The sequence below is a fragment of the Mercenaria mercenaria genome, chromosome 6 (assembly GCF_021730395.1).
Source record: "Mercenaria mercenaria strain notata chromosome 6, MADL_Memer_1, whole genome shotgun sequence".
Lineage (NCBI taxonomy): Eukaryota > Metazoa > Mollusca > Bivalvia > Venerida > Veneridae > Mercenaria > Mercenaria mercenaria.
In genome coordinates, this window is record NC_069366.1 from 63,123,370 (window position 1) to 63,235,806 (window position 112,437).

At 35.6% G+C, this 112,437-nt stretch overlaps 2 protein-coding genes, 1 long non-coding RNA gene and 1 other non-coding gene across 5 annotated transcripts; all 4 read left to right on the forward strand.

Moving 5' to 3' along the window:
- The first annotated feature begins 5,375 nt into the window (after positions 1 to 5,375).
- LOC123548592 (calmodulin-A-like) lies at positions 5,376 to 21,899 on the forward strand. Its single transcript, XM_053546855.1, has 8 exons — positions 5,376 to 5,448; positions 6,119 to 6,183; positions 11,495 to 11,540; positions 16,714 to 16,857; positions 17,178 to 17,287; positions 17,678 to 17,768; positions 19,030 to 19,086; positions 21,285 to 21,899. Exons 1-8 carry the CDS (start codon positions 5,376 to 5,378, stop codon positions 21,464 to 21,466), a joined length of 768 nt encoding a protein of 255 aa, XP_053402830.1. The 3' UTR covers positions 21,467 to 21,899.
- Positions 21,900 to 23,498: 1,599 nt separating this feature from the next.
- LOC123548591 (uncharacterized) lies at positions 23,499 to 26,804 on the forward strand. Its single transcript, XR_008371396.1, has 3 exons — positions 23,499 to 23,605; positions 23,893 to 24,498; positions 26,652 to 26,804. It is a non-coding gene; the product is annotated as an uncharacterized LOC123548591 (long non-coding RNA).
- Positions 26,805 to 48,159: 21,355 nt separating this feature from the next.
- On the forward strand, positions 48,160 to 48,232 carry Trnat-ggu (transfer RNA threonine (anticodon GGU)). Its single transcript has one exon. It is a non-coding gene; the product is annotated as a tRNA-Thr (tRNA).
- A 16,078-nt stretch (positions 48,233 to 64,310) lies between these two features.
- Positions 64,311 to 102,632, forward strand: LOC128557796 (uncharacterized). Of its 2 annotated transcripts, XM_053546098.1 has the most exons (6): positions 64,311 to 64,364; positions 74,151 to 74,317; positions 78,607 to 78,740; positions 86,548 to 86,643; positions 97,232 to 97,366; positions 99,208 to 102,632. In XM_053546098.1, exons 2-6 carry the CDS (start codon positions 74,290 to 74,292, stop codon positions 100,948 to 100,950), a joined length of 2,136 nt encoding a protein of 711 aa, XP_053402073.1. In that variant the 5' UTR covers positions 64,311 to 64,364; positions 74,151 to 74,289; the 3' UTR covers positions 100,951 to 102,632. The 2 variants fall into 2 exon arrangements, with proteins under 2 accessions (XP_053402073.1, XP_053402074.1); XM_053546099.1 differs by lacking the exon at positions 86,548 to 86,643.
- The last annotated feature ends 9,805 nt before the right edge of the window (positions 102,633 to 112,437 follow it).

Below are 112,437 nucleotides of genomic sequence, written 5' to 3' on the forward strand. Positions count from 1 at the left end.
ATTGATTTTTCTCTTTCATATAAAATCATTTTTCTACCGTTAAGATCTTTTTCATACTCTGCAATCTTAAAGTGCATTAGTTTCTAAGACAAATAAGGCCATAAAAAGCACAGGTCACCGCACTCGCTTTTTATTTCGTAGGGTATTCATACTGTTTAAGCATTCTGAAATTAAGTTAAAGCGAAAACATGAGGGTACTGTATAAAATATATAATACCACAGAGAATGTTACAGGGATTTCAGGTCTTGTAGGTTACTATGAATTATCCCACCCCTTTTTGCAATGGAAAAAAAAGACACGTTGTAAAATCTACAAAACAAATCGGCCGTTAAGATTCAAAATGAATTGTTGGGGTCACCGTGCATCTCAAAGCTATATTAAGAAATAAACCTTTAAAACCGGTGAAGTTTGATATATTAAGGTCCATTTCTTCGTTTTGTTTTGTTCTAATTTATATTTCCTAGATAATGTAAAGTGCTATGTTGAAAACTTTTATTTCAGTTGTAGCTTATCCTTATATATATCAGTCAGAAAAATATCAGAGCCAAACCTGGTCTACTTTAATAAAGATTGATACTTGAAATTACCAACTCCTGTCCCATTATAAATTTTCAATTTTAGGTAAATGCCAGCCAAAAGTAAGAATGATTTTTTCTTAATATTTAGAATCCGTTTGGTTAAATGGTACTTTTTAGCCATATTTTAATTAATTAATTAATTTTTATATACATTTTGTTAAAAAGAAATATTCGAAGGATTATTTTCAAAATGGCGGATATCCTGCCAAAAAAATACTCGTACATCCTTAATGCGTGCGTGCGTGCATGCGTTTAATAAATCAGCATATCAAACACAAAAAGTATTAATTTTATAGATACTTATATTCAAGTTTAACGATGTTTCTTCGAACACACCTACCCACTTTGTTGAATGACATTTGGAGGCAAATTGCCCACTGACACCTACTACTTTAAAATAAAAATCAACCAGATACTTGTAAAATACTCACAGTTTTACAGAGTAAGTTGTATTGCCTGAATTCGACACAACTTTTATTATTGTAAGCATTACCTGTTTGTCAGGTCAGCTTAATTATATGTTTCATTCATTCGTGTGAGTGTCCCTATACTTCTATCAATCAATCCAAAGACAACATTTGACTTGAAGAGAATATAAAATTTCAATGTACATGCATATCAGTTATTCAGTTTTTAAGGTAATCACTTGCCAATGTAAAATATGTCTTATTTTATTCTCATTCAATATCCTAGCCTCTTGTTCCATTTCAAATATGTTCAATCACAGTGTCTTATTTAGGTAACTGTACTGAAAATTTTAAATAAAACTGCATTTTCTTATTAAATTGACCACCTTGGACACTTGAGGTAACTTATATAGAATATCTCCTGAATTGAGTACCCTATACACAAATACTTCTTACATACACTATTAAGCATAAATAAATGCTGCCAAAAAGTGTTTTTCTCCAATGCCGACAAATTTTCTCCTTAGGATATTACTGAAAGTGACATTGACAGTAAATAAACACACACTGATATTTCAAAAGGGACTGAATACACACCATTAACAATATCTTACAGGTCCTCTAAATAGACCTTTACTGCATTGTGTTCATCGATTTTGGGCCACAGGACCATAGATACAAGATGCTATTACTATTAAAGACTGTAAAACTTGATGCAGCTGAAAATATGGGGAAGCATAATGTTGCCACGAATATTTGATTTACTCTTGAGAAATGATTTACTTGGGTAATTTTTGCACACAAATGTAGGTCATGGAAAGCCTAAATACTTACTTTCCAACGTATATCACATTTTTCAAATCAAGAAAAATCCCTGTCAAAGTACTCGTGCATGAAAAAAAATTGTCTAGCTGACTCAGTTAAACCCTGATATATAAAAGTTATTAAAAATTAATGACAAAAAATCACGTCTAATATGTACTATTATTTCAATCCCGATAACTCCTTGGTTCAATTTTTTGCATTTTTTTTTTCGACAAACTGACCGACAACAGCACTGATCATTTATGTTCACATCATGCTGGAAAGCAAATTAGATAAGTATGAACTTATCCAGAAATAGCAAACAATACAACACACCATAGACTACTATTTGATGTTCAGAATGCCAAAAATAATGTAGCTGGGTCCTGAACACATTAAAGTAAAAAAGTAAATGTAAAATTTTATGTTTTATACCATGGCTTTCAACGAAACCACATTTTTACTGAAAAAAATGGTTGCTTTTTTCTTGTTGAGCCTAAAATGCAAACCTTTTTGTGTGCCTTTCATTACTTTTTGTTGCAGTAAACTTAAGGGTATTTTGATATTCAATTATCAGCGTTAAACCTGCTTCTAGCTGAGCTTTTGAGCAATTGATTCGGTAAAAAAATCTGAAATAAATTAAACTTTTATCAGTGGTCGCATAAAATGAGAAATAAATAAGACAAAAATGACATAACACACACTTTAATTGCTTAAATGAAATGAGAGAAATGTCCGAGTGGTTAAGGTCACTGACTTCAAATCACTTGCCCCTCATCGATGTGGGTTCGAGCCTCACTAAAGCTGGAAAGTCGCCATATGACCTATCATGTGTCGGTGCGACGTTAAATCCAACAAAAAAAAATGTTTCCGCATATACTATAGAATGGTGTTGAAGCAAAGTTATGTCTGTTTGAAAAGACGTATTTTAATAGCAAAACTCTAATATGGTATCTATGGTAAAATAAAAGATACAAAATGAAACATACTATGAATGATAAAATCGTGTCCTTCCGACACGTGCGCTTAGTGTTTATTAAAGCTTCGGATATTTTGCCAAAATTTTGGAAGAAAACGTTTATTTTCCTCGTGCCAGTAAGCGTCTACGTCACTTGTTGAATCGTATTTCTAAAAGTAATGACTGGTAGATTGCTTTTATCCTATATCTAAATTTGCATCTGTTACGGCTTGTTGAATGGTGTTGGAAGGTGACTTGCATCAAATAAAGGAAAGCAAACGAGCAAAGTGGTAAACACCAGTTACCTCCTATCTAAGAGGGACATGTAAGATATTTAGCGACCGTGCAGTTACACTTGTTATGTCGAAACTGAGGGTATGACATCTAACAAATAACAGATTAAACATATTTTTGACATTTTCTAAAAGTGCGTTAGAAATATGAAAAAGATGTAAACAAACATGATTACCTCGTCCAACATTTAATATAAATTTCTGGTGATGCAGTGGTTTACTATATTCAGTATCGTCAGAAAATCATAATCACGAGCATTTAGCGTTTTATTTATTTATTTATTTATTTATTTATTTATTTACTTATTTTAGTTCTGTGGGGAATAGTGGCAGGGCCCATCATGAGGGGTCGATTATGCCGTATAACGAAACTGCGCATGACTCAACGCAGACACAAGGGTCATTTGGGTCATCTACAATTACCTGTTTGAAATATTAAAAATGCAAGTCATGGTCCTTATATCGATTTAAAATATCCACTTACTTATCTAAATTCTGGGAATATTTGTGTTAGCAGAAGCTGAAGGCGCTCTGTGGATTCTAGTGTAATTTGTAGGGAAATTGTTTTTGAAACAGAGAGTAATATTCAATGTGAAGTTTGCAACTTTGTGAGTTTCCTTTCTTATGCTGGTATGTCTGTGACGCTAACTACTTGCAAGACAATTTCCTTTATATCAAACAAATTTTTTGTCATGTTTTGGAATACTTTTTGTTTATCACTAGCTACGCAAGGCAAGCTGATGCCATAAATGCTTCTAACAACACTTCAAAAATCTGTATGATACATAAAGCATTGATAGTCTATATATGTTGCCCCTGTGGTAGCTAATTTATATCCTAGAGAACTTCAGTTGAATAAGGCAAACAATTTTGATACCATTATTTTTCACAGCTAATAAGATCTGCAAGAGTCTGTAGTCATGCTGATGACGACATTGTTTATAATATTGCTGGGGCTTCCGGATAAATTCGGGCGTTTTTTGTTTTGTTTTTTTTTTTTTTTTTTTTTGGGGGGGGGGGGGGGGGGGGGGTTGTTGTTGTTGTTTGAAATTGTGATTGGCTGCCTAACAAAGCCATACAGTTAGGAGAAAGAATATCTACAAATGCGATATCCAGTTATATTAAGGCCTGTAATCTAAAAATGTTGTCACAAAATTGATTCCATCGGCCCAACCTCAGTCTGCATAATTTCGACGAGGTAGGAAAATTCGGGCACATTGTAGGAACAATTCAGACATAACAAAATACGATGGAATAATTAGGACTATATATTTTTTTCTCTTTTTTAAGTAAAATTCAAACATCTGGGAAAATATAAAATCTATTTTGAACATTCAATAATTGGTCCTAAATGTAAGGATATCATGTACGAACTTTATATAACAATTCTAGTACAAGGAGCCTGCAATTTCCCTTTATAAATTGCATGTTCAAGTTTTTCCTACTAGTACACGGGTGGAAAACGCGCAATCCAATTCCCACTGGGAATACGCTTAAAATGGGTTGCGCGAAGTCACTTCCGGTGCTGGCGTTGCGCATCAATAAATACAAAATCGAGGAAGGTGGGTTTTTGTTTTGGTAAATAATGACATATTTACGAGTGTTTTCGAAAAAAAAGCAAAATGCTATAAGACACAAAAATGAACAAAGATCGTATGTTTGAAATACCAAATTATTGATTTAAGAATCAGCCCTGATATCATGAAAACTCTGCTGGCTCGATCTGTCAAAAAAGTTTGGAATCATGAAAAATGCAAATCTTCTAACTCTTGTGCCTTCTTTCTGGAAATGTGACGCTTCTAATGATCAAACACGTGTATAACAGTCATGACTATTACATACACTTGAATGAATTGTTGCTTTTGGGGGAAAGATTGGGGAGAAATAACAAAAACAATCAGGAATGGGGTTGTTCTCCGGGAATAGAGTTGCGCGTATAGATAGATAGATAGATAAGATAGATAGATAGATAGATAGATAGATTTTATTCCACCATAAGACGAGAAACATGTAGGCCCTAATACAGACAATTGGAAACTAAGTCTCTATAAAAATCAGGTTTCCAGATACCTTGACGCGAGGGATTCCGTAGACTAGTTTTGAATTCAAATAATTCCAAATAACAATAATAGAATGTAGCAGACGTTTTATAAAGTTTATGCCGAAGAAGCGTTCTAGTCCGAGTAAATTCGGACATCCGCATAATTCATTCGTACAGTTTTCAAATCCAATCTATAGTTATATGTTCTTCCATCTGAAGAAGCTAATTAATGTCTCTTTTGTGAAATTGATGTGTCTCCGTTAAAATACAACTTTTTCACCAAACATTGCAATATGACTCATTCAAACAACAACGATATCGTTGCAAGGCGGGATATTTTTGACGAGGAATCAGTTTCTGTATCAGGTTTGATATGATAGTATTTCTTTTAACTTTGAATTTAGAAGGGAAGATGAATGTCTTAAAATCTCAATAATATCAATAATATCAACAGTTTCTCGAAAATCAAATATGCCTTATCTGAGGACATCTGATGCTTTTTATGATAACTCAACTGTTATGAAATAACGGATATCAAAGTCATTTGCTTCAAATCCTGCTTACGGGGACATAATCAACAAAAATCGGAAATGGGGTTGCACACCGGGAATGGAGTTGCTGGTATGCATCATAATATATTCTATCCATTCATCCATCTATTTATCGTCTTATGGTGGAATAAAAGATATTTCGTGTTTTACAAAGTGTCCCTGTGTTATGATACGTGTGTTAGGGGTTTATCTAGCGGAGGTAATTTACAATGTCTTGTTATAAAGGAACATGAGAGGGCTTACAGAGTGAGGTTTGGTGCCAATACAGTTAATTAAAAACCCTAACTCTTACCTTAAACTCTGCAAAGGTGTTTTTGCCGCTGACCATTCCAAGATTGTACCCTACTATATTTTCTCTTCATGCATGTTCTGTGTCTGTTCGTTACTTCTTTTTTATCACAGCATTCGTTGTTGTTACTGTGTACACTCGTTCAGCCACTGTTTACCTGAATATAGTTTCACATACCAAAATTTCTGTTTGGCAGTGCGGCAGGAACCAGTCATGACTGTGATAGTGATTGTGCGTAAAACTCTAACCGTGGTTGTGATAGTGATACTGCGTTAGACGCTAGCCGTGATCATGATGGATTAGTGTAAATTCACCAAAAGTCTACACTTTTATACTGTTACTCAGAAACCTGCAAATATGTCCTTTGTTAATAAGTTAAGCTCTGAGAATAAAACGTTTAAGTGTTTCTATACTCATGCAGATCGTCTGTCGAATAAATTGTCAGAACTCAAAATACTTTTTAAGAATGACCCTGATATTACAGGAATAATTTTAGGTTTTCCAAAAAGAAAAGAAAGAAAAAAAGAAATTCGTGGAAGGATACAATTAATTTGTAAACCCCAAGTTTTGTGACAAATCAAAGGGTTATCTAACAGTTTGATCTGGGATGTTGCCAGACCTTGATCAGCCGAAACGCGCAAGGGTCGATTATAATCAGGTCTGGTAAAATCTATTAAAATGATGACAAATTACTCAATTGGATAAAATCATGTCTTCTCAGCTCTCGTCAACAGCGCGATAGTTAACGATTGCTCTTCAATGAGGGGGAAGCGTTACCAATGGCATTCCACAGGAGTCTGTGCTAGAACAAATATTTTGTTATGGATAATCATAAACGATAGTAAAAATTGCTTAGGCCTACAACAGGGAAATCTTTAATATCATAAATGACGAAATGGTGAAAATGACTATGAAACAGGTTTAAATCATCTTCGCCAATAGAGTGAAAATGTAATTTAAAATTTGATGTAGAGAAACGTTAAACCCTTCGTGTTTGAATTCGTAATCAGGAAATTGACTACAGACGCTTACAAGGTCATACCTAAAGATACAACTGTACGAGACTTTGAAGTGACTTTCAAAACACACTTAAAATTCAAGTAACATATTAATTGTAAGTGATTAAGAAAAAAGTTGATTAAATAAGGAATGCATTCCTTAATCTTTATAAGGCTGTATAAAACTCCTGTGAGGTCACAATTGGAGCACTGCATTATTGTATCGAGTCCTAGATTCAAAAAAGGTTTTGAAGCTATTGAAAGAGTTCAGAAAGAGTAACTACTGTAGCGTAACACAACACGACACAACACGAAACGAGTCTGTACATTTTTGATGTTTATTTGTACAATGGAATATTTCGTACATACTTTCATAATTTATTTCAGAACTTCTTAAGCCTTAACAAATGTCATATCTAAAGCCTAACTTAATATCCGCCAGACCCATTACTAGGTCTCGCCTGGTCTCTCTAGACCCTTCTCTCCAAGACCCTTCTCCACGAGATATCTAAAAACATCATTATATATAGTAAATTTCTAACCATCATACATATGTACTGTCTGACAATTTGACGTATAAAACGTGTGGGTTTGATATAATAAACAATTACAAACATGCATCATATATCAACTTGACAGGTGTGTAGCTGGTGTACTGTCTAACCTAACTGATTATTTTACACTCGTTACCCACCGAAAGAAAAAATTTGAATTACAAATTTAAATTTTTTTAGACTTGAAGTACTATCTCTCGCCTTACAGTATGACATGTAGAATGATATTTAATATGATCAAGAACATTAGAATACTATCTGAAGGAATGATATTAAAGAACAGTGTTAAAGAAAAAATCTTAAGTCATTTATACAATTAATGATAAACAAGAACAAAGGAGAATAGTATTTAAAACTAAACAATTTTCACATTTCATAAAAGTCTTTTTTATTTTATATCGGCCTTTGTAGTGGCACTTCTCCTTTCTTCCTCCAAGACTTTTTCTTTAACCCGTGTTACATCCATATTTCACAAAACCAATATCTGTAAAATAAAGCAAAACACAGGTGAGCATCTTTTAGAATATATGCTATATAAGAGTTAGGAAAAAGATAACAATTTCGTTTAATAACATTGCTAAATTGCCTGTAATTATTGTCGCGTGTAAAAATATTTATCATGATATTTAAATTTCACTTATTTATACAAAGATTTTATTCAGCATATTAATCTTACTTTCGAAATATTTTGATATTTGACAACAGATCTTAAATAAATAGTAAAATCGATATGTAATGACCAAAGTGTATGAATTATGTATTGATAAGTAGAAAGAGAGAGAAGATAATTAGTTTTTTAGTGTTCTGTAATTTCCCAACTGGACCATTTTCTTCGCCAAACTTCACAGGCTCACAGCTTGCAGTCCAATTTCGCCATTGTCGCTTGGTTTCATCATCTTTCTACACATTTGTCCTTTGGTTCCGACATTCTTATACAGCGTAACGCATCACCAACAATATCTGTAGCTAAGAATCTCCCGTCATAGGCCATAACGTTGTACCGCACTCTCCAAGTTTTTGATGTTCATCCATCTAATTTCATTTGCTAACTTCTGAAATTTTCTAGAGTTCTCCAAGTTATAATATTATTGTTTCATTAACGTTATGTCCAATATTTCAGATGACCCCGAAAATACACTTCATGTAATAATGTCGTAAAGCAGATAATTATGTTGTTTCCCATTTGTCATACATGACAGATAAAATCAAAACTGCATGTTTACAAATTGTCATAATACACAATGCAAATGTCATCATTTTGCTTTGACAGGTACTTCCCAATATGTAACCGTTACATGTAATGAGTCTCCCTTTGGCTATTATATAATGACAGTCCACAATATGACAAGACTTATAATGTTGACTTGAAATACACTTTTTCCCAGGTTAATTTGACAGTTTGTCAGTATTTTATTTCAGACAGTTCGTATTTCATTTCAGACAGTTCGTACTTTCGTTTCATAAGTGGTATCTGTACTTCGAATAAACCGTTATGTTACCGAGAACCTTACTTCTTTGTACTTTTTTTTTTGCAAGCTATGTCCTACGTTTTACAATATTCGAAAAATAAAGATATCAGCCAAAATATGTTTCTAACAAAAAGCAAAACATGTTCTCAACATAAAAATATACTTTTTTAAAAATGTATAAGATAGCTATAAAATTCTACAAAATAAAGCATTTAATCATTTCCAAATACAAACAGACATACATACAAAACCAACACCAATATATAAACAGAATAACTGATAATGATTTCTTCCATGATCTTTTACACAATGTAACCTTTCTTGATGATTCGACAGATATATTATGTCGTCCGCGAGAAAATATAAATTTTCCGACAGAATACCCTGCTTAAAACCCATGAAAGGTAACCTAAAAGTAACAGCACGTTCGACTGTTTTTGCAACTCTTTGACAAAAATACTACATCAGGTCTCATAAAACAAAAGCTATTGCGCTTAAAATATCCGGTACACACATGTACCTCATAATGCAATATATGCATCGATTTCACGCTATGATAGTAAGACTCCGATTAAATATTTCGGAAGACAGTATCTGTGTCTGTATAATAGTATACATCTTACAAAACAACTGGGATAACAACTTCCAGTCTCACAAACACAATATCAAGTAACACCTAGTATCTCACAATATATATAAATTCGACCTTACTGGAATCCACATGTTCCAGCGACAATATCAAGTCATTTTTACGTAATAAACATATTCTTGTGCCATATCAGGCTTCAAAATATTTCCAGCACAACAGACCAGACCAACCTTTTAATTTACTGAGACCCGAAGTAACCAAATGGTTAGAAAGATAACCATGTACACATTTATTCAGCAATGACAATTTAACCCAACAATGCATTATCATGTATAAAACATCTTAAACACGAATTCCACGTATTTAACTAGTTTTCAGCCGTTCCTTGTATTTTCACATATATTCGTGATGAAATATTACCCATAACCTCAACAGAAACTATTTACAACTCATTTTGCGCATATCTATGACTATAACACAAGTTTCATAGGACAATCTATTCTCCTTCATTTAAACAATTTGTCAATGCGGGAATGCTCAAAACTGTTTAAATGTGGCCATAAGGGAAACAAATATCATATGGAACAAGTAAAATAAACATAATATGACAAGAAAAATTTTCGAAAAACAAATATTTTCACATTTGTATTTCTTAATTCAGTCTCTTGAGTATTTTCCTCAATGCATTTTTTCTTACTTTTACGGTTTTTTTTCTATTTATTTTACTCTTTTTTTTTAAGAATTTTGTATATTATGAGTTAGGCTTTATCATTTTATAAATTTGAATTTCTTTTCATGTCTAACAATTGATCAAAATAAATTTACCTTGAAATTTTGTTCAAAAATAGAAACAAAAATTTAATAAAAGAAAAGACTAGCTTGCAAAATTGCACTAGAAGATAGGTAAAATGGCAACTCACAGTTTCTCTTCTTTCGTCTTGGCAGCGTGTCATCGTTGGCAGTAGTACTTCGCTTGGTAATGTCGCAACAACCCATCTTGAAATTCGACATCCTGTCTGCGGCTCCAAAAATTTAATAAGGTTGTGTAGCGTAACACAACACGACACAACACGAAACGAGTCTGTACATTTTTGATGTTTATTTGTACAATGGAATATTTCGTACATACTTTCATAATTTATTTCAGAACTTCTTAAGCCTTAACAAATGTCATATCTAAAGCCTAACTTAATATCCGCCAGACCCATTACTAGGTCTCGCCTGGTCTCTCTAGACCCTTCTCTCCAAGACCCTTCTCCACGAGATATCTAAAAACATCATTATATATAGTAAATTTCTAACCATCATACATATGTACTGTCTGACAATTTGACGTATAAAACGTGTGGGTTTGATATAATAAACAATTACAAACATGCATCATATATCAACTTGACAGGTGTGTAGCTGGTGTACTGTCTAACCTAACTGATTATTTTACACTACGTTGGTAAGAGAAATACGATTTTTGTCATACGAATACCATTTAAAAGACCTAAATTGCCTACATACATACATTATATATGATATTATATAGGACGTTAACAAGTATCTACGTAATAGGAAAACAGTGCCTATTCTTACGATATATATCGGCTTTTAAAAAACCAAGAAATATGTGTTTTAAAAATACTAACATCGGGAATATATGAAGATAATTCTGTACTCAAATGTAAATGTGGCAATCACGTTGTCTCTTTTTATATCATTAAAGAAATTGCCCGTTTTCAGTCTGCTACAAATAATTCAGATATTTCTACATCCATTTGTAATTTTAATTAAAGTTTAAGGTACTAGACTTTATATATGATGCAACTTTGTGGGTCATAAAATTACAATTTTTCGGCTCCATAAAAAATCGAGGCTGCACCTTTTTTTTTAACTTTAAAATACACAAAATTCAAAAACACAACATTTAATAAATATTTTTTGTTCACAAATTGATCTCTCTATTTATTACAGAAGGATTCGGACATCCTGTCCAAGTACTCGCCTGGTCAGATACGAGGTAATGTAAACATTTCTTTGCTTATACAGCCAAACCTGTATTAAGTAAGTAGCCAGTAAAGGTAGCGACACCATCCGGCTGCTTAAGACAGTTGGCTGCTTAAGACAGGTTGAAATTACGAGAACTCAATTTTGGAAGTTAGCTTACTGGCTGCTTAAGGAAAGTAGATGTGTAACTGCTTAATACAGATGACCTCTAAGGCAGGTTAAACTAGATTCACATTTCTCTATTTAGTCTAACCTGTTTAAAAAGGTGTTTCATGTTTTATTAGTTTTTTTGTTTTTTTGTTTTTTTGTTTATTTTTTTTTTCAGAAAATATGATCAATGTCAATTTTACTGCACATCAAGCAAAGTAGTAGGTTTTGCATTTTTACGTGTGGTAATTATTATCACTCCATTTATACGTTTTATACCACTTAAAGCTCAAACTAAGATCTACATTTTATTGTAGTCTAAAGTCATTATAACGGATGAATATATATTTATTTAAAAGATATATGTTTATTTATTTATGTCTCATTCATTTACAAACATATAAAATTACATACAGACTAAAACAATTGTAAATGACCGTTCTAAATAGAACTATAAGAGACAATATACATACTCACATTTAAAAACATACCATATAACTTATAAATTCATATTAACTTAATTAAGAATTAAAATATAAAATCATGTGTACTATATTCAATATCATTTATGAATAAAATTCCTCTGGTATGACACTAAATAAAAGTTGACAATGACCAAGTAACTACATGAATACATCTATGGATGTTGTATGACTACCCGAGTGCATGAATGTTGAGTAACTGACCGAGTGAGTACATGAATGTACGGATGTTGAGGTAAGTAGCCGAGTGGGTACATAAATACATATGAAGATGATGAGTAGATGACCAAATGAGTACATGAGTGTAAGGATGTTGAGTGAGTACATGAATGTACAAATGCTGAGTAACTAATCAAGTGAGTACATGAAAGTACACATGTTGAGTGAGTACATGAATGCACATATGCTGAGTAACTGACCAAGTGAGTACATAAATGTACGGATGTTTAGGTAGGTGACCGAGTGGGTACATGAGTACATGTACAGATATTGAGTAGGTGACCGAATGACTACACGAGTGTGTGGATGTTGAGTGAGTACGTAAATGCACTAATGTTGAGTACCTGACCAAGTAAGTACATGAATGTACAGATGCTGAATGAGTGCCAGAGTGGGTACATAAATATATGTACGGATGTTGAGTAAGTGTGTGTATGTGTGTGTGTATTCGGGTTAAACGTCTTTTTCAACAATTTTAAGTAACTAAAAGAGTACACGAGTGTACGGATGTTAAGTGACCAAGCGAGTACACGAGTGTACCGATGTAGAGTAAATAACCGAGTAAGTATATAATACCTGTATAAATGTTGAGTAAGTGACCGCCTGATTATATTTTATATTTATTCATTTCTATAGTATCATGTATGCAAATAACTTCTAATAGAATATAGCATTGTGCATATAACGGATGAATACAACAGATGAATAAAGTCACATTTTTCTTTCTCAAATCTTTGTGACTCCTTGTGCATAATAAACCGACAAGAATTTACCCTAGAAACTACTTTTCTTTCGTACTATTCCTCCCATCATCGAAAATTAACCCTTTTTATACAGACATTAAAACATTGAGATGCAAGCCCAAAGTTTGTATGCTACATCATTATAGCATAGGTAGCTCAGACACTATAGAGTTATAGTATGTGTGAGAGTGTGTTACCAGGATATATCAGAGCGAGGGGTACATCTCGGTATTTTTCTCTGTACATATCGTCGAGGCCAGTAGGCCGAGACAGATATGTGCAGAGAAAAATACCGAGATGTACCCCTAGCTCTGATATATCCTCGTAACACACGAGCATTACATATTATAACTGTTTTATCGCATAGTTTTATCATTAAAATTTATAATTATATTATTTTCACTTAAATTTGTTTATTATTATTTTTACTCTTTAGATTCCCTTTCTGCGCCTCGCTGACTGAAACACTAAAACTTCTGTTTTAGAAAATGTGTTCCCCAGATAAAAGTATCCAACAGATTTCTGCCTTGGTTTTAAATCTTTGCATTTCATTGGCCAAACATAATTATTGTAAAACTTGTTGTTTTGTTTGTAAACAAAAATCAAAGAAAAATAAACATTTGAGAAATCTCAAAATTTCATATGTTTCTGAATTTTTGAAATATTCTAGTTTATTTATTCTTTTACTTTATAAATGTAGGTGTTTGTGACAATTCTTTCTCTGTGAACTGTAAATTGGAGCTAAAATCATCTTTTCTTTGAAAGGAAAAAAATATACTCCCTCTATAGGACCTCGATAGAGAAAAAGTGTTGCGATATATATCGGAACAGTTTTACTGTGCTGATATATATCGCAACGGTTTTTTTCTAATGAAACTCTATAGAGATTTCTGTGTTGCAGTTTTGTAAAATATTAGCACAGATTTTGTAGTATTAATGTGTGTTACCATGTATAACATACTGTAAAGATCAATGTGCACTATGCGATAAACTTATTAGGATACATGTTGAATTACACAACATTCAGCAGAAAGTTGCAAGGATTTTCAGCTTGAAATTTTACTATAGCAGAAAATAATAAAATCATTTCTAAAATTGCAATATAGCTACATCGATTTACAGTAAGTAATACCTTGTGGCTTTAGTAAGTACAACTATAAGGTAGTAGACCGATGATAACATTTGACATTTATCCGTATGCTGTTTCGACATTCTCCGGTTGCTAGTCCGGCCTGTCTCGCGTGTAGAAATAACGATAGGATTTTTACTTTAAAACAACGAAAAAGTCCGAAACTTTCAAATAACACGGATTTTTACCTTGCTTTCTGTGCAGGCATGGCATGCTGGGAACCATCTGTTGCAATATAAAAATGTTTCTTTAAAGGGGGTTTATACTCTAAATAGCTAAAAATGCTATACTGTGCCCGAAAGGGCGGATGGACCCTAATTAAACTTAAAAAGAAGAAGTTGTCTTTAAATCAAATTATTTGAGTTTTGTACTTGATTGGTCGGTGGTATACCAGTATATGTACTACACGGTGTCGGTTGTGTTTAACAGTATGATAAACGGGCTGCTGACTGGCTTTTACAAAAAAATACTAACCTTGTGAATATGTTTTGTCATGTTTGAAGGATGCCAAAATAGCATACGAGAACACGTGTCTTTCGTATTTCTTAAAAGCTTGTTAATGAAATAGTTAGAAGATAAGTCAAACAAGAAATATCTTTAAAAATGATGGTCGGCGAATTGTAATAAGGAAAGAAGTTTATGAATTTTTCATCTAACATTTATCTTTCATCTAACATTTTTCAAATTGCAAAACTAAACACCGCACTTTCACAATTTAAATGGTTCTCTTTTAATTTTTCGCAAAGGTTTCGTAGGGTTGCAATTTTGTTTCGTTTATCCTTAGACGAATAATTACAGCAGTAGTTTGATGAAGATTCATGAAGCGGTTCATGAGAAGAGGTCATTAAACGTGTTTATATTTTTAGCTAAATTGGTCCCTATCCCCATTTGTAACAAAATAGCAGGAGACCTTACGATATTGTTACACATCGAGTTTGATAAAAATCCATTACATTTTAGTGATTAATGCGAAGAAAGGCATATCTACTTTTAGCTAAAGTGGTCCCTAATAGGGCCCAAGTTCCTATATAAATAAATTTGGAAGAGGACCATATAATGATGCTCCAGACCAAGTATGACAAAGATCCACCAAGCTGTTCATGAGACGCTGTATAAAGGCATTTCTAGTTTAAGCTCTAGCAGCCCCTAAAAGGGGTTAAATGTCCCAGCTGAACAAAGTTGGCTGCGGGCCTAATAAACATGCTACAAATCAAGTTTGATTAGAATACATGAGAAAAAATTAATTAAAGGATTTTTTTATTATTTATTTTTATTTATTTCTAAAATAGGCCAACTGATCCCGCTTTAACAAATGCATATTCGCTATTCATGAATCTTTGGACAATGACGTCACACCTATAAAAAAGTGAAGGTCAAGCAAAACATACAATTGTAATTATTTCAATATTTCTGTTTCATAAGCTAAGTTTGACCGTAGTCATATCACATAAATAAACTGTATGCAGCGTACCTTCCTTTCAGAGAAATGGGATTCAGTCATTATATAGCATATATATATAATAAAACAGATTTCAACTGAGTTCAATATTTGCATACCATACTAAAGAAAAATATTCATATATAATAAATCAGTTAAATAATTTATAACAAATGTATCAAAGCAGTCAAGTACTCATTTTAATATGCAATCTGAATAAGTCACAAAAGCAAGAAACCTTTTCATATACAGACGACAATTGTAACAAAGAAAATCTTTTAAAAAGCACTTCTCTACATAAAAGACTCTTATCACACCCTTATTCATGTGAACAGCGTCGTTTAGGATAAACGCTTTGTCTACATTTCACTCAGCGTAGCACAATCAACAGAGTGAAAGAAATTGACACTCTCGTCCAATCAGGCAGAGTGTTGCATAAATCTTCCATTTTGATAAATTATCTATAATGCGTTATCAAGTAGTTTGATTTGCAAACTGAAGTCACGTGGCATAGGTAACGAAAACGAATTTAGACGCCGTCGCCGAAAAAAGACGTATTTGGAACTTTAAACTTAATCGCGGGTTTGAACCCGTCAGTGGCGTGACTTTTCATCAGTATGAGACACGCGGTTTAGGGACCAGTCTCAGAATGTAACACAACCATTGGTTAATTTGAAAACAGTACTCAGAAACAACCAATCAGATCCGCTGAAAAATTTTGAGACTGGTTTATAATCTTGTGACCATGCAGTACTACTTTTTTCCGCAAGAAATTGATTTGAGAACGATTTATATAAGTTCAAAGTCTCTTCATAATTGGATTTAGAAACTTAACTTTAAGAATTCTCAATGCTGTAAAATAACACTAAAACACTTTACTATATATTTGACATTTGTAGATATCTCTTTGACATTTCATCTTTTTTTAGTTATGTTATGTTTGTGCACAACTTCAGTGAATTGTACTGTTTTAAGTAGGGATAAAAATTTATTTCAAATTAGTATACAAAGTATGTATTCTCTGACAGAACTGCGGGAAGCGTTCAAGTTGTTTGACAAAGATGGCGACGGATCTATTACCGCGGAGGAGCTTGGGACGGTCATGCGCAATCTTGGTCAATTTCCGTCCACCGACGAACTGTACATGATGTTGAAAGAGATCGACATAGACGGTAAGTTTGTCTCATCTCAAACGTTTGGCATACATGATATGAATCTTAGTGCTTTAAAATGTATTGTAGAAATGAGTGAACATCTTTTATTTAAAGCCTCCATTGTATATTTTTTGTGCTAGTTACTGGAAAAGCTATACTGATTTTGATTTGGGGGTTTTAAAGTTATATGTTAAGTCAGTAAGCTAATCAATATTTTAATCATATTTCCACCTAAACTTTTTATTCAGTTGTATATGATAGAATGTAAAAGGACAGCTACATTCAGAACACTTGTTAAATGAACTTTAGGTGAATGGTGAAATTGTCACGTGTTTCAGGAGATGGGACGTTCAGTTTCGAAGAGTTTGTTCAGGTCATGGCTAACATGGGTGGACTGAGTGAACAGTCAGAGGAAGACGAGGAAAAGGAACTCAGACAAGCTTTCACTGTAAGACACGAGATTACCGTGCTGTATACCTAAATAGACTGTTGTTTTTATCAGTTTATGAGCGGCAAGGAGTCATTAGACATACAGAGTTTATTAGGGCCATTGAAGTCAATAATACATCTTGAAAAACTTTAAAAAAACTATATCATGAAATCCTTAATTCGTATTACATATATACTACTTGCTTAGAATGTATCTAAAACTTGATTAGTTCTTTGAGCTGATCCTTCATGCCAGTTACTACTATCATGGAAAATCTCTTCCAATCTTGATACGCATATCGTGTAATTCCGTTTACAATACTAACGTGTTGTGTTGTAATTCGTGATGCTCATGTCCGCACGCCGCGTCCGTTCAAACACTTTTTTGTGATGTTTTGATATTTTTCAGGTTTTTGACAAGACCGGCTGCGGTTACATTTGTGCGTCCGACATCCGGGCAATACTGCAGTGCCTGGGGGAAGATTTGACCGAGGAAGAAAGTAAGAGACACCGAATATTTCGTCTTTCACTCTCTTATTTTTAAAGTCTTTAATTTCTAATTGTGAATATAAGGGGTATTGTACCACATCAATATACTTCAGACAGGCGTATACTCTCCTTTTTGTCATTAAAAGTCAAACTGGCTAATAGAATACTAGTACTAGAATAATAGTAATTCATTGTCTTATAAAAACAAATAAAATCTAAAACAACCAATTTTCACTTATTACAGATAAAATTTAGGGTAACTCCGCTATGTGAAATATTTTTAGCATACAGAGTGAAAAAAAGAGTCTTTCCACCCTGTGCGTCATAAAAATGATCATAATAATGCGCCAAATTCATTTCACCGCTTGTTCGTAAAATACGAATTAGCCCCGCTGAAAAAAAATACCATGTATAGAATTTCTTGAAATTCTGGTATAATTTCTCCACAATATATTCATGTCTTGGCAAAGGCTGTCGATAAAAAGCAATTAGTGTTTTGTTAACATATCGATCCCCAGCTGTTTCAAGCTCCTGAAATTACTGTAAATTTGCATTTCTACAGACGTTTGCTGGAAACAGTTGAACAATAAAATTGATTCAAATTTATAAAACTAGCCTGTATGATATGTCTGGAATCGAAGATTTAGAAAAGTGTCGAGAAAAGAGAATTGATATAAAAACTACAGTAAAATCTCTTTTAAAAGAGCACTCTTGGGAAATGGAAAACAACTGTCCTTGTTGACAGGTGGTCACTCAACACAGGTATATCCGCACTATTTATGGTTATTAAACGGGAAGTCAGCGGCAAAGTGGTTAACAGGTTGGACAACAAGGCCAAAGTAAAACTCTTTAAACCAATGCTATACGTACATTCAGATGTTCAATACCCAGATCAATACACTGCAGACAAATATAAATAAGAGCCTACTGTTTTATCCATCTCTGTAGTAATAGGAATTTTCAAAAAATTTCCAATGTCTTCATTAGCTTTGAATTTATCGTCAAATTAGATTTTGGTAGTAAATTTCAACAATTTTTGACAACAATGGATCGTTATAATCGTTTTCAGATATCTTAGTAGGCATATAGCAACATTTCCATGCAAATATTTTGCAAAAGTTCTGAGAACTTTTCATGATGATTGCAATTATGGTTTTGTCCAATGTTTACAACGAGAACAATCAGTTTTAACCAAAAATTCGCAAAAAAAAAAAATAAACTGACGGATTAGATGATATAAACAATATGTGCAAGACTATAATTCCATTTCAGTTGACGAAATGATTGCGGAAGTTGATATAGACGGTGATGGAAGGATTGATTATGACGGTAATGATAGTCATGATATTTTATCATATTTAACGGAACACTTTTTTGTTCATATTCTACCGTCGGCCACCGCCTATTTATCAAAGTGCAATAGTAGGATGGTAGGATTGGCGATGGTGGGATAGTAGGATGATAGGATTGGTGATGGTAGGATAGTAAACTGATATGATAGCGATGGTAGGATAGTAGTATGGTAGGCTTGGCGACGTGAGGATAGTAGGATGATAGGATTGGTGATGGTAGGATAGTAAACTGATTTGATAGCGATGGTAGGATAGTAGTATGGTAGATTTGGCGACGGTAGGATAGTAGGATAATAGGATTGGTGATGGTAGAATAGTAAACTGATATGATAGCGATGGTAGGATAGTGGATGGTAAGATTGGCGATGGTAGGATAGTAGTATGGTAGGATTGGCGGCGGTAGGATAGTAGGATGGTAGAATTGGTGATGGTAGGATAGTAGGATGATAGGATAGCGGCGGTAGGATAGTGGATAGTAGAATTGGTGATGGTAGGATAGTAGGATGATAGGATAGCGATGGTAGGATAGTGGATAGTAGAATTGGTGATGGTAGGATAGTAGGATGATGGGATAGTGGTGATATATTGACGATAGTTGCCATCCTACTATTCTACTATCGCTATCATCCTACCATCCCATTATCCTGCTATCGTATTATCGCGTTTTGATAATTAAGCGATGAGCGATGGAAGGATCTGAACGTAGTTTATCGAGTTATTACTTTAAACCATTTCGTCTGTTAGTTCACAAATATATATGAACTGAAACTCTGAGACAGTCTTGAAAATTAAATCCTAAAGTAATAAAAAGAAAACTATTTGCCAGGAAAGAGTAATTGCGCCTGAAAAAAATAGCCAAGATTCCATCAGTAAAGGCTGAATTACATATATAGGTTTACAAGTCTAACATGTATATGGGCTGTTGGAACTCTATGTTGTATGTTATCCAAGACAGCATATGTTATAAAGACACGAAGCTTTTACAGTTGTGTATGTGCCGATTTGTCATTGAATTCAATCAGTAAGAGCAGAGTCATTGATCTTGCAGTAGACAAAATGGCACGTATTGTTTTCTAATGAAATAATTGTCATATTTTAACATCAGCTAAGTACTCCATGAATTTGTATTTGTGTGTTTCAGTCATTTCTGTCGATAATATTTTTTCCTGTAAATGCAATAAGGCTGAGCACTTGAAAAATAGCTAAATCACAGATGACCTTTATTTATGCATACCGTAAGCAAGACAATTAATTTCAACATCTGAGTTTAAGAACAAACGTAATATTAGCAGATTTATAAAAATTGTAGATTTTTACGGACAGTCTGTACGTATACCACATTCGTAGACCAGTTTATGTTATACAGTGCTATAATTCTTGGAAACTACAGTTAGAGTAGTTAAAATAACAATAAAACATACGAAATATATCGCGATTACTCCATGGAATATCATTATGCGTGCATCCGTCTCTCAAAATGTCAAAATTAAGAAAAAAAAGAATTTGGCTCGCTCGCTCCATCTTTTCCTTTGAAAATTTTCCAGAGAACTACTGATCACTTTTAAATGACCTAACAAAGTGCGGCGGTAAAAATTAAAAACATGAGCCCATCATTTTCTCCGAGAATCAATCAACGTGACTTTGTAATATTAAGGCTTAACCTCGATTTTGAATAAAAAATTTGCCTTGTCCTATATGTGCCGCTGAGTGATAATTATTGATCTCGATTCTATATTTTCAAATAGTTGTGATCTTTGATTACAAATCACATGCAGTTAGCTGCGAATGCAATGTTGTTTCACCGGCCAGATTGGTACGCCCAATTTATTGCCGTTGAAACAGTGTCTTTGATTTGGTACTCATAGTGGGACAAGACAAAATGCATTAAAATGTTCCAGTTTGTTTTGCTTCTGTTTGAGAGCTCGCCGTTCATACAGGTAATGTAGCGCCATAGTCCAAACCTGAAAAGTGATAAAAAGTGCTGTTTTGGTGGTCATCTTTGATGCCATCTTTAATTTCTAAAATCATACTGTGATACGTCAACTCCATCTAACGTTTCCTAACACTTCAGACATCTGTCTAAACATTTATATAAAGATTAATTAGTAAGTAGATTTTATTTTTGCACACGGTGCTTATGGACTGGTGAGCAACTTTCAGTGTAATACATTTCAGAGTTCATAGCCTGTGTTTGTTCAGACACCAGTGCGGACAAGGAAGAGGGGAAGGTAGAGTCACCACGGCCAAGCCCCAAAGTTAGTCAGTCAGAACCGGACAACCCCCGGGCGCAGTCCCAGGGCGTGGTCGAAAGGAACGCCGATCCTAGTACATCAAAGGTGCAGGACGGGCCAGAGTAGACCAGCGAAAAAAGTGGAAAAATACTTCTATCCAAAGTTTTGTCTTCTTGTGACATTCTCACCTTATTTGCAAGCTATGTTGCAAACTACCTTCTACGATCTGCGAGTCCTGTGTTAAATGTACAAAACAGTAATTTTCAGTGTGAAATTAAGTTTGTTTTGATAATTTATTTTGTGATGGCGTTCTGATGTTTTTATAAACACTGTAATACAGCCAAACCCGTGTATAGCAAACCCATCTTGGGAGAGAGAAGTGTGGTCGTTGTATGGAGGTTATTGATTTAGAGAGCTTAATATACAAGAATGCCATATAATGGGAAAGAAAATTTCTGACTTTTTATGAGTTATATGAAGATGTTGTTAATATTATGACAGAGTATATATTTAGGAATTAATCATTTTCTAAAATTATCGCTTACAACATTTATAAGTTCCAAATAACAAATCACATAAAATATTGGAATGTGAGAAACATATGCACACGAAAGTGCTGCAAAAGTAAGAGTAACCTAAATCTGTTATCGTGTAATTTGTTTCTTTTCTGCTCTATACATTATAAAAATAAAACGAATATAAAAAAATACGTTTTAATTATGAAACCAGCATCCATACATGAATCTTATTCATGCTATATGTTTCTGCTAAAAACTGCTTCCTAGCAAAGAGAGAGTTTGACGAAATATGACCATATTACGAACATGGATATTTTATTTGAACATGTTATCTATCGTGACTGCTTTCATCAATTTAATATTGACTTTTTTATCATATTGGTCCTAGAACTGGAAATTTCTGATATGGTACTAGTTCGTTCTTCCCAGCGGAAAGAGGGTTTCGCGTATACATCGGTACTATACCGGGCACGTTAAATAAGACAGACATGCGAGCATCTAAAAGTTGTCACTCTGTGTCTGTACTGATAAGGATGACATTGACACCCTGAGTATTTTTGCATTTGTGGTGAATTGGGGGCTTTCTTTCGGGTTTTTTCGCCCTGTGTCTGTACTGATTAAGGATGACATTGACACCCTGTGTAATCTGGTATGATACAATAGGGTAATTATAATTGTAACTCGATCTGGATGCTGTGTTCGGCTCAAGTGGATTTTGCCAGATCGGATCTCCCGAGGCGCGCAATTCATTGGGCTGTCCATGTAGATCAATATAAATGTGTGTGCAGCACACACTAAAACAAGTGAATGAAGTATTGCCTTGCAATACAAAGATGGCAATACAAAGCCCCTACTGGACGACACCTAATTTTCTCTACTGCATTATAACATATTGATTTGATATCTGTCAATGATGTATAAACAATATTTTACTATATATACAATATGTTATGACAAAACACTTGGATTAAAATGTGCATCTATAAAAATCTACAGTTTTCATAGGATTATTTTTAGCCGATTATAAAAAAAGTTATCATATAAATTATTTATAGTAAAATTAATCCAAAAAAATCTATATAATGTAAGTCCACAAGAAACTCTTTACCAGGTAGAGATAGGTCAAAATACACTCAAAATTGGATGTAACATGCATGTTGTACCACAGAAAAGTGGTCTCGATTTTCCATACGGCCTAATAGAAATGTTACGTATAATATATTTATAGTAAAAACAAAAGTCCCCGAAACTGGTTTTCAGCCAGTAGGTGACTAATAATCTGACTCATAACAAATTTCAATACTTAAAGGCAATGTTGGCAGACTGCCATAATAGCAAATTTAAGAATATGAATGACACGACATTGAATAACAATAGCAATAAATATGTCGGTCAAAAGCTATACATAGCTTACATGTATGTTTATAATGTTATATTATCTACCGACAATGAATATAATATTATATTGAATTGACTTGACTTGACTTGACTTTTCACCATTTCATACCTGGATTTCAAAAATTTCCAAGAAGAGGCGGGAGGGAAGACCCCCATGTCCCCATTAACACGGGCAGAGCCCCCCCCCCCCTCCCACCGCCCCATACTTAGCCGCTGCCGTTTCCCCATCCCCCTCCGGGCCTGGGCAACTGTTAAGATTCCTAATTATCTACCTTCCGTTAACAGCTAATATTAGATAGTGTTCGTGCATGTCAGCTACCACTTTGAGAACGCACACTAAAATGGAGAGGTAAGCATTTACAGAAATTTTAATTGATTTAGCAGATTTAGAGTAAGGAAGCTTTATCAATTAATTCATTCTATCCTTGTTGAGAAATAACATTTATGATTGAATACTGTACCGTACATTCTATACAATGTACTACACTAAAAATACATGTCACCCTACTTCCGTTTTTAATAGAATAGAATATTAATTTATCATGATGTACTGTACTCATACACAATTATATGCGTAATGAAAATCGACATACAATCAAAACAGACTAAGATTTAAACTTTTCCTTTAATGTTTAGAGAAATTCATCGAAAACGGAAGTTGGATAACAGGAAGTAATATATCTGCAAAATGAGTCATCAAGAAGAGTTAGAGAAAAAGAAATATAGAAACTGGGTGAGAGGTGGACTGGCGTATAAATATCTTAAAGAAGGTATCAAAGGTTTTGCTGATAATGTGGTTCAAGAAGAACGTAGGAGAATTAATCAGGATGTCATATCCAGACGTAGCTGTAATCAGTGCAGCATTAGAAACCTGCGACCATTGCATACTTGTAAAAAGGACCATGCCGGCAAAAACAAATGTCCATGGGGCCAGAACAGCTGTAACTGTCTGTATACAAAGAAAAAACAATGTCCTAATAAAGTATGCGACGCTATTATGGAAGAAATTCTGAAAAATCACGGATCGACGCCGCCTTCACCAAACTGGAAAAATACAGATATACAGAAATGGTGTTCGGATCCATGGGAGATTGCAAACTGTTTCATCAATGCGCCAGGATATTCTGACAAGTCTAGGGCAGATGATATTGACATTTCAGGGCTACTTCATGTTTTATCAACAATATCAGTCACAAAACACATTTGTCCGACAATATAAACAGTGGCGATATATTTCAGAAGGTTCGTAACGTGAACTCGTTTTCATTTTAATTTATACTTTGGTGAATGAGGGCTATTGTAAATTTCAAAGCTATGATTATAGTTTATTGCGTTTCCCAGTGCATGATTTTGACCATGCCATTGTTGTCAAATCTTAGATATGACTAATTTGAAAGCTTAATGACTTTAGTGTCACAGCCTGGTAGTAACTTTAGTTTCACAGCCTAGTCATGACTTCAATTACTTGCTAAGTTTAATCTTGATTTTAATGTTACAGTCACATGATAACTAGTTTCACAGTCTGATTTTGAGCATAGTATCACCTCCTGAACATGATGAATTCCATCGCCTTATCAAGATTTTAGTTTCACTTCCTGGTTTTAGTGACATAATCCTGATCATGACTAGATTTACAGCCTTGTAATGACTATGTATCACATCCTGATAGAGACTTTAGTGTAACAGCTTGATTAAGGGTCTAAGCCCGTTCATAACCTAAATGCTTTAAGTGTCAAAACCTGATCAAGACGTCCATTTTACAGCCCGGTCCTGTCGTTCGTGTTCCAGCCTGATCATGAGTTTTGACTGCGTTTCTATTGGGCGCCGTTTTACTATTTTCTAGGCATTTTTATATCAAGAAATGATTTCTTGATATCAAAAAATCGATTTCTTGATATCAATAATTCCATTTCTTGATATAAAAAAAAATCAGATTGATATCAAGAATTCATTTTCTGATATCTAGAAATCGATTTTCTGATATGAAAAATTCGATTTTTTTAAAATCAGGAATTCATTTTTTGATATCAATAAATGCTGACCATTTTTATATCAAAAATAGAATTTTTGTTACCAGGAAATGATTTTTTGATATGAAAAATCGTGTTATTTCTTGATATCAAGAAATCAAATTCTTGATATCAATGAATGATTTTTTATATCAAAAATCGACTTCTTGATATCAAGAAATCATTTTTTTATATCAGAAAAATCAAGCCTATTTTTTGATATAAAAAATTCGGCACTTCCCGATCTAAATATAGATTGCTTGAACAGGATCATATAGAATTGTATAATCCCCGCTCTGGAACGCCTAGACTGTCTTGACATGATGAATATTACTTCATCATGTGCATTGCCCAGTATATTCGGTACAAGTTATAATCTTTCTTGTAGATAAAACAGTTTGTTATGTACATTTACTAGTTTGTCCTGTACGTTTCTTAGTTTATGTTGTGCATTCATTAGCTTGTGCTGTCCAACAGATAGTTCGTCATGTGCTTTTCTTAATATGTTCGGTACTAATTATAATTTGTTGTGTATATAAAACAGTTTGTCATGTACATTAACTAGTTTGTCCGGTACATTCCTTAGTGTGTGTTGTGCAAACTAGTAAGTGTACATAACAAACAGTTTTGTCTACAAGACAAATTATAATTTCTACCAAATATATTAAAGAATGCACACGACGATCTATAAATTGTACAGCACAAACTAGTAAATGCACTACATAAACTAAGAAATGTACCGGACAAACTGGTAAATGTACATAACAAACTGCTTTATCTACAAGAAAGATTATGACTTGCACCGAATATATTCGAAAAAGCACATAACAAACTGACAATCGTTATGTCAAGTCTAGGCGATATCCAGAAAATAGTCCGTATTTCTACATATCAAGAAATGTTTTCTTGATATCAAGAATTCGATTTCATGATATCAAAAAACATAACTAATTTTTTGATATCAAGAAATCTAATTCCTGATATCAAGAAATCGATTTTTGATATCAAAGCTTAATTTCCTTATATAAATATTCGATTTTTTTATATAAAGATAGACAGCTTTTCTTGATATCAAAAAATGAATTCCTGATATAAAAAAATGGTTTTTGATATCAAGAAATTTATTTTTTGATATCAAGAAATCGAATTTTTGATATCAAGAAATCGAATTTTTGATATCAAGAAATCATTTCTTGATATCAAAAAATGCCTAGAGAATAGTTAAACGGTGTCCCATACATTTCAGGATTGTGCCTATTCCTTTCGAACTATAAAGTACATAAATATGCCTTTTAAATCGTTAGCAAATTAGCTTAATTTCCAGTACAGTCCGTTTTGTTATATAGCGTTAGTAACAAGACCATACCGACGTTATTTTTTCTTCAGACACTACAAAGAAGAAATGAATTATTCCATTCACCGACCATGGAAATGGAAGACTCCAAGCTGGATGAATGTATAGATGAAATCATAACAATTCTTGAGGACCAAAAAGAATTGAAAGCAATGCATGATGCTCAAGAAGCAGTCTTCAAACTTAAACAGGGTATGTCGTTATATATGTCAAGTTGAAACTATATATAATAGATTCTTACATGGCTAAATATAACTGTAAAGTATGTTGCTCAGAGTGCCAGTCGAGCCTTGGATTTGTTGATTGCCAAATGTAAATCTATTGGAGGTCTTCCATATCATGTGTACACCAAACTTTATGACACAGTTGTATGGCCTGTTATTAGCTATAGTGCACCGCTATGGGGATATCGATCTTACTCTTGCATCGATGCTGTTCATCACCGGGCTGTTCGTTTCTTCCTTGGTGTTGGAAAATATTCACCGAATGATGGAATTTCTGGTGAAATGGCCTGGAAGCCGCCATTAGTCCGACAATGGAAAAGTGTCTCCCTATACTGGTCTAAGTTAGCATGTATGGAGGGGTCGAGGTTCAACAAAAGGGTGGCACTTTGGTCATACGGCAAATCTGGTCGTTCATGTAAAAATTGGATATACAATGTAACTTCTTATTTTAAAGAAAATGATATGAATATGTATTGCTCTTTAGAAAATAGTGCTAGTATACCTCGTTCATTCGCCCTTATGGTTGAAGCGACATATGAATGTTATATGAATAGCTGGTTAAACAGAATTAATAATGTTATCGGTCCATCAGGTCGAGGACGCAATAAACTTAGACTGTATAAATTGTTAAAGTCTAACTACAGTGTAGAAGAATATTGTACTCTTACAATGCTTTTGTCACACCGCTCTGCTTTCAGTAAATTTAGACAGGGTGTTGCACCCATTCTTATTGTAACTGAACGATATGAGGGGCTAAGGGAGGAAAATAGAACATGTCCATTCTGTCAAAGTAATACTGTTGAAAATGAGTTTCATGTCATCCTTGAATGTCATGTTTACAGTGATTTGAGAGATATATTGTTCTCAAAAGCAACAGAGTGTAATTCTGAGTTTCCAAACTTATCGAAAACCTATCAGTTTATATTGTTGTTTTCCCATAAAGACTTGATTAGACATAATGCCAAAACCTGTTTTTCAATTTTACGAGAGTGATATTCGATTGCAAAATAATATTAAAAAAGTAATAAAAAGTAAAAAAAAAAAGGGTTGATAATAATATTCATGATAATAATGTAAGTAGAGTTTCCATTTTATGGCCCCATACAACACTTAAGGTTTTCCATGTCTATTCCACTAAAAGACTTGGGAATGAAGTTGCCCACCTATTTTGCACCATACAATGCTAAAATTGTTCATTTAATCTGTTATACCTAGCCTGACACCTGGCAGGTGCGAGAAAAAAACATTGATGTAGACTTTCTTCATTGTGTGACAAAAGACATATTAATATAGTAATAATAGTTATAATTAATAATGCTGATGATGTCAATAAAAATTATAATAATAATAATAATAATGAAAGTAGAGTTTTCCAGTTGTTCATCCAATCTGTTCTACCTAGCCTGACACTGAGCAGGAGCCAAAAGAACAGTGATGTAGACTTTCTGTATTCTGTGTGGCAAAAGACATATTAATAAAGTAATAATAGTAATAATAAATGATGATGATGATGACGATGATGATAATAATGATAATAATGTTAGTAGAATTTTCCATTTTCTGGCCCCATACAACACTTAAGGTTTTCCATGTCTATTGCACTAAAATACTTGGAAATGAAGTTGCCCCCTTTTTCGCACCATACAATGCTAAAGTTGTTCATTTATTCTGTCATACATAGCCTGACACTGGGCGGTGCCAAAAACAGTGATGTAGATTTCCTGCATTGTGTGTGGCAAAAGACATAATAATGGAGTAATAATAGTAATAATCAATGATGCTGATGATGATGATGGTGACAATAAAAATAAAAATAAAAATAATAATAATAATGGTAATGTAAGTAGAGTTTTCCAGTTGTTCATCCAATCTGTTCTACCTAGCCTGACACTGAACAGGATCCAAAATAACAGTGATGTAGACTTTCTGTATCGTGTGTGGCAAAAGACATATTAATAAAGTAATAATAGTAATAATAAATGATGATGATGATGATGATGATGATAATGATAACAATAATAATGATAATAATGTAAGTAGAGTTTTCCATTTTCTGGCCCCATACAATACTTAAGGTTTTCCATGTCTATTGCACTAAAATACTTGGGAATGAAGTTGCCCCCCTTTTTAGCACCATACAATGCTAAAGTTGTTCATTTGGCTCTGAGGAGGTGCCACAAAAACAATGATGTAGGATTTCTGCATTGTGTGTGGCAAAAGACATATTAATGTAGTAATAATAGTAATAATCAATCATGCTGATGATGATGATGATGATGATGTCAATAAAATAATAATAATAATGATAATGTAAATAGAGTTTTCCAGTTGTTCATCCAATTTGTTCTACCTAGCCTGACACTGAGCAGGAGCCAAAAATAACAGGTGATGTAGACTCTCTGTATTGTGTGTGGCAAAAGACATAATAATAAAGTAATAATAGTAATAATAAATGATGATGATGATGATGATGATAATAATAACAATAATAATGATAATAATGTAAGTAGAGTTTTCCTTTTTCTGGCCCCATACAACACTTAAGGCTTTCCATGTCTATTGCAGTAAAATACTTGGGTATAAAGTTGCCCCCTTTTTTGCACCATACAATGCTAAAGTTGTTCATATAATCTGTTATACCTAGCCTGACACTATGCAGGTGCCAAAAAAAACACAGTGATGTAAACTTGCTGCTTTGTCACAAAAGACGTATTAATATAATAAAAATAGTAATAATCATTACTAATTAGTAAAAATAAATGATGATAATAATAATAATAACGATAAATAATGTAAGTAGAGTTTTGCATTTTCTGGCCCCATACAACACTTAAGGTTTTCCATGTCTATTGCACTAAAATTTTTGGGAATGAAGTTGTCCCCCTTTTTTGCACTATACAATGCTAAAGTTGTTCATTTAATCTGTTATACCTAGCCTGACACTGAACAGTTGCCAAAAAAAACAGTGATGTAGACTTTCTGCATTGTGTGTGGCAAAAGACATATTAATATAGTAATAATAGTAATAATCAATGATGCTGCTGCTGCTGATGATGATGATGGCAATAAAAATAATAATAATAATAATGATAATGTAAGTAGAGTTTTCCGGTTGTTCATCCAATCTGTTCTACCTAGCCTGACACTGAGCAGGAGTCAAAATAACAGTCATGTAGACTTTCTGTATTGTGTGTGACAAAAGACATATTAATAAAGTTATAATAGTAATAATAAATGATGATGATGATAATAATAATGATAATAATGTAAGTAGTGATTTCCAATTCTGCCCCCATACAACACTTAAGGTAATCCATGTATATTGCACCGAAATACTTGGGAATGAAGTTGCCCCACTTTTTGTGTCCCCCATGAGTGGTGGGGGCATATAGATTTGGTCTTGTCCGTGCATCCGTGCATCCGTCCGTGCATCCGTCCGTCAGAAGTTCGTGACGCGCCTAGCTCAAAAAGTATTTGATACAAATTGATGAAACCTTGCATGTGTGTTTATCATGATATGAACTTGCGCACCTCCTATTTTTCGTCGGGGTCCTCCCCTATTTTCAGAGTTATGGCCCCTGAAATATTCAAAAATGCACATTTTCGCCTCGTGACATGCCTAGCTCAAAAAGTATCCGATATAAATTGATGAGTTCTTGCATGAGTCTTCATCATGATATGACCTTGCGCACCTCCTATTTGTCATCTGGCTCCGCCCTCTATTTTTAGAGTTATGGTCCCTGAAATAATCAAAAATGCACATTTTCACCTTGTGACAAGCCTAGCTCAAAAGTATTTGATATAGATACAAGAAACCTTGCATGAGTCTTGATTATGATATGAACTTGCACACCTCCTATTTTTTATCTGGCTTTGCCCCCTATTTTCAGAGTTATGGCCCCTGAAATAGTAAAAAATGCGCATTTTTACTTTTGACACGCCTAGCTCAACAAGCGTTTGATATAGATTCATGAAGCCTTACATGAATCTTAATCATGATATGAACTTGCGCACCTCCTATTTGTCATTTGGGTCGGCCCCCTATTTTCAGAGTTATGACCCCTGAAATAGTCAAAAAAGCACATTTTTACCTTGTGATTTGCCTAGCTCAAAAAGTATTTGATATAGATTCATGAAAAGCTTGCATGAGTCTTAATCATGATATGAACTTGCGCACCTGCTATTTTTCATTGGGTCCGCCCACTATTTTTAGAGCTATGGTCCCTGAAATAGTCAAAAATACACATTTCTCCTTGTGATGCACCTAGCTCAAAAAGTGTTTAATATAAATGGTTGAAAACTTGCTTAAGTCTTTATCATGATATAGACTTGCACACCTCTAATTTTTTGGCTGGCTCCATCCCCTATTTTTAAAGTTATGGCCCCTGAAATAGTAAAAATTATGCACTTTGCACCTAATTATGTGCCTAAATAAAAAAGTATTAGAGGTAAATTCAGGAAACCTTGCTGGAGTCTATCGTGATGTGAACTTGCACACTTGGCATTCCTCTTGAGAATCTTAGCTCTTATTACAGAGTTATTGCCCGTGAAATTTCCAAAATAGTGGATGTTTTGTTTGTGATGCTCATAGCTCAAAAAGTAAAGGGCCTAGAATAATGAATCATTTTCATAAAGTGATTGTTGAGGCTATACCCCATTAAAACTGCAAACATTTGAATTATTGGCCTTCATTTATGACAAATGTACCAGTGGGGGGCACACACTGTGTCCTACAGACACATTCTAGTTTGCACCATACAATGCTAAAGTTGTTCATTTAATCTGTTCTACCTAGCCTGACACTGGGCAGGTGCCAAAAACAGTGATGTAACCTTCTGTATCACGCCATGTACCCGGATAATCCTAACTCTGTTCAGCGACCCTAACTCAGTGCCAACATGGCTGACAGAAAGATGATGTATGTAGTTAATTTCCTTGTCTTTTTTCGTGTTTTTATGTGAGTATGCAATGTTAGCGTAAAACTTTTGATAGTCATAATATCCTGTATTGATAACATGTTTTGTGTACTAATATTTCAATCGAAATGTCACATTATGTGACTGGAATTCATTAAATGTACTCAAAAATGTCTTCAAAATGAACATGTTTTATGTTTCTAACTGTTTTAAAGTACCAGAAATTGCAGTAAGACCTTACTTATTAAATGTATTAGTTCCATAAATATCTCTTTGACAATGTTTAACAGTATCAAAGTTTGAAATCGATTTTTATAGCTTAAAAATTGTATTGATTATGAGGTGGGTTTAAATTTGCGGATAATTCCTAACTGGTATAGGAAACAGTGCTGGATAAATACGAACTTAGAATGGATAAACACCTAACCAAACGAAAACTGCTGTTCGTCTGTGCTTTTTTATGGACTGCTGATGCTCAAAGTTCTTTGATCTACCCGGCCCTTCAGGGATGTGGGATTCCTATGTCCAACTTATCCGACTCGTGATTTTTTGCCGGCGGACAAGTGCATTTTTCATTCTGTGTGTCCGCGGACAAGCATACTTTTTCAGGTATAAAATGAGAAACAAAAAATCATTTAGATTGTGTCTTGCTTCAAGTGTATGGAGGTGATAAAGATAATGGGTTCTTTGACTAGGTCTCGCGCACACTGTAACTCGGTGACTATGATAAAATATCAGAGAAGATTTAGATACAAGAAGATTTATTTAACGTCGGAAAGGTATAAACATATAACACTAGCTTAAACCTATTTTCCGATAAACACATGTAAATAAGCTCAACATAAGTAAAACAGCTGTAATAAAATGCAAATATGTTTAAGCACATTAAAGCAAATAAAGCATCTGGCTCTAAGTAGATAAGAAACAAATCACAAATTATCACATACATGTTACAGCGCATTAAAACAAAATAGCACATATGTACTAGCAAATAAAACGAAAAAGTAATTTACCACATGCAGATTTAGCACATTGAAAGCAACATAAAAAATAACTGACACTACACAAAAAATAAGAAGAGTCACATTTTACAACATGCATTAAAAAAAACATAAAAGAGAACATAATAACATGCTAAAGGAACATAAGAACTACTTAAAATAACTGAAGAAAAATATTTGCATCATCAGCATATAGCATTCTGTAACTAAAACTAAAACAAAGGAAAACAAGGGTTACACACAGAGAACTAAAAGGACATTTAAAGACATCAGAACGTAAACAACTTATAAAAAGTATTATGACAAGTTTGTGAGTCGAATTCCAACTGCTGAGACAATAAGTCACTGTCAAAGGAAATATTTGACCCAGTAGTCAGCCAAATTAAAATCAAAAGCACACAGAGATCGCAAGTATGACTAAACAAGTCGGAACGTCTTAACGTCTTTCTCAGAATTCATCTGGCTTTGCACCATTGCGTGGGCAGTGTTTCGGGCATGACCTCAAAAGATCCCGAATACTGCTTACGCGATTTCAGACTTTTATAAACGTTAAAAGGCAAATATTTCAACAGCTTATATTTTACCACAGTTACTGTGATATGCTTTTCATTGTCCTAAATAAAGAACTCGATCTCCAGTCTATTTGCGCTTTCATGAATGTTTAATATTACAAATCAGAGCAAGTGAAATTTGACTATGGACAAGTGGATTTTAAGTGTCCGTGGACAAGTGAAAAATGTAAGAATACCCACACCCCTGTCCCGTTAGTCCATGCATCACTCCCCAACCCACCACACCACACACACACACACACACACACACACACACACACGCACACGCACACGCACTTTTCTTCCCTATTTACCGTCTGAAAAATATCATATTTAATAATTAATCATAAATCTAATCCCATTTAAACAATATCAAAAATGTTCCATTAGCACCTCTATAAAAATCTCTTACACTAAACGATATACAAGATTTGAAACAACACAATTCTTCTGAAACAGTGTGCGTGTGTGCGTGTGCGTGTGTGTGCGTGTGTGTGTGTGTGTGTGTGTGTGAGAGAGAGGGAGAGAGGGTTGGAGACTACAGAACTTCGAACATCGGTGGTATAAAATAATTTCTTATGTAAATATAATAATTTTGACTTTTATACTGAGTTATTTTTTAGGGTGTATCCAGATTTTTCCGAACATTGCTATTTGCATAATATTAAAATTATGAAAAAATATTTGACTGTATCGGGCATACATATAACATCTTAAAATTAATGACAAAGTTTGAAGACAATACCGCTTATAAAGTAATGTTTACAATAATCAGACCATGTACATGTCAACTCATTCATTTCTATAGAATACTAGTCAGTTAGGTGTTTATCCATCACACAATTTGTGTAGTTAGGTTTTTATCCATTCCTCATGTAAACTGAGTTCGGTTTTTATCAAATCAAAGTTAGGTTTTTATCCCTTTTCTCGCTGTCAGTACATTTGAACATGTATTGTGTCAACATGTAGTGGGTTAACAACATAGTGTAAAGGGGCATATAAAGCAGTATATCTTTGCTTTCAAACAACAAAATAGTCGAGGCATCAAAAGCATAGAAGTATTTTTAAAGATTTTTGTAAAAGTTTTCATTGAAAAAGTTGTCTTGTTCGTCGTTTTTCCACCTGAATACACAAAGGTTGATATATCTAACATGTTACATTTTGAAATAAATATACACTTGATCAATGGAGATAGATATAACAACAGAAACACTAATTTATACATCGTAATTACACAGAAAACCAAGTTGTATCGGCTTTACATCCGCCATGTTGGCACTGAGTTAGGGTCGCTGAACAGAGTTAAGATTATCCGGGTACATGGCGTGTGTATTGTGTTTGGCAAAAGACATACTATTGTTGTATAACGACCGACCATTCACATGGGGTGGAGGTTATCCGTTCTCCGTGATGACTGGACAAACGAGGGTTTCTATATCCTGACGATGTGAGCCAGCCACAGACAAGGTATCTTTTATAATAGATGTCATAGAAAGAGAAAGATGTTCATCGTTATTTGCTCTGCCTCCAGTGATGCATGAGCTAATTAAAAGAAAGGTTACCTTTACTGTTTTCAATTCATTGTCAGTGATAGCGATGGACAATAGATATAGTATTTAAAACTAGGATAATATCTTGCCTAAAGGAATAACTGCTCGGCATCAAATAATAAATGAAGTTTCCACGATACATCCATAAGGGTTAAATCAATTTTGTTTACCCCGTGTTTTCATGCACTGGAAATTTCATGTTTGGTTTCAAATAGGTTTTACACTATAATTTTGGTTAAATTCTATCTTTATGTGAAAATAATTATACACCTGATTGTCTTTATAGGTTAACCATCACATAATAACGGTCAGTCATAATGTGTATATAAAAATAATTACAGGGCTATTAAACAATTACAATTTTATTATACCCTCATATTGTTGATACAAAATATCGTTTTAACTTTAGGATGAACTTCCTTCCAAGTGGCCTCTTGTTAAAGTCATGAGCGATGGACAGCCTATGACGAAAATATATTGCAGCTTGCGTTGGGAAAATTTGTATGTATGCTTCAACGGAATTTAATTTCGTAGCACAGAATATTATAAACCACCCCGAGGACTTTACGGAATACTCTTGTGGGAAATCAATTCGCTATCCGGGTTTAGAAATAAAGATTGTAAATGAAATTGAAAGAAATACCAGTGGTGAAATCTACAGTTGTTCAATGATCCCGTAAAAACCAAAGCAGCGAAAACTGACGACGGCTGGTTCAGGACGGACGACATAGGAAGAATGACTGAATACGGGGAACTATTTGTTGAAGGCAGAACGTCAAACATGATTATCTCAGGCGGTTTCAACGTCGCTCCAGAGATTTTAGAGTAGGTGATGAACAATTTTGCAGGTGTGGAATCCGTGGTTATTGTTCCGGTTCCCGACGATATTTACCAGGTGTTATGTGCATGTGTTATAAAGAAACGGGATATGACGTTACTGAAGAAAAGCTTCGCAAGTGTTGTGAAGATTTTCATGCTGATGAGCCAGGCTTATTCACAGTATTGCCAAAGTTTTACTCGTTTGTCGAGCGATTTCCAGAAACCACTTAAGGAAATGTTAGTCGAAAAGAACTAGGAAAGATTGCAACTCGGCGGTTCAGAGTTTCAAACTAGAATACCATGTGTGTGTTTCAAAGCCATTGGGTTAGGTCGTTTAATGGTGTCATTCATAGCTTTGTGCAGCGTGTCTGAAGGTCAAACCAATTCTTACTGAATCTTTATGCAAGCAGCTCTAACGTTTTTGGAGCAAATCAGTAGTTTGGGGAAACAAAATTGAAAATAGGCATATGTGTTGATGAACGTAGGCAAAGTACATATACAATTCATTTTAGTTAATGTTAAACGTTTTCAATTTTTCGATATGTTAAAGCTGCTCGCCCGCACAAAGGTTTATGGATTCACCGCACTATATGGTTATGTAGGAAAAAGTAAAGCGTTGCAAAAGGTTTATTATTTTTCAATATAGCCATATAGTGCTGTGAATCCGTAAACTTGTTTTCATTAGCCATTTTTTCAAAACGCTACGTAGATTTTCGCTTATTTTATTGATTATACCTTTTCATTTTATATTCTTGTTACAAAAATGTAGCTTTTGAGAAATTTAATTTTTTTGACCAAACAGGGCGAGCAGTTTTATTGACTTTTGGTTTTATTGTAATTTTACCTGTCAACATATATATTCATTGTTTTAGTAATCACGTTAAAGTGTACAGGAACTAACAGCTTTATCATAAAGATTTACCAGGACTTATGGTTTGTTTTGCTTCTGGGCAGTAGAAAGATGAACCATAATGGGCGATCTAGGGGTTACGGTGTGCGTTTTGCAATCCAATAGACTGATTTCCAGTCAGTCCACAATGACAAGACGCCATAACACAATGCGTGACAAAGTTGAATGGATTGGTAATAGTACATTTGTAAACTACCGGTTCTTGTTTTCTCATATGTGATTGGTTCAATCGTTGGTGTACCGAAAGGGGTCAATACATTTTTGTATTCAAGCTAAAAGAGGATGACTTATTTTTTTGTGTATAAACTAAACTAAATACCGGTAAGTAAATTTTGTACCACTTTGACGCATATATGTGTATAAAAATATTGTACTAAGAAATTAATGGTGTACTGAAATACAATGAAAACATACCACAATTGTTTTTTTGTGTTTTTTTGTTGTTTTTTTTTATATTTTGATAGCATATTAAATTATACCGTCTGTGACAACATTTAAGGTACGGTATACATAAATATAAATGTATTGGGTTTCGATCGACTAAATATACGCCGTTGTTTTGACGTCGAGACACCGCCAAATGACAGCCGTAAAAGGGCGTCATTTTTAACATTAAGCGCACCTGATTTTATGTTTTTTATCCGATTTCCTTTCCTTTCTTAAAAGTGCATTTAGGTGATGTGATTTATATCTTGCTGAAGAATGACATTTTTGAGATGTTTCATCGATATACCACGGTCCTGCTGTTAAGATTTCCTCTCGATCGACGTAAGAAACGTTAAAAATATTGCACGACTTTGCAAACATTTTGGGAAAATAGACAAGCTTCTAAATGATAGATTTCGCTGTATTTTTAGCTCACCTGTCACAATGTGACAAGGTGATCTGTTGTGATTGCGCAGCGTCCGTCGTCCGTGCGTCCGTAAACTTTTGCTTGTGACCACTCTAGAAGTCACATTTTCATGGGATCTTTATGAAAGTTGGTCAGAATGATCTTGATGATATCTAGGTCAAGTCTGAGACTGGGTCATGTGTGGTTAAAAATAGAAAATCCTTGTGACCTTCCTAGAGGCCATATGTTTCAATGGATCTTCATGAAAATTGGTTAGAATGTTTACCTTGATAATACCTTGATCAAGTTTGAAACTTGGTCACGTGCGATCAAAAACTAGGTCAGTAGGTCTAAAAATAGAGAAACCTTGTGAGCTCTCTAGAGACCATACTTTTCAATAGATCTTCATGAAAATTGGTCAGAATGTTTATCTTGATAATATCTAAATTAAGTTTGAAACTGGGTTACATGCCATCAAAAACTAGGTTATTAGGTCAAATAATAGAAAAACCTTGTGACCTCTCTAGAGGCGATATTTGTCATGAGATCTGTATGAAAGTTGGTGTGAGTATTTATCTTGATGATATCTAAGTCAGGTTTGAGACTGGGTCAACTGCGATCAAAAACTAGGTTAGTAGGTCTAAAAATAGAAAAACATTGTGACCTCCCTAAAGGCCATATTTTTCAATGGATCTTCAGGAAAATTGGTCAGAATGTTTAACTTGATGATATCTAAATCAAATTTGAAACTGGGTTAACTGCGGTCAAAAACTAGTTTAGTGGGTCTAAAAGTAGAAAAACATTGTGACCTCCCTAGAGGCCAATTTTTTCAATGGATCTTCATGAAAATTAGTCAGAATGTTTACTTTGATGATATATAGTTCAAGTTCGAAACTGGGTCACGTGCCATCAAAAACTAGGTCAGTAGGTCAAATAATAGAAAAAACTTGTGACCTCTCTAGAGGCGATATTTTCATGGGATGTGTATGAAAGTTGGTCTTAATATTTATCTTGATGATATCTAGGTCAGGTTCGAAACTGGGTCAACTGCGGTCAAAAACTAGGTCAGTAGGTCTACGTTGTCCGTGTGTCCGTGCGTAATCTTTTGCTTGTGACCACTCTAGTTTAAGATCCAGCCTTGAAATTTGGATGACATGTACAGTTTTGCACACAATCTTTAAACTGTCTTTCAGTGACAATAAATGTGACCTACTGATCTACTTTCTAATATTTTAGCATAAGTTTGCCATTTGAAACATGTGGTTCAATATACACAGGTGAGCGATTCAGGGCCATTATGATCCTGTTGTTCTCTATAGCGAAATGACAAAGAAAAATATGTGTGTAATTAAAACAGTGGTCAAAGCGTAAGTTTTAAAATATGATTATTTAAAATTGAATTGATAGATGAATTTTCCTCCCTACTGACGTCCACCAACGTTGAAAATATCACACGGCTTTGCAATAACTGCGGAAAAAAGAGTTTAAATGATAGATTTCGCTATATGATTTTCCTGAAATAGTAAAATGTCAAAATGAAATATGAATTTCTTAAAATAATATTAGTTAAAGCGTTTAATTTTGATTGTTTAAAATTATAATAAAGAAATAGACGAAATTTGCGTAACGTTTATGTTTACGACAATGAACGTATAAACTACAATGTCTTATGAATATGATTCATTTATAGCGCGATATATGCCCGATGCGTTTTATCTTATTCATTTTTCTTTCTCAATTACCTTTATTGCTATCGTATCGCATACTGTTATGTTCTTTCAATTTTGAAAGAAAATATGTCGTTATGATTTTAAAATAGTCCGTATTGCGAGTACATGCCTTAACAACAACTCGAGTATCAAGCCTTGAATAAGCCCACCAGGGGTCAGGAACTAGGTTTGTCAAATTCTTGCCCTGTGGCTCATATTGTACATTTACCTCTGTCGCAGAATGAAGGAAAATGTAAGTTAGAAAAATATAGTCTATGTATTTAGATTGCTAGTAAATGATGTCTTTTATGAATTCTATCCGTTGAAGTAAATTATTTTTCTAAGAGACCAGTATTTAAGCTAAACATACTCTTAAACCTTGAGAAAAATGTTGTTTTAAAGTTATGTAAAAAAAAAAGTTAACATAAGCCTGTTGTGTAAGGAACGACAAGTCTACATGGGGAATGTGAGTATGTTTACACGTTGATAACGTGCGCATGTCATTATGGGATATAATTTTTACCTGTTAATATATAGGCGAATGTTCACCGTTCCTCTACTAACATATTTTGAGGTGTTAAACCGAGGTCTCGTGTATCGGTGCATGATAACTAATCCCTGCAATGGGTATTCGATGCCAACGATCAAAATCCAAATAAAGAAAGAAAAGCAAAATATATTCGGAGATAAAACTCCGACGAAAAGCTGCCCGGTTTTTCCCAGATTAACGGATTCAGTATCTTATCAGAATCGATCATGGCATAAGACTTTTTTGTGAGGAAAAATAATTATTGTACCAATAAAGTCGCACGTGTCTCGGGCGAAATTATGGTCTGTTGCTGTTTGATGTCCGACCCGACGTCAACCATTTATTCCGCTAAGGAACGAGGCTCTGCGGAGTCACTTTGCAAGGGTTTTATTTTTTATCCGAACCAACATCCCCTTTGGTGGAGAGAAAATGTTACGGGCGTTTACACCTGAAATCACAACATCCCTATAAAAACGTATATAGCAGAGAAAGAGTATGTGAATAGAAGTGTTACATGCATTTTATATTTTTCTATTGCCCTGGTGAAGAGTTCCCTCTTTGTTTATTTGTGTCATACAAGGAGCAAATGAGCTAGTGTTAAATTGAACACAAAAGCATCAAGTTAATTGAAAATGTCTGGCAATGCCAGACGTGTTTATTTCTAAACATTTGTTCATAACTAAAACATGTGTTCAATTAATAAACATAAAAATACCCAATACTTGATTAGACAGAAAACATAATTACTTAGTCATAGTATCGAAAAGATGACACAAAGTTGGACAACAATACCACCGACGTAAGTAATACAGGATATAAACGGAAATTAACAGATACATATGACAGAAAAGTAACAAAGATATCAAGATAAACATTATGTTCTAACATAAAAACCCAAATTTTTACAGAGAATGTACAAAAGAAGCAAGTCTAAAGGTACAGATAGTCAGGTGGGTGGAGGGGCGGAAAGGGAAAAAGTTTTTTAAAAAATGTAAAAGATACAAATACAAATCTAAATCCTGATCAAAGAAAATATCCGTTTCATGTATTCATAAGCGCTTCCTTGATTAAAATGGCTACCCACGCTAACGGAGCGGTTCCGTCTCATCAGAATTTAATCGAGCTATTTCATTGGTTGCTGCTAGTGTGTTGTGCAGACTGCATGCATCCTGTCCGTGATGAATGCGTGTTTGACCACAGGTAGAAACAAAGGGAGAAAGAAATGATGTCTGCACATCTTAATCCAATTAACGATACAAGAAAGAAATATTTAGACTGGCCACCTGAACCTTGGTTGTAAGAAGGGATTAATGTTATAGTAAAACATAAATCAATTTATATACAATATAAATTATGATTTTACGCTGATGTAACACCCACGTTACACAAAGGTTACATGAGTTACAGGCTATTTAGTAAAATTTGGTGTGGGAGAAAATGTTACAGTGTAATAACTGAAATCAGGAATTTACTATAAAAACTAATGTAGCCGAGAAACAGACTGTGTACAGTGATTGCTTCATCTCTGTTATTCCTGTCAGAGCATATATGGTGTATCGTTTCTCTCCACATAAAGATATTTGTGTATCATGTTATATACTGTTACTCATGTAATTATTGGGTGTGTTTCACATATTTGTGCCGATTTTATGCTCTATCTCACTTCCTGGGAAAAAAACATTACTGGTTTCTTTCGAGGATATGTGGTCGGCACCCGCTTGGTATTGAACCCGCTTGTCAAAGGTGAGCGACACCTTATCCACTACACATACCCACTCCACCTCATAGTATATGTTACAGTAAATTTGGTCTCCTTTGTTGCGGATTTAGATTATAGTAATATCATGCCTATGTTCAAAAACGTAAGAACATAACAGTCTACCGTGCAATGTTCCATGGTTACAGGAAACATGATTTCACGTCCGTCAGACTGTTTTCTTAAATCGTTCTGTTCAGTCAACAAGTATCGATTTGCTTGTTTCTCATCATGATTTCATTTAAAAATGTCTTTGAAATGGTGTATAATTTGTGGAGAACATTTTAACGTTGAAGTCGATATTTACGTTAAAGTGACGTCAGAGCGACAAATATGACGTTTAGTTTTGAATAAAAAGTTTGCGTTAATCTTGTCTCATGTAAACCCAAACGATAGAATTTGACAAAAAACTAACATGATCATGAAAACTTTATTTTCTGTCGATTGAAGAAACAAAATTATGGGTTCACCGAATCCATTTTCGCGTAAAATACGTTACGCATCTCTCCACTCACCCCCCCCCCCCCCCCCCCCCCCCCCCCCCATCAGATGATAGTGCAACTGAGTATTTTTTTATGTATCCCCTCCTTTGGATAAACTCTACTTTTTTTATTTTTCCTAGTAAAATTAAATCAAAATAGCCTTTAAAACTCTGTTACATTAGCGAAATATTTTCTGTGTAGAACTCAGATTTTAATGTTTAGATTATATTTGATATATGAGGATGCGACAAAATCAACACCCCGTTACCCTTCGCGCTGAACTACATTACTCTACTCCTACCCCAGATAAAAAAATGCGTAATTCAATCGATTTTCTGATTCTTGTGATCAAGACATACTCATCTTAAACCTATTAAGTAGAATTAAATCGAAAGAGGCCTTTACAAATATTAATGATTTCATTCAACGTTACAAGTGAAATGATTTATCTAATACATGAAAACTCAATATCGATGCACATTACATTGTTAACATTTACAAAAATAAATTAAAAAAATACCCGAGAGAATATAATGAAATCCTTTATTTGAATTATCCCAACCTTTTAATTTTAACAAGTACCTGTATAGAATTCTATCACATGCCGCTATTTCCGTGACGTATTATCTATGCGTAAAAATTGTTACATAAAGAATTTTATGCATCTAATAGAACTGAGGCAAACAAATATAGGCCTACATTATAAATATATGCCATAAATATCTTATTAGTTAATATAGGTGTATTCTTAATGAAGCAGATTCGAACAACAACCAGTTTTCAGAAAATAATACTGGGGTAAACAGAACCTGGCCAACCTCGGCACAGAACGAAACAAAGTAAAACGTAGGTGAAAATTAGAAATATTCATTTAACATAACACATAACTCGGAAAAAAGTGCTAATACAACTTTTTAAAATTTATAAAGCCTTTATGTAATTATAATATCATGTTCGAGTAATCATTATTTTATCTAACTTTATTACACATTTTACGTTTTGGAAATATTTCGATTGTTTAGAGAGTAGTCCGACACCTCGATTTCGAATAAAGTGAATCCTCCTGAATAACCGCGGGACAACAGCATGTTTTTTGTACGGAGGCTCTTGCTCTGAAAAGCCACGGTTAATTTATTTAGCAAATTGGCTAGTTAGAAACACCATCCTTTGCAAAGAGGTTTTAGCTCTCCGGAGATGTCTGTACAAGTATATCCTTGTATTCATAGACACATAATAGAAACATATTCCATGCATAATACTGTTTCCTAATATTAGAAACATAAGATAAGAAAAACGAGTAAAGTTTTTTTGTTTTTTTTTTTTTTTAGCTCTGTTTTTCTACGTTACTGCGGGCAGTAAAACGAACCAGTGTTCCTGGATTCTGTATTCTCAACAAATAACTTCTATCTTCACAACATAAATCAGAGGTGGAGGAAGAATGATTTCGGGCACGTGCCTTCTATCAAATCGTCATGCCCTACCCGGGGACCGAACTCGCGATCCATATATCTGCGCTCCTACTGAGCCAAGCGGATGGGGTAAAAGAAAGAAAGAAAGAAAGCAACGGTTGTGACCGACACTCGCTGTAACTCAACGAAAGCTCTCTTATATCATGAATACTGAACTTGTAGAAGTTATGATTTATTTCAAGAAGCGTCTGTGGTATAAAATTTCAAAATAATGAAAAATTAACTCTGACCCGTAAAACCAAATTCCGCCATCAAATTATGCGAACATATGCGTGGAGCGGGTAATTAACCGGGCAAGCCCATGGCAACTTATCTTATGGTCAGATGTTTCTAGGGTATGTTTAATGTTTTATGCTTTTCTGCTGGAGTTGATCTGCTGGTCTGTTAGTCTATTATTCTGCTGGAGTTAGTCTGCAAGTCTGCTAGTCTGCTGGAGTTGGTCTGCTATTCTGCTGGAGTTGGTCTGCTAGTCTGCTGGAGTTGGTATTTTAGTCTGCTATTCTGCTATTCTGTTGGAGTTGGCCTGCTAGTCTGCTATTCTGCTATTCTGCTGGTGTTGGTCTGCTAGTCTGCTGGAGTTGGTCTGCTAGTCTACTGGAGTTGGTCTGCTAGTCTGTCTGCTGGAGTTGGTCTGCTAGCTGGAGTTGGTCTGCTAGTCTGCTGGAGTTGGTCTGCTAGTCTGCTGGAGTTGGTCTGCTAGTCTACTGGAGTTGGTCTGCTAGTCTGCTGGAGTTGGTCTGCTAGTCTGCTGGAGTTGGTCTGCTAGTCTACTGGAGTTGGTCTGCTAGTCTGCTGGAGTTGGTCTGCTAGTCTACTGGAGTTGGTCTGCTAGTCTGCTGGAGTTGGTCTGCTAGTCTACTGGAGTTGGTCTGCTAGTCTGCTGGAGTTGGTCTGCTAGTCTGCTGGAGCTGGTCTGCTAGTCTGCTGGAGTTGGTCTGCTAGTCTGCTGGAGGTGGTCTGCTAGTCTACTGGAGTTGGTCTGCTAGTCTGCTGGAGTTGGTCTGCTAGTCTGCTGGAGTTGGTCTGCTAGTCTGCTGGAGTTGGTCTGCTAGTCTACTGGAGTTGGTCTGCTAGTCTGCTAGTTGGTCTGCTAGTCTGCTGGAGTTGGTCTGCTAGTCTGCTGGAGTTGGTCTGCTAGTCTGGAGTTGGCCTGCTAGTCTGCTGGAGTTGGCCTGCTAGTCTGCTATTCTGCTGGTGTTGGTCTGCTAGTCTGCTGGAGTTGGTCTGCTAGTCTACTGGAGTTGGTCTGCTAGTCTGCTGGAGTTGGTCTGCTAGTCTACTGGAGTTGGTCTGCTAGTCTGCTGGAGTTGGTCTGCTAGTCTGCTGGAGTTGGTCTGCTAGTCTGCTGGAGTTGGTCTGCTAGTCTACTGGAGTTGGTCTGCTAGTCTGCTATTCTGCTGGAGTTGGTCTGCTAGTCTACTGGAGTTGGTCTGCTAGTCTGCTGGAGTTGGTCTGCTAGTCTGCTGGAGTTGGTATTTTTGGTCTGCTATTCTGCTGGAGTTGGCCTGCTAGTCTGCTATTCTGCTGGTGTTGGTCTGCTAGTCTGCTGGAGTTGGTCTGCTAGTCTGTTTGTCTGCTAACCTCACAGAAACACAAAAATGATAGTATTTTAGACTTTCAAACTAAGTAGTTACAAGTATTAACATGTTTAGTTTAAACAATGTTCCAACTTTTAACTTTTAATCTTGTGTTATGATTTTAAACTAAATAGAAAAAGTGAACACCACAGATCGCCCAACATGACAAAAACGAAAATGCGGCAGGCTCGGTTTGATTGGGTGTGTTCATTGACGTTAGTGGAAATGCATGCTACCGCCAACGCCCTCTAGCCCCGGGTTAAGCATAACTCAACATTTACACATGCTATAAGTACATAAACAATTAAGAGACATCCGCAGATGTATTCATACGGCGGTGGACATGGAACCTTCACTGATACACTAGCGTGCAATTCCATGAAAAGCGGCATATGGTCCCCAGTTAAAATAATGGGTTTACCCTAAACGAAAAAAACAATGGGCAGAACTAAACAAAGTTGAATTTAGAAAGGGGGATCTGAGGTTATGGAGTCTGCATAAAACCATTTTACCTAATCAGGACAGTATGGAATTAAAAAAAAAATACATTTGATATATGAACGAAGGTTCGCTTTTATGTATTTTAATTTTCTTTAAACTAACTCATAAGTTAATATAAAGACTCGATAAATTCCCAAGTTAAACCATTTCTTAAATGAAGTTTACCGACAATGAGTAGTACCGTCACATACAGTGGAGTCATGCATTTTATGATAGTTTCTATTCAAAAAGACAAATAATCAAATCTTAAAGTATTTACATTGAACGTAGTTTCTTATTGATTTGAACACTGCAAGTATTTAGTTATTTCTACTTAAATCAATTTAAACCAAGCGTACATTTATTCAAGATCTGTCAAACACATGCAGACACCTTTCGAACATACAAACCGTTCGCAGTTTGGACTGTAAGCGTTTTCTAAAACCGACAAAGGAAAGAAAGTTAAGTAATTCTACACAACTTTCATTAACAATGGATATTTTAGAGTGTAGAGAGGGTAACACTCGTATTTTAGATTTCACTAAACAATCATGGAGAGACGATATAACTTTTGTTGTAGAAGGCAAGCCACTCTTTGCATCAAAGTGTGTTTTGTCACTATACTCACCTGTATTCGAAAAGATGTTTGATCCGAATTTTAAAGAAAAGGAATCAACTGAGATAGAATTGCCGGGGAAAAAGGCTGAAGATTTTATTGAGTTTCTACAGTGTCTTTATCCAACGTCAAAGGTTTCGGTAACGGAGGTCAATGTTCGGCAAGTTTTACCGTTGGCAGACGAATATCAGGTAGCGACACTGACAGACGAATGTAAGAACATCATAAGGAAAAATATGTCAAACACTGAAGCTGATCTGACATCACGTGACCTAGTAGAATACTACGAATCAGTCACACGCCATGGTCTAAAGCAGCAGAGTAAACTATTCGTTGATGAAATAGTTCGACAAGGAAACTATGACATGGCTTTCCCCGAAGCAGAAAACCTTTTAACAACGGACGCATTGGTAGAATTGCAAAAAAATATCATCTTGAGGCAAGAGGAACGTCTAGACGAAGTTACAACAAAGTTTGTAAAGCTATGTATGAAAACAAAAGGTGAGACAAGTGAATACCTCCGTGCATTTGAAAACGCCAAGGGTACTGTAATTGAGTGCACCATTGATGACGTGTTCGATTCGAAATTATTGGATAAAGTTTACAGCAGGTCAGTAAAGTTATGGACTGTCAGTTTTCGGATATCTGTCTCTGTTCGGCATGGAACGGTGAGTTACCAAACTGATAAATATTTGTCAGTCTATCTGGAGTGTAACTTTCCGGACGAAGATGCTGAATGGTCTTGTGATATTGAAGGAGACATTATATTAGAGAACACCTCCACCGATAAGAATTGTCGTCTAACCAGCCAGGGCTTTACTTGCCAACTTACCTCCGAGTCTCTGAAATATGGCTACGAGAATTTTGAGACGTTATCTAAATTCCTATCGGGAACGGAAAAAGCTGTCGAAAAATACTCATGCAAAGTTTCTGCTTACATTCTAGCTAAAGATCTGAAGAAATCCCAGTAAACACAAGGAATGGAAAAGAAATTAAAATGGACAATAAACTAACGAACTTGCACTGTGTCTGACATAAACTACTGCCAGCTCTTTTAGTTTTTGTCGGAAAACAATTTATTTGATGTAAATTATCAGTTTGCTGCCCCTAACTTGTGTCAAACTGTCAAATCTGGTAGGTCTTTCTCACGTTATGAAACATTTAGTGACACTGGATAGAAATTAGTTATTAAAAATCATGATTATTTTATATGTGTATTCATTTATCATACCAATTGCACGTATTATGCTCCTCATTTGAATAAGGCTGCTGCAGATTGTATATCATCATATGCTGATGCGCATTATTGTGATGCTCGTGTTATGTTTCAATACTGAGAAGAAATAATTAATTTACTGGACGATCTTAAATCAGCGGAGAAGAATTGCAAGTCATCGTCTTTTCTTGGACATTCGGACTCTTTATATCACCACCTTGTAGAAATGCTTTAACCGTAATTTTATATACTTTTCATTTAAGTGCATGCTCGTGCTTGAGATTTATTAAATTGTGGTGAGTAGACTTCTTTCAATGTCCTTAAACTATGGATTGTTTAAGTATCCCTTGCTCATGACATCGGGTAAAAGAATGTGACCATTATCACACGTATATCAGTTGATTTCAAATGCCACAGGTCAACAGTCAGACTATGTTTCATACCGATAAAAGAAAAAATATTCATGACTTTGATTACAGATACGGCTTTTTTTAAAGTTCAATAGTCATATACATGCTCATGTTATCAACTCCCGCAACTTTCCGACATTTCATTCGACGTTTTATAATTTTCTAAATGTGTTTTTCATTTGGTGTTTGTCTCTAATGTATTCCAGCAGTTTCAATGATATTGGTAGAGGGTAAGCAGAGGAATATTATATCATTTAAATTTGGAAACGGAGCAGCAATTTCTGAACAAAGGAAAGCAAAATGTATGGCAATAAGAGCTCTGTATCGAGTTATGTGATTTACTTTAATGAATGTTTGTAAAATACCTCGGGAACAATACTGTGAAGTTAGAGTGATATATTATCATCAGTTTCGAAGTTTATATTGTGCGAACGATTGATGAAGGCAAGGTGATATGATATTTTTAAATGTGTAGCGGTTCTCGTATCGGGTGGCCTCGGTAGCTCAATTGGTAGAGCGTTGGCCCGGTAAGCCGAAGGTCCGAGGTTCAAATCCCGGTCGAGGCTGCACATTTTTCCTGAGACTGTTACATTTGGGGGCTCGTCCGGGATGCTCACCCTTGGAGCCCATGCAGGGCGAAGCAGTTTGGCTGGGGTGTGCATCTGAATTCGGTTAAGAGTCTGCGGCAGACATTGACCAGGAGAGCCAATGTCTCGCAATAAGAGGGAAGGTGTGTAGCGGTTCTCGTATCGGGTGGCCTCGGTAGCTCAGTTGGTAGAGCGTTGGCACGGTAAACCGAAGGTCCGAGGTTCGAATCCCGGTCGAGGCTGCACATTTTTCCTGAGACTGTTACAAATGCATCTTACCTCCCTCTTTATGCAGCAGGAACGAATTTATGTTAATGATACACGTACATAGCACAACGCACACTAAACACAGTGCTGACCCATTCATTTTTTGTCAAAAGACAGTGGAAGTTAAACAAGTCGTAGACCAGAGAAGCATATCTATGCGAATACTACGTGATTAAGCTCTTGTTTACAAATTACGCGGAAGAACGATCGATAAATTTAATATAGGCCTAACAAATTATAAATTATGACGCAAGTGGAATTTCCCGTTTAAAAGCACAATGAAGTTGTTTTCATATATTTATTTAGTAAAGGTTGTTTTATACAATTAAATATTAACAATGACCACAATTGACGACAGATGCTGAAGCAATATGACAAAATTTTCACTGGCCGAAAATTTAACATTTGTTTACATTTTGAAATTATTTGACCCGCCTACGTGGTCGAGTGGTTAAGGTCGCTGATTCAAATCACTGTTACCTGTCACTGATAGAGGGTCGTTGGTTAGAGCCCCAGCGACCGACCATGTCTCTTTAGGGAAAAAAGTGTCCGTAACTGTTGAAAAGGGGCGTAAAAGTTTACAAAAAAACAAACAAACGTTAGTCTAACTGGATTTGCTTCCCTTTGAACATCATGTAAACTCAACGGTATACATGACGCTGTTTTGTAAACCAAACCAATTAGAGGTTGCAGTCCGTTTCATTTCACTCTCGTTTGTGTTGGCCACCTTTTTGACTCAAAGGTAGTGTACAAATTGCATCATTTTGCAGCTATGTTACCCAATCTGTTTGTTCAGTGTAAAATTACTACTTGTTACCCTAATTAACTAAACTGAAAAATATTTTCATTTCTGTGAATTATAATTACACATATTAATATGCACTATTTTCTTGCGACAAGTCGAGCTACATACTTTATCTACAAAACACGTTACATAATTGTTCACGGAGATTTGAAACTGTGCGACGATACACATTTTGTTCACGTAGTATGAGGAGGACTTTTCTACTGAAATACAGATAGTATGTATGGTGTGGTGAAGCCATAATTTGGCTCTCGTGCACTTCAAACTTCGATGTAACCCATATTGAGATATCTTTGTTCACTTTATCTAGCTAAGTGTAATGTCTCACTTTGTGTCGGACTGCAGTATTTTCACTCGCGTTCCGATGTTTTTTGTGTCAATGTCGGTTTTGATATAGGTAGGTCAGCACTATTTGAAGACGTTATAGGAAGTTTATGTGTCAGTTAATTAAGAATTTTGCCTTGATTGATAGACGATATTTTGTCGACCCCAGTCCCTATTGTCCATAGAGTTTGTAGGCAAAATTGACTACAATTCAAAACAATGAAGGATTTAGGTCACAGACCACCAAATAATTTTCCATAAATAAAAGTTCAATCAAAATTTATTTTGTTTTAAACGTTACAATTACGAAAACATTTTTAAAGAAATGCAATACATACACTTATCAGCTTATCCTTTCTCGCGGCATGTACTAATTCGTCATAATCAGAGCAAATGTTATACCCGCAATGTAAATCCTTGATAGTCTTTGGTAAAAGACACTTAAAGGGGCATACCCTACAACTGAGTGCACTTCATTATCTTCAGAAACCATGTGTAAATGAAGCTTTGACTCAAAAGGAACAAATAAAAGAAAATCCAACATCACCTAACATTGTATATATCGAACGCAACACATAATGATATAAATTTAAGGTGTCGCAGCAGTACACGAATTCGCTGCGAAAACTACACAATTTTATCTCGTATCATGCTAAATATTCCAACAATTACAGGTACAATTCACGTTTTATTAGTATCTAGTTGTTGTTGTACCATTTTTTGGTGGAAGCAATTTATTATAAACTGATGCAATATATGTAATTATTGTCTTAAAATGCAATAATTCGATATAATTATGTTTAAAAGTGTAATTATTTCTTATTTGAAGTCTATCTAGCCAATAATATACGATTTCATAATATAATCTGCTAGAAGTAGGGTATGCCTTTTTATGTAAAATTTGTACCAGAAATAAAGTTGAAAATGAATACCATTTCTTACTTTGTTGTCCGTCATTTGCACATTTACGCCAAAAATTTATCAAAAATAGTTCTTGGGCGTCTGTTACAAATGTTATGTCTAGTTAAAATGTTAGAACCATTAGAAATCTTTCAAAATATGTGTAAAGTGCAATGAAAATTAGGAAAGAAAAACTTACATTATTGCTGCTTCTTAGAAATGTGTAATATTTATAATGTGTACTGTATTTGTTTGTTGTATTGTATGTATATATGTTTAACCTCTTGGCCATATTTATTTAATGTGTTTGTAAATGGCCAAAGGCATTGTATAAATGCTGATTTGCCAATAAACTGAAACTAAAACTTTATTCTCTAAATTACAGAAAGTACACAAATTAAACGTTCTGCTCCAACATCTCAATTTATTTCAAACACAGCTGTCTGTTAATTACGTTGGTGGTTTCCTATCGACCCTGTACATTAAAGGCAATACAGATTTGTTATATACATATACTAGTATTACCTCTTTGTGCCGTTTGCGATATAAACTTTCAAAGTATTCATTCAACATATTCGAACACGTCAACACTGCTGCCGGTGATATCATGATCCAGAGGTCAAACTTTACTTTACACTGAAGATTGAACTTTAAAGGGACTGCTGTTACAGTAGCCATGAGTAGCTTCTAGCTCAGTTCCTCGACATGTCATACTCAGAAAAAGTGTGAGACCTTCATCTTTGATTTCTTCTGGAATTGTAATTTCTAGTTTCCCTAGATACATGCATCCAGGCTCGTCGCAGAAAATAGGTTCCCTTTCTAGGGAATGATATACATTCCAGTAAACACTTGGGTTTTGTTTATTTGAAATTACGTACTTCCTTTCTCTGTTCATTCAGCAACAAATACATGCTCTGCATATTCGATATGTTTGTCAAATACATTGTCAACTATTGCCCGTCCTTTGATGATTTTCTTTCTCTCTGTTAGGTGAATCTCTTGGCGGTATCCCAGGTCACTTGTTCCCTGGTCTTTCGTGGCGGTATTTTTCGCCCAGATATGTGAAAATATATATTTGTTAAGGTATTGTTCGGCAAAATAAATATTGCCCTTTTTCAGTCAACACTTAGTTCACTCTTATATTTTCCCATACATAGTCCTCAGGATCAGTGCTTCGTTGTGAACAGATGCACATAAATATCATTACAACAACAAATGCAAAACAGTTATACCCTCTTGCACTAAAATCAAGTCTCATATTTATAAATTTGTTTGCATTTTGTTTGCATTCAAATGGAAGATATATTATTACCTATTGCATGTAAACTGTGGCCCTTTTTCAAAAATGTAAGCACTTCTGTGTGTTTAATTATGCAGTTTATTTGGCCATCAACGGTCACCTTAAACCAAACTCAAGACAGTTAATTTATGTATATACATGTATACCATTACAGTACCGCAAACCGCGTTATACTTTTAATAAAGAGTTTTAACACAACGAAAACAGTTAAACACACACTAAAGTGTGTGGGGGGAGAATGGAAGACAACACAAAGTTCCTGAAATTAGCACAAATTGTAAACGTAATAAAAGGAAAATAAAACTTCTGATTCATCGAAATATGCAAAATCAAAACTGAACAATTTACAAAGACTACTACACAAAAAACTACATAATCAATTAAGGACTTTCACAGGCATTTTAAAAACCTAACAGCAATAACTACTTTTATTTGAGAAATATCCAACTGTCCAAAAAATACAGTTCATTCGTCCTACTCTGATTAACTAGTAAAACCATGCAAATCACTCTTAATAACATACCAAAAATGCTATATCTAATCTTACTGCTCCCAACATATAAGCACTCTGTTCACTGATTTTTTTGGTAAAAGTTCACAACAAGGTTTAAAAATATATTGTCTGAATTTGTCATAAATAGGCAAAATAAATATCTGCGAGCAAAACGCATCACACGTAGCAAAATGAAAAACATCATCATATGGCCTCGGACAAATGATACGATCAAAATTTTCAATTAAAATTACTACAAACATAATTTTTATGTAGACTTTCACTTGTATTTTATTATATTCTTTATTATAGTCTCATTCTTGCATATACATTCATAAAAACAGCAGTATTTATACAATTAAAAATTGAAGACCATTCTAATATAGAATTATAAGAAACTAATAATAATAATAGTATTTACAACAATATTGCATAGCCATAACTCACAAAAGTTAAAACTTGAGCTGATGGTGCTAATCTTGACTTAACTTGCTAACATTAATAAGCCTAAAATCTGCCATAAGAAAAGAAAATTAAAGATGATCGGTAATATTGGCACAAAGGTGCACGACTTTAGAAATGGATCTAAAAACAAGAGCTGTCACTAATGGTGACAAATGCCCCCACAGCACCTTGACCTTTGACCTGGTGACCCCAAAGTCAGTATGGGTGGTGTACTCAATAATTACTATCAGCATGTGAAGTTTGAAGGTCCTGGGTGAAGTGGTTCGCGAGTAAAGTGCCTTCATGCAAAAAGTTAACGTTGGCCCCTGTGACCTTGACTTTGACCTGGTTACCCCAAAGTCAGTAAGGTTGGTGTACTCATAAAGTACTATCAGCATGTAAAGTTTGAAGGTCCTGGATGAAGTGGTTCGCGAGTAAAGTGCCTTCATGTAAAACAGTTAACGTTGGCCCCTGTGACCTTGACCTTTGATCTGGTGACCCCAAAGTCAGTTGGGGTGGTGTACTCAATAAGTACTATCAGCATGTGAAGTTTGAAGGTCCTGGGTGCAGTGGTTCGCGAGTAAAGTGCCTTCATACAAAAAGTTAAGGTTGGCCCCTGTGACCTTGACCTTTGACCTGGTGACCCCAAAGTCAGCAGGGTTGGTGTACTCATAAGGTACTATCAGCATGTAAAGCTTGAAGGTCCTGGGTGCAGTGGTTCGCGAGTAAAGTGCCTTCATGCAAAAAGTTAATGTTGGCCCCTGTGACCTTGACCTTTGACCTGGTGACCACAAAGTCAGCAAGGTTGGTGTACTCATAAGGTACTATCAGCATGTGAAGTTTGAAGGTCCTGGGTGCAGTGGTTCGCGAGTAAAGTGCCTTCATGCAAAAAGTTAACGTTGGCCCCTGTGACCTTGACCTTTGACTTGGTGATTCCAAAGTCAGCAGGGGTGGTGTACTCAAAAAGTACTATGAGCATGTGAAGTTTGAAGGTCATGGGTGCAGTGGTTCGCGAGTAAAGTGCCTTCATGCACAAAGTTAACGTTGGCCTCTGTGACCTTGACCTTTGACCTGGTGACCCCAAAGTCAGTAGGGGTGGTGCACTCAATAAGTACTGTCAGCATGTGAAGTTTGAAGGTCGTGGGTGCAGTGGTTCGCGAGTAAAGTGCCTTCATGCAAAAAGTTAACGTTGGCCCCTGTGACCTTGACCTTTGACCTGGTGACTCCAATGTCAGTTGGAGTGGTGTACTCAATAAGTACTATCAGCAAGTGAAGTTTGAAGGTCCTGGGTGCAGTGGTTCGCGAGTAAAGTGCCTTCATGCAAAAAGTTAACGTTGGCCCCTGTGACCTTGACCTTTGACCTGGTGACCCCAAAGTCAGTAGGGGTGGTGCACTCTATAAGTACTATCAGCATGTGAAGTTTGAAGGTCATGGGTGCGGTGGTTCGCGAGTAAAGTGCCTTCATGCAAAAAGGTAACGTTGTGACTAACGAACGAACGAACGAACTAACGGACGGACAGTTGAACACTAATATGCCTCCCTTCGGGGGCATAAAAAACAATTATTACACCAGATCAGATCAGGCGTAAACTGATTAGCACCACCCTCTCAAACTATATACATTAGTTACCAAGAAGGTTATAATATCTGCAATACAGTATTACAGAAAGAGGTAACTAGAAGAAATAATATTTCATAAAAACCACAGACTGTCCAAAGACAGCACAACTTGACTTCTAGAAACCCTTCATTATAATAATACCTTAAACATTTCAAAAAGTCAAGCTAAAAAGGAAAGAAATAAAAACCATAGAAGGAACTGTTAGTGTTACTACATACACAATAGGTTTTGTAACAAGAAAGTAGTATATTCATTCAAAATCAGTCCTTGTAGACATGATTACTTAAAAAGAACAGAAAAAAGCCCCAAAAATACCCCCCCCCCCCCTCCCCACCCTTCCCAAAGAAATGATAACCCCACCCAACCCGTGTTATCAACTAATTACAATGTACCCATTATAATGTGTATAAACTATCAGTACGCCTTTTGAGAATAAGAGAGCAGGATTTTGCTGTCTATTTTACCATATCTGGGCTAGAAAGAATAAAATTCAACTTATTTTCATCTGGTAGGTTCCGAAACTGCTCATCAATCGATAATGCTTTATTAAATAAATCCTTCCTTATAGAATCATAGTTATCACAAACTAACAAGACATGTTTTTCATCTTCAACTCCTACTCCACACACCGGACATACTCTCTGGCTAACCTCAAGCCTTTCAAATCTGCCTGTTTCCAGTCTTATCGGGGCCACCCTATACCTAAGATTTCATAATTTCATAGTTTATATGGTAAATTCATTTTAACATATGGCTCAGTTTCAAAGCTAAATCTTAAATTACGGTAAGTTCTTAATTTGTTATGCCCACTACCACTGCTGCTATTAATAACAAACAAAGACTCAATCTATTGATCTAAATAATCATTCGTTGCATTTTCTGTTAACTTCTTACACATAGAACTTTTTCTTAATCTAGATTCAACATTCAAAAAGTCTAAACAATCATATTTATAAATTATAAAACAGTTCTTTAATTCTATGATGCCAGTTTTACAATCTCTTCCTGCATGTCTTAAGCCATAATTAAACACAATATTATTCAAACGAGAAGAGTCCATCTCTGAAAATATACACCATGTATTAACAATACATCTTAGTTGTTTAATGAAAATTGGCTCCCAATCCATGCCACCCGCCACAGCAGTATTAGGAGTATACCTTCCCGTCCCTAAGTAAAACCGCATAGCTCGGTTCTGAATGGCTTCAATGCATGAGAAATTTCTTGTTCCCCAAATTGACGCTCCGTAACCAATAACTTGCCAAACAAGGCTATTATACAGTTTAGTTAAAATTTGAAAAGGCATACCACCTAAAGCCTTAAATTTAGCTATCAATAACCCTAAAGCTCTGCCCGCAGCTTGAGACACAAATTTAGCTGTTACATTATAATCTAAGTGCTCTTGTAATACTAGACCTAAATATCCATATTTATCTGTTATATCAATACAATCTTGACCACAACTAAAAACAAACTGAGGCCTTTGCTTTGAACTACCTCAAAAGTGTATAATATTACAATTTTTAGCATTAATTTTCATGCTATTAACACTACACCAATCACTCAAAGTACTTAACATAGTTTGAAGATCTTCTTCGTCATTAGAAAGAAGCACAGTATCGTCAGCATACAATAAAATTGAAAGCGTTTCACCATTGTCAAGTTCTAAACCAAGACCTAATGCCTTAATTTTCATTCCTAGCTCATAAATAAAGCAGTTGAAATGGACAGGTGACAGAATGCAACCTTGTCTTAAACCTATATTTACATTAGACCAGTCTGATGAAAATCAATTTAGTCAGATACAAGAGCTAACATTTGAGTAAAGTGATTTAACTGCATGTAACATTTTACAATTAATGCCCAACTTAGCCAGTTTAGCCCAAAGTATTGAACAATCTATACAATCGTAAGCCTTCTTAAAATCAATGACAGCAGCAAAAGTTTGTTTTTTTCTTTTTAAACGGGTTTCTATAATAGATGTAAGACTGGAAAGATTATCATCAGTACTACGCTTTTTCCTAAAGCCATTCTGTTCATCGATAAGTGTATTATATCTTTCAAGTCAAACTGATAACCTATCATTTAAAATAGAGCAATTCAACTTGTACATGGTGGGAGCAAGAGTTATTCCTAGGTTATTCATTGGCTCTCTCGGGTCTGTATTACCAGCTTTTGGAATAGGGTTAATAATACCTCTTCCCCATTGTAATGGTATTTTACCAATTTCAAAGCATACATTAAAAAAGACATGTAAAAATCTCACTGCCGTATCATTTTTAAATACCTCATATGGAAGATTGTCAAAACCATTAGCTTTACCAAGTTTAGCTTTCAAAACAGCTTTTTTAACTTAAAAAAAAAATATATTACCATCAATCTCAGGTATGAAATTTTCATCCAAGACCTGTTCAATATTAAATTTTAAGTTTTCGGTACGGTTGCCATTTAATAACTTATCAAAACTATTTTCCAAAACTCTAGAACTTCTTCTGGGTTAGTTATCAAATTACCATCACCGCCAATGATTTCTATTGGAATCTTTTGTTTCTTAGTCTCATTTATACCAGTTTTACCAATTGTTCTCCAAAATCTATTCTGATCTGTCTCAACCTGACTTAACAACTCTTCTTGTACCTGTAAGCCTTATTTAACATAATGCTTTTACACAGGATGACCTGGTACAATATCTGTTATCAATACCATTATAAAGTTCAGTTGTACTTTAATTGAATCGATCTTATTACGTTGCATTATTTAAAATCAATTTTTCTGTATCAGCTGCCTTTGCTTTTCCAATGTATACATGGACTTTTAGCGAAAGTGCCATTTTGCCTTTTGTTACATTTATGAACAATAGCATTTTATGGTATAAAAGTATTGAAATCAAAGTGATAAGCTGTGACAAGTGTTTCTCGGGACCCAATACATTCAATAACAATAGAATTTCCAATCACTGAATCTTCAGTCCAGTCTTGTATATTGGCTCTTACCGGCAATACGCCGACCATAGGCCACATACCTTGCATACCAGAATCAGTGTCTTTAACGTTACTTATCTTAATTATGTGGGTAATCAATCTACAGCTCCATGTATGATACAAATCTAATTATCATCATTCATCAAATTTGTTTGAATATTCCTCTTAAGTGCAGTTATAAACCGTCTCATTAGAAAATACCAATACGCTCGCATTGAACGTCTTTGATTGGCTGCATGGCAAAGAAGGCGGAGTTTCCCTCGAAAATATTTTTTATGCTTGGACAGGCGGGAATTAAAATGCATTCGGTATTTTTACATTGGTCAAGGCGTGGCTACGATAGTATGGGTTAATGAATACTTTCAATAAAGTCAGTTACAACTAAAAATCAGAATTTTATAACAATGAAAAGAATGACTGTTGAAAAAGACCTCTCTAGAGTGTTCAGGCACGACCTGCATATGAACGTTAAGATGGACCTGTCGTTTGATCGTCGAGGATTCATTCCTCTCTCAATTCTACGGACGATGTTGGTTTTTAATAACCTGACTCACGGCGACTGCAGGAAATCGCTAAAGCGGACAAGAAGACCAGATTTATCATAGAGAACAGGGAAGGTGAACTTTTCGTCCGGGCGAACAACGGCCATTCTACGGGCGTCTATCCAGACTTGGAGCCAGTTCATCTTCAGTGGGCAGTTCATGGAACATTCCTAGAGGCCTGGGAATTCATCAGAACAGACGGTCTGAAAAAAATGGCAAGAGATTATATACACCTGGCTGCAAACATCACCACAAGACAGTACAAGCGGCATCGAGAGGTAGACTTGTACGTCGACTGCGAGAAAATGAGAGGAGACGGAATCAAGGTCCTGAGATGTACCAATGGGGTCTTATACACGCCTGGAAATGGCGGCGTGTTGTGTGCATGCTACTTCGTGAAAGTTGTTAACAAAATAACACAGGAGGTTTTGCCTTTTAGATGTGATACCATAAACATTAAAGCAAAACGGCCCTTTTAAGGACCCCTAAATATTTCGAAAGAATTGTCTTCTCAGTACTGAACATGTAGTCCTATTTCACATACTTCTTCCACATGAATTGTAATAAATAAAAGCAAGTTTAAAACAATCTTGTTCAAATTGTAAATGTTCTAAGAAATAAAAAGATTTGACGTCCCTCTTTTCACCAAGGAAGCTTTATTTTTAGATTTAATACATTAGGTTTCCTATTAAGATTTATCAAAGCAGCATTTTCTTAATTTTACCAATTTATTATATTGTTTGTGTGAGAAAAAAACATGAGGACTAACTAACCTCTTTTTAGAAATTCTAAATTTCAACCGCCTCATGAAAAGCAAGAGTGTGCTTTGGGACTTATGAATTGATAAGGATCCATATTGTTTGTTTATACGATTTTTATTGAGACTAAAACATTTTTAATCTTTAAAAGAAAAACATAGAATGAAAACAAGAAATATCTTTAAAAATGATGGTCGGCGAATTGTAATAAGGAAAAAAGTTTATGAAATTTTCATCTAACATTCATCTTTCATCTAACATTTTGCAAAACTAAACACCGCACTTTAACAATTTAAATGGTTCTCTTTTAATTGTTCGCAAAGGTTTCGTAGGGTTGCAATTTTGTTTCGTTTATCCTTAGACGAATAATTACAGCAGTAGTTTGATGAAGATTCATGAAGCGGTTCATGAGAATAGGTCATTAAACATGTTTATATTTTTAGCTAAATTGGTCCCTACTCCCATTTGTAACAAAATAGCAGGAGACCTTACGGATATTGTTACACATCGAGTTTGATAAAAATCCATTACATTTTAGTGGTTAATGCGAAGAAAGGCATATCTACTTTTAGCTATAGTGGTCCCTAAATAGGGCCCAAGTTCCTATATAAATTAATTTGGAAGAGGACCTTATAATGATGCTCCAGACCAAGTATGACAAAGATCCACCAAGCTGTTCATGAGGCGCTGTATAAAGGCATTCCTAGTTTTAGCTCTAGCAGCCCCTAAAAGGGGTTAAATGTCCCAGCTGAACAAAGTTGGCTGCGGGCCTAATAAAGATGCTACAAATCAAGTTTGATTAGAATACATGAGAAAAAATCAATTAAAGGATTTTTTTTATTTATTATTTTTATTTATTTCTAAAATAGGCCAACTGATCCCGCTTTAACAAATGCATATTCGCTATTCATGAATCTTTGGACAATGACGTCACACCTATAAAAAAGTGAAGGTCAGGCAAAACATACAATTGTAATTATTTCAATATTTCTGTTTCATAAGCAAAGTTTGACCGTTGTCATATCACATAGATAAACTGTATGCAGCGTACCTTCATTTCAGTGTAATGAGATTCAGTCATTATATAGCATATATATAATAAAACAGATTTCAACTGAGTTCAATATTTGCATACCGTACTAAAGAAAGATACTCATATATAATAAATCAGTTAAATAATTCATAACAAATATATCAAAGCAAACAAGTACTCATTTTAATATGCAAATTGAATAAGTCACAAAAGCAAGAAACTTTTTCATATACAGACGACAATTGTAACAAGGAAAATCTTTTAAAAAGCACTTCTCTACATAAAAGACTCTTATCACACCCTTATTCATGTGATACGCAGACCGTATTCAGCTCTTTCTTTAATTTGATATATGTTGGTATTTGAACAGGTTTTTATCATATTTATTAAACTTACTTATCATTTTGAGATATATCAATATTCTTGCTAAATATACTGAGCCAAAGTTAGCTTTAAAACTGTGAACAGCGTCGTTTAGGATAAACGCTTTGTCTACATTTCACTCAGCGTAGCACAATCAACAGAGTGAAAGAAATTGATACGCTCGTCCAATCAGGCAGAGTGTTGCATAAATCTTCCATTTTGATAAATTATCTATAATGGGTTATCAAGTAGTTTGATTTGCTAACTGAAGTCACGTGGCATAGGTAACGAAAACGAATTTAGACGGCGTCGCCGAAAAATAACAATGAAATAGAGAAAAAGCTTTCACAACAATTAAAACAATATCTAACGTAATCATCTTGTAATATCATTAGAATAAAGAAACGGAAAATTTTGAATCTATGGTGCAGCAGAAAGCGTCTATTTTTGTATTTATAAAAATATTACAAACTAAATACAACTGTAAGTAACAACGTGATCAAATAGTAGTTTATGTATTATTTTTGGAAACATCTGCAACATGTAGCATATGAGCATATCACCCGAGATCTCAATTTGCTCAGTTCGGTTTTTCTGGATTTTCATAAGAATCGGATTGACCGACTTGATTTGTAAACAACATTCAGTCAGCCAATCACGACAAAGGATGCAATGAGGTCTAAACCAATCAGCGCTGGCCTACCAAAAGCGTGGTTCGGCTGGTAAATGTAGGACTTTGTTGTCTCTGTCAGTTCTTAAATATAGTTTTTAAATAAAAAATAAGTTTTAATAATATAAGATTCTTTCACTGGTTGTAGGTGCAGATGGTAATATCCGGCCTCGAGGGTAACTGTTTAGGCGGTAACGAGGTTCCTACCGAGTTACCGCCTAAACAGTTACACGAGAGCCGGATATTTCCATATGTACCTAAAACCAGTGACAGAATCTTTTTCTTGCATACCGATTTCAAGAAATAATAATGAAAATAAAATCAATCGAACGGCTTTCTTTTTAGAACTATTTCTTATGGCAGTGTATTTAAACAAAGCGCGGGAAACCAACGTCCGTAAACAGGAAAGACGTCATGACGTTTCAAAACAAATAACAATGTTTAGTTCCGGTTTTGTTTTATCAATTGCAGCGTAACGTTATGAATTTATGATAAAATAACGTGTTTTGAATCGAGAAATATACTATCAGGAACAAATAGGAACTGTCAAGGTATTGATTTTTTATTCCGTTTTTTTAAATAAAATGTAAATTACTACAAATCTTCTACATACATGTAGTTCGTAGTACGTCATTTACAGCACGAGAGTCATCTTACACCCCGGGGTGTAAGATGGATTTTTCCAGCACTGGTAAAAATACCGGAAATCCCCGCCTGGTATGCAAGAAATGATATATCTTAAAATGGGGAAAGCAAAATGCCTTGATACACTATATGAGGTAAATACATATAAATGATGACACACAAATAAGACAGTCTACTATTCTTCTTCTAACTGTAGTTTTTAAAGTATTTGTATGGGATTAAGTTCCCATCTTATTCACAGCCCACTGGCGGTTACTTTAACTTACTTTGGACTGTGAATTATGGTACTCACTCTACATGTAGCATATAAAGTGTAGTTAATTAATTGTAGCTACGCTCGCCCATATGGTTTTTAACCGGTGGCGAGGGTAAACAACCTCTACACACACACACACACTCTCAATTTATTCTATGTCGCTGACCGGAGGGCAGTTCGGTGCCTTATGATCTTTACCGCGTTTCCGGTCTGCAGTGGCGGTAAAACACCACGCCGCATAATTAGAATGGATAATTATGTATATACACATGTATAATGAATGGTACAGTTTTCTTTCTTTTTTATAAGTTTGCAAATACATATATTAATTTCATTTACGCACTCCGCGTTCTTTGTGGAGATTAGTGCACGTGAGGACGAATATGCAACTGTTGTTTTTTTGTTGTTTTTTTAGGACATTCATCAATTCATCAGGAGTGGAATAGCAATAATTTTCTAACATTTTTTTACGTACAAATAACGTAAATAAAACAATCGACAATGTGTTAAAAAATGGTTAAACTCGATTCGAACATGCACTTTTAATAAATTGAATACCTCGGTACGTATTAGTCACGGTTCTGTTTAATAATTTAGCTAGTTCTACAAGTTATGATAAATTTTTGTTCTTGTTTTTTTTTTCTTTTTTTTTAATTTTTAATTTTTAAAAATAGCATCATTATGACACAACTATTAGATATTTTATTTTGTACATTTACTTTTTTCTCTGAAGTTGTTGACAGTCAGTTTCATAGATTTTTACGGAAATAAAGATACACGGTCCTGGCACGAGATTTGAAAGCCTATACTGTCTGACAAGAGGAATTTAGTATTCAAAGATAATGTCAGCTAAAATGTTTCAATAATTGTTTCAAAAGTTGTTTCTAAGGTGTTAGTTGTTGTTCTATGCAATTACTGTCATGCATAAATGTTTAAAATAACCAATGGCTTTCGCTACCGACAGCCCCCAGAAACCGTATAGGCAACGCTTGTATTCTACCTGCATCGATTCTCGTCCGACGATACAGGTATCCCCCATATACACCCGGCTTCCCTTTCCGTATTGATCCCTGTCCATCCGTTCATCTGTCCATCTGTTGACCAATCTTATGCGCACCAATCTCCTCATCCCCATGACACAATTTAATGAAACTTCACACAAGTGATCAGTAACAACAGTAGTAACTGTTGTGCATGGGGCATGTTAGGTTCTTTTAGAAAAAAATAGTTGAAGAGTTAAATACGGGACTTTGTTGTTGTTTTTGTTTTTTTTTTTTTTTTTTTTTTTTTTTTTTTTTTTTTTTTGTTTGTTTGTTTGTTACTTTAGTATATACATAGAGTCTGCATTTACAATCTTGTGCGCGCCTAATCTCCTGAACCCATGCACATAATTTAATGGAACTTCATACAAGTGATCAGTACCAACCAACGTTGTTCATGGTGCATGATACGTTCTTTTAGAAGAAAAAAATTGCACATTTACGGGACTTTGTTTTTTGTTGATATACGTTATGCATACAGTCTGAATATGCAATCTTGTGCCCAGAACCCTTAACACAAGTGATCAGTAGTAGCCATAGTTGTGCGTGGTGCATGTTATGTTATTTTAGATAAATATTCTGCCGACTTTGTTTTCGTTACTACGCTATATACATAGAGTCTGCATATGCAATCTCTCGCGAACCATTGCACACAATTTAATGTAACTTCACACAAGTAATCAGTGCCAACCTTACTTGAGCATGGTACATGTTATGTTCTTTCAGAAAAAAAGTATTGCAGAGTTATGTGACTTTGTTTCTTTTATTACTTTACTATATACATAGAGTCTATATACATACAGTCCACATAATTATGCAATCTTGTGTGCGTCAAATTGCAATGTACTGTTTCAGTGCGTGCGGAGGTACATTCATCACCTTCATTAATAGGTCTAGTCATGACAGTCATTTAAACTGCAGTTAATATTTGCAGTATTGCAGAGGAAACTTTGGGAATTTGTTTTAAAATGACATCACTTAAAGTTGCAGTTTGATTTTTTATAAAAACAGGTTGGCCAACGTATGATATTTCCAAGGTTATAACTATCAAGTAAAAATAATTGTTTAGGGCATATCCTTTTTTTTTTCAATAAATCAAAATAAAAGTCACCAATACAGATGAAATGGTGAAATACCATGCATATTTTATCCAAAGAATAACTAAAGCAGACGTCAAAAACTGAGTCTGACATAGACGGTTGTTTATAGAGTTGCTTATAGAGGCTACACTAAGAATATACACCATATCCATTTATCAATAGAATTTAACTCAATGTCTTTGACACGCAGGTCAGACCTGGCATTTGATGATTACCCGGTATTCTTCTAAATACTGTTTAATCCTGCTTGTATTTCAGACATACATGTGTAGTCATGCAGACCATTTTTCATATATTTAAAATTTTTAACAAGGAGCTGTAAAAATAAATTTTTATACTTCTTTGATTTTAAGTTGTAGAATTGGGGATATTTATATTTAACATGAAAGGTAGAATCCATAGCTACGACATACTAATAAAATGTCAGATTAAAGTTTGATTTAAACATCAACAACAACTTTTTCGCCCAACGGCATTTAGATAGCCTAAAACTTACAGCACGGTAATAGACGGGAAATAGCTGCAACCGTACCCGGGGAATTCGGGGTAATTCGTTGCTAAACTAAAATGTAGGTTTAGTTATAAGTAATTATACGACGTTTCTAATGTTGACATCAAAGATGTATTTCAAAATGTATCACACATTAGCATTTTTCTAAAACAAGCCTCGAGAATCGTTGTGATTAGTTAGGATCGCGAAAAAATGGTAAAATGTTGAAACCGAAAGTAGAATCTGCCATCAGACACTTGTATTGGAACTTGTATTGGTCTTGTAGAATCTTCCTAAGTCCTGGTACTCGTCTTCTACGTCTATTAATGTAATCTACCCAATAGCTAGTACACTTCCGGTGGCAAATGGTTGTTAAACAGTAGAGTCATATTGATCATGTCGGAGACTTCCCCAAGATAGAGAGACATTCTTGATCTAAACATTTTCTCTCCTTCGGAAGACAAAATGTCTTTTGAAAGACAAAAAGTCTTGATCGAAAGACTAAAATTAGCTTGAGCAATGAAAATCTATGAAGGAGTAAGTAAATTATTATAATGCTTAAGCAAATTTAACTTAATTCTATGAAAATGTGTTTCTTGTTTACTTAAAATAACAAGTTGTTTCAATGAATAAATAATGCGACTGTAATGAAATGATTGTTTTAATAATGATTTCATGTTTTTTTAACACTTAAGCTACATACAGTCTTTCGATCAAACGAGAGACAGTCTTTAGATCCAGAGACTGTCTCTCAATCCAGGGGAAGTCTCTGACCTGACGATGGTTGATTAATAAATTTTACTGGTATCAAATCTAGTATCACCATGATGTCTATCTAACCGTGTTTTGAATTGTAATACATTAGTAGCACTGATAATATTGTCAGGCAAACTGTTCCACATATCAATTGTATGAACACAGAATGATCTTAAAAAAAACGTTTTCAAACACTTCCTTGTTTTTTGCTAAAAACATTATCTATCCTGTTTGAACCAAAGAGGTATAAAATACAATATTTTTATAGCTCTTTGTTTGAACTAAACAAACAAACGGACACTTCCTATGAATCTTTGTTTGATTATGTATTCTTGTTTTATCAATATTTGGATAAGCTTCTTTTTAATTATAGTAAATCCTAGGATAGAAAATACCAAGGTCCCTTCTGGGGTTCGAACCCTGGACCTCGACATCTGTAGGCGGACACTCGAACCACGTCACTAAAGGCTGTTAGAAGTGGCCTATAATCCTACTACCACTTTACTCCCCCCTTTACTTTTTCAGAGCTCTCCAGAATGAAACTCTATGCCCACCGCACGAGTCCATCAAACACTTCTGACACCATTACAGTAAATCCTAGGAGAGAAAATACCAAGATCCCTACTGGGGCTCAAACCCCAGACCTCGACATCTGTAGGCGGACACACTAACCACGTTGCTAAAGGGTTAACTCAACAGCAAGGCTGTTGGAAGTGGCCTATAAACCTCCTATCATTGACTGGCTTGTTCTGTTTAGTTTTTGAATCTGCAATGATTTCAAGCTCTTCTGCTGCAAATAAATTCAAATCTAAATTTTGAAAGGAAATTTGACAACTAACAAATTCTTAGCACTGTGCATTCAGATACCTTTGTTTGTTTTTGACTTTGTCAAACGATTTCACTGCAATTCCTAACTTTTTACTAGACATTTTGTGTTTATACTTGTTATACGTCATGCAGGTATTTTCTTTTTAGATTTGCATGAAGTATTATCAATTTTATCAACATACGAGGGGTGTTCCAAAAGTAATGTCATTTGCATCGGTTCTCCTGTACTGCAAATGTTCTGATCATTTTAACTTGCTCTGCCCTTCAAAATACTCTCCGTCAGCCTGAATACATCTTTTGAGCCGGTCAATCCTATTTTGGAAGCATTGTTCCAACTCTTCTGTGGGAACACCCATCAGATACTGATAAACAGCAGATCCAGGGGCATTTCTCGATTTGTATCTCTTTCTAGACAGATGATATTTAAGTTTGGGAAACAGAAAATAGTCGCAGGGGGCCAGGTCTGGCGAAAACGGAGGGTGTGGAAGGACGTTAACCTTCTCTGACTCCAAAAACTCGGTCACAATGCGTGCCTTGTGAGCGGGTGCATTATCATGCAAAAGTCGGAGGTACTTAAGTCCTGTTTTGGGGCGGCGACTTTTGTAGTAGTTCTTCAATTTTCTTAGAACAACTTTTTAGCTCACCTGAGCACGAAGTGCTCAAAGGTGAGCTTTAGTGATCACCCTGTGTCCGGCGTCCGTCGTCGTCCGTCGTCCGTCCGTCCGTCCGTCCGTCGTCAACAATTTGACTGTTAACACTCTAGAGGTCACATTTTTGGCCCAATCTTAATGAAACTTGGTCAGAATGTTACCCTCCATAAAATCTTGGACGAGTTCGATATTGGGTCATCTGGGTCAAAAACTAGGTCACCAGGTGAAATCAAAGGAAAGCTTGTTAAAAACTCTAGAGTCACAATTTTGACCCAATCTTAATGAAACTTGGTCAGAATGTTACCCTCCATAAAGTCTTGGACGAGTTTGATATTGGGTCATCTTGGGTCAAAAACTAGGTCACCAGGTCAAATCAAAGGAAAAGCGTGTAAACACTCTAGAGGTCACATGTTTGGCCCAATCTTAATGAAACTTAGTCAGAATGTTACCCTTAATAAAAATCTTGGACGAGTTCGATATTGGTCACCTGGGGTCAAAAACTAGGTCAACAGGTCAATCAAAGGAAAAGCTTGTTAACACTCTAGAGTCACAATTTTGGCCCAATCTTAATGAAACTTAGTCAGAATGTTATCCTTAAAAAGTCTTGGACGAGTTTGATATTGGGTCATCTGGGGTCAAAAACTAGGTCACCAGGTCAAATCAAAGAAAAGCTTGTTAACACTGTAGAGGCCACATTTATGACTATACCTTCATGAAACTTGGTCAGAATGTTAATATTGATGATCTTAAGGTCCAGTTTGAATCTGGGTCATGTAGGATTAAAAACTAGGTCACCTGGTCAAATCAAAGGAAAAGCTAGTTAATACTGTAGAGGCCACATTTATGACCATATCTTAATGAAACTTGGTCAGAATGTTTATCTTGATGCTCTTTAGGTCAAGTTTAAATCTGGGTCAGCTGGGGTCAAAAACTAGGTCACTAGGCTAAATCAAAGGAAAAGCTTGTTAACACTCTAGAGGCCACATTTATGATTATATCTTCATGAAACTTAGTCAGAATATTAAACTTGATGATCTTTAGGTCTAGTTCGAATCTGGGTCATGTTGGGTCAAGAATTAGGTCATGGGGGCAAATCAAAGGAAAAGCTTGTTAACACTCTAGAGGCCACATTTATGACTGTATCTTCATGAAACTTGGTCAGAATGTTAAACTTGATGATCTTTAGGTCAAGTTCGAATCTGGGTCATGTTGGGTCAAAAACTAGGTCATGGGGTCAAATCAAAAGAAAAGCTAGTTAACACTGTAGAGGCCACATTTATGAACATATCTTGATGAAACTTGGTCAGAATGTTAATCTTGATGGTCTTTAGGTCAATAGGTCAGGTGAGCGATACAGGGCCTTCATGGCCCTCTTGTTTATAGAATTTTCCTGTGACCGTACTGTCTTTTGGTACCGGAATTTGAATGATTGGACCCTTATGAGTGAAAAAAATACATACAAAACCTTCACCATTCGTATTCGTTTGGCAATACTTGGGCATCTCGCAATTTTGGTGACCCAAGTTTGGTTGGAATACTTCCGCTTTGGTTTAAAGTAATAAACTCAGGTTTCATCACCAGTAACTATATTATCAAAAACCTTTTTGCTGAAATTTGGGTACATGTTCTTAAGTTTTTTTGCAATTGTTACACGGGTCCTCTTTTGTTCATCTGTTAACCAATGGGGTATCCATCTTACATTTATTTTTCTAAGTTTTAGGTGTTTCTTCATAATTGCATGAACTCGTGCTAACGACAAGTTTGTCATTTGGGCCAATTGCCTGACGGTGAATCGGGCATCCTTTTTTAGCAAATTGAGGATTTTTTCGATGTTACCTTTCGACGTAGTTGTTGCAGGACGATCTGTGCGAGCAGCATCTTTGAGTTGCTACTGTCCGGTCCTAAATTTAGCTACCCACCTACAAATAGTCCTGTGAGACATTTGCCCCTCCCCATAAATGTCGCACACCTCACGGTGAATATCTACAAGCTTCATGCCGAGTTGCGACCTACCTTTTATGTAGGCCCTAATTTCAAGCACATTTTCAGCTCTTTTTCCAGACATTTTGTGTAAAGTGTAATGAATACGCTATATTAAAGCAATGTATATTGTACCAAGGTCAGTGAATGTGTGAGCGAGATATTTACCTATGTTACAATTCAGTGATCATTCTATTGACACGAGGTGGTTTTGTGTACACATGACACGATTTCCGCGAAATAAAACACAAATGACATTATTTTTGGAACACCCCTCGTAGTAAACACTATTTTCACTATTGTTGTCTTCACTATCACTGTTTGAAGTACTACTTCTGTCCATTTCTCCTCTAACTGTTGGTGCAATTCTTCCTTTTCTCGAAGTTTGAGTAGCCTACCTTCTCGTGGTTTAATTGTTCAAATTCTGCCTTCATTTCCTCTAAAGCATCTTCACTTTCTGTCGGAATTTCTTCTATTAAACTCGGCGACTCGATGTGTTTTTCAGCCTTAGGGGATAAATTTGGTGGTGCACGACTCCCCCCTCAGATTCTGCTTGTTATTATTATTATTCTCATTCTTTGTAATCTTTTTTGGAGCCTTGACTTCACTTTAACATAACAAATTATCAGACATGGTTTAAGTCCTTGATTTTGCAATAGTCTCTGATCTGTGGGCAAAACTTTAATACCTGTTTGTGTGCCTTGTAAATATCTTATCACTTCAGCTCAAACTGAAAAACACATGAAACACTGGTTTTCACCACAGTCTATATATTAGACTTATGTTAAAAAGTTTAGAAGCTTGTTTGAATTTTTGGCTGACATCATTAATCCCGACCGCTGACTGGTTGTTTATTAAAAAAAATATTATTAGCTAGGGTTGTTTATAATTATAACGATGCGCATACATTTTTGGCGCCACTCGTTGTATTTGATAGATACGTGCCACGAGTCTACAAGACAAAACTTAATGGTAGTAGTTGGAAAAGGACAAAAGGAAAGTTTCAATTTGGACTGGAAATTGATTAAAGGCCAAGGTCACAGGGGCAAGAATCCATCACACTTCATGGAGAACCATTTGATATAGAACCGTCAAATTTCATAGGGTGATAGGACTTACAAAGCAGATGACTGCTAATGTTTTTGGGGCACCCAATCAAAGGTCAAGGTCACAGGGGCCTGAACATGGAAAATTGTTTCCTATATCAATAACTTTAGAACCACTGGACCCAGATTAGCTCAATAGGTAAGAGCGTTGGTCTACGGATCTCGAGGTCGCGAGTTCGATCCTCGGGCGGGGCGTATGTTCTCCATGACTATTTGATAAACGACATTGTGTCTGATATCATTAGTCCTCCACCTCTGATTCATGTGGGGAAGTTGGCAGTTACTTGCGGAGAACAGGTTTGTACTGGTACAGAATCCAGGAACACTGGTTAGGTTAACTGCCCGCCGTTACATGACTGAAATACTGTTGAAAAACGGCGTTAAACCCAAAACAAACAAACAAACAAACTGGACCCAGAATGTTTAAACTTCATAGGATGCAGTTTAGATGACCTCTATTGATTTTGGGGTGACTGGATCTAAGGTCAAGTAAACAGTCATATCTTCCCACACAGAATCAGAGATGGAAGATTAATGATATCAGTCATACTGTATAATATTAAGTCATACAGGGCTTTTTAGTCCCCTACTGCTGGAACACTGGAGGGGACTCGGAATGCCCTCCGTCCATCTGTCTGGCCACAAATCTGGATCCTGCAGTTACTCAAAAAATATTTAATCTAAGTTCATAAAACTTGGTATGTGTATAGAGGGCAATATATAGATTATGCAAATACATGAATTATGCTTGTAGGTCATAGGTCAATGTCACTGTTTGGAGGTCAAGGTAAAATTGTTTCCGCTCCCTAACTTTTATGTGCATTGATGGATTATCTTAGTGCTACACACAAACGTTTCCCATGATGAGGCAATATGTCAACAAGTGATCTATGCTTGTCTGTTAAAGGTTAAGATCAGTGTTCAAGGTCCAGTAAAAATTAGTTTTCTCTCCACAACTTTAATATACAGTGAAGGAGTTCTTATTATTACACAGAAATGTTCCCCGTCATGTCAAGCACATGACCCATTGTTGGCAGTCTATGGTCAGGGTCAATATTCAAGGTCAAGTAAAATTGTTTCTGCTCCTCCATAACATTTATGTGCTTTTACGGAATATCTAATTACTGCATACAAATGTATCCCATGATGAGACAATAAGTTCAACATTAAGTATATAGATATTAACATAAACAGTGAAATTGGAAGATTGATAACATGAATTTGGGAATGTTTTAATTAGTAACATCTGCATGAATTGGTGAATATTTTGCTACTTCTTTGAGTAAAAAGTGCAACGTTGGATTGTGATGTGGCCGAACATTGACCAGTTTTATTAAAGTAAAAAAACGGTCTGTCATTACTTAACATTAGCCTTAAATCAGGACCGAACTGGCCACTGCTACATTGATAGTCTTGAACTCAACTAACATATATAGCTATTATGTAGGGGTGTAATGATACGCTAGTCTCAAGATACATTACATATCGGGATACAGATGCAACCATACGATATATATCGCAATACAAATTGAATACCGTAAGTAAGCATTCATGTGACAAAATTAGTCTGACTAATTTGATGTGATCGTAGGAAATATTGAGTTATTTTTCTTATGGGCAGTATCTTTAGATTGCCAGTCACAAATATAAAACAATCTAAAAGTCGAAATCTTTTGACAAGTGACAAAATGAAAAAGAAAAATCAATGTTCCTGCACTTAAACAGTACTTGAAATTTTGCTTTCAAGTTAAAGAAGCTGTTTTAAATGATATATTAATTTAATTACTATCTTTAACACTGATTAGTTATATTAAAGTTTTCATTAAATGTTTCTACTTTTCAGTGTATCGTTTCTGTATCATGAAACAGGCCTATAATACAATACACGTATCGCCAGACTAATGTATCATGATACAGTGAATTACGATATATTGTTACACCCTTGCTATTGTGACTGGACCACTATGCAAGCAGTATTTGGATGCTACCTTAGCTATTGTGACTAGACCACTATGCAACCAGTATTTGGATGCTATCTTAGCTATTGTGACTGGACCACTATGCAACCAGTATTTTGATGCTAACTTAGCTATTGTGACTGGACCACTATGCAACCAGTAGTTGGATGCTATCTTAGCTATTGTGACTAAACCACTATGCAACCAGTAGTTGGATGCTATCTTAGCTATTGTGACTGGACCACTATGCAACCAGTATTTGGATGCTAACTTAGCTATTGTGACTGGACCACTATGCAACCAGTATTTGGATGCTAACGTAGCTATTGTGACTGGACCACTATGCAATCAGTATTTGGATGCTAACTAAGCTATTGTGACTGGACCACTTTGCAACCAGTATTTGGATGCTAAAATAGCTATTCTGACTGGCCCACTATGCAACCAGTATTTGGATGCTAACTTAGCTATTGTGACTGGACCACTATGCAACCAGTATTTGGATGCTAACATAGCTATTGTGACTGGACCACTATGCAACCAGTATTTTGATGCTATCTTAGCTATTGTGACTGGACCACTATGCAACCAGTATTTGGATGCTAACTTAGCTATTGTGACTGCACCACTATGCAACCAGTATTTGGATGCTATCTTAGCTATTGTGACTGGACCACTATGCAACCAGTATTTGGATGCTAACTTAGCTATTGTGACTGGATCACTATGCAACCAGTATTTGGATGCTATTTAGCTTGGCTATTGTGACTGGACCACTATGCAACCAGTATTTGGATGCTAACTTAGCTATTGTGACTGCACCACTATGCAACCAGTATTTGGATGCTATCTTAGCTATTGTGACTGGACCACTATGCAACCAGTATTTGGATGCTATCTTAGCTATTGTGACTAGACCACTATGCAACCAGTATTTGAATGCTAACTTAGCTATTATGACTGGACCACTATGCAACCAGTATTTGGATGCTATTTAGCTTGGCTATTGTGACTGGACCACTATGCAAACAGTATTTGGATGCTAACTTAGCTATTGTGACTAGACCACTATGCAACCAGTATTTGGATGCTATCTTAGCTGTTGTGACTGGACCACTATGCAACCAGTATTTGGATGCTATCTTAGCTGTTGTGACTGGGCCACTATGCAACCAGTATTTGGATGCTATCTTAGCTATTTTGACTGGACCACTATGCAACCAGTATTTGGATGCTATCTTAGCTATTGTGACTAGACCACTATGCAACCAGTATTTGGATGCTAACTTAGCTATTGTGACTGCACCACTATGCAACCAGTATTTGGATTTTATCTTAGTTATTGTGACTGGACCACTATGCAGCCAGTATTTGGATGCCTTTGAGTACCCTGTATAGGTAAAGCTTCCAATGGTCATTCTGTCATAGACAGTGTTGTGTATTAGTTAATTTACAATTTATTCTAAAATATTGTTTCTGTATAAACATCATTGTACCCCCCGACAACAAAGTTGTAAGGGGGGGTATACTGGTTTCAGGTTGTCTGTCTGTCTGTCTGTCCGACTGTCTGTCTGTCCGTAGACGCAATCTTGTGCGCTCCATCTCTCCTTATCCCCTTGACAGAATTTAATGAAACTTCACACAAGTGATCAGTACCAACAGTAGTTGTGCATGGGGCATGTTAGGTTCTTTTAGAAAAAAAATTGCAGAGTTATGGGACTTTGTTTTTTTGTTACTATACTATATACATAGACACAATCTTGTGCGCACCATCTCTCCTGATCCCCTTGACACAATTTAATGAAACTTCACACAAGTGATCAGTACCAACAGTAGTTGTGCATGGGGCATGTTAGGTTCTTTTAGAAAAAAAATTTGCAGAGTTATGGGACTTTGTTTTTTTGTTACTATACTATATACATAGACACAATCTTGTGCGCACCATCTCTCCTGATCCCCTTGACACAATTTAATGAAACTTCACACAAGTGATCAGTAACAACAGTAGTTGTGCATGGGGCATGTTAGGTTCTTTCAGAAAAAAAATTTGCAGAGTTATGGGACTTTGTTTTTTTGTTACTGTACTATATACATAGACACAATCTTGTGCGCACCATCTCTCCTCATCCCCTTGACACAATTTAATGAAACTTCACACAAGTGATCAGTATCAACAGTAGTTGTGCATGGGGCATGTTAGGTTCTTTCAGCGACAAAAATTGCAGAGTTATGGGACTTTGTTTCTTGTTAACATACCAGGTACATAAAGTCTGCATATGCAATATTGTGCATGCCTAATCTACCAAACCCTTACACACAATTTAATGAAACTTCACACAAGTGATCAGTACCAACCCTAGTTGTGCATGGTGCATGTTACATTCTTTTAGATAAATATTCTGCATAGTTATGGGACTTTGTTTTTTTTTTACTTTACTGTATACATACAGTCTATATACATACAGTCCACGTAATTATGCAATCTTGTGTGCGTCAAATTGCAATGTACTGTGTCATTGCATGCGGGGGGTACATTCATCACCTTTAGTGATAGCTCTAGTTTCTTTTACACTCTTTTATTTTACAGCATTCACAGTGGCAGATTGACTGAGATTGAAGAGTATCTGAAAACTGATTATCCTATGTCAGAAATACAGTACCAGCTGTGAGCTGCAGTATTGCTATTTGAGGTATTTACCCAACAGGCAGGCTGGTTACTAGTAACTATGTCAGCAGCTGGAGCCAGCACTTCAGGTCAGTGAGGATGTTTGGCAACTTGTGTACAATTTTTTATCTGGCTGTTTTGAAAAAGCAGAATGTATTCATGGAATGGTGTTGTTCATCTGTTTGTCAACATTTTCCGTTTCCAGACTTTAAGTTAGAAATTACATCAGCTACAGCTTTCAAACTTTACAGGATGATTAAACACCGCTCATAAGTATTCCTATTGCTTTTGGGATCAGTAGGTCAAAAGTAAAGGTCACAGTGACCTGGAGACTGACACAGTTTCCAGACTTTAAGTCATAAAGCATTGAGCTAGGGGTCTCAAACTTAACACAATGACTAAATATCACTTGAGAAAGATCCCTTAGCTATTGACTTGTGCATCTGTGGGTCAAAGGGCAATGTTACAGGTCCCTATCTATGTTTTTTTTATTTCTGGACTCTAAGTCACAAAGTATATGAGCTACGCTTTCAAAGTTTATATGATAACTCACTTGAGGAGGATCCTTGTTGTTTCCGAGGTAAATAGGTCAAAGGTCAAGGCCAGAGTAACCAGGAGACTGAAAATGGTTTCCGGACTGTAAGTCATAAAATGTGATATCTACAGCTTTCAAACTTTAGACAATGACTGAGTAAGATCCTTAGTGGGTAAGTGCCTTAAAGGTCAAGGTCGAAGGGATCTGACTTAATTTCTGGTAATTTTTTCGTTTCCGGGCGCTAAGAAAGTATAATAGCTACTGATTTCAAACATTACGTAAATGGCTATAAGTACCACTTGAGGAAGATCCCTTTTGATTTTGATGTCAGTGGCTTACAGGTCAAAGTAACAGGGATAGTCCTAAATTTTATATGCCCATTTGATAAAATTGGACCCATTATGGAATGGCATTGTGTCACAGGTCAAGGTCACAGTAACCTGGAAACTGAAAATGGTTTCTGGACGCTAGGTCATAAAATGTAACGGCTATGTCTTTCAGACTTAACACAATGACTGAACACTACAAGAGGAAGATCCCTGTTGTCTTGGAGACAATAGTTTAAAGTCACAGGGACCTCACTCAATATGTTTCCCAGCTCTAAGTCAGTAAATATAACGGCTGCAACTTTCAAACTTTACACAGTGACTAAATTCCACTGAATCAGATTCCAACTGATCTTGGAGTCAGTGGCTCACAGGTGAAGGTCACAGAGATCCCCCTCACCCATTTTTTATGCAGTTCAGATACTTGATATTGTACTGTAGTATCAGCTGCTCTGAAATTATTGTTATTTTCAATTTTTAGCTTGACTATTCGAAGAATAGGGGGGGCTATCCTAGCATGAGCGTCACACAAATGTTAAAGTTTGCGAACCACCCCAAATATTTTAAAAGTCCATTGAGATATTGCTTTCATATTTTGCATACTTGTTAACCATCATGATCCCAGTGTGTAAAAAGGAGGAGGCAACTCTATCAAGCATTTTGACTGAATTATGGCCCCTTTTCGACTTTGAATAAATGTTAAAGATAGCGTACCACCCCAAAGATTTTCAAAGTCCATTGAGATATTGCTTTGGTATTTTGCATACTTGTTTACCATCATGACCCCAGTCTGTAAAAAGGAGGAGGCAACTCTATCAAGCATTTTGAATTATGCCCCCTTTTCGACTTAGAATAAATGTTAAAGTTTGCGTACCACCCCAAATATTTTCAAAGTCCATTGAGATATTGCTTTGATATTTTGCATACTTGTTAACCATGATGATCCCAGTGTGTAAAAAGGAGGAGGCAACTCTATCAAGCATTTTGACTGAATTATGGCCCCTTTTCGACTTTGAATAAATGTTAAAGTTTGCGTACCACCCCAAATATTTTAAAAGTCCATTGAGATATTGCTTTCGTATTTTGCATACTTGTTTACCATCATGACCCCAGTCTGTAAAAAGGAGGAGGCAACTCTATCAAGCATTTTGAATTATGCCCCCTTTTCGACTTAGAATAAATGTTGAAGTTTGCGTACCACCCCAAATATTTTCAAAGTCCATTGAGATATTGCTTTGACATTTTGCATACTTGTTAACCATCATGACCCCAGTCTGTAAAAAGGAGGAGGCAACTCTATCAAGCATTTTACTGAATTATGGCCCCTTTTCGACTAATAGAATATGCTTATTGTAATGTTAAAGTTTTACTCATTGCTTATATTATACTATCAAGCACTGAGAATAGTCGAGCGGGCTGTCCACTGACAGCTCTTGTTATTTTTACTGCCCTGTCTTATTCTGCTTGTGAAGGGGCATTGTTTTTGTTTTACTTTCAGATCATTTTCTTTATGTTATATTTCAGCAACTCTCATTCCATCCCGCATCCCCTCCCACACATCCCCACCCCTCACCATTTACCCCTTCTCTGATCTGTATTGTTTATAGTCAAACCTGCTTAAAGAGACCACCTGTATTATGCAAAACCATAAGACCATTAATTTTAGGTCCCTCTAAATTAGTGCATTTCATATAGATTGAACCTGTATTAAATTAGACCACCTGTCTTATGAGACCACTTTTGCTCTCCCTTAAGAGGTCTCTTAAAACAGGTTTCACTGTACTTTTCTTTCAGATGAGTTTTTTGATATTTTATCTTAGAATCCCTACTGTACATCCTGCAGACCTGCCCATGCTCCTCCCTCCACATCACCCCCACCTGTTGTTTTATGGTCGGTGTAAACACCCCGGGATACCACGGGACACCCCGGGATACCTTTATTTTTATAGAAAGCTTTGAATTTAATTGTTTTTATTGCAGCTTTATCATATTCAGCAATAAATTGAGCATGAATATAGGTGTATCGTAAGTATCAGACTCATAACACGAACCCCGGGATGCCCGATTCTTCTTCGCGATTACAGTGATAAACTGCATACACCGGGACACCTTAAGAATGCTTGCAAATACTTATTTTGTTATTTAGATGTACTTATTTCTGAAATAAATAAAGCATAAATTTAAGAATATTGTAAGTAGGCTATACTGCTCATAAAGCATACTCCGGGATGTCTGTTTCATCACTATTATGCAGTATGCGATTCTCAGATGAATCAGGCGTCCCGGTGTTCGTGTTATGAGTCTCCTACTTAGGATACACCTATATTCACGCTCAATTTATTGCTAAACAAAAACAGTTAAAACTTTTATGTAAAATAAAGGTATCCCGGGTAATCTCGTGGTATCCCGGGATGATTACCCCGACCTGTTGTTTTATGGTCCTGATGTTGAAGACCAGGGAGGCACATAGTGTTTGAACTGTCTGTCTATCCATCATTGCCCATATTTAATCAAAATAACCTAATGTGACCACCCTGTGTCTGTCATTTTTTGGCATCTGTTGCATGTCATCAACAACTTTGTTGTTTACACTTTAAAGATCACACTTTTGGTCCATTGTTAATATTGGTAAAAATGTTTGACTTGAAAAAATAGTGTATTAATCATAGAGTTCCATACTGCGTCTTTTGGGGTCAGAATCTAGTTCATTTGGTCAAATCATGGAAAAAGCTTTCTAACACTCTATAGGCCACAATTTCTACATGATCTTGGTGGATGGATAGCTCAGTGGTTTGCACACTGGCCTTCCAATCCTGAGGTCGGGGGTTCGATCCCCGGCAGCTACTCGGGAATTTTCAGAAACGCTTTTCAGTGTTTCCCACCCAACTAGAGGTGTACTGGTCAGGAACCCAGGCAATCCTTGCGTGTATCAGTGCTATACACTGGGCACGTTAAAGAACCAGGCTGTCTATTCGCAACGAGCTAGGCTAAGTTAGCCGGACAAGCCTGTATCTGATTTCTGATCTCTCTGTCGTGGGGGCTTTGTCTCACTCTGTCCCTCTTGTCAGATTGCTCTTTGAACGTGAAATTGATCATGAAAAGGGCGCTATATAAATCTGGTATAATAGTAATAATAATAATAATAATTTATTAAATCTGACCAGAATGTTCTCTCTATGAAAATTTGGTCATGTTTGAAACTAGGACTAAGTTGGTTGAAAAACTAGGTGCAATGTGCTATATTGACATCAGTTAAAATTTGTGTTACAGCAGCTTTACAAAATTATCTAAATTTCAGCATGACATTGATTTAAATGTACATTACAGCCGCTTAGTTTGATTTCATTTGACACTTTGTTACATCTGCTAACACAGTAGTAGTCTAATTGCCATTTCAACTTATTTGACAACAGTTCAAAATGTGTTTCAGTTGCTAGCACAATAAAACACACTTGTCATTTGAAATTCATTGTTGGCCCCTTCCTATATGAAAGATAGCTATTACTGTGTATTACAGGTGCTGCTGAGCATATAGAAATGGGAGAAGATGCAAGGAAATGCAAGGAATTTCTGTGTACACATATCAGATTGGCTACCCGCAATCCAAGAGTCAAAGTGAGTAGTGTGAGAGACATCATACAGGAGCTTGTAGTAAGTATCACCCTCATTGCAGTGTAATGTACATTCTAAAACTTAATTTGAATCATCCTCTAGTGTTTTGGTTGATAAGTAGACCTTTGAGTCAAGATGCTTAAACATATTTTTGTAAGTATCTGTATATGCAAATCATTTTGGAAAGTCTGTATCATGCTTATCGGTTGGGTAACTTCAATCAGACCTTATTATATTATTTTAATGGTATAATCATCATATACAGATCTTCAAACTACTACATGTAGTATATAAACTATGTATATTCAGAATATCAGTAATTAAAGATGTCACTGAAATACGGTAACATTTCATTTTAACAACTCTGTCACTATATCCTTAACAGTGTGCCCATACCATGTGACTTTGACGTCATTTTATGGCTAAGACGGCAAGCCAAATTCCGTCGATTCGATTCTTCGAAGTGGCGTAAGTTCGTTATTTCTTGATCAAATATGACCAAATAAAGTGCAGGCTAAGGAAAAAAGTGAGTACTTCACTCACAAGTAAACGGTTTTATCAACAGATGAACAGTTTTGGCCTGAAAACAGGAAAACTGTTTTGTTCAGAGAAAATGAGCATGGTAAGACGGCAAGCAAGAGCTCTTTTTGACAGAAAAACGGATGATTGTACACATCAAAGAAGTCGCACGTATTACCGATTCACAGGAATTTAATGCTGGCTCTGTGGGAGGCCTTAATTGACAAAAATGTAGCAGAATTATTTAAAAACTTTTTAAAAATCCAAAATATGCTAAGACGGCAAGTCCGCTAAGACGGCAAGTCATTTTTATTAGATATACCTAGTTGCACCAACTTAAATAATTCAACACTTCCGTGGTTACAGGCCATCCATCCTTCTATCAATCCGTCCGTCAGTAACATTTTTACTATGTTTTATCAATGCTTGTGAAATAAAATAGAGAAAAGTGGAAACTTCACAGATCGCCCAACACGACAAAAACGAAAATGTTGCAGGCTCGGTTTGATTGAGCCTGTTCATGGACGGCAGTGGAAATGCATGCTACCGTCCACGCCTTCTAGCCCCGGGTTGAGCAGAACTCAACATTTACACATGCTAAAAGTACAATAAGCATTTCAGAGACATCCGCAGATGTATTCAAACGGCGGTGAACATGGAACCTTCGATGAACACTTACATAAAAGTTCAGTGACATTCATTGATCATCTTTCATCTTCTCCTTAAATCACTAGTGCTGGGCAAAAGAGATATGAACGGTTTATCATCACTGTTTTCTCATTAAGGCAAAACAATTATTTTTACTTTGGACCATACACCGTTTTGGTGGAATTACACACTATCATTGAAATTACCATATGCATCGCCGAATGAATACATCATCGGATGTTGCTAAATTGATTTTTAGGTTGAACCCACGAAGTGGTTGAGACCTATAATATACCGTATTCCAGAACTTGCAAAAATATCAGCCTAACCATTTTCACTGAAAGACAGATTAATCCGCAGGAAGGTTTTTGCCCGTTTTTTTCGGGCTAATCGACAAATATTCTTATTGATGTTTTCTGAACATTGTTCTACAGTCGCTTGATATTTTCATACATATGAAAATACAATAAGGTTAAAGAATGCGTCATTTTGTATTACAATTATGTTTTTAAGTCTGTTGATCCATCGAGCATGACTAAGTTGAAAAGCGGAGGTGTATTCCTTTAAAACAATTACGTGACCGAAGCGCATAAAAATATGCCATGAACAAAAATAGTTCAAAACGTATAAGAAAGATTTCTCTAGTTTAGCCTTAATACATAATGCACTCGTCAGTAATAAAACAGCATAATTATGATCTGAATCATTTTTTGTACTTGTATAGGATATAGATCTGTATGCTATTTTTTCTACCTGTCCTGATTCAAATGACAAGGGAGATCACTGTGTAGGAGTAAGTTAAATGATAAACTGCTTTATTTAATTTAAAAATAGATTTTCTTTCTGAATTACTTCCCTTTATTCTTATTTTACCCTTATTTTTGTACAGCTTTTATAACGACTGATTCATATTAGTTATTATTTAACATTTTGCTTTATCGTTTTAATATCTCTGTAAGGCTGAGTCAAAATATTTGTTTAAGATTTCCTTTTTAAAAATAATTATATATGTAGTATATTAATTGCTACAGTGCTCCACTGTTACATGGAAAGCTACACGTTACAGGTAAAAGCCCTGCTCAGCGGCTATTCAAATTCTTTTGTGTGTATGCAACCCATGATTACAATAGGTAACAGTTAACGGTCACGTGCCAACCTTTAGCACGCAAAAGCACAGGTATTTCATATAGAATTTCATATACAATAGAGTCTATTTTGACAGACGTCACTGTTCATAGTCAGGATTTTCATGCTTTTTCAGTGACAATTCAAGTTAAAAGGTAGGACGGGAGCAGGGCTTTAAGGAAAATGGTCGTGATGCAAGTACACGTTTGGTTAACTTACATATTTGTCTCGATATTTAATGTAATAACCTATATTAATACTTACAAGATAAATAATTGACATTCCTTGCAAATCCTGAATACATTTAGATGTTAGGGGTACATGTACTTTACTATGACTTTTAACAACATTACATCAGTCCCGGATTATTATAATTGTTATTGAATTGAAAAATTTACATGAAAGTTGTCATTTTGATAAACGTTAATAAAACAGAGTAAAAGCTACAGAGTTTTTAAAATAGATTATGAAGCAAAATAGAATCAAAACAGTACATAACGAGAATTTCTAGTCGGTTAAAAATCTCATCAGAGCTAATGTTACTTGTAATTTGAATTTCCGACTCAATTAATAAATCTTATCTTAGTATATCAAATGTTGATGTTTGCCTGATGTGAAGTTTCTAAGTATGTGTGCCCGATAAATGAAACTGTTTGATTTCTTTTAAGCAAAATTGAATCAAAGCATATCAACGGGCATTTGCGTCTTCTCCCGATGATTTTCATGTGTATGGTTCTTTTTCTTATCTCAAAACTGCACGGAAGTCGAAACAGCAGGATCTTGGGGTAGATACAGGTCTAGTTTCCAGTTTGGCGGACCCCACTGACTTCTACTGTTGTTGTAGCAGGGTCGGTCGTTTGTACAAACATTTTAACAAGGTAGTGGAATTTAAAGACAACAACCCATGAATTAAAGAAGTAGGGTTGCAACATTTTTAATGTTTTGGTGTCAAGATTACTTAAAATAGAAAAAAGTGGAAACTTCACAGGTCGTTAAATCTTGACATCAGTACATTTTATTTTATTAGGCTCGGCTAAACAAGAAGTTGATTTTGCAGAAATGTGTAGAATTATTCAACCCTTTCTCCAAGAATTGTGAAAGTTGGTGTATTTGTGGGTGGTTACAATACTCCCGCTTTCATAGCCTTGGGTATTGTTTAATCACCCCTTGGATATGGTGTCTGCTTTTTAATTTTGTCTTTTGACTGTTCCTGTGATACACAGGCTCCATAACCTCAGATCCCCTTCCTAAATTCTAGTTTGTTTAGTTCTGCCCATTGTTTTCTCGTTTGGGGCAAACCCTTTATTTTATCTGGGGACCAAACGCCGCTCTTCATGGAATTACACGCCTCAACACGTGTATCACGCGAAGGTTCCATGTTCATCATCGTTTGAATACATCTGCGGATGTCTCTAAATTGCTGTTCACGGTACTTTTAGCATGTGTAAATGTTGAGTTCTGCTCAACCCGGGGCTAGAGGGCGTGGACGGTAGCATGCATTTCCACTACCATCCATGAACAGGCTCAATCAAACCGAGCCTGCAACATTTTCGTTTTTGTTGTGTTGAGCGACCTGTGGAGTTTCCATTTCTATTTTAATATGTGATATCGCGTTAAATTTTGGGGAAAAAATAAGATTTTTCTATTCTACTCAATATTTTGAACACAGCTACATAGGAATACTTTTTAAAGCATGTCTTCTAGCTTATAGACTGAGTTAAGCATAAGATTCTTATTTGTCAAAACATTATTCTATATATCTGAAAATTGTGTTTTTGATTTGTGGAAGTCGACAAAATGGCTCTTCTTAATAAGTAGCCTTATTTTTAATACATAACGATTTGTCAAGCAAACATTCACTCAAACATATGTACAACAGACTTGTGAACATATAAAGTAGTATTATTAGGTCAAAAATGTGTATTATTTGTTGTTGCCTGCTGCCAACTATATATTTGTTCTTTAGTTTTCGAAACGCTTTAACATACTTTAATCTTAAAGACCGACACGCAGAGGTACATCCAAGATGGTATACATGTGTAGCTTTTGAATTCTTAACATTTCTAGAACAGTTCTCACTTATATGCCAATCCTGCTAGAGCAAATCATAATTCTCGTTTAATTTATCTATTAAGCCTCACAATTTAGCTGTACAAAAAAAAAGCATATAACGTAGTTCAAAACATCAAATGACTTCACTTATATAATGGTTCTTTAATGTTTTTTTTTTATAGTTTTGACAAGAAGTAGAATGATCTACTATTGGTAAACATCCAGTGACCGCTTGTAGAGAAGTGCGACTCCATAGACGATATTACTATAAAAAATGACTTGCCGTCTTAGCGGACTTGCCGTCTTAGCATATTTTGGATTTTTAAAAAGTTTTTAAATAATTCGGCTACATTTTTGTCAGTTAACGCCTCCAACAGAACCGGCATTAAATTCCTGTGAATCGGTAATACATGCGACACCTCTGATGTGTACAATCATCCGTTTTTCTGTCAAAAAGGGCCCTTGCTTGCCGTCTTACCATGCTCATTTTCTCTGAACAAAACAGTTTTCCCGTTTTCAGGCCAAAACTGTTCATCTGTTGATAAAACCGTTTACTTGTGAGTGAAGTACTCACTTTTTTCCTTAGCCTGCGCTTGATTTGGTCATATTTGATCAAGAAATAAAGAACTTACGCCACTTTGAAGAATCGAATCGACGGAATTTGGCTTGCCGTCTTAGCCATAAAATGACGTCAAAGTCACGTGGTATGGGCACACTGCTTAAGGCCCAGTAAGAGTATTTTGTGATTTTCAATCTCCAATACAGAGTTATCTTTCTTTGACTTCCACTTTAGAAGCATTCAGTGCTGTCATTGTCTATGCCGTGTTTGTTTCAAGGATCTTGAACAAAAATTAAAGGCAAAATGAAATACTCATCTTGTAAATAAGACACAAGAGAAAATTGTAAAAATTCTGTAAATTTGTTTTTTATATGTTTTCTAAACTTCTTTCTGAGCGGTCATCCGGTCGATTTCTGGCTAAACTCTGAGACTGGCCTGGTAAAATAAATGACAGACTGGCAGTGAAAATATGTTATATGTTAGGTTCACTACTTGCATCCAGCACCTAAAATCAGGTAGGGAATCTGTACGACCGATCACACAATATTATATGGCTTTCTTCTGATAAGTTTTACGTGACATCATCGGTCATCTGTGCTCATCAAGACAACATGCACAAAACATGTTTCAGATGGCTTGCTTCAAGGTCAAGCCTTGCCTTGACAAGGTCACACTTAGGGGTCAAAAGTCATACGACTTTGTTTCATGTGTATAAATTGCTCTGCATTGAGGTGCTCATGTTTTTATTTGGCAGATTTTTTTTTCTGTCATATCTTTATTACTATCGCTTATATCTTACTGTAACTTTGCATGAACATTGTCCAGCATACAAACAAAGTATGTGCAGGGGCTATGCCCATTATACCCAAGCTCAAGGTCACCAAGGCTGAGTTCATGAGGAAGCACTGGGGTTGAGTAGAGATGGACGCTATACTCAATAACCCACTTGAATGGTATAAGTTAGTACACCAATCGTACCTTTCCTGTTGAAGAGCTGAACTCCCCAAACTCCACTTATCATTTTGGAAAGTCTGTGTCATGCTTATCAGTTGGGTAACTTCAATCAGACCTTATTATATTATTTTAATGGTATAATTATCATATACAGAATATCAGTAATTAAAGATGTCATTGAAATAACATTTCATTTTAACAACTCTGTCACTATATCCTTAAGGCCCAATAAGAGTATTATGTGATTTTCAATCTCCAATACAGAGTTATCTTTCTTTGACTTCCACTTTAGAAGCATTCAGTGCTGTCATTGTCTATGCCGTGTTTGTTTCAAGGATCTTGAACAAAAATTAAAGGCAAAATGAAATACTCATCTTGTAAATAAGACAAAAAAGAAAATTGTAAAAATTCTGTAAATTTCTTTATAGGGGCCTCCGTGGCCGAGTGGTTAAGGTCGCTGACTTCAAATCACTTGCCCCTCATCGATGTGATGAAATACTCATCTTGTAAATAAGACAAAAAAAAAAATTGTAAAAATTCTGTAAATTTTTTTATAGGGGCCTCCGTGGCCAAGTGGTTAAGGTCGCTGACTTCAAGTCACTTGCCCCTCATCGATGTGGGTTCGAGCCTCACTCGGGGCGTTGAATTCTTCCTGTGAGGAAGCCATCCAGCTGGCTTACAGAAGGTCGGTTGTTCTACCCAGGTGCCCGCTCATGATGAAATAATGCACGGAGGGGCACCTGCAGTCTTCCTCCACCATTAAAGCTGGAAAGTCGCCATATGACCAATCATGTGTTGGTGCGACGTTAAATAAAAAAAACAAAAAAAAACATTTCTTTATACGTTTTCTAAACTTCTTTCTGTACGGTCATCCTGTCAATTTCTGGCTAAGCTCTGAGGCTGTTCTGGTAAAACAAATGACAGACAGGCAGTATAAATATGTTAGGTTCACTACTTGCATCCAGCACCTTAAATCAGGTAGGAATCTGTACGACCAATCACGCAATTTTATTTGGCTTTCTTTTGATATGTTTTACGTGACATCATCAGTCATCTGCGCTCATCAAGACAACATGCAGAGCGCATGTTTTGGATGGCTCACTTCAAGGTCAAGGTCACACTTAGGGGTCAAAGATCATAAGAGTTTGTTGCTCTGTAACTCTTTAACTGCTTGAAGGATTTCAAAGAAACTTCGTGCAAATGTTCACCACATCGAGATGACATGCAGAACACGTTTCGGATGGCTTGCTTCAAGGTCAAGGTCACATTTAGGGGTCAAAGGTCATATGACTTTGTTTTATATGTATATTGCTCTGCATTGCGGCACTCTTGTTTTTATTTGGCAGATTTCTTTTTTGTTCACTTATAATGTTTTTTTAATTACTTCCCTTTTATGTTACTATAAATAGCTGATTCTGTAACTTTTACTATTGCCGTAGGGAAAAACCTAAACTACTTTTCTGTGGTACAACATGGATAGCACCTCCAATTTCTAGGTGTATTTTGACATATGTGTACCTTATAAGGATATTTTTGTGGACTTAGAATTTTATTTTTGGAATTTCTCCCCTTTGTTGTTCATGTCCTTTGGGCTTCAACAGTCAAATTCTCTAAATTTACTCCCATCCTCTGATATAAACCTTTGGGCGTATGTTGCCCTGCTTGGCAGAGCTCTTGTTTTACATAAGCTGACCTAGGTAAAACATCGGGCCCAATGTTCACAAAACCTTTTTTGGTCTCGCCTTGAGTTTGAGATTGATATTTTGACTGCAAATGTTAGTAGAACTTCAAGTTTAAATTTCAATTGAGACAGACCATCAGTTCTGACAACCACTTGAAAGTAATCATGGACTTAACATTTCATATGAACTTGCTGAAAATGTTTTGTGAACATGTCTGTAACAAAATACTGCAATACCTGTGAAGCAAGACGCATAGGGCATCAGACCCTCATGGGGGCCTCTTGTTTAATTACTTTTGTTATTACAGGATGGGAAGATTGAGCCAGAGCAGTTTCTACAGAAGTTAAACGAGACCTCAAAACTTAACATAGATCCAGATACTCTACCTATTGGTGTTTTAAAGGTAACTCTTGAATAAAGGGAAATTAATAAACTTCATGGGTAATTAATTTTATGTTTTTGGCCAAAACTGCTATATCATGGGAATGTAAATTCCTGGATTTTAACTTTTTGACATAAATTTTAATGAAATGGGATTTTACTGCTGTATTGGGATTTAATTGTTATCATGCTTCACACGATTGATTCTGCCTTTGTGACCAATGTAGATCTTGATCAGCCTGCACATCTGTGCATCTACACTGTTTGCCATTTAGTCAGTATTTGTTTGGTTAGCACCCCTTTTTCAACAGTTATTGGTATTGTCCAAATTGAAAGATGAACATGTTCATTACTGAAATTTAGCAGGGTAAGAGTTAATTTCATATAAGACCCAGCCATGAAATCTACAAGAGCTAGTCCAGTATGAAAATTAATGATGTAATGTACTTCATAATGGTCAATATTTTGCATTTCCCCATCACATACATCTACTTGAAGGAAAATTGTTTTAACAAATGGATGCTTGTAACAGATAACAGTTAACATTTTAGTATTTCCATTTCCTTGTAATGTCTCAGAATCTCTTTGATGGCTTGAGCTAGTTCAGCAAGTTTGATAAACCAGAAATAATCGCGTTACATCATTTATCCGGATTTGACATCCATAAAGTAAAAAAAAAAAATGACTAATTTAAGACAATGCACAAGTAAATTCACTAAAACAGCAACATTACTATCTTTCTTAAGTTAAAATAGCTCCTGTTATTTATTTTTCCTTACCAATTTAAAAATAAATTTACATTTAATCTTTAAAATGCAGATATTTGCATGTGAAAGCATCCACCAATTATAGATTCCCAGACATTTTCAAATTACATAACATCTTCAAAGAATCTTGAATTCTATGATATATAGTTGTACTTTATATACATTGTTAGCCTGTTGTCCTATTACTTAGGAGAAGATGTGGTATTGGCATGCAATATTTGTGATAAGTGTCCCTAGGTAGTTAGGGGAAGTTGGTAACTCTGTTACAAACTATTGTTCAGATTGGTTGAGGAAAACAAGATTAACGGCCCATTGCAATAATATATATAGTACATGATTGTATAGTGATTTTATTTCATTTTTTGTCAGTCGGGATTCAGTCCTCAGAATCGGTTTATAGGATTTGATAAAACATGGCAGAAATGTTACCTGCTATAAAGAAGTGCAGCCCTTCATGTTTAAGTTGGATTGTTTGAGGATAACAAGATATATGGCCCTTTTTACTTAATATATAGTACACAAATAGCCCATTTTCTGTCTGTCCGGAGTCATATCTTAGACATTGTTGGAAGAATTTCATTCAAACATGATAAAAATATAGGATGCTGTAGGGCAATGCGGCTCTGCAAGTTTCATTCAGATTGGTTGAGGAAGACTAGATTTAAGGCTGTTTGAAATTATATATATAGTGCATATATAAAGATAAGCAAACCAAACCTGATAAATAGGAAGCATTCATGGAGACAACTTTTTGTTCATTTTTGATAGCTTAGGTCAAGGTCATTGTTACTAAATATAGAAAAATGGTTTTTATCAATAATTTAGAATGAATTGCATTTAAAGACCCACCACAACCTAGTGACCTACATTTTTCTCCGCATGAACTTTGTGACAATCATTCTGGTAATACTGGTATAATACAGCTATATTGCAAGATGACAGGTGGACAATTTAGGCCTTCCCTGGATTAATGTGTTTTCATAACTTCATCTTCAAACTGGTTTAGTCAATCTCTTTTCAGTATATGTTTGAAAACATAGATAGATAACTGTCTTACACTGTAGAAACAGTCATATCTAAACTCATCTTGATATATCAAATGCTGTACATAATATTACATTCATTTAATACAGTGTTTAGACATTAAACATATTCTCTTTGCCTAATATATATCACTGTCATTTTGTTAGTAGAAACTTGTATTTCTCTTTTTCATCATGCATTCAAGTCATTTAAAATTACCATCATGGAAATACAAAAGAAGACAGCAATTCTGTGGCACTTCTGTAAGTGCTTTATGTAGGCAGAGAATGCTTCCACAAGAGTGAAACCTTTTTCCCTTTCAGCAGGGGATACCAATTTACTGAATTTGCTTGTTTATTTTTTTTTAGCTCACCTGAGCACGAAGTGCTCAAGGTGAGCTTTTGTGATCGTCATGTGTCCGTTGTCGTCCATCCGTCTGTCTGTGTGTCCCTCCGTCGGTCTGTTAGCAATTTCATGTCCGCTCTGTAACTCTTGAAACCCTTGAAGGATTTCGCGTCAAGGTCACACTTAGGGGTCAAAGGTCATATCAGTTTGTTTCGTGTCTGCTCTGTAACTCTTGAAGCTTGAAGGATTTCAAAGAAACTTGGCACAAATGTTCACCACACCAAGACAACATGCAGAGCACATGTTTCAGATGACTTGCTTCAAGTTCAAGGTCGCACTTGGGGGTCAAAGGTCAAATATGACTTTGCTTTCTGTATATTGCACTGCATTGCAGTGCTCTTGTTTTTATTTTTCTGCAGATCCGTTTTTTGTTCACTTACAATAAAAAAATTTTGAATTACTTCTCTTTTATGTTACTATAAATAGCTTATTTTGAAACATTTAAAAACTTTTTTATTTTTTGCCAGAGGGAAAAACTGAGAAAACTTTACTGTGGTACAACATGGATGGTACCTCCAATTTTTAGGTGTATTTTGACATACCTATACCTGGTAAGGATTTTTTTGTTGACTTAGAATATTTTTTTGTGGACTTAAAAAAATTTTTTTGAATTTCTTCCCTTTGTTGATCCTGTCCTTTAGGCTTCAACAGTCAAGTTCTTTAAATTTTTCTCCCATCCTCTGATGTAACCCTTCGGGCGTATATTGCCCTGCTTGGCGGAGCTCTTGTTCTTGCATTGTTTTTATATGAAAAAGACAGAGCATCGGCATAGCGCCCTGTAGGTACAGCAGGCCTGGGCATAAAATTATCTGGCAAAACTGAAAACATGAAAATGTGAAAAATGCAATAAAATCATAAAGAGTGTATGGGTGTGGAGTTTATAGGTTATACCACCTGGTAACTGGTTATTTAATGAACAATTAAATAAAGCTGGAAGAAAATAAAGAAAAAGAAGTAATTCTCAACAAGACAATGCGCAGTACTGGATAAGTGTATTCAAGCCGTAAGATTAAACATCTCATGCTTATAAACAGTATTACATGCTTATGTCTTATAATATTGGTAATTGTTGGAACACTTTAGAATGGCTGCTGCATCCGACCAGAATATACCTGGACTTGTAGGAATATGTTGTACCAATCGGCCCACACCTTATAAGTTATGTCTAAGGGCCCTCATAATGATATTAATTTTATTGGAAAAAAAAGATAAAAGATGACCTGTAATGATTTCGAGATCAGTAGGTCAAAGGTCAAGGTCACACTGACTGGAAACAGTAAAACTGTTTCCGGACGATAATTTGGGAACACTTGGGCCCAGGATCACGAAACTTAATACTGAGGTTGATCATGACCAGCAGATGACACGTAATGATTTTGAGAGTAGTAGGTCAAAGGTTAAGGTCACAGTGACCCGAAACAGTATAACTGTTTCGGGGCAATAACTTGAGAACGCTTGGGCCCAGGATCACGAAACTTAATAGAGATGTCGATCATGACCAGAAGATGACTCCTATTGATATTGAGGTCAGTAAGTCAAAGGTCAAGGTCACAGTGACCCGTACCAGTTGAACCATTTCTGGACGATAACTTGAGAACACTTAGGCCTAGGGTAATGAAACTTAATAGGGAGGTTTACCAGCCGATGACTCCTATTGCTTTTGAGGTCAGAAGGTCAAAGGTCAAGGTCACATAATTATTGATTTTTTTCCTTTGGACTTTTGTCCTTGTTTTTTGTTTTCATCTATTAGAGATATTGGGGCACATAAATTTATCGCCAACAAGGGTTCTATTTTAGAGACAGATACAAGCCCATCAAATAGTTTTTTGAATATGAATTCAAAGAAATCAATTTATTTTGAAAAGACTGCGAGTTACAAGATTTTTGTTACTGTACTATATACAAAGAGTCTGCTTATGTAACCTTGTATGCGCTTAACCCTTTTCCAATCATATCGCCCCAATCCACCCTTATCGCTTATCCAACGAAACGCCTCAATCCGCCCTTGCTGTCTACAAACAATTCGCCTGAAACCGCCCGGATAATGCACTGTTTAATATACGTCTTTTTCCGATTGAAAACGACAAAAACTTCGAGGGTTGCCCGCAAAACTGCGGTAACTCACTTTTTTTTGGAAAATCACTTTTTTGAATTTTTTTAAGTATTTTCATATTATACACCAGCAGAAAAAATTATAGGGTTATATTCCCAAAACTTTTGTTGTATAATTAAAATGCAACATAGTTGTAACTCAAAATGACATAATGCAATTTCCGCAAGACTGTTGTAAGTTGACTTACTGCAGTCTTGCGGGAAACTGATCGTCATTTGTCAGTAAGAAAGAAATGACTTACTGCTATATTGCACTGATAAGAATTTTGAACTGTTTTAGTTATACACCTATATTGCTTCTTATAGTAATGCCTTAAACAGAACTTACATGCAAGGATGTGGTAAGAGAGTCGAAATGAATTTTTAACTCAATGCACTATGCATCTCCTATAGAAATGCTTCGGAAAGCTTTTTCATACAAATTCAATAGTTTGTAGCGTCAAAGTACCTTTTTTACACATACACAATAATTAATCAATAGTTTACAATGGCTTTTAGCAAAAAGAAAAACTGATCAGCAATATGTACCATCATCGTATGAGTATAGGTTGCACCTTTTTACCGAGATTCTGGTCAGGAAGGACCAATGTGCCCTGGACACATGGGTACAGGACAAGCCGCATTTTTCCCTGACTAAAAAAATCAAGAAAATCTATCTTTGTTTACACCACATACGTTTACATTGCAGACAATTCATGGGGAGTAACTACCTAGGACTCGGGCATAAAAGCGGGTATCATGACCTAGTGTCTTTAATGAATTTTTTCTAAAATGCAAAATTAGGAGCTCCCTTATAAGCTTTAAAGAAATGCAGTTTTTCATTAATATATTTAGTAGATAATCAGTAGATGTTTTAGAAGGTGATGAGATCGAAATGGTGTTGCGCTCAGAGAAGTTTGAGATAGTTTGGATAAAACTTTAAATACCTCCTGATTTTAGAAAGTCTTTTCCACAACTTTGTCAGAATTACGGGTGGTGCAACAATGGCCGACTGATGCCGGAAAAATGCATTTTCTTACAAATTTACATGGTTTTGAGATTCCCTTTTTGCAACCAATACATGGTTATAAGCATTTTTCAGAAATCTGTATATCGTCACCTTAGCACAAAAAATGAACAAGTCCTTCTTTAAGTCAATGTAGTTATCCATTTTTTGCACTGAGGTGACGATATATTTTACACTGTGTCTTATACAAAAATGTGACCTACACTCATACGTCATCATGACGGTATGTTTTGCTTCCGTATGGGCAAGACTTTCTGAAATTCGTACAAGCAGTCTATTGCAATGATAGTCTATCAAATTTGACCATCTGCTGGAAACTAAACTCAGTAGCATTTGATTTGTAGCATGTGGTTGGGTCATGAAATGACACTTTCCACTCATGGAAGTGATATTACATTTATATGATACAAAATTTGATTCATATATAGGTTAATTGATAGAGAGGTAACTCGGAGTAGGGACAGAACAACAAGATTTTTTGTTTGAATCATAAAATTTAATGTGATGTATCTGTTTTTCCTATTTTTTCTCTGTAAACATGCTACAGTTCATATTTTTCATTATATGTTACTTATTTCATATCATTCAGATGTGAAACATTTTTTTTATGCTTCAGTATTTCATATTTTATAATCTGCCTAGGACAGAAGCTGTGAAGAACTAATATTATGTTAACTTTATAACAATGAAATATATAACCCATATAAATGAAAGTGTCTACATGCAGCAGTGAGAACAGTGCCAGAGTAACTTTATAGTGCTGCTTCACTGAAATGTGACCCTGTAGATGCATCCAAAAATTTAACCAGGATAAGTTTGGGCATAATTAGGCCAAAATGCATGTCAGAGTTATGGGACTTCATGCTATCACCTACATTTATAACACCAAAGGCACCTGGTAAGTTCCAATTCAATATCTACATTTGTTTTTGAGATAGTAATTTCCATGTAAAACTTTAACCAGGATTTTCTAGGTCATAAAAGGGGGCATAATTTGGCCAAATTACATGTCAGATTTATTGGACTTGACCCAGTGAGGTTGATATTTGACCTAGAAAAAGAAAAAAATAAGTTTCAAAGCTATATGCCTATAAATGATAGCCATATGTACTTGCATGCAAAACTTTAAGCAAGGTGAGACGCTGACGCAGATGCCAGGGTGAGCAGAGCTGAGTTATAGAACCTGCACACTGCATGTCATATCATCAGAGTGAACAAGTGTTTGAAGTTTCAATCCATTCCTATCAGTGGGTACTGAGATACCACATTTTGCTTACATATTAAAACTCAAGCAATAATTTTTTAGTCAAAAAAAAAGGGCATTTAGAGTTTGTAAAAAGAACTATTGGACGATAGCAATGCTGGACTATTCAACAGCCCTGTCAACTGAATGAATATAAAAGTCCAAAAAGGGGCATGATTCTGTAAAATTGCAAAACAAGGTTATGGAACCTGTGCAAGTATATCAGCTCATGACAACGAACAATTATCTTAAGTTTCAATCCATTCCCATTAGTGTGTTCTGAGATATCAGCTTACATACAAAAACTTAACCAAAAGCTGCTAAGTCGAAAAAGAGGCATAGTTTTGTAAAACTATAAAAAGAGTTATGGAAACTGTGCACTGCATGTCATAACATCACAGTGAACAAATATGACAAGTTTCAGTCCATTCCCATTCGTGGGCACTGAGTTACGATCTTACGTATAAAACCTTTACCAAAAATTTCCAAGTCGGAAAACTAGCATAATTTTGTAAAAAGCAAAATAGAGTAATGGAACCTATGCAGTGTAAGTCAACTTATCACAGTAAATAACTGTGTGCAGTTTCAATCCATTCCCACCAGTGGTTACTGAGATACCAACTTCCATACAAAAACTTAACCAAACCTGGACACCAATGCATGGGTGAGTCCAATAGCTTCTTTCGATAGTCAAGCTAAAAAGCAAAACAGAGTTATGGAACCTGTGCAGTGCAAGTCAGTTCTTCACAGTGAATAATTGTATGAAGTATCAATCCATTCCCAGTTGTAACTTACATAACAGTTTTACATACAAAAACTTAACCAAAATGGGATGCTGACACCAACAAATGGATGAATACAATAGTTCTACCTTTTCTTGGAATAGTTGATCTAACAAGAACTGTCCGTAAGACAACACCCTCAACTTTTCTCAGTGTTTGACTCTGAATTAGAGCATTGCCAGTAAAAGGGACATAAATCTGTCAATTCTAATCACAGTTATGTTGATTGTTTCTTATGTTGTAGCCTGTGATGTAAATAACTATTTTAAGTTTCAAGTCAATATAGCTTTGATAGTAACAAATATACTAGATGTTATATAAAACTTCAACCAAAAAAAAATTAAGTGGAAAAGGGAAATAACTCTGTCAAAAATTAAGAGTTAAGTTATGTGGATTTTTTCTTCTGGTGTAGACTTTGTAAGTGTATAATAACTATTTCCAGTTTCAAGACCAAATCATTGATATTTGACTTTATCAAAAACTTTAACCAAAAAATTTTAAGTTAAAAAGGGGCATAAATCTATCAAAATTCAAATCAGAGTTATGGGGAATGTAAACTTTGATTGTAAATAACCATTTTAAGTTTCAAGTCAATAGCTCAGATAGTAACAGAGAATTTGACTTTAGCAAAAAATTTAACCAACATTAACGCTGACACCGATGCCGTGGCAAGTGCAATAGCTCTGTATTTTCTTCAAAAGGTCGAGTTAAAAAGTGTATAATATTAATGTCAAACTCTATATTTGATTTGCATGCATGTGTACACAGTGATGCCAGGCTCTCATAATTTGAGTAATATTATATATGCCAAGTTAACCAGGCTTCAACAAAATCCACTATCCTGTTGCCAATATGAATAGAAATTTTCTCTGAGCATGTGGAACTTGCTATAGTACTTGCCCTGCAGGATTAAATTTTGATTTTTGACCAAAAATATGAATTAATCCAATTAAAAAAAGCTTTGCAGAAGCCAGACAGCTAAAAGATGTAAAAGGAATTGTAACTATATAATTCATCCCTCGATCCTTAATGTACCATATATTATGATTGCATTAGGTAGACCCTTGGCAATCAATAAATGATTATTTAATACTCTGTGTACTACTTTTAAGGAACTTCAGAAAAGACAAGTCTGTAAAAAAAATTCTCCTAGCAGGATGAGTACAAACTGAAGCTGGACGAGTGAAAATTCTAAGCAGTCATCCTTCAGAACTACAATTACTTCCAAGGAATTTGTCGAGGCCTGTTATAGAAATGCCAATGTTACATTCATATTTTGTTATACTACTCTCATTACAAAAGTCATGGATATTTATTCCAGTCCACTCATTTAGTTCAGGAGATAGACTACAGGACTAGGGCTTAAAAGTTCAGTACTTCTGACATCTATGTCATATAATGCTGTGACAAAATAATTGTGGTGTACAAACACCCGCAGTTTCAATCTTCTTTAAATAGGAAAATAAAACAGATTGTGCAAAAAAGTTTATTTACAGTTCGCATTCTAATGAAGTTGTTGCTAAAAGTATAGGGGTGTGATTTTATGGAAAAGTAAAGAACTATACCAGAATTAGCATTTAACTACTGGTTGAGTGCAAATGTAACAATGCAGACAGTTCATATTCACCAAGCCGTTTCAAGATTTTTCTGTTTATATAAAAAAGAAAGCAAAAGAAAAGTTAGAAATGCATAATTTTAAGTTTCATTTCAAATGCAAAAGGTAGAAACTGATACCAATGTAAATAATTTGTAGTCTAGAATACTGCAAAAGAGTTGTAACTTTAGATACAACTTTTTTGCAGTAAACCTCAACAATGCAAGAGAAATAGATTAGCTCGCAAAAGAGTTGTAAGTCAAGTTACAACACTTTTGCGGTAATGACTTGACTGCTAAAAGTTAGAAAAGTCATGCAATATAGTTGTAAGTAACTGTAAGTCAAATATCTCAGATAAGTATAACTTTAGACATAAAGGAAGAATTTATTTTCATAAGTCATTGAAATTTTTCCAACATATCTTCAAGTTTTGTCAAATAAGCTGTTTCTTGTAAAATAAGGAAGTTTTTAGCTTTTCCTGAAAAGTTTTCAAAAATGCAGTTACCGCAGTTTTGCGGGCAACCCTCGACTTATTGGTTTAAAAGTTTAATTCGGTTGGGAAAAGTTCATTTTACGATCATGCCCGAGTCTCGCTTTCAAAACGTTACTATTTATACAGCAAATTTTGGAAATCCCCAACTCTCCTGAACCTATGCACACAATTTAATGAAACATAAGTGATCAGTACCAACCCTAGTTGGTGCATGTTACATTCTTTTAGATAAATATTCTGCAGAGTTATGGGACTTTGTTTTTTGTTACAGTTCACATAATTTTATGCAATATTGTGTGCGTCAAATTGCAATGTACTGTTTTAGTGCGTGGGGGGAGGGGATGGGGCACACACACACGCACACACTCACACACACAGAGTAATTGCTGATGACCCCTTTTACTGCCCTGCTCCATGTGAATGGGGCAGAGCTGTTGTTTTTTAAGGGAGAAATAAGGTTTCAAAATGGTAGTGGTCTTTATTTCTAAATCTGAGAATAAAAGTGATAGAGTGTTATTCCAGTGGATGATATTCCTGCATAACCTTGAGCTGCCAATTAGTGAGTATAATGAATGTAGTTGTCAAGTGGGTAAGCTAGTGGACTCATTTTATGCTCAGAATCTAAAACCCACAAAGTCATACCCCCAGGAAATCGCCTTTTGGCCAAAACCATGAAATTTTATGCCCACAGAGTTTCGAGTAAATTGTTTGATATAATTCAACCAAATTTGACTGATTGCATCCTCATATGGACGTGACTCAAAATTGTACAAATGATGGCACTGATGCCGTTCAGGGCCAGGGACTGATGTCCCTATGTCAATATAAGGATTTTGCTTGAAACGGCTACTTTTCTAAGAATCAGTTGATGCAATTTTAGGAAATACCATGGTAAATAATGGGCACTGTGTACCAATTTTAACTAATTTCAAACAAAATATGTGAATGATAAGGTCTTTTGGACCAACATTTTACATTTTCACATGATAATATCTGCATGTTAATTAATATGTTGTTTGTATTAAGTTTACTATAATCGAGCTGTGTTATCAACTGTACATGAGTATCAGTACCCTATTACCAGTTATTTTCAAAACATACCATGTCAGATTGTTTAATATATATGGCATTTATTTAGATGAAAGATTTTTATTAAATACATTTTGAAATGATTTATACTTTCAGAAAGGTTTGCCTGAAATACGTCACTCATTGCTGTACAATAAGATAAAGATAAATGGAGTGAAGGCACCGCAAGTGGAGATTTTCAAACGTCATAAAGTTGCATGTCAGGGTTATGTAGACACAACAGAGTCTCAGGTAAACTATGTTATTGCATGACATACATTTTTACTGTGTTGTCTCAGGTAGATTCTTAAGATATTGTAAGACATATAATTTGTTGCGCTGTAGATTGACTTTTTTTGCGATGACTTAATATTAGGGATAGGAACGAATGTTCAAATATTTGAATATTCGAAAATCGGCCGAATATTCGAATATGAGCATGCTAATTCTATCCTGCAGAATAAACGTGTTTGTTTATCGCATGTCAAAAGATGTCCAATTAACAAGAAAATTGCAATGCGTAATTGGTAGGGGCCATCGTCGGGGATTAACAGTTTGCAATAGGCGTAAATGTGGTTCATGTCAAAAATTGTCCAATTAACAAGAAAAATGCAATGCATAATCAGCTGGGGTCATCGTTATGGATTAACAGTTTTCAACAGGCGTAAGTGTGACGCCTTTTTAGCTTTTGTTCTTTTTTATTGGCGCCTGCTTTATGTAACAAATTTTAGAATTTTTTTTATAATAAAATCAAGAAATAACTTATGATTGATGTATACGATCATGATGAAGATGGTTAAAGTCTCCCCTCGTTAAGTTTATCGGCTTTTTAGACGCCGATTGAAAATTTTCAAAATGGCGGCGGTAATACAACAGCGCGACACGTGACGTGCTTAGTTTTAGGTAAAGTGCGACGTTCTAAATTTTAATCAATTTGAATGGGTTTTTTTGTATCATTTTGAAACACTGGATTAGTTAAATATGTTCATGATTACACTGGCAGAATCGTGAAATAAAATGCTAGGGTCAACCGGTTTAACTAGGCAGGGTCGGGTTACCCGAAACAAACATTTTTTAGGCCGATGAAACACGTTTTAAACAACGGCATATATTGTGTATATGCCAGTCACAATAAGAATTTAAAGCTTCCATTAAAACAAGCCGAATATTCGAGTATGGCAAATCGAATATTCGATTATTGATTTCAGTATTCGTTTCCATCCCTACTTAATATTTAATGTTCAAGGACCTGTCCTTAAGACCTTGCACATAGTAGAAAAAGTTTTAGAAAATAATGCTGACTAATATTCGCAGTTGTAATATTGAAAGGTCTCAGGAAAATTAAGATTCTCATGTACTTGTTTGGTGTATAGTCTCAGTACTAGTAAACAGAGAAACACTACTTGGTGGAACATATCTGTTTATACCATTGGTCTTTGATTTTCATTCTGTTGTGAGGTATCAGAGATTATACCTGCATTAAATATATTAAAATGTATGACTGAAATGCTAAAAAATAGTTTAAAAAACCCACATTATAACATACTTTGAATTTTTTAGATATGCTTGCACATCCTAGGATTAAGTTTTCCTTTGGCAAGCAAACTCGCCCAACATAGAAATAATTTTAACCAACTTCTTTGTATTTTTGCATATGCCTAAAAACAAGGACACTAGTCTTGTCCATCCGTTCATTCATCTGTCTTGCAGTTTGTAACACACCAAAAGTTTGAATAAGATTATTTCATCCTCTATCTCTGAATCATGTGGAGAAGTTGGCAGCTACTTGCAGAGAACAGGTTAGTGCTGGTACAGAATCCAGGAATGCTGGTAAGGTTAACTGCCTGCTGTTACATGACTGAAATACTGTTGGTGATTTGCGCTAAACCAAAACAAAAAAAACAGTCCAGAACTAAATAGTCCCAAATTGTTTAAAATGTATCAAGTATGCCATAAAGACCCTTACATACTTGTATACATTTGATACTTAGAGGATCAGAAAGTATTTCCCTTAACCACAGTAGCATAGTATACAGATCATGAACAGATGGACGGGTTTTCATAATTTCATTTTTTTGTACAATGTATTTCAGGTCCGAAATAAGCCTGCCCAGCATGAAAAGCAGATTCTGAAGAAAATGGAAAAATTCATGAAATCTGAGGAATTCACTGATATTGATGTCCGTGTTGGAAGAAAGATTTTCAAGTGTCATAAAATTGTATTAGCAGCATCCAGCTCTTATTTCAAAGCTTTATTTTCGTCTGGAATGAGTGAGGTTCAGAATGGATTTGTGGATCTTGAAGCAGTTGGTGAAACAGAGTTTCGGGATATTTTAAAGGTGATGTATTCTGGGAAATGTGACTTAAATGCAAACAATGTACAAGGACTTCTTTATACGGCTTCCTATCTTCAGATTTCGTTTGTAGAGAAAGACTGTATTCAGTTCATTGAAAACAGTATAGGTGAATTTTGTGACAGTGTGCATTTTGAACTGCTGAAATTGAGTAATGACCTGAGTTTAGTATCCATTACAAGTAGATTAATATACTGGGTGGCATGTAAGTTACAACATGTGAGGAACTTGGAAGTATTCAAAGTGAACATGACCATAGACAATATAATAGAACTGCTTGATTTTCCCTTGAATATTTGTAGTGAAGATGAAATTTGTGACTCATTGCTAAAGTGGATTGAGTTCGATATGGAAAAGCGAAGGCAGTACGGCAAAGATGTGATATCAAAAATAAATTGCCTAGCTTTGACAGAGAAATACATGCGGGAGGTATTCTTATGTCACCCTGTAGTTAGAGCAAGTACTGATCTGAAGGAATTCACATCCAAATGTTCAGAGTACCTGGCAAGACCTGGTAGACAGTGGGAATATATCGGTGAAGACGAAGCCGCGTTGCATCGTGTTGGACATAAGAATGTTGATGTCCTTGCAGTTTGTTATCCTACCAGTATACAGTTCACGCAGTTCGCAAGTCTTCTTGGAGGGCATGAGTATTCTGGGCAGTTTGCAATGTTTCGGGAATCAAGAAATGATAAGCTCCGCAATTTAAAGCGTCGGCCTGACTTCATAGCAGCATGCAACCGTGGTCGCTCACAAATTGTAATTTCAACGGGAACACAGCTGTTCTATTTTAATGGTGACACTTGTAAATGGAGCTGTGGTCCATCTCATACAGCACCATCAGAGAATAACTGTCTTCTCTATGATCCAGACTTGGACTGCATTTATAGTGTTGTTGCTGGCTTAGAAAAAATCCTTATTGAAAAATGTGCGGCCCGTTGTAATGACATGGAAGTTCTTTATGCAGAAAATGCACGGAAAGAAATAGTGCAGAACAGAACATGTGCATATTTGATAGGAGAGAACATTTACCTGATAAAGCCATACCACTCCTATACCTCAGAAAACAAATGTGCATCCATATACAGATTTAATACAATCACAAAGTGTATGACTTTTATAGAAGATACAGAATTACCTTTTCTTTGTTCTACAGCTGTGCCGTACAAAGACATGGTGTTTCTTATTGACCAGTCAGGGGAAAACATATTGAGAGTGTCAGATAATGGCACGCTTATTGAGCAACACGGAACCGTTAGAGGAGACTTTGGTTACCATATACCTGCACTGCGTATAAGTACAGATTTCGGAGCGTGCATATATAGTGGACAGCTAATTCTGGCTGGAGGTAGAAAAACGCAGCTGAAGCAGTATTTTGGATATGACCTTGACTCACATGGAACCTGCAAGTATCTTAATACTGAGTCTAAATGTGAACCTGCTGTTTGCTTAAAGATGACAATTTGTCTAGAGAGAGGTTAGGCAATAATTACAAGTACATTTTGATGAGTGCTGAATACAAAATATACTTCCATTATGAAACTGTGTATTTGGACATATCTTTAGAATTATTTCCAGGAAAGGGTTATTATAGAGTCATTTAACGAAAATGCACTCTCAGCGATAGAGTAAAACTTAGAAATATTTCTGTAATGCAAGCCTTGTTTAGTCATTTATTTTCTGTGACATTATTGGCATATTTGAATATATAATATTATTTACTTCATATAGGTGATGTCTTTACTTTATGAAAATTGATGGCTTTATGAAAAATGATGTATTTTGAGAAGCTAGCTAGTTAACATATTTTTATGCCGCCCCGAAGGGAGGCATATTAGTTTTTAACTGTCCGTCTGTTAGTTCGTTCGTTAGTTAGTTATTTTGTTCGTTCGTCACAACGTTAACTTTTTGCATGAAGGCACTTTACTCGCGAACCACTGCACCCAGGACCTTCAAACTTCACATGCTGATAGTACTTATTGAGAATACCACCCCTACTGACTTTCAGGTCAAAGGTCAAGGTCACAGGGGCCAATGTTAACTTTTTGCATGAAAGCACTTTACTCGCGAACCACTGCACCCAGGACCTTCAAACTTCACATGCTGATAGTACTTATCGAATACACCACCCCTACTGACTTTGGGGTCACCAGGTCAAAGGTCAAGGTCACTGGGGTCAACGTTAACTTTTTGCATGAAGGCACTTTACTCACGAACCACTGACCCAGGACCTTTAAACTTCACATGCTGATAGTACTTATTGAGTACACCACCCCTACTGACATTGGGGTCACCAGTTCAAAGGTCAAAGTCACAGGGGCCAACGTTAACTTTGTGCATGAAGGCACTTTACTCGCGAACCACTGCACCCTGGACCTTCAAACTTCACATGCTGATAGTACTTATTGAATACACCACCCCTACTGACTTTTGGGTCAAAGGTCAAGGTCACAGGGGCCAGCGTTAACTTTTTGTATGAAGGCACTTGACTCACAAACCACTGCACCCAGGACATTCAAACTTCACTTGCTGATAGTACTTATTGAGTACACCACCCCTACTGACTTTGGGGTCACCCGGTCAAAGGTCAAGGTCACAGGGGCCAACGTTAACTTTTTGCATGAAGGCACTTTACTTACGAACCACTTCACCCAGGACCTTCAAACTTTACCTGCTGATAGTACTTATTGAGTACACCAACCCTACTGACTTTGGGGTCACCAAGTCAAAGGTCAAGGTCACAAGGACCAACGTTAACTTTTTGCATGAAGGCACTTTACATGCGAACCACTTCACCCAGGACCTTCAAACTTCATATGCTGATAATACTTATTGAGTACACCACCCCTACTGACATTGGGGTCACCAAGTTAAAGGTCAAGGTGCTGCGGGGGCATTTGTTACCATTAGTGACAGCTCTTGTTTACATTATGAAAAATGATGTCTTTGGCACATTATGTTATGAAAAATGATGTCTTTTGCAAACAGTTACCATAATTTTTCTTACGTTATGAAAAATGATGTCTTTGTAAACAGCTTAAGTTACCGTATTTTTTGTTATATTATGAAAAATGATGTCTTATGCAAGCAGTTACCATATTTTGCTTTGTTGCCCTTTAAATATCAATGATGATCAGAAAACTAAAATATATTATTTCAAAACGCATGGTATTCTGTGATGATTCCATTTATATTCTATTGTAATCTAATTGTTATAGACAGAAAATACAGGGTGATAGCCCTATGGTCTAGTAGTAACGCACTTGACTGTCAATCCAGAGGTCCGGGACTCGATTCCCTGTCCAGGCACTAGAAATTTTGAAGATGCTCTTGAGTATCTCCCACCTAACTAAGAGACAAGTACTGGTTTCTTCTCAGGAAAGATGGCTTTGTGTGCATAAATGCTATACACCAGACAGGTTAAAGAGCCAGACTGTTTATTCGTAAAAAGCTAGGCTAAGTTAGCCGGGACAAGCCATAACTAATTAGAGATTTCTCTCTCTGTTCTGGGTGCTTTGTCTCACTCTGTCCCTCTGGTCAGATCGATGTGTGTCTGTACTAATAGAGGATGGATTTTGCACCTTGAGTGTCTGCCTTTGCGCTATATAAAGTGCCTTTGAACGTGTTTATCATGAGAATGTTGCTATATAAATCTGGTATAATGATAATAAAAATAATGCAGCATGAAATCTGTCTCTGTTTTGTGACAGGATAAGTTACCTTTAGACACGGCAGTGGTATTGTAAGTTTAAAATATTCAAATATTTTCAAGGAATTTTATCATAATCATTGGCAGATGGCCAAGGAAATTCTGACTTGTCAACTTTTAGGGGTCAAACAATACCACAGTATGGTTCCAATATATGTGTGTGTGTGTGTTCGGGTTTAACGTCTTTTTCAACAATATTTCAGTCATATAAACGATGATGCCTGCTTGTAGCAGTGAGCACAATGCCCAATTTTATGGTGCTGCCTATATATCACACCATAGACACGGACATGATTCCCCACTGGTCCCAGTCACATTATACTGACACCAGGCTGACCAGTCCTAGCAATATCCTCTTAATGCCTAGCATCAAGCAACGAAGCTGCTAGTGCCATTTTTTACGTCTGGTATAACGTGGCTGTTGATCAAACCCATGACCTCCCAACATATATTATGGTCATTAATTGGACTTAGAATTTCAGGTTGATTTAAGGTTAAAGTTTTGGTGCACTTTCACTTTATCTCAGTTATTACTACATGGATTTGATTCAAACTTAAAGTAGTTGTTCCACATCATCACCTACATCATAACTCTGGCACCAGTTTTTCTTGAATTATGCCCCCTTTTTACAAAGAATTTTACGTTGATTTTGAGGCATTTTCACTATATCTCTGTTATTTCACAAGGGATTTGATTCAAACTTACAATAATTGTTCATCATCTCCACTTACATCATTTGACACAAGGGCCATAATTGTGTATTTTATGAGTTATCCCCCTTTTGTACTTAACAAATGGATTTGATTCAAACTTTGAATTTCAGGTTAATTGTCGTGCACTTTCACAATGTCTTTGTCATTACTTGTGAATTTGATTAAAACTTAAATTTGTTTTTCCAGATCATCATCCCCATCATATGGCACAAGGTAAGTCACTCTGGCACAAATGTTTCATGAGTTATATCCCCTTTTTACTTAGAATTAGTTTGATTTTGATGATTTTTATATCTCTGCTGTTACAAATTAAATTTAATCAAACTCAAATTGGTTGTTCCACATCATCACTAACATCATACAACACAACTTCAATAATGCTGGCACTAGTACGTTTTGAGTTTAAGGTTTAAGTTGTGATGCACTTCCGCTGCATCTCCAGTATTACTGAATAGATTGAATTAAAACTTAAAATACTTGTTCCGAATTATTAGCCACATGATATGACACATGGTGCATTACTTATGCAGAAGTTTTCCATGAATTCTGTGCCTTTTATACTGCTATAATATTTTTGGACAAGCTATTATCCAATATCTTCATCCACATTTGAGTCATTAAACACTTCGGTGACAGCTCCATCTTCCTCAGATGTACCTTATTTCACTATCCAGCATCAAATAGTCGAGCGCGCTGTCTCCTGTGACAGCGCTTGTTAGCTCACCTGAGCACGAAGTGCTCAAGGTGAGCTATTGTGACTGGTCATTGTCCGTCGTCTGGCATCATCCGTCAACATTTGCCTTGTGGCCACAGTTGTCACCCAATCTTTATGAAAGTTAGTCAGAATGTTTGTCTTGATGATCTCTAGGGCAAGTTTGAAACTGGGTCATGTGGAATCAGAAACAAGGTCAGTAGGCCAGATCAAAGGAAAATCATATAAACATTCCAGAGTCCACAGTTTAAGTTTGAAACTCATGAAAATTGGTCAGAATGGAATGTTTGTTTTGATGACCTCTACGTCAAGTTTAAATCTGGGTCATGTGGGTCAAAATCTAGGTCACTCTCAAATCAAAGGAAAAGTTTGGGAACACTCTAGAGGCCACAATTGTGATCCAAACTTTATGAAACTTGGTCAGAATGTTTGTCTTGATGATATCTAGGCCAAGTTTGAAACTGGGTTATGTTGAGTTAAAAATTAGGTCATTAGGCCAGATCAAAGGAAAATCTTATAAACACTCATGAGAATTTGTCAGAATGATTGTCTGGACCATATCTGGTCAAAAACTAGGCCACCAGGTCAAATCAAAGGAAAACCTTGTTAACACTCTAGAGGCCACATTTATAATCCTATCTTCATGAAACTTGTCATGATGTTTAGCTTTATGATCTTTAGGCCATCTTTAAATCTGGGTTAATGTAGGGTCAAAAACTAGGTCACAAGCCTACATCAAAGGAAAATCTTGTTAACACTCTGGAAACCACATTTTTAGTTTGAAACTCGTGAGAATTCGTCAGAATGATTTGTCTTGTTGAAATCTAGGTCAAGTTTGAATATGGTTCATCAGGGGTCAAAAACTAGGTCACCAGGCCAAATCAAAGAAAAATTGTGTGCAGTAGGGGCTGCATTTTTCGTTTGATGTGCATGAAACTTGGTCAGAATGTTTTTCTCCATGAAATCTCGGATGATTATTTATCTGGGTCACGTGGGGTCAAAAACTTGGTCAGGGGGATAAATCGAAGAAAAGGCTTTTCTACACTTCAGAGGTGACTTTTTATGCCCCCAGCATCTACTGATGCGAGAGGCATGTAGCGATTGTCCTGTCTGTCCGTACGTACGTACGAGGTTAACCAAATGGGACCGTTTCGTCTAGCTCAATACCCCTTACTAGAATGACTTGATACTAATGCAGATGTAACCTGTGACCATTCCTCATCTTCAGACATCACCTGACCTCAGTTTGACTTTGACTTTGACCTCATTTTGGACTTAGGTTGCTTTATACTTGCCATCTCTTGGTTAACCAAATGGGGTCGTTTCGTCAAGCATCAGTACCCCTAACAAGAATGAATTGATACTAATACAGATGTAAACTGTGACCATTCCTCATCTTCAAACATCACCCGACCTCAGTTTGACCTTTATCTTGACCTCATTTTGGACTTTGGTGCAAAATCTATCGACAAGCATGCCACTGTGGGCATCAAGCGTTTATTGAACGAAGCTCCTTGTTTTCTCCAATCTTCCATAAATTTTGTCAGAATGTTTGTTTACTTAAAATCTTGGATGAGTTTTAATCTGGGTCATGAGGGGTCAAAAACTAGATCACTAGGTAAAATGAAAAAGAGGCCATATTTTTAGTCCAGTCTTAATGAAAATTGGCCAAAATATTTGTCTCCATGAAATCATTAGGTCAAAAATGTTTACACTGTTATGATGTGTTACTCAGGTGAGCAACCTAGGGCCATCTTGACCCTCTTGCATAGAGTTTTTACTGGCAAAGCTCTAATTCAGAGTCAAGCACTGAGAAAAGTCAAGCATGCTGTCTTATGGACAGCTCTTGTTATATACACAATCTAGAACTCTTAGTAGATAAATACAGTGAGACACTGCTCGCTGGACCTTTGATGGCTGGAGAACAACGGCCTACTCAGTTGATAGTTATGGTCCTTAGCCAGTTTCCATATATCATCTGTGTTTAGATCAAAACCCTCAATAATGACCTTATAATTACCTTGTTATTTAAAACACACAGTTGTGTGTTTTTAAGACATTTTTACACCCCGGCATCTACTGATGCGGGAGACATATAGTGATTGTTCAGTCCGTTTGTTCATTCATCTGTTCGTTCGTTCGTCCATCCGTACGAGGTTAACCAAATGGGACCGTTTCATCTAGTATCAATATCCCTTACTAGAATGACTTGATACTAAGATACTAATGCAGATGTAACCTGGGACCATTCTTCATCTTCAGACATCACCTGACCTCAGTTTGACCTTGACCTTGAACTTGACCTCGTTTTGGACTTAGGTTGCTTTGTATCGACAAGGATGCAAGCGGGGGCATCAATCGTTTATTGAACGCAGCTTCTTGTTCTTTTCAAGTGTAACATACTTATGGAAAATAATGTTTTAAGCTCACCATGCATCATCTGTCAACAATTTCTAAAAACATCTTCCACTAAACAAAACCACTGGGTAGATTCACACCAAACTTCTTAGGAATGATCCTTGGATGGCCCCTTTTCAAAATTGTTCAAGGAATTGAATTTTGCACAGAACTCTGGTTGCCATAGCAGCCGAAAAGAAAATCTTTTTGTCAAAAACCGCAAGGTATAGAGCCTCTATATTTGGCATGTTACATCCTCTAATGGTCCTCTATGAAGATTGTTTAAATTAATTGTTGGAAAGAAGTCCCGCCCCGGGAGTCACTTGTTACATAAATAATATAGGAAAAAATACTTTAAAAATTATCTCATCGTATTTCCTAGACTGTATAATTGTAATTACCTGGTGACCCCAAGTAATTAGCGGCACTTGACTGTGACCTTGACCTACTGTCCTACTTTCTTGTTTTTAGCTCACCTGTCGCTTAGTGACAAGGTAAGCTTTTGTGATCGACCTTCGTCCGTCATCCGTCTGTCGACAATTTCTTTTTAACACGATAGAGACCACATTTTGCAATTAATTTTAAGCAGACTTGCACACAACTTGTATCGGCATAATATCTAGCTTCCTTTCGAAAACTGGCCAGATCCCATCATGGGTTCCAAAGTTATGGCCCCTTAAAAGGACCAAAATTTTGGCTTTTGCAGCCATATAGTGACTTCAATAATAGTTTGATTTTAAACAAACTTGTTAAATAACAACAATAGATCATGGATTCCATGACAAATCCATCAGATCCAATCATAGGTTCGGGAATTATTTTATTATTATTATTATACCAGATTGATATAGCTCTCTTTTCATGATAAACATGTTCAAAGGCGCTTTACACGAAGCAAACGCAGTCACACAGGGTGAGAAATTTATATTCTACTAGTACAGCAAAGAGCGATCTGACCAGAGGGACAGAGTGAGATAAAGCCCTCAGAACAGATAGAGAAAAATCCATTTTTAGAGACGGCCTTGTCGGGCTAACTTAGCCTAGTTCTTTGCAAATAAACAGTTTGGTTCTTTAACGTGCCCTGTGTATAGCATCGATACAAGCAAAGCTGTCTTTCCTGGGAAGAAGCAGTGCAGGTCTCTTAGTTAGGTCGGAGACACTCGAGAGCATCTCAGAATTTTTTTATTCAAAAAGTAGGTCACCAGGTCAATTAAAGGAAAAGCTTGTTTTATGACCCTATCTTCATGAAACTAGGTCATAATATTTATCTTGATGATTCCTATGCCAACTTTCAAACTGGGTCATATGGGGTCAAAAACTAGGTCACCTGGTCAAGTCAATAACATTCTTGAGGCCACATTTATGACCCAATCTTCTTGAAACTTGGTCAGAATGATTCCTATGCCAAGTTCTAAACTGGTTCATATGGGACAAGGTCACCCATCAAATAAAAAGCTGTTAACACTCTAGGGCCATATTTTTTACCTTTTCTTCATGAAACTTGGTAAGAATGTTTATCTTGTTGATTCCTAGGCCAAGTTCGAAACTGGATCATGTAGGGTCAAAAACTATGTGACCCCTCAAATCAAAGACGCCATATTTTTGACCCTATCTTCATGAAACTTGGTCAAAAGGTTTATCTTGATGATTCCTAGGCCAAGTGTAACAGGTGAGCGATATTGGATCATTATGACCCACTTTTGTGATCACCCCTTGTCCGTCTGTCGTCCATCAGTCCATCCACAATTTCCTTCAGAACACGATAGAGGCCACATTTTGTATTTGATTTTAATCAAACTTGAACTCAACTTGTACACACCCTATTACCTGATGTCCACCACGCCGAGGGATGCGGCTGCCACAGAGGTAGGAAATCAATAACGGTGAATAGTGGTGTTAGTTTTTTTAGCTGTATTTTTTCATTTCGACTTTCCATGAAGATATTCTGGTGCAGGCATACGTGTAAATGCCTAAACATATTATATGATTAATCCTGGTCGCCAACTTTGCGAAATAAAGAAGTATTCAGCTGTTTAAATTGGACGTTTATTAAAATTGATGCGAAAATCATATTCAACGGCCCAATTCGAAGTGTTTACAAAATAATTTGATCGGGTTTACCTCACACGTCAAACGATCAATCATCTGGGGATAATCCTGGCAAGTTTCAAGTTTGTCCGTACGTCTACACCGACGTTATGACCCTCCAAAGGGACCCGGGTACAGTCACGTATGATAAACTTTACCGCAGAGGGCATTTTTAAATGATGCCCATTCCGCCGAGGAGTCAAAATATAGGATATCGTTTACGACAGAGGGAAATTTTGTGTAAAAATGTCTATTTTGGCTGTTTGTTTTGCTTTTGAGACCTGGGAGGTCATGGAATTATTTGCAGTATGCATTGTTTATACTTGTGTTTAATAATGGGCGATTTTCAATGGCGCCCACTGCTGTAACACGGTGGTAATCAGTCTAGATTGAACTTCTATCTATCTCCGACGTTGTTTTGCTACTATAAGTCTTCGTTTTGTAAACTCAATTTTGTTTCAATTTCTTTTATCATGAAATATACAGAAATAATGATATCGTAAGTCCTGATGGTATCGGTACTTGCGTTCTTGCTGGATTCAGTGTTAAATTTACGGTTTATATTAAATGATAAATCGTTTTGCAATCAGTCTAGATTGTATATATATATATATATATATATATATATATATATATATATATATATATATATATATATATATCCTACATTGCATACAATCTGATACTGTACATGTATAGAGTTGTTTTGCCACTGAAAGTCTTCGTTTTTTAAATCATTTTTGTTTCTTTTTTATCATAATATACAGACATTTGCTGCTAGCAATGAAATCCTAATAAAATCTGAAAAGTAGATCCCTCGGAAGCACCGAAAACAATGCAAACAGTGAAAATTGCAGACTCGGTTTGATTGAGTCTGTTCATGAGCAGTAATGGAAAATGCAACACTGCCAACGCCCCCTAGCACCGGCTTAAGCAGTATTCAATCTTCAAATCTAAATGAGTTGAAATCAATGATCCCGAAGGACCAGAAAATATAACAACACTGAGATAAGTCCTGGTACTTGCGTTCTTGCTGGATTCAGTGTTGAATATAGGTTAATATTAAATATCAAATTGTTTTGCATTATCAAGCTTTCATACTAAGAGGCTACTGATAGTAACATAGTTCTACATAAAAGATCCGTTAGGCTAGAAAATTTAAATATATTTGTTGTCAGTGGCATAAGTCAAGTGATCGGTTCTAAATAAAGCTGTTATTCATTAATCGTTTACAGAAATGTTCTAAACAATTTATTTTGTATTCAATTTCAGAACCAAAGATGAAGGCATACATGTGTTATTACTGTAACAATGATTTTGAAGTAAACACTGGAGTGATTGACCATTTAATTAATTGTCATGTCAAGAGAGATCTATCAAAATGCAATGGAAATAACTAAACCATCAGTTATTACCGAGTTACTATCTGAAATGAAGATTTCATTCTGATCGATCTCTCTTGAAAACTTTAAAGATGTATTCAATTTTGATATTTTGCCCTGTAACTTCGATACATGCCCACACGCTGGTCACTAGAAATGAATATTTCACCTTCATTTGGAATCACGTCGGTATATGTTTTCTGTCCTATATCCAGCATTCCAAATGGTTTCATCTTATTCCAGTTCCATGTACATAAATGGTCAATCACTCTAGCGTAAGCTGCAAATCAGTGTCTTAGCTTTTTTTAAACAATTCTCATGCATTTCAAATATATATGCTTAAATATACTACTCGACAAACTGTGTTTAACTATATGATCTGATGTGTATTTAAATGAAAGCTGTATATAATAAATGCAAAACGATTTAATACCTAATATTAACCGTAACTTCAACACAGAATCCTGCAAGAACGCAAGTATCAGGACTTAAGATATCATTATTTCTGTATATTTCATCATAAAAGAAATTGAAACAAAAATGAATTTACAAAATGAACATTTACAGTCAGCAGCAGAACCAATCTATGCAATGTCGGAGATAGAAATACAATCTAGACTGATTAACACTGTGTTACAGCGGTGTTCGCCATTGAAAATCGCCCATTATTAAACATAAGTATATAAACAATGCATACTGCAAATGATTCCATGACCTCCCAAGACTTAAAAGCGAAACAATCAGCCAAAATAGACGTTTTTACACCAAATTCCCCTCTGTCGTAAACGGTATCCTATATTTTGACTCCTCGGTGGGATGGGCATCATTTAAAAATGCCCTCTGCGGTAAAGTTTATCATACGTGACTATACCCGGGTCCCTTTGGAGGGTCATAACGTCGGTGTAGACGTACGGACAGACTTGAAACTTGCCAGGATTATCCCCAGATGATTGGTCGTTTGACTTATGAGGTAAATTCGATCAAAATATTTTGTAAACACTTCGAATTGGGCCGTTGAATATGATTTTCGCATCAATTTTAATAAACGTCCAATTTAAACTGCTGAATACTTCTTTATTTCGCAAAGCTGGCGACCAGGATTAATTATATAATATGTTAAGGCATTTACACGTATGCTTGCACCAGAATATTTTCATGGAAAGTCGAAATGAAAAAATACAGCTCAAAAGACTAACACCACTACTCATCGTTATTGATTTCTGACCTCTGTGGCAGCCGCATCCCTCGGCGTGGTTGACATCAGGTAATAGGGTGTGGTTATGGCCCCTTAAAGGGCCAAAATTTGCTATTTTTGCTTGTGAACACGATAGAGATCACATTTAGCAATCAACTTTAATAAAACTTGCACACAACTTGTATTGGCATAATATTTTGGTTCCTTTCGAAAACTGGCCAGATCCCATCATGGGTTCCAGAGTTATGGCCCCTTAAAGGTCCAAAATTTGCTATCCAAAATCTGCTGTAGAGACTTCATTTATGGTTTGATTTGATACAAACTTGCAAAATATCTTCAACAACTATAAATCTTGGATTCCATGATGAATCTGTCAAACCCAATCATAGGTTCTGGAGTTATTTTATATCTGATTACCTCCCCTGTTTTAATCAAAATGGATTTATATCAGTAAGTACTTATAGGACTAATTTGAAATTTCATTATTGTCATTAGTTGAACTCAGACAATCAGGGTAGATAACTATGGACTTATTTTATGTCAAATTACATCCCTTTGTTTTAAATTAAAATGGGTGTATCTGAGTAACCAATGAAGATACTGATTTGAAATGTCATTTATGCCATCAGATGGACTCAGACAATCAGGGTAGGTAACTTTTGACTGAATTTATGACAAATTACCTCCCTTTATTTTATGTAAATGAATATACCTCAGCAGCATCTAATGAGATTGGTTTTAAATGTTATTTAAGTCTTCCAGGGTAAGGAAT

Coding starts and splice junctions, on each gene's coding strand:
- LOC123548592 (XM_053546855.1), top strand. CDS start 5,376: ATGACTCATTCAAACAACAACGATATCGTTGCAAGGCGGGATATTTTT. Junction 5,449..6,118: donor GGAATCAGTTTCTGTATCAG/GTTTGATATGAT, acceptor TCTGTTTGGCAG/TGCGGCAGGAACCAGTCATG. Junction 6,184..11,494: donor CTCTAACCGTGGTTGTGATA/GTGATACTGCGT, acceptor TATTTATTACAG/AAGGATTCGGACATCCTGTC.
- LOC128557796 (XM_053546098.1), top strand. CDS start 74,290: ATGTCAGCAGCTGGAGCCAGCACTTCAG. Junction 74,318..78,606: donor AGCTGGAGCCAGCACTTCAG/GTCAGTGAGGAT, acceptor TGTGTATTACAG/GTGCTGCTGAGCATATAGAA. Junction 86,644..97,231: donor TACCTATTGGTGTTTTAAAG/GTAACTCTTGAA, acceptor TTATACTTTCAG/AAAGGTTTGCCTGAAATACG.